Here is a 144,179-nt window from a genome sequence, read left to right as displayed (position 1 = left end):
AATACGCATGCAGAATTCCCAGCCTGGGCTTTGGGAATGCTGGATTCTAGGGGAGAATTATACCCTCTGGATCATATTCAGGCACTGAAAACATCATAGCAGATTTGGGAAGCCATAGCAAGTTCCCTTGCCCTTCCCTATCAATGTGCTGTCAACCTATAATGACTGATTCATGTACTCTGGAATACACGGGCATACATTCACTATGTTGTCATAAGTTACCAACATTCAAAGGGAAATAATTAAAGTCACTCCTGATAGGTAGTTCTTCTGTGTGGGTACCTTCTTACTAAATGCTGCAGAAAGAGCTGAGAAGGGGTATTAGGTTATGGAATCCCCTCCAAAACATATTGTTCAGCGGCTGGATTTCCCATTGCCCAGAGCCTCTGATCGATGAGTGTTACATTTGGATTTAAAATCAGTGCCACAGACTTTGTTGGCAGTAAAGCAATGAGGAGCTATACAGAGAAGCAATGTTAGCCCTGAGCAATGTATCTCTTTCTCAAGGAAGCCCAGTCTAAATATCTAGCATAGTCTTTGAAACTTTATAAACCTTTGTCTTGCTTCACAATTTTAAATCAAAAATAAACTGGTTGACTGATTAAATGTAGCTTATTGTAAATCTTCTAACAGTCATCTATCTTCTGGAGGACATACGCACCAGGGCAAACATTCGAAGCTGCACGAGCCTTGCCAAGAGGAGATGTTTGCGCTCCACATTCTAAACATATGACGCAAGTTTTGTTCTGCAAAAAGTTATCATTTAAATTAAAGAGTTTTTGTTCTTGAGGATAAAAGGAAAGAAAACAAACACAAACATAACAGGCAGAGCCTGTTTACAGTATTGAAATGGATTAAGTATGTTTCATTGTCTTGACTATATCAATGCACTTATAACTGGAAAAATTAACTAAAGGGGCCTCTGGAGCTAAATAATGGTGGTAAAAAAAAATGCCTTTTGTGATTAACTTTATGGAATAAGAACCCACTCTATTTATTTGCTTTTTTTCCCCTAGTTCCTGTTTAAGCGAGGTTTTTTTAAATTTGAACTCAAATGGCTGTCGGGAAAATTTATTGCAGTAATATGAGTGTTTGCATCATTGTGGATTTAGACACACTTGCTACTTTCTGAAAGAATGTCTAGCATCTTAGCAAAAAGTCAAGTACCAGTCACGTGTGCAGTAGCTGTGAGGCATCCAACACCTAGATGAGTACATTTTAAAACGAAAAACAAAGCAAACAAAACAATGAGGCCCAATTCACTATTTCTTGGCTCAAGTGATCCATGCTTCAGCCTGCCATCTAACTGCTTAACACATTAGCGCCCAGCCAGACCTTGCAGCCAATCTGACTAATGTAAGTACTTCCTTCTTCAGTCAGCCAATCAGCCCTTTCTAGGCCCCAGAACACAATGGCTTTTTTTTTCTTTCTTTTTTCTCATAGATTCTGAGACACTGACTTCTTGTAAAGTCATTTCTTTCTTTGCTTGGCATTTGCGTGTGTATGTGTTTGTGTGTGTGGTTTTCCCTCCTTTTCCTTTTAATCTATTTTACTGGACTGGAAAAAAAGCTTTCTTTTTTCCTTCCTCTTAGTAGCTTCATGTTCACTTTCCCCTCCTCTACCCTCTCCCAGCCCCCCGCCAAAATACTGGTGCCTCTTTGTGCGTGTTAGAGGAAAATATTCATCTTGAAAAGGTTCTTTCTGCTACAAATGGCAATCAGTGGATTCCCCAGCCCCCATTACGGCTTGTGAAGGCTGTAGAAAGCACAATGCTGCTTTGACTGGCTCAGGCACCCATAGCTCGTCAACACTGCTGTCTTAGTGCTGCCCAGGCAAAGCCAGTGCTCTGCTCCAGGTCATTTCAGTCCATGGTGCTAAGAGCACTGTGCTGGCCGATGCTCAGCTAGTGCATAGCAAAGAACCTTGTGCAGTTTGATGCTTGATGGTCATAGAATCATGGAAGAGCCTTCAAGGGGTCATCTAATCCATCCCTCCCTCCTTCCACCCCCACCCTCGTGCTAAGGCAGAATTAAGTATGCCTAGGTCATCCCTGACAGTTCTTAAAAACCTCCTGTTGATGAGATTCCACCACATTGCTAGGTAACTTGTTCCAGTGCTTAACTATCATTATTGTTAGAAACATTTTCCTAATGTCCGATCTAAACCTCCCTAGCTGCAAACTAAGCCAATTACTTCTGGTCCTACCTTCAGTGGTCAAGGAAAACACTTGATCACCATCCTCTTCATAACAACTTTTTACATATGTAACCCTTCCACCAGGCAGAGTTGGCAGCAACAAGGACTCGGTTCAATATCTAGGGGTTCCTCTTCAACAATACAACACAAAACCAGCTCGTGCTTCCACCCATTACACACCACCCCCTGGGTGCCTCTAAGGCCATGTCAACACTACGAAAGTACTCCAATTTTACAGAAGTTGATTTTTGGGAACAGATTGTATAAAATCGAGTGCATGTGTCCACACTAAGCACATTAATTCGGCAGTATGTGTCCACAGTACCGTGGCAAGCATCAACATTCCAAGTGGTGCACTGTGGGTAGCTATCCTGCAGTTCCTGCTGCCCATTGGAATTCTGGGCTGAGCTCCCAATGCCTGATGGGGCCAAAAATTTGTTGCGGGTGGTTATGGGTAAATGTCGTCAGTCAACCCGCCCTCCCTCCGTGAAAGCAACAGCAGGCAATCATTTCGTGCCCTTTTCCCTGGATTGCCCAAGCAGATGCCATAGCACAGCAAGCATGGAGCCCGTTCAGCTCACCGCAGCAATTATGACCATTGTAAACACCTATTGCATTATCATGCAGTTTATGCAGAACCAGCACCTGAAAAACCAAGCGAGGAGGCGACGGCAGCACAGTGATGAGGCTATGAACACAGATTTCTCTAAAACCGTGGTCCCCAGTAATTTGGAGATGCCATGGAATGCTGATTCTGGACCCGGGAAACAAGCACAGAGTGGTGGGACCACATAGCGTTGCAGGTTTGGGATGATTCCCAGTGGCTTCGAAACTTTTGCATGTGTAAGGGCACTTTTATGGAACTTTGTGACTTGCTTTCCCCTGCCCTGAAGCGCAAGAATACCAAGATGAGAGCAGCCCCCGTAGTTCACAAGCGAGTGGCAATAGCCCTGTGGAAGCTATCAATGCCAGACAGCTACCAGTCAGTCGGTAATCAATTTGGAGTGGGCAAATCTATTACGGGGGTTGCTGTGATGCAAGTAGCCAATGCAATCATTGAGCTGCTGCTATCAAAGGTAGTGACTCTGGGAAATGTGCAGGTCATAGTAGATGGCTTTGCTGCAATGGGATTCCCTAACTGTGGTGGGGCTATAGACGGAACCCATATCCCTATCTTGGGACCAGACCACCAGGGCAGCCAGTACATAAACCGCAAGGGGTACTTTTCAATGGTGCTGCAAGCACTGGTGGATCACAAGGAACTTTCACCAACATCAATGTGGAGTGGCCAGGAAAGGTTCATGACGCTCACCTCTTCAGGAACTCTGGTCTGTTTAAACAGCTGCAGGAAGGGATTTACTTCCCAGACCAGAAAATCACAGTTGGGGATGCCTATAGTTATCCTTGGGGACCCAGCCTACCTCTTAATGCCCTGGCTCATGAAGTCGTACACAGGCAGCCTGGACAGTAGTAAGGAGCTGTTCAACTATAGGCTGAGCAAGTGCAGCATGGTGGTAGAGTGTTCATTTGGACATTTAAAGGGTCGCTGGTGCAGTTTACTGACTTGCTCAGATCTCAGCAAAACCAATATTCCCATTGTTATTGCTGCTTGCTGTGTGCTCCACTATCTCTGTGAGAGTAAGGGGGAGATGTTTATGACGGGGTGGAAGGTTGAGGCAAATTGCCTGGCCGCTGAATACACACAGCCAGACACCAGGGTGGTTAGAAGAGCACAGTAGGAAGCGCTGTGCATCAGAGAAGCTTTGAAAACCAGTTTCACGACTGGCCAGGGTACTGTGTGACACTTCTGTTTGTTTCTCCTTGATGAAAACCCGCCCCCTTGGTTGCCTCTAAATTCCCTGTAAGCCACCCACCCTGCCCCCTTCGATCACAGCTTGCTTGCAAAGGAAATAAAATCATTATCATTTAAAAAACATGTATTCTTTATTAATTGATTATAAAAATAGGGAGATAACTCACAAGGTGGCCCGGGTGGAGTGTGGGAGGAGGGTAGGAGGGAAGGAAAAGGCCACTTTAAAGCTTCTTGAATGACAGCCTTCTGTTGCTTGGGCTGTCCACTGGAGTGGAGTGGTTGGGTACCCGGAGCCTCACCACCCGCATTCTTGGGCGTCTGTGTGAGGAGGCTATGGAACTTGGGGAGGAAGGAGGGTGGTTAAACAGGGGCTGTAGCAGCAGTCTGTGATCCTGCTGCCGTTCATGAACCTCCACCAGACGCCGGAGCATGTCCATTTGATCCTGCAGTAGCCCCAGCGTTGCCTCAAATCTCCTCTGATCTTCCTGCCGCCACCTCTCCTCAAGTTCATCGGCCACTTTCCTGTATTCTGCTATTGTGTCCCTCCGCACATTCTGCTGAGCTCTGTCAATGCTGGACAACTGCATGAGCTCAGAGAACATTTAATCATACGTGCATTTTTTTCGCCGCCTTATCTGAGATAGCCTTTGGGATAGAGGAGGGAGGCTTGAAACATTTGCTGCTCCTGGAGGAAAAAAAGGGAGTGAAGTATTTAAAAAGATACATTTTACAGAACAATGGCTATACTCTTTCATGATGAACAACACTATTCACATTACATAGCACATGTGATTTTGGTACAAGGTCACATTTTGCATCTTATATTGAGTGCCTGTGGCTTTGGTGTTAGAGATCACACACGCAGTGCCAGGCAACAGAATTCGGCTTGCAGGCGGCCATGGTAAGCCATAGTCTTTCGGCTGCTGCAACCTTCATAACAGCAGCACCCTCCTCTCCCATACCAAGCAAAGCACATTGAGTTGGCCATTTAGTGCTGCGGTTTTCCTGTTAACGTGCAGCAGCAGAAATCAAACTAACCCCCCTCCCCCCATCCAATTCTCTGGGATGATTGCTTTACCCCTCACCCCGCTGCCTGGCTGGTATCAGGGAAGATCGCTGCTAGCCACACGCGAAAAGCTCAGCGCCAATCCCCCCCCCCCCCACCGTGTGGCTAACTGAGGGGAGGATTTCTTTTAAGCCATAGGCAAACAGCCCAGTAGGAACAGTGACCTCTGAATGTTCCCTTAATTAAATTCCCCTATTTCAATCAGGTTACTATGAACAATATCACTCTCCTGAGGATAACACAGAGAGATAAAGATGGGATGTTGCTTGAATGCCAGCAAACACCGGGACCATACGCTGCCAGGCTTTGTCGTGCAATGATACCAGATTACTTGCTACTAGCATGGTGTGTTAAAGTGTCCTACCATGGAGGATGGAATAAGGCTGCTCTCCCCAGAAACCTTCTGCAAAGGCTTTTAGAGTACCTCCAGAAGAGCTTCATGGAGCTGTCCCTGGAGGATTTCCGCTCCATCCCCAGACACGTTAACAGACTTTTCCGGTAGCTGTACTGGCCATGAATGCATCCCAAGTCCTCAGGGCTACTTAATCATTAAAAAATACTTGCTTTTATAACATGTATTATATTTTAAAAGGTACACTCACCAGAGGTCCCTTCTCTGGTTTCGTTGGGTTGGGAAGGTATTTCAGTCAGGGTGATTAAAAAATCCTGGCTGTCGGGGAGAATGGTGTGCTGTGTGCTCTCCTCAAGCTTGTCCTTCTCCTCATCTTCCCCATCCGCAAAATCCTCAGGCATGGCAGAGAGTAACCCATCATTGGAGTCCACGGACAGGGGTAGGGTAGTGGTGGCAGCCCCCCTAGAATTGCATGCAGCTCAGCATAGAAGCGGCATGTCTGGGGCTCTGTCCCGGAGCTTCTGTTTGATTCTTTTGTTTTCTGGTACACTTGTCTGAGCTCCTTAATTTCACACGGCACTGTGTTGCATCCCTGCTGTAGCCGCAGTCCCTCATGGTCTCAGAGATTTTTTGAAATGTTTTGGCATTTTGTCTTTTGGAACGTAGTTCTGAAAGCACAGATTCCTCTCCCCATACAGCGATCAGATCCAGTACCTCCTGTTTAGTCCATGCTGCAGCTCTTTTTCAATTCTGGGACTGCATGGTCACTTGTGCTGACGAGCGAGCCTGGCCAAACAGGAAATGAGATTCAAAAGTTCCCGGGGCTTTTCCTGTACACCTGGCCAGTGCATCCGAGTTCAGAGTGATGTCCAGAGCGGTCATAATGGTGCACTGTGGGATAGCTCCCGGAGGCCAATACCTTCAAATTGCATCCACACTAACCCTAATTTGAAACAGTGATGACGATTTCAGTGCTAATCCCCTCTTTGGGGAGGAGTACAGAAATCGGTTTTAAGAGCCCTTTATGTTGAAAAAAATGGCTTCGTTGTGTGGAAGGGTGGAGGGTTAATTCGATTTAATGCAGCTAAATCTGACATAAACTCGTAGTGTAGACGAGGCCTAAGAGGGAATACTTCCCCTCTCGCAAGCACAGAGTTTGAGTGTAGCAAAAAAACATTTTAATAAAAGGAGGAAAGTAACTCTGCACTAATTTGGAAAACACCACAAACAGGGTTCATAAACGTGAGCCATGAGCAAAAAACCCATCCCCTGATAAATTGTGCAGTGTTCTTTTCCCTCAGGTTCTTAAATCCAGCAACCCAAAAAGTCCCTTTAATATGCCTGACCCTCCTCTGCACCCCACTTACAGTTGTTGTCCTTGGTGAGTGCAGACCCAGAGTCCAGAGGTGCATCTGCAGAGTTCACCTCCCACCCTAGGTGGAGGCAGGGTAAGAAGGCAACTTACTCACAACACTACTCGCCGATCGTTTCCACCAGCCCCTGCTAGCTGATCGCCACACCTCTCTGTGGGGCTCTGTTCTGGTCCTCTCCACTGGCTGCCTTCCCAGCCGATTGCTGTGCCTCTCTGCCAGTCCCCTGCTGGTCAATTGCTGCATATCTCTGCAGGGCTTTGCTCTGGGCCTCTTCACCAGCTGCCTTGCTGGCCAACTGCCGCACCTCTCCACTGCCAGCTGATCTGCCGGGATCATGCTGGCACATAGGTAGCATGGGTGTGTCCATGCAAATGAGATCAGCTCCTGCAGTTCTCTTCCACAACTCATCACTAGATGTCAGGGGAGAGCCCATTCAGCGTCTGCTTATGCATATTTGAAGACTGTTGCATGTCCCTCCATGGCCTTCTCTTCTCTAGAATAAATGAACTCAATTATTTCAAACTTTCCTCACAAGTCATGTTTTCTTAAACCTCTTTTGTTGCTCTCATCTGGACTCACTCTGATTTATTCATATCTTTTGTAAAGTGTGGGGCCCAAAACTGGACTCAATACTCTAACTGAGGTTTTGTCAGTACCAAATGTGGCCTGCATTGTGCAGGAGGTCAGACTAGATGATCATAATGGTCCCTTCTGACCTAAATATCTATGAAATGGAACAGAAGAATTACTTCCCATGTCTTAAATACAACAGTCCTGTTAATACAGCCCAGAATTATATTTGCCTTTTTCACAACAGAATTATACTGTTGACATTTGTGATCCACTATAACCATAGATCTTTTTCAGTCATACTTTTTCAGTCATACATTTCCCATTTTGTAGCTGTGCATTGGATTTTTTTCCTTCCTAAGAGTAGTTCTTTGCATGTTTCTTTATTGAATTTCATCTTATTTATTTCAGGCCAATCCTCCAATTTATCACGAGCCTTTTAAATTCTAATTCTGCCCTCCAAAATGCTTGCAAAGCCTCCCATCTTGGTGTCATCTGTAAATTTTATAGGCATCCTCTGCAGTCTATCAGCCAACTGGTTAATGAAAACACTGAATAGTTCTCGATCCAGGAGAGACACCTTTGGGACTCCACTTCATATGTCTTTCCAATTTGAAAGCAAACCATTGATAAGTACTCTTTGAAAACAGTATTTCAAACACCTATGCACGCTCCTTGTAATTGTAAGCAGAGTCTGAATGAGCTCTCCCATTACATCTAGTGGTGAGCTGTGGAAAAGGACTTCAGGAGCTAATCTCGTTTGCATGGACACACCCAGCCTGCCTAGCATGATGGGATGCTTGCCCAAATGATCACTTGTGGCTGGTGTTGGATCCCCAGTCTCCTTGTTATTGGGGCAGGAATAATAAAGAGTTGTTTTATCTTTGTGTGAACCAAGGGCAGCAGAACTGTACCTTGCATACCCTGATGGAGAGACTCACCCTCAACTGAATGGCACTCGCTAGGTAGGTTCCAAAGCCCAATGAGTTGAGAGGGTGGTGTGGGCCTTCTTTAAGGGCTCTAGACACCATTTGACCCTTTCTCTCTCCAGGGTATAATAAAAGAGCTAATTTTGACTTTGTTGAGAGTCTTGTTACATGTTGCAGAGCTGAAGTCACTGATACCTAGGTCCAAGTATTAGACTTACTTTGGGACAGTGTATCTATTGCAAGAGGCTGCCCAGTATGTACCAGCAGTGAGGGTCCCCCACTAACAGCTGAAATCACTGAGTGCAGTGTTAAGTGGTGGGCCATAAAGACATCTTGGTGAGTGGTCAGCAGGGCGGCTGATGGAGAGGGCCAGAGCAGAGCCACGCAGAGAGGTGCAGCAATTGGCTGGCAGGGTGACAAGTGAGTGCCAGAGCAGTGGAGCATGTAAGGTGCCTCCTTACCCCCCCCTTCTACCCGGGGTGGGAGGTGAACTGTGCAAATGAACCTCTGAACTTTGGGGCTGCACTGGCCAAGGACAGCAACCGTGAGTGGGATGCAGAGAAGGGATGGGCCCGTTAAAGGGATTTTTGGGTTGCTGGACTTAAGAACCTGAGGGAAAAAGGACACTGCCCAACTTACTTGGGGGTGGGCTCATGGTTTATGTTTATGAACCCTAGTTGTGGTGTTTTCCCAAATTAATGCTGAGTTATTTCCCTACTTTTAATAAAAGGTTTGCTACACTCAGACTGTGCTTGCGAGAGGGGAAGTATTGCCTCTTAGAGGTGCCCAGGGGGTGGTGTGTAATTGTCCCAGGTCACTGGATGGGAGCTCGAGCTGGTTCTGTGTTGTATTGTTAAAAATGAACCCCTAGATACTGAACCCAGCCCTTGTTGATGCTTGCTCCACCTGGAAGAAGGCTTACATAGTAATTTCATCTAAACCATATTTCCCTAGTTTGTTTATGAGAATGTCACGTGGAACTGTGTCAGAAGCTTTACTAAAGTCCAGGTATATCATGTCTACTGTCCCCTCAGCCCAGGCTCATTCTCTAGACTGGTTACCCTGTCAAAGAAGGAAAATAAGTTGGTTTGGCATGATTTGTTCTTGACATGTTGGCTATTATTATTACATTATTATCCTCTAGGTTTGAACACACTGAATGTTTATTAATTTGTTCCAGTATCTTTTCTGGGTTTTGAAGTTAGGCTGACTGATATATAATTCCCAGGGTTCTCCTTTTTACCCCATTTTCTGATCCTCTGGGACTTTGCCCATCCTCCAATGAGATAATCGCTAATGGTTCAGAGCTTGCTTTGTCTAGTTTAAGTACCCTAGGGTGAATTTCATCATGCCATGCTGATTGAATACGTCCAACTTACCTAAGTATCCTTTAACCTGTTATTTCCCTATTTTGGCCTGAGATCCTTCTCCCTTACTGTTAATATTAATTATGTTAACCATCTGGTCACAGTTAACTACCTGATAACTACCTTCCTTCTACAGCAGCAAGTCATGGATCACTGCAAAAAGAAGAACATAGAGGATTTGCCTGCTTAATAACAACAAATCAGTGGCAGGAGTAGAGTAGGGTGTTTTTTTAATCTGTTATTTGGCAGAGATATTTTTTCCCTTAAGGTGCTTTGCCACTGTATATGGTACAACCAGTAATAATTATCCCAAATAGTGTGGTGACACTACTGTAAACTGTAGTGCATGGGGCCAATACAGTAGAATAGTACAATATATTACCTAAAGTAGTGGTTCTCAACCTATTTTTTTACCCAGGGACCCCTAAACTTAAATAGACAGATCCCCTGCCCAACCAGAGGTGATGGAAGTGGGGGGGGGGCATGTGGACTCACGTTCCCCCCTCACCCACTTTCTGTCTTCCATTAGCCCTGCTCTTTGAAGTGCTGATGTAGCAGGGCAGAGCAGCGGTGTGGCTCCTTGGCTAGCTACTGCCTTCTTGTTGAGCCAATGGCTGTGAGGCAACTCCTTCTGATGGCAGGGAGAGATCTCTCTTCTGCAGTGATGCTGCAATTTTTATTTGTGCTCCCCCAACCCAAACAGGCCGAGTGGCCTGCTGAGGTGAGTCGGGGTGGAGGTGGCACTCTTTCCTTGAGCCCTGTCGTACAGGGCTGAAGCCCAAGCCCCATCCCAGATGTGTGGATAGGGTGAGTCACGGAAGATCCAGAAAAATAGGGCTCTGTTCAAATATATTTATCAAACAACAATGTAAACCACAAATAAAGATATAGAAGAGGAGAAAATACTTTCTATGTTTCAAGTTGGGAAGTTATTGAATGTTTCGCACCAGGGAAGCAATGATTAAGACAGAACTATTTCCCTTGCTTACAATGGTCAAATATAGAAACTTTCCACATTTTTCACAGGTATACTTCCCCTTGTATTTGCAGTATTCTCCATACTTACTATATGGAAATCTTCATGCTTCAAGTGTTAAGGGCATTGTCACACTACCTTAAAAGAACACAATCTTTTAGGAACACACCTAGACTGTCTGCTGACATGGTTAAAGGCCAGGCAATATCACCCTAGAGATTATCCAAGTGGGTCTCCAATTGCATAAGAACATGCTACAAGTTAACCACATAGATCCATTTCATTCCACCAGTACTCAGGAAGCTTCTGCTGCCTGTTTGAAGAATGTCCATAGTTCTAAGGCAACTACGTGGAATTGGGTAATTTGGTAGAGGCTTCCAGACTGATGTCCACTTTGGTAGGGCTGCCTAGCCATCATTACTTAAGTAGGACTCATAGAACCCACCTCCAAGTAAGCAGACAACTCCTTGTTATTCACCAAGAGCGGACTCCATGTGGACAACCCTTTGGAGAAAGAATAGTTACTTTCCTTACCATAACTGAGGTTCTTTGAGATGTGTTGCTCACATAAGGCCATGACCCTCCCTTCTTCCCCACTACTACAGAGTGCTACTCCTCTGGGAATCTGTATTGGCAAAGGAACTGAGAGAGAGTTGGGCCCTCTCCTTCTTTAAACCCTCAAGTGAGAGGGACACAAGTTGATCCAGTGCACATGGCTGGCCAAAAGAATCCAATTTTGCACTCCTGGGTGGCATAGGCACCACAAGTGGAATCTATGAGGACAACAGATCGCAAAGAACCACAGATACTGTAAAAGAATTCTGGCATATATAGAAAGTGTCATTTTTAAAATGTCTACTGTTTTGAAAGATTTCTACCATTTGTGCCCCTTGTTTTTTTACTGAAGAAACTGAGGGTATGTCTGCTAAACAATGGCTAGAGCAATTGACCCAGCTACATCATTCAGGGTCTGTATATGTAGATGCTTCTTACAGCCATAGAAAGAGCTTTTACAACAATGTAGTTAATCCATCTTTCTGAGAGGTGGTAGCTAGAATTCTTCTGCTGACCTAGTGGCATCTACATGTACAGACCTTACTACATCACACAGGGCTAAAAAATTTTCACAGCCCCTGGACGAGGTAGCTCGGTCAATCTAATTTTTAGGTGCAGACCAGACCAGACCAGAGTAGAAGCTAGACACACCCATGTGGGAAGCTTTTCCCACTAAAAGGGGGAATCTGGCTATGCACTCCAGAAAATTTTGAAAGCCAGGTTCAATTTCCTCCCTTCTAGACTCTATTAAAACATCTCAGAACAGAAAAAGTTAATGCCAAGTAAAGTAAGCACCTAGCTGCTACTCAACTGCAATGCTGTATGAGGGTCAGCTGCATGTGTCAAATTAAATACCAATGAGTGTACACCAAACACAATTTCCGCTGCTGCTCCCAACTTGGAAAGATTAGGAGAGTTAATGATGTACAGCTTAACTAAAACACCATTAGAGCAGTTGATATCTGCAAATATATAATAGATGTAAATACTGAGGAGGAAGAAGATGGTTCGTGGCTATACGTAACTAGGAGTAATGAGTTGAAGTAAAAAAAGGGGAGCATTTTATTCATGTAATTTTTTTATCTGTATGTTTACAGGGACTCAGCCTAGCAAAAACACAGTCTGCATGAAGGACATTACAAGCTTAGACCTCACGTCTGCAAAAAAAAGAAAAAAAATAATCAGTGTAATTGCAGTGCCCCACTGGCTTTATTTGCTGAATAGCAAGTTAATTAAGGAAAAAGAGGCTGAATATTAGGAAAAGCTTTCTGATTAAGCTGAGACATAGTTTTCTAAGAGGAAATTATGGGAAATGTTTTGTCTAGTTAAAACCCTAGAAACCATGCCAGCGGGACAAACCTGAGCTGACTCGGAGCTGGGTGTCTAATTTCTGTAAGTTTATGTTTAATAATAGAACTGACTGCGGAAAAGCATGTCAGGGGTTTTGGTAAAGTGAGGGAATAGTTTATCATGATGTTATTTTCTGTTTTCTGACCAGCTCTATTACTGCACAGGAAAAAAAATCACAACTCAAAATCATCAAAGAATTTACAAAATGCTTATCAAGCAGCACTTTTTAAAATCAAAATACTGTAAGGGACTAGAAAGCTGGAGGTCTCAATAAGAAATCTCTGACTCTTGACTGCAGCTAACGAATGGTGTGAACTCACCTTTTAATGTAGTTAAATAACAAAAGGGGCAGAGTGGAGGATTGGAAAAGTAAAGCTGTCTTTGGATGCACAGCTAAGGGGTCCAGATAGAATATACAGACTTGTTAAGCATCTCTTAAACCACAACATAATGTGTTAGAACCAGTGCTACAAAGCCAGACCAAACTCTTTAACCAGGCATTTTCCTAATACAAGTTTTGTTTTGAGAGTCTGGGCCAGGGTGACAATGACATCACCAAATGCTTGTTTTTCTGTGTGAAATCCAAACATTTGCCGCTCTCCATACCTGGGAGCCCACGGACATAGGGAAGGGAGATATAAGGGTACAGAGGGGCAAGCTTAGGAGTAGGAGAGCGAGAGGGAGATGTGCTTGGAAAGTGGTGGGGCAGATTGTGGAACAGAAGGAAAACGTGTTGGAATGGAGAAAAGAGGAACAAACAGATAAAGGAGGAGGAAGAGAGAGCACAGAGAATGGAAGGAGAGTTAAACCAACTGAAGAAGACAGAAGGATGGATGAGGAGAGAGCTGCTATCTACCAACCGTACCGTTCATGTCCAAGAGAGAGCACTGGAAGTCCTATTTATTTTATTTATAGGCAATCCCATGGTGCTCATCATTGTAGTATCTGAGCACCTTTGGTGTCTACTAATGTTGCAGAACCATCAGCTGAGCACACACTAGATCTGTATGGTGTCAAGGCAGCAACCAGTTGCTCTTCCAAACTATGGGGGAAATGCATGGAAAACAAATCACATGCAAACAAGTCCTGATATTGGTCCAAGTACTACAGCTAGCATTTTACTCTGGATATCATATCTTGTCAGCAGTAATTAAAGTTAAATGTGAGCCAGCAAACCCATTATAGCCTACCATTTCAGGCACGTATCAGTTGGCTGTAATGGTTTGTTCTGGGAGTAATAAATTTTCTTGACGTATAAAATGAAATATCAGTGTGTGTCAATTGAAACTATAAAACCCAGGAGGGATTAAAAGCAGGCATCACTAGTGGGACACAGGAAGTATTATCAGAGAGGCCCCCTTACACAGTCCCCATTACACCAGTATTCAGCTCCTATAACAACATTGAAAATGGAGATAAAAATGTCTCTCACACAGAGGCAATCAGCTGAAATTAGTGACCTCTCGGGCTGTTATAATATTTAATTCAAGGCCTGTATAAACAAATATACCTTGGATTGTGCTCTGAAGCTTACAACCATAGGCTTTGGAAGGCTGCCAGAGCAGGATGCCAGTTCCATAACTGGAGGTTCCACAACTGCACTCCTGCTAGTCCGGGATGATAAACCACGAGGACCATCAAGTGAGATGAACACAGTAGATCAGGGAAGCAGCACCAAGGGAACACAGGAAAAGAGGCCTTTGCTCAGGTAGCTGAGTCTGAGATTATTCACCGTTTTATAAAGCATAATCAAACACTCTAATAGCACCCACACCCTGATAAGAACCTATTGCAGAAGTAATACTCTCATTGCTGTCTGGCTTATGGGTGCTCAATCCAGTGGTCACCAGCAGCACTGGGGCTGGTGGTGCTGGATGGGGAAAGGCTTCCAGCATAGCAGCTGAGAATCTTCTTTTAAGCAGCAGTATAGATTCGTAGATTCTAAGGCCAGAAGGGACCATTGTGATCATCTAGTCTGCCCTCCTGTATAACACAGGCCATAGACCTGCCCCACAATGCTTCCTATTGCATATCTTTTGGCCAGGACCAGCCCACAACATTTTGGCACCTAAGGCGGGGAGCCCCCAAACCCTCTCGCTTCGGCCAAAACTTTGAAAGGTCTCAATTCTGCCTTCTTCCTGTTCTACTCCTCTCATGGTACTGTTCTGTTACCTACCCCAATAAAGGAGAACTAACAACTTAAAATGCCTTGTTCAAAAATTTTAAGTAACACTTAACTTTCAAATGCCTGAACAGCAAATGTAACTTTTCTTGTCTACATAATAAACACTGGCATTTTTGTGGAGCGTAGATGTGTTTTTATTAACTTCAGCTTGGAGAAGCTGCGTTCTCCACTGGCAACTATTACAGGAAGTGTTAGAAGTAGGCGCAGTGCAACAAAAGTATTTGGAAAGAGAGTGGTAATCTTATTTGTGCACATACATTTCAGCAGGATCAACTCCAAAGGCTGTTCTGGAATATATCTTGAAAGAGCTTTCAGTTCATCACCTAAATCACGCACATCAATATTGCACATATCATCATGTGTCAACACTGTGTCTAGTGCCCTGCATTGCTGGTATAGGTCTTCGGTATAGTGAGGAGTTTTGGAATATCGTACAACATCCCAAATATACTGCTGTGTTCCCTGAGCTGCATGAAATGTTCTTCAATTGACTGTATTGCACAATCTAGCACCTGGTTAAAGAATTCAACTTTGAATTGTTGTTTGCGGTTTCTTATGGGATTATCCCGGGCCTCAAAATCAAAATGTCGTCTTCTTCGGTGACTCTTGCATTCTTGAATGGGTGGGAAAATAGCTTCAGTGTGAAGTTCCTCTGCCAACTTCTGTGCACTCTTCAGGCTGTTTTGAAATCCCTCATCTGACCGGTAAGACTGTAGGTATGACTTTGTGTTGTCCAGTTGTTCCATTGCTCTAGATATATGAAGGTCAGCTCCTTGGAGTTTCTTGCTTATAACGTTTATTTCAAACAGTATGTCATGCCACAACACTAAGCCACAAAGAAATGTGAAGTTATGTATGTTTCTGGTGATTCCATTTCCTCTGCCACTGTTCTCCCACAAACAGTTCCTGTCATAGCATTATCCTCCATAATGGCAACTGTGGCATCATCTATCTTCCCAGTTTGGTGTTTGATAGGCTTTATCATCTCCACTCGACTTTCCCATCGTGTGGCATTTAGTGGTTTCCGTGTCAGAGAGGATGTTCCCAAATGTTGCTTCAAAATTTGCCATCGATGAGTTGATGCAGAGAAAAATACATAGATGCTTTGAATTACATTTAAAAAATTCAGCAGCGTCACTAGAAACTGACCACTACTGATGCAATCTTCTCTTGATGCTGATCATCTATGGTGGCCTTTAACCTTAGTCTCATCTCAAGCTCTTTCCACCTATGGAATGCTCTCTGGTGATTTGCTGCCGTCTCATGGCATGCCAGATCTCTAGCCAGATTTTTCCAGTCCTTTGTTCCTGTAGAACCCAATGTGGCTGGAACATTAGACTGGAAGAGTTTGCAACAAAAACAGTATGCCGCATTCTGGGTTTTTGAGTACATAAGCCATGGCCTCTCCACTTTGTCACCACTGGGGATTTCACGCCAGTAATGTATTGGATGGAAACTTCGATTTTCATTGTCTTTGGGGAACATGAAGTTTTTCACTCACTGTGGCCCATGCAGTACAAGGATGTCCCTCAGGCTACTGCTCAAGTGGGTCCACAGTCCTGGATCATCTAGACTTAAGGAACTAAACTCAGCAACAGCTGTTTCTTGCGCCTCCACCACACTCTTCTCTGAGCTACACTTTTCTTCAGGAATGTGCATGGCTACATCTATTTGAGATGGAGATATGGATGCTGCAGTAGCTGCCAGGTCACCTGCACTCTGACTAACTGGAAGATCAGGCATCTCCTCACCACTCACATCCTCACTGGGGCTGGAAGGCTCACCGTGAACATTTGTGTCTATGTATCTCAGGACAGCTCCTTCCTGCTTACATAGAAAAGCTTCCTTTGCTTTCTTTCTTTTTCTGAATGCTGCCCCAGAGGGGCGTTTTCTTCTTTCACTCATGACTGCTGTTCTGTGCCAGCTATAGTGGCTCTCAACACTCAATTGAAGGGGATAAATAAGCAGGTTGGGAGCAGGGCCTGAGTGAGGGAAGATATCAGCGTCTTAAGGGCCTAAGTGACTCCTACTACTTCAGTTGACTGCCTGTTCGCCTCAGGTGGGTTCAGGGAAGCAGCAGGAAACAGGAAGCTCCCTGAGAAGCTGGTGTTAATCAGTCCAGGCTCCTGGGGGTGCTAGAGAGGTACCTAAGAGGCTCCCCCTCCTCTCTGTCCCTGCAACTCCTGCTGCTTTCTGTTATTCCCTCTCACCTTTTCTCCTGCCTGCCTGTTATGTCTCTTGTGCCCTCCTTCCTCCAGCACAGCACTCCACCATCTCTGTGCATCTAGAGCAGAGAAAATACATGTGCACCAGCAGCAGACACAATTTTCTACACTCTGGGTCCTAGTGGTGCCCTCCCCACCTCCAAACACCATCTGGCACCTGAGGCAGCCACCTCAGTTTGCCTCAGGGTAAGGCCAGCCCTGCTTTTGGCAAAACATCCATTATTGATTTTGAAATGACCACTGATGGAGAATCCACCACAATCCTTGGTAAATTGTTCCAATGGTTAATTATTTTCATAGTTTAGAACACTAGGAGCCACTGGGGCCAGTGCACTGTGTGCAGGGTGTCTTACAGCATGTTCCATCTAGTACTAAAGCAATACACTGGACTATTTGTTTAAAAAGTGAGATTAATTATATCTTTTAGGCATTTTTAGGAGGATGGTGATATTCACAGTACCAGCACTATCAGTACACAAAAATTGAGTCTCTGGCAGATGGGCCCAATAAAGTGGCCACCCTAATTAAGTGCATTATATTGTATCATCAATAATCCATTAAAAGAGCAGCAACAATATCTGGCAGGGAGGGGAGAAAGCTTATTAGCAAGCCCATGTATTCCATGGCAATGGAGTTTGCAATTAACCCCTTTTATTTAAAAACATTTTCCTTATGGTTGTGTAAATGGATGTAGTATCATCTGAGTCTGCAAGGAACCTGAAACAATACCTCCATGGAGTGTGAATTGCCCCATTCAGCTCCATCAGGGCCCCAGAGACTCAACGATGCAGTGGCTGTGCAAGTTGGTATTTCACAGGAGGCCACCGAATTCATGGAATTCACTATTTTGCTGTTACTGGTTACTCAGCTTTTTGTTTCCTGGCACCTGACCTGCTGCTGCCTCTTGCACGTCTGCTTTCCCCACTGTGGGGAGTTAATTGGAGTGCAGTGTGCGCTCCCTGAACTGTTCCATGGAAGTAGGCAGCAAGGGATTGGAAAGTGAGAGCTGGAGTCCAGCTGTCATCCCAGGGAGGAAAGCAGGGTGAGCCAGAAGTGTAGGATGATAAGCCAGGCCATCTGGGGAACAGTGCAGCAATGGGGACATGGGGAAATGAGCTGCTGAATCTGGCTACAAGCTCCCTGTTTCCCTGGCACACGAAAGGGGAAGGAAGTTTGGAGTTAGGAAGCCAAGGCAATTTCACAGGAGCTGAGGCCTAAGGAATAGAGATGGGTGTTTGTCTAACCTGTTCTAATGACAGAGATTCCCACAATCTCCCTAGGTAACCTGTTCCAGGGCTTAACTACTCTTACAGTTAGAAAGTTTTTCCTAAATCTCCCTTGCTGCAATTTAAGCCTATTACTTCTTGTCCTGTCCTCAGTGGCTAAGGAAAACAATTTATCACCCTCCTCTTTATAACAACCTTTTATATACTTGAAGACTGTTATGTCCCCTCTCAGTCTTCTCTTCTCCAAACTAAATAAACCCAGTTTTATCAATCTTTCCTCGTAGGTCATGTTTTCTAGACCTTTAATCATTTTTGTTGCTTACTTCTGGACTCTCTCCAATTTGTCCATTTCTTTCCCAATGCGTAGTGCCCAGAACTGGACACAGTACTTCAGCTGAGCCCTTATTAGTGGAAGAATAACGTTTGGACTCTTGTTTGCAACATTCCCGCTAATATAGCCTCAAATGATGTTCAGGGTTTTTTGGGGGGTGGGGTTTGTTTTGTTTTGCTTTGCAACAAGACATTAGGCATTGACAATTCATGTTTAGTTTGTGATCCACTATACCCCCCAGCTTCGTTTCTTCAGAATGCCCTCCTAGGTAGCCATTTCCCATTTTGTATATACGCAGTTGATTATTCCTTCCTAAGCGTAGTTCTTTGCATTTGTCCTTATTGACTTTCATCCTATTTATTTCAGACCATGTCTCTAGTTTGTCAAGATCATATTGAATTCTAAGCCTGTTCTCCAAAGTGCTTGCAACCCCTCCCAGCTTGGTATCATCTGCAAACTTTGTAAGTGTACTCTCTATGCCATTATCCAAAATCATTTATGAAGATACTGAATAGAACAGGACAGGGCTGGAGCACCCACAGAAAAAAATTATCGGGGCCTTAGCACTCACTAGCAGCCAAGCTCCCCTTCCTCGCACTCACACCCACTGTGGACCTCTGTCAATCAACTCCTCACGCTCCCTCCCAGCTATTCCACAGCATGTAGGATGCCCTGGGAGGGAGGGGGAAGAGCGGGAATTGGGCATGCTCAGGGGAGTGGGTGGAAAGCAGTGGGGAAGAGGAGGGCAGGAAGAGGCAGGGTGGGGCCTCAGGGGAAGGGATGGAGCTGAGCCGGGATTGAGCACCCCCTGGGAAAATTAGAAGCCGGCGCCTGTTTGTGCATCGACTATATAACAGGTTTGTCTAGGCTATATTTCTCGTTTGCTCATGAGAAAGTCATGTAAGACAGTGTCAAAAGCCTTACTGCCTCCCCTCCACCCCAATAAGGCTTGTTACCCTGCCAAAGAAGGATATTGGGTAGGTCTGACATGATTTGATCTTAACAAATCCATGTTGATTGTTACTTATTACCTTATTACCTTCTAGGTGCTTACTAAGTGATTGATTATTTGCTCCATTATCATTCAAGGCACTGAAGCTAAGCATAGTCAAACATATGATTTTTGAACTGTTGGGGGTGGCAATGCTATGAATCAGACCTCCCCCCGCCCCCAAAAAACACAAACTCATGAGGCAAGAGTCCTAACCATCATGCACACACACATATATTTAAAAATACCTTCTTTTTGTTCTTAGCCTGCCAACCATGTATTTTTCCCTGAGAGCTTTAGCTTTCTTTACCAATTGTCTACACCTCATAACTTCTAATTTATATCAATTATTATCTATTCCCCCTTTTTTCCATTTGTTATATGTTGCTCTTTTATTTCAGATCACTGCCCTCATTTCACCATTGAACCAGGATGAGCTTTTAGCCAAAGTTATCTTTTCTTGCTTGTGGAATTGTGGCTTTCTGGCCAGCTAATAAACTCATCTTAAAGAAGTCCCTATTTTCATTCACATTTTTCTGTCTATATTTTCCCTCCCCATTTCAATTGTAATTTACCTTGTTTTTGGAAAATTAACCCTCTGAAACACCAAGTATAAATGTGATTGGCTGGAACTATCCTCTGTTTGCCATGATTGAATATAATCAGGTAATGCTCATTGATCCCTAGGCAACCAGCAACTTGCAATCCAGTAAATCATTCATCTTTATGTGTCAGAATGAAGGCCCAAATAGAATTATTCTGGGTGTAATATCTTTTGTGTTAGACATTATCATCCATAATTTTTGCAAATGCTAATGATGATTTACTACTGGGTGTATGAGACATCCAGCATATATCTCCCCAACTGAAGTCTCCATAACAACACCCCTTTCCCCCCACACATTACAGGCAGCTGCTTAAGGACTAACTCATCCTGTTTTTTTCAGTTGATTCTGAAGTCTGTAATACCCCCCCCCCCCCATCATTACTCCCTCCTGGGCTGTGTTAATTAGCACATTGATCCTTATACAGACAAGATCTTGTGGTTCTTAGTTTTCAATAACTCTAAAACAGGTAACAATGTATTTAATGTAGACTGCCCCTCCCATCACTTTTTTTCTGCTCTATCCTTCCTAAAGAGGTTTTTAATTAGCAGTTTTAACTTTCCAATCATGTGAATTGTCACAGTTTCAGTAATGTGCATTATATAAAAATTTTTCTCATCAATGAGAATTTCTACTTCCTCTTGCTTGAGTTTGAGTTTGTACTGTATTTACCTTCTTGGAACTTCCCCCTTGCATTGTCCTGGCTGCTCCAGCTAGTTTTCAACCAAGAAGATTTGCATACTACCTGTGAGGCAGAGGCCCTTTTCCCACTGGAATGTCACCCAGTGCTCCACCAAACCAAAAACAATCACGCAGCCAACAGTTCACCACCAGTATTTCTGCCTTCTATGAAACCTGTGATGTATTTCTGCTTTCTCTCACACCTGGGATCTCATCTGAACTTCCCTCTTTTTTGTGTCCCTTCCAAGATCCCTTAAATCTTCTATAATCTGTGTAGTTCCACATGATGCTGAATCATTGGCTCCAATGTAAATCATCACCAGTGGAGACATACCAGGTGACTTCATAATCCCATCCAGTTCAGCAGTGTCCTTGGGTACATTGCTGAATTCTCTATCCACACTTCCCTGATTGGTTGCTCTTCTTCAGGAGGTGGGCGAGGTAGCCAGTCCCAAAGATTTCTCCTGGGGAGGGCTGGAGGTTCTCTCATCATAGCCAGATTGTGTCCAGCAGGGACCAAAAGTGCATTACTCATGATGAAATTGTAAAAATTGGCAACACTGAAAATAATCAAGAAATTTTACATCACTTAGTGTTTTCAACCACAGGTTCATGTGAGGGCAGGGACAGGAGTCCCTTCACTCGTGTCATAGACATGGAACACATTTAGAGGTTGCTGCAGCAGATTTTGGCCCTATTGTGCTACAGAGTACATGGGATCCTGTTTATAAGGCATTTAGCATTTTTCTTGAGGAACTTTGCATGACAATGAGTCCATTAGAAACATTGCCACTAACTATTTGTGTTTCATTAGTACCTAGAGTCCCCAGTCTGGGTAAAGGCCCCATTGTGTAAGCACTATACACATATATCATGAAAAGATCATATATAATTATTACTTTACACTGGCAGAGGTTAGTGGATGGAGTGCAAACATTACCTTTGAATTTCCTGGTTTGGCCAGTTTGGACCCAACTGTATAAAGTTCTTTATAGGTAGGTTTTAAAAACAAGTTCTCTAGATAAGTGTAGTAACACTGTAAGCACAGAAAGTGTTAAATTTTGCTGTTTTCTCCACTGTAAATGGCCCCTTATTTTCAGGATGTCATGACTCAATTTTAAAAGTGGGCTGTGGGCTGAAATTTACAAAGTGTTGGTAACTGACAGTGTTTTGCCAAGCCCTCCCATCCCCCCTTTGATAAATGTGATTCAGGGTACTAAACATGTCTCTTTCGGCTGTGCAAGGGATGTACACTCAGGCCCAAAATTTTATGTTTGCGTTTTTCTGCCATATTATAACAGTTAAACAATCTTTAGAATTCAGATTTGTTTGGTCTACCCTTACAACTTAACGTTATGTAGTTTGTTTTTTAAAAAGTTGGGTGGGGATTAGTTTTTCATATGAAATCACAGCATTTGCTGTGTGTGGAAGAAAAATAAACTCTCTGGTGTTTACATATAAAAGCATATTGAATGTATTCAAACTTCTGTTTCTTGTCAACCATTTTAGAAGAGTTGTACCAGTAGGTAGACACAAGTATTGTGCCTTGGCAGCAGCATGTCCATTGACAAAGTAGCTACTATGACTCAAAAGAGTCTTGCAGTTTATTGTGACAATAATCCATTATGTAAAGTCCCTGAAGTAGTCTATGAAGAGTATAATGGCCCCAAAAGAAATGTTGCAGGCTGATGCATTAATATTTCACAAAATAAAAAGTTATCTATTATGGCCTATAGCGGCAGTGATTCATAGATTTTTCTATTTAATCTCGTCTGTCTGCCTAAATTTTATATATAGCACTTACCATCAAGGTGTCTAAGCACTAATGTGTTATTAGCACATAATGGTCTGTTCTTCCAAAAAAAGATGACATGCATTTAGCTAGTGGGAATCACTCATGTATAGCGTTCACAGGGAATCTCAAGTCCATTTTAATTCAGTTTTATTTTACCATCTTTTTACAATCTAAGGCCCTGATCCTGTAAACACTTATCCATATGCTTAATGTTATGCATGCAAGTAGCCCCATTGACTTCAGTGGGACTACTCACAAGAGAGAAATTAAGCTTTTGTATGATCAGCACCTAAGTAAGTGCTACTCTTTGAAAACTCAGACAAAACCCTACTTATAAGAGATTAGACAAATTTTATTGAATAGCTTTAAAGCTTCGTATAGATTTTCATACGTTTAAAGTAATCCTTCCAGAAAAAGAAATGATTTGAGAACTCTGTAATTATAAGTGTTCCGTTTGATTTTTCCTGACACCTTATAATATTGCAAAAAGTAGTAATGGCTTACTTCACATTCGTCTTCCTCATTTCTTATCTAAAGCCAACCCATGTACAGCACATACTTAGTACAGGAATCCATTTACTACACAAAATCTTGTCCATACTTGGTTACTCTCCTCAGCTTTCCCCAATTGCTATAACTTTCATTAAGGGGCTATTGCTGAGAAATATATAGAAGCAGGAAAATAATTATCTGACCTCTAAGAAGAATATATCTTAGGATATGAGTGTATGTTACTGTTTATAAACACAAATGCACTAGCAATGCATGCAAGCACACACACAAAATAAAATGAAAATGCTGGAGTTCACAAATTTTCCTGTGCTTGAATTATTGGGTCAACCAATTATCAAAATATAGAATATTTTAAAGGATCAATGTAATGATAATATTAAAACCTTATTGTTTGCCTGCAGCTTTGTTTAAACAGACCTAACTGGCCAGAAAAGAACAGCTGGTCTTTAAAAATAGTATGATGTCTGGGAATTCCTCTATTAAAATAAATAAATAAATACCAAAGGTCTGTGACATTTACACTATAGAGAGTCATCATTCACTTTATATCCCCTGCGTCCTCCAGCAGGACATGAGAATTAGCATGTTGAAATATAAACACTGAAGTGGCAGGTGTCCCCGGAGCTTGTTTCGTGCCTTGATTAACATTTTATATCACAGCACGTTTTCTTCTTATACAATGCCACTGAGTCCTAAAAGACGATGCTTTTTTTAAAGAAAAGCTTGTTCAGTACTAAGAAATGTATTTTCATGACAGTTTGAATATGTCTTCCTAATTGCTAAAGGAACAATCTGAATTACCCTGTAAGTGTCTCTATTTTTCAGGTGCTAGTCTAAATGCACTGGAAGTGTCATTGTTGAGTTAGGCCCGGGCTGTAGTTTCCACTGAGCGCTTGCTGTGACACAGCTTAACAGTTTAATCTTTATTGTGTGTCCGTTATTTTTTTCAAATAAAAGGGAAAGTGTTGACACTCTCTCAAATAAACATATTTCTCTTAAAAATTGGCCCAGTGTTTGAAAGATGCTTTCAACAGTCGCCTTACAGCAGACACAGTTATTGCATGCAGTAGCAACAAAACATTCCTAACTTTTAAATATAAACCAGTTAAATGTTTATCAGCTTACTCTCAGCGGCTATTGATTATACACTAAGGAACTGCTTCACTTTCCAGCTCGTGTAAATCTGGATGAGCTCCATTGACATCAACGAGAAAGCCCACATTTACGCTGTAATACATGAGAGCAGAATTTGACACAAGGGGCTTGCTTTTTAGCTCATGCCTGTTCTATGCTGCTGTATCTGGAATTAAACGAAGCTAGGTGAGGTCCGAATCAGACTCAGAGTTTTTTTTTTTAAAGACATCTATTTGCAGCAGTGCAATCACCCTCCAGATTCACAGCAGGTAGAGAATCGCTGATTTTTGTGTCATTCTAATGCACTCATTATCACAGGAGAATGCAGCACATTCACTAGGAGCAGGGCTTGCTGTGTTTTTACATCTCTTTTCCTGTTCTGTGCAGCAAGGCTATATAATATATTATGTAAAATATATAGCATATCTTGACCTTTAAACATACATCAGTCAATAGACTTGTGCAGAAAAAATAGTAGAGCTAAGGTGTTTACAAACAATGAGGTGAGATGCAATAATTGGATATTATCCAGCGAAGTTTCCATTGGGGTCTAAATACACATAGTCTTAGTGGTAATTCGGGGAAGCTGCTGGAATGGCATAAACATGGAATACTTTGTCTCACCATTTTTGGTATTTAAGGAGCATCCTAAGTATGATAGTTGTGCTGGATGGCACTACTAATTATTTTGTAGTCAGAAAGTGCTCTATAAAAGGCATAAGAGAGTAATTCAATGCAGTTTCCTTTTATCTGCCTTTCCAATTGATGTCTATACAGAGCAAGCGGGGCTCCCCAAACACATCAGTCTGTTTCAGATACACAAGATTAAGTAGCGAGTGACATTCAAGACCAATCGGCCCACCCAGGAGGAGTGAAACCAGCGGAAAAGCTGTCAGATTCCGCCTTTTCTCCATTAATCTTAAAGCTTTTCAATGCTGCCAGGTCGCATCTCCATCAAACAAGCTGGGAAGAGTGTCGGGCTATTTTCTTTCCGCTAACCCTTTCTTCCCCATCACGTCCCCTCTCCAGTAACCCTTTCAGTCCTGGACTTCTATTTATCAGCTGCTTTTGGGTTATTTCCACTTAATGGGGTAGAGTGTGAAGCCAGATCTGGCCCAGTGTGAACCCCAGTTCTTGAAATGATGGTAGCAGTAACTTGGGATGGGAATTTTGTTTAACCAAGCTGGAACTGGATGGGGGCATTGATTCCAAGTAAGGACTGAAGTAAGGAAAGAAAGAAAAAGAAAGAAAGAAAGATAGAAAGAAGAGGGTGGTGGGTTTGTTGTCCAAAGGTAGCACTTTTACTAAGCATTCTCTCAGAGATTCTTCTGGTTTGGGGATGGGGTGTGTTTATTCTGACCTTAAATTGGGAAGGGAGGCATTTGACTCTAGCATTAATTTGAAGGAACTTTTGCTCGTAGTTAGACATGGAAGGGGGCATTAGCCTAGAGCTAGGATTTGATTGTGGCATGTGTGTATAATGCTAGTGTTGGGTAGTGTAAATAACTTCCAGTACATGCATTGAAGATATCACAGAGGAGGCATTCTGGCAGAAACTCAGAGAAGAAGCCAAATCCAGAAATCTGAATGTGGGACATAAGAAAAGAGGGGTTCGTGCAGTGGCAAAGAGCACATGAGTCGAGGGTTAGTAGGGCAAAAAGAAAGCACAGGAGCCAAAGAGTGATTAGGGAAAAAAAGCACTGCAAGGTGGGAAGTAAAAAGAGAAAGGGAAAAGGGGGCCCTGGAAAGAGCAAGGGAGTAGGAAAGAAAAGTAAGACAGAGAAGGAAAATGGCTAAATATATATAATTTTTAAAATATGTTTCTCCTTGACTAGACAGCATCAGTCTCCCAGGCAGACAGGGAAGGTAAGACCCTCTAGGGAAAGGAGAGAAAAGCATGGGCAGGGTAGAAATTGCTCATGTTGAATCTACTCTTTCACACCACTATCCAGTGAGTGGTGAAGCTCTTGTTCTCTTCAGATAAGGATTTTTGCAAGTATCAGTTCATGTTATGATTCTCCCTAGTGGACCCTGCTGCCTCAGTGCTTGGCCTGCTACATGTGCTGCCGTTCTGTCATTTGCTACATCTTGTGTTTGAATTTAGTACATGACTATGCTATTTCTCAGATCATGGTATAGCGTGTAGTAGAGGGTTAAAAATTCGAACACCCAGGGCACTAGGAGGCAACAGGAGGCAACTCTACCCACACATAATCCCACTTCTTGCATTCCTGACCCCACCTTTCTTCAGGGTTAGGAGCCTCCCAGATCCATGTTTTGTTGCATCAGCACTCATTGAAAGTTGAAGCGAGACAAATTCAGATGGAAATAAGGCATATATTTATAACAGTTAGGGTAATTATCCACTGGAAAAAAATTACTAAGGGTTATGGTGAATTCCCCATCACTGGCACTTTAAAATGAAAATTGGATGTTTTTCTAAAAAATCTGCTCTAGGAATTATTTTGGGGAAGTTCTATGGTCTGTGTTATACAGGAGGTCAGACTAGATGATCACAATGGTTCTCTTTGGCCTTGGAATCTAGGAATTGGAATCTATAGCCTGGTCTATACTTCCTGGGTAAGTCGACCTAAATTACACTACTCTAGCTATGTGAATAACGTAACTGGAGTCAGCGTAGCTTAGATCGATTTACCACAGTATCTACTTCGCGCTGTGTCGATGGGAGACATGCTCCCATTGACTTACTTTACTCTTCTCATTCCGGTGGAGCGCTGGAGTCAACCGGAGAGCACTCTGCTGTCGATTTAATGGGTTTTCACCAGACCTGCTAAATCGACCCCCGCTGCATCGATCACAGTAGTGTTGATCTCCGGTAAGTGTAGACATGGCCTATGATTTATCTTGAAATGCTTGGAACAACATCAACATCGTAGGCCTCATAGGTCATTTCCCTGGAGGCTTATAGACCATCCCATATCTTGAGTGGAACACTCACTCAGCCCCCCTCGGAGGGCCTTCTATGAAAAGCAATGCCTCAAGCCTATAGCGTTGGTTCCCTATACTGTCTAGTGGACTCCTGATGCATTTATATAAAATGAGATTTTTAGATCCCACTTCTTGATACTAAAAGCAGCAGGGAAAAATTATTTGTTAAGTAGGAGTAGTTGAAGATCTTTAGATATTTCATTTTTTCCATAATTTCTGACTCAAATGCATATAAGGGCTAATAAATGGCAATGTTAACATTGCCCTCGCTGATTTAAGCCTAATGTTAAAGCAATACATTTCTCCTAAATATAGTCAACTTACTTATTCCTTAGTGTGACAATTTTCAGGACTCAGTATCCTGGACTGTGAGTCACCTTGTTACCCCTGCCTCTAGCATGAGGAAGTCTTGTTTGTGATAAGTGGGTGTTCGCACCCTAACACCACCAGCCTTTCAGTCACTCAAGCATTCTCCCCTGGCTATGCCAGCCCTGTCTTTGCCTTGTAGGTTAAAAAGAGGTGCACCATAGTCCCTGAGTCCTCTTGAAGTGTTCTCCTGTGGTATCCAGCCCCTGACACTAGTTACTCATAGGAATCCCAGATCCTCTGCCCCCAAAGGAGCAGTGTGCCCTAGTTTACCTGTTTTAATTAAATCACCATGCCTGTATAACACAACTCTTGTAATGAAAGCAAAGAAGGGTTATTTAAGAGAGAATAGAGATTGCACTAGAAACAAGTGATAATGATGGATTGGAAACAAATGGATACAACACAAGACAAAACCATAAAATGCAAACTAGGACTTACACTTACTAATAGTTCTCTTTCCTAGCTAATAAAGGAGGTTCCCCTTCCCCTCCAGAGTTCACTCAGCTGCAGAGCTGGCTGGCTTCACAGGAACCAGGAGCCAATCTGTCATTTAAAAAGAGCCCCACTTGTTAGCTGTCTCTTGAGTGAATGGATCCTGAGTGCCTTTCCCCAGTCTGTGTTACAATGAAACAGTCTTTGGTCTTTATTCAGAGACAGGGCTGTACAAACCCATTCAGGACCCTGACTATGTACTTAAGTGGCTAGCCCATGCTGCTGTGGCTTCACTACTGTTATTATTCAAGCTAGCCATCTTAACTGGGTATATCTACAAGTGCCACAGTCACACCTCTGATTGCAGTGTAGACAAACCCTAGTAGATCAGGTAGGGGGAAGAAAGCCGGGGCTCCAGGGGGCTCCGCGGACCATTCAGGGTGAGGGGAGACCAGGCCTGGGGAGGTCTGCAGGAGAGGGTGGGGGGCATGCCGTGTTCAGTGCCCTGGTACAAGGGGAGGCTGCGGGACCCCATCAGGCACTTACCAGCTGGGTTTGCAGGTAGGGCTTGAGGCCCACAGGTCACAACTCCATGGCCCAACAGGTCCTGCTGTCTCCACAGCAAGCAGAAAAGAATTTGACTTAGGGCCCCCTACAGCGCTGCTCTCTGATTGGGCTGCAGAGTGAGCAAGTGACACCCCATCACTCCTTGATTGGAGGGGCAGGGTGTAATGGAGCCACATTAAGCTCCCTGCAGGGTGTGTGTGGAGACATTCCCCCCACAACCTGCACCGCTCATTCCCTCCCCCCAGGCTCTGAGCTGCTGGTGGTGAGGCTAGGGTTGCCAATTTTCTAATTGCACAAAACCAAACAGCCCTGTCCTGCCCCGCCCCACATCTTCCCTAAGGCCCCACCCCTTCTCTGAGGCCCGGCCCCCACTCTCGCCATCCTTGCGCCCTCCATTGCTCGCTCTCCCCCACCCTCACTGGGCTGGGGCAGGGGTGCTGGAGGAGGGTGAGGGCTCCAGCTAGGGCTTGTGGTGCGGGGGAGGGGGGTAGTTGAGGGCTCTGGCTTGGGGTGTGGGTGCTGAGGTGAGGCTGGGGATGAGGAGTTTGGGGTACAAGAGGGGGCTGGGGTAGTGGGAGGGTGCCAGGAGCGGTCTCCAGGAGGGAGTTTGGGTGTGGGAGGAGGCTCTGGGCTTGGGCAGGGGATTGGGGTGAGGGAGAGAGTGGGGTATCCCGGTGGCGCTTAGCGTGGCTCCCAGGTAGCGGCTGCCAGGTACCTGTGGCCCCATGGCACATGGGCGGCCAGGGAGGGTCCATGTGCTGCCCTCACACCTGTAGGTGTTGCCTTCGCAGCTCCAATTGGTCGTGGATCCCGACCAGTGGGAGCTTCAGAGCCAGCCCTCAGGGTGGGGGCAGAGCACAGAGCCTCCCTGGCCGCCCATGCATCTAGAGGCTGCAGGGAACCACACAGAGTTAGGGCAGGCATGGAGCCTGCCTTAGCCACAGCACCTGGCGTTCTGGTTGAAAACCGGATGCCTGGCAACCCTAGTTGGGACTGCGACTGTACAAGCAGCCACCTAGGGACACGACTGCGCCCCCACAGCCCAGCTACCTGCTAAGAGGGGCGGGGGGCTGCATGAGGGAAATGGGCACAGCTCCAGCCCTGGCTTGGCTTCAGCCTGCACAGACCATTGGAAAGTGTGTGGTGGTCCAGATTTGGCCCGCAGTCCACCTATTGACTACCTCTGCCCCAGCTGCTCTCTCTATTGTTCTGCAGGAGAGAAGGGAAAAAAACAAGGTAGCTACTACAAACATTTTTGTTTGTTTAAAGACATCAAGAATTGGGTAGTTAGCCGGTAGGACTTCACTCTATTAGTCCCTCACTACTAACCCCCCTTAGCATTACTTAATAGGTACATCTTGACACATAACAGATATTTATCAATGTTTACCTATGCATGTTATTATTTTATGTGCTTCTGTATATTTAGTTTCTTAGAACAGCCTATATTTATGAATACCAGCACTTAATTGTTATTATAAATGGCTCTCTTGGCTGGCTAGCTGACAGCAGTGCAGAGTAGTCTTGTACTTCCTTCTCCTGGATGAGCTGGTCTAGCGAGTTTATACCAGTTTTGTGCGGTTCCTCATTCTCCCGATACTATACAACACTGCCTGAGTGATAATGTATGTACACTCAGTGAACTTTGTATACAGACAGTGCAGTACACAACAAATGGGATGTATATGCTTGTATTGGTTATGGGGAAGGAATCTAGTTGAGGGAGAGGGATTGTATTATGTCAAAGCTGTGTGAAAAAGTAAAAACAATTTACAAAATACTGATAGGTAGAAGAGAAATAACCAAAAATGAGTGAAAAGAGGGGGGGGGGTGTTTAAAAGTACTATTTGCACTGCAAAATGGAAGTAGCAAGCAACATCATGACAGAGCCAGGTACAGAATGAAGTTTGCTAGAGTGAAGCAGTGGAAGAAGCTCATGTAGAAGACAAAACACTCATCAGCTAAAACACTGGCTACAGGAGAGAAAAGTAAGAGTACTGTATGAGAGTGTAGGCCTTGCTGGAGCCCTAGGCATAACTTACCAGTGTGAACCAAAGGGTGTGAGCCAGCGTCGACCTGGCCTTGGCAAAACAACACACTAGGTAGTGGCTAGCCAAATAATCACATTCCTGACCAGAGAGGATGGTTTAAGAGAACTCTGGGTGCTCTTAAACCATCCTCTCTGAAGTAACTGTGTGAACGTATGCCCAAGAGATCGGACAGGAACGCGCTGAAACCTCGTAAGATAACAATGGGATGAGAGGATAATGGATGGGGATCTTTTGCTCGAACTAGCAGGGACAAGGATAAGGGTGGCCACTAACAACATCTGGAGTGTAATACATACCTTGTTTGTATCCATGTATAAAAGGAGAAGTCATAGGCAGGGCATCTTTGTCCTTGGTGAGAAGACTGCATTCTGGTGCGCTGGTACTACTGTCAGGGACATATACGTTTTCATGTACCTCTAGCTCCTATGGTGCCCTAGTTCCATGCTCTGCTGACAATAAACCATGCTAAGCACCTCCACCACCGAACCAAGCCCGTGGTGTTTCTTAAGAAGAACATGGAGGTTTGCTGAATTAACATGTTGCCCTTTTTGCTAGTGCTGGTGACATTGGAGCTCCAAGAACAGCCATGCGGGCAGCAGTAGCAACTTAGCGTTAACAACTCTCCCCAGAATGAACAACGAGAGTAAATGCTCATCACAGTGATCATATACCTGCCTGGAGAGACAGAGCTCTCTGACGTTGTAAGATTCTCATGTGGCAAGAAATTCTTCCATAAAGTGATAATTTTAAAAGTACAGGCTTGCTCATTAGAATAATGTATGCTATGTTGTTGTAGCCGTGTCAGTCCCAGGATATTAGCAAGACAAGGTGGATGAAACAATATATTTTATTGGCCCCAAAAAAGATATTACCTCACCCGACCTTGTCCCATTGAAATAATTATTTTTATTTAAATGGAAGGTTGGGTGAATTGAATTGGAAACCTGTACGAAAGTGGGGAAAAGGACTTGATTTCATCCTCTAAATGACCGTGTTTTGACCTCTGGTATTAGAGTTCCGTGTTATGTGAGCTAACCCAAGATGGCTATTTCAAAGCATTGAATTGAGAAGCTTCTAGGAAATATTGTGAAATCCAATAGAGTCCCTTACCCTTTGCAGCCTCCATTCAACCTGCATGCATACATACAAGCACATTCCAATAGGCACACTACCACACTATGTTTTCAGTAGCCTTTGGTTTATACCCAGTAGCCATAGTAGGAAAAATGGTGTTAACGTTCAAGACCATTGTGGTGGGCCTGGTATAAGAGCTGAATAGAATACTTGAGATATACCCACACTCCCAGCATCCCCCACATTCACCCTGCCTGCATTCCCCACTCACGAGTTACATAATTGTTAACAAATTGTTTTTGCATTATATACTTCTATAATTCATTGGAATATTTACTAACAAATGCAGTAGATGTCTGTTCTGTACAACAGATTTCTGTAAATACACAATACAAAGGACATTAAAATGTCCTTTTGCCAGAGGATATTGTGAAGGCCAAGACTATAACAGGGTTAAAAAAAAAACTAGATAAGTTCATGGAGCATAGGTCCATCAATGGCTATTAGCCAGGATGGGCAGATGCAAAATCATGCTCTGAAGTGTCCCAAGCCTCCGTCTGCCAGAAGCTGGGAATGGGTGACAGGGGATGGATCCCTTGATGATTACCTGTTTCTGTTCATTCCCTCTGAAGCACCTGGCATAGGATACTGCCTAGATGGACAATTGGTTTGTTCCAGTATGGCCATTCTTATGTCTCTCTAAATTTCTCTATGAACATTTCATTTCCCATGCACTCTCCACTTTCCTATCTCCCTTCATACTTTCTTTTTCCTCCCTCTGTAGATTCGCAGTAGGCATTCCTGAATTTCTCTCTCTCCTTCTCATATGTCCTTCTCAGTCTCTCTCTTTCTCTTATATCTAACTGTTTCTTCTTATCTTTGACTGATTCCCTTCCCTCTATTCAGGACAGTTGTTATGTTCTGCTTAGGCCAATAACATCCTTTCAAGTTCTTTTGAAGCCACGTTTTCAAAGAAAATATTCACTTTTTCATTGCTCTAATTGACCCTTCCATCAAAATCTTTCAGCATATTGCAGACGCTCCAAACCCAAGATCCCTTTCCTTCACTCTTTTCAACACCTTTCCTTTATCCACATCTAACTCCTCATTTTCAGAGTTGGGCCCTTGTCTGGCCTTTGCTACCTTCAGTCTGAAGCAGTTTTCAGAGCCTTGTGCAGGATAATGTGAGGACCTTACCTTTTGAAAAAAATTCTATTTAATCCAATTGCCCACCATCATATTATCCTGACTTGTGAAATCACTGGTATCTCAGATGTAACCCATACTAATGACACATACAACTCATCCTAGAAGCCTTAAGATTATCTCCAACTTTCTGTCCAAAATTCTCATTATGCTAGTTTTGTGAAAAGTAGGGGAAATTCTGGGTTTCTGAAGTTTTCTTTCAAGAGGATTGGGGCTCAGATGTAATCCTCTTCCCCTTTACAACACCCCTTTGCCTTAAGTGTAACATGCAGGTCATATCTGCTCCAGTGTCATAAGTCTATCTTCATCAATAGAGCGTGTTTCATTATACTGTCAACGAATAATCGAAGACAATAGGAAATACCAAATGGTCAACAGAAACATTTCCGTCAGATTTCTGCCTATCTTCCATCCCCCTATAACTCTATATAAATGTATCCCCCTGTTTGTAGTGCAAGACAAAGAAAAGTGAAAAAAATACGTCTAATTAGAAGCTGCACCCTGTGATTTAGAAGTGCTTTTTCCAGACGGCCTATAGGGCATTTGATGGGATATTTTTCTTTGTTCTTTCTCCCAGAGACACCTACGTAGCACTACGTGGATAAAGCTAGACTACTACTGATCTTTATTCTCCTTTTTTTTTCCTGTAAAAACCTTGTCTTTTCAGTCTCCATTAGATCTACAATTTTAGACGCTTGCTTTTTAGATGAAGGAAAATCTAATAATGCACACAACTGAGATGACTGCTGTTCCAAACATTTATCAGCAATTATTGCCTGGGCAAGATTTACTCAAATTTCAATAGAGTGAAAATTAAGTGATGTTTAATATCCAATCTATCTACGTATTATACTCAACAATGCTTCAGTTGTCGTTATCAGTAAAACTTAAGTAAGCTTTTGGCAGCGGAAAATATATTAGGAATGTTGTTTCGCTATCAATATTTATTTATAGTATTCTTTAGATCATCATGTTCTCTCAAAGATTTTTAGATCAGCATGTTCCAAGCATGTTTATGTCGCTTGTGGCAAAGCTCAGAGATGTGGTCTAATTCTTGCCTTCAATACACTTTTATTGAATCATTGTTGGGGATGATGAGCATATTTTAAATCTTTCAAGTCACAGAACAAATAGAAGAAAATAGCCAGCATAACAGAATGCTAAGAATTAAATTAAAAGCTCTTTGGATATAATCTGTTCCCCTGAAAAGGACTATAAGTAATGGATTGGAGGTTTAAATACAGCTAGATTTTCAGAAAGCAGTGAGACAATATTGTGAATAACAGCTGTAATAACAAGCTCACTGTGTTCCTCACCTCAATTTGGGGTGGCGGTTCTATAAAGAACACTGGGGAAATTAATCTAAATTTATGGGAAACATCGAAATTGACCGTTGAAATAAATGATCAATATGTGAAAGTGCTTAGTACTGGACAAATTGGATCCCTAATTTGACTTTTTCTTTTTTTCTTTTTTTTTTGCACAAAGCCTATGGCCTTTCTGTCCTATTAATAGATAGTTATAACCTAACTCAAATATATTGTGTCAGATCAAGAAGAGTTATCGCCCAAGAGGACACAGTATGGTATAACATCTTCTGGTAGTCCTGTCTCAGAACCCAAAATTTAGTTTACACCATTTAATGCTTAGGTTTCAGATTAGATCTTTTATAAATATTGTCTCATTCTTTGGGTTAGCTGGAATTCATATGTCCATCACAGTTATCCTGGAGAAGCATTTTACAAATAGGCATTTGTAGGACAATCAGCTTTTTATGTTCCTCTTTTCCCCCTTAAATAGAAATAGCAACATTTTCTGGTGTTGAACTGTATTAGAGTAATTCCCATGTAAGTTGTTCAGTACCTCTGAAAACCAGAACACTCTGGTAGGTGTCTAAAAATGGGCACTCAAAATTAAAGACCATTTTTGAAAATGTTTTTTTCTACCCAGTTGTACTTGTCTACTTTGCTGTCACATTTAGATTTACCAAACCCAAATATTACAGTAAAAGTCTCACAAACTAATAAAAAGCAATACAATTCAAAGCTAACACACCCATTGATGATGATTAATCTTAACTAACACAAATACTTCAGAGGGTTCAGAGCAAGAAAAGTATATTAACATTAAAATCATGCCAAACGGTTGAATATCAATAAACAAATCTCTGAAAGGGACATATATAATTTATATAAAATTTATATAATTTTGTAGTCGGAAAATGTGCCATGTTTTGGAATACATATTAAGAAGACAACATTTTATCTACCTGGAACAAAAGTTTAAAATGTTAATTCTAATAGTATTTTCTTTATTTCTAAGTGATCTGAAAAGATGGCAACCTAAACAGAATTTTATGTTAGGCTTTGCCCCCCCATAACGTGAGAGACCAAGGGCCCCCTCCCCTCACATTTTTTGATTTGACCAGCCCTTCCCACCCCCACCCTCAAATGCATTAACATAGCATAAATGCCTTAATATAGCATTTTACATAAAAAATAGCCCATAGTCTAAAGGCAGATTGTATGGAGCAGATTTTAGATCGCAGATTTATCAGCCTCTGAGAAAATGGCATTTTATAACATCAGCTGTGACATGTGGGAATTATTACAGACCAGTTTTATGATTCTTTTCTTATCTTCCTCCTCTTGGATATGTTTTTACCTGTAGCTTCACCATGGTCATTTCTAACACAATGCCTTAGTTAAGTGTATTTCATAATGATGATGATTACTGATATTTAATTTCATTCATATTAACAATTAAAATGCATACTAACTGATATCATTTAGAGTCACTTCATTCATCCTGGACCTACTACCACACCATGGGTGGAAGGAATCAGTCTTTAAGAAGTATATCATTATGTAGCAGTTTAAGATAGAAAGTGATCATTTAAGATAGAAGATTATGATTATGCGTTTAAGATTATGCAGCAGTTTAAGATAGATAGAAACTACAAGGATAATTTAGGGAGGCAGAATATATTTATGTGAGTTGCAATTTGGCCAGGGAAGTGGGGTTAACACTTCTACTTTGAAATAAATGCACTTTGTGTGGTTTTTGTTTCTTTATTTTGTTTGCTCTTTGTTTTTTGTTATTGTTGGGGGTTTTTGCCGGTGGAGGGTTTATAGCCACAGGCATTCAGGACCCAAAGTTTTAGGTTTCATTTGAAAGATAATGTCTATGGAAGTAGGGCACCCTCAGCAAAAATGCTGGGGCATTTGGTCAGGAAAGTCAAATGTGAAGAGTGCCACCTACTGAATCACCCAGCTTGTGTTGAAAGGGGGGTGCCTCAGGCAAGCTAGAGATAAAATGTTAAGACTCTTGTTCACTCTGACACAACATTAAAGAGTGATTGCGGTTTCATACCAAGTTATCACTGACTTATTCCCACTGTAATAATCAACTATCTTTTAAACCTCTTACTAAACACCAAAAGAGAAGGAAAACAGTTAAAGTGTTTGGAATTTATAGAATTAAGTAAGGCTTCCATTTTAACAGTTTCCCTTATTCCCTCTCTGCTTAGCTGTATAGTCTTTTAGAGAGGAAAATTGCCTGCTTGATAGTCTTGTTTTAGTTATAAACAATCCTTTTTGGGAAGAAGAGAAAGTCAATTTAGACGGTCTTGAGCTGTTTCTATTGAAATCTGATCCAGTTTCCATAAAGAGAAAACGAGATAAACTCTCTCATGAGACAGGAAAGAAAAGAATGGCAAAAACAGAGGCAAATGCAGTATCTCTGATGCTTACTTTTCATTTGCAAATTAGCTGCTAGAAAAACTCAGACACAGCACATGGCCTTGTGAGCCACTCTGAAACCTGACAAATATTTACCAGCGGGCTGTTTAAATGTTGTTTCTAGCTTGCCTTGGGGGTCACAGGCTCACAGCAGTGTAGCAAAAGGTGGAGTTGTCTTGGCTGGTTAATCTAAACTCTGATTAGAAAAGGCAAAGCAAAAGTGAGGCCCAATGGTGGCATAGCGGATTTCAGGTAGAGCTGGGAAGGAGAAGGCTTTCCCCTACCATGGCAATTTTTGAAATTTCAAAATCTTCCCCGTTCACACTGGAACAAAATCAAGATATATCAAGGTTTGTCAGTGAAAAATGAGGGAGCTCCCACACCCCAGAATAGCCAATAGTTTCGTGTTATGGCACTTATTTGCGATGTGGAAGACCCAGATAGAAGTTCCCGGTATCACGGATTCAGACCAGGGACTTGAACCTGGGTCTCCCACATCCAGAGAAGTAACACAACTACTGGATATTTTGGGATTGGTCTTTCTCAATCGCCTCCTGTTGCAGTTCTTCAACTTTGTATAAATAATTAAATATGAGAGAAGGCAAATGACTCTATATCCTAGTGGGCCAGGCACTCAGTTGGATCTGTGCAACCCAGGTTTAAGTCTCTATTTTGAATCAGGTGGAACAGGGACTTGAACCTGGGTCTCCCATCCAGGCGAGTGCCATGACCAGCAGCTATTGGCTATTCTCAGAGTGAGGGCAGGGTGCCTGACTATCTCTCTGTCCTATTTTGACCAGAAATTCTGTCTTGGAGCTGAGAAAACTTTCCTGATGTAAGTTTCATCAAAGCAGGTACACTCCCACAAACATCTTTTTGCTTAAATGAATCACCATTTTCTGATGAAAATAAATGTCATCAAAAATTCCTCGCCAGTTCTAATCCCAGAGACCCAAGAGACAGTAGGGGCAGCCAGAGCTGCCAGGATGGTGTGGCTTGTTCTTCCCAATCCACCAGTCTTGCTGTCCCTTTCAGTGACGCATGTCCAAAAATGGGTGGCAACCTCATACAAAAAATTAAGGAATCAAAACACATTTAGGTGATTTCAACTTTAAACGTTTCAGACCATTTTTGGAATCTTTCAGCTCATTCCAAATATCAACCTATGGTTTACCAGGAGCCTTGAACGTCCCTAATCACAGATGCCACTTTGTACTACGTTTTCTATCCCCAATGTTTCCTTGTTTTTAATGAACTATTTTATATAACAGGCTGCGTTGGACTTCTTACTTTCAAGAATTTAGAATATAGGTTACTGCACAACAGATAGATCCTTCCAAGGACACCAAAATCCTCTCCCTTGGGACATTTAATAAACTGTGTATTGTTCCAATAAAATGGCTATTTCATCTCAGAGAGAAGACTATTTTAAAAAAAGTCAAGAAACAATTTAAGTGTGTTGAATAAAAATACAAGAAATATATCACATAAATTTAATCTATTTGGTATGGTTTTTCACTGGTTACACTATCTCTATCATAACATCAAAGTTCACTCTTTCACACCAATTTAATACCTTGGTAAACAACCACTTGATCTCTTGACATAAGCTGAATGCTTGGCCAAAAATCAGATTTTTTACTAATGACACCCTGATTAAGCAGTGGTCATTGTTGTGCAATATATTTAGCTAAAAATTATTCATGAGTGATGCCTCAATAAAGCAACTGTTTGATTAAGCCAAGTATGAGTAACCTGCTCAGTATAGATCTGTTCTTAACTCATGAGGTCTAGAAAGTTCAAAGGCTATATTTTTCCACTGAGATTTGGAGGATCAAGTTGAGACTCAACTTCCCATTAAGAACCAGATGAATCTTAACTTTGCATATGTTCTTTACTTCTTTCAGAGCCCACAGTTGTTGTTTTTTCAAAGCTTGTATATTTCTAACTTTCCATCTTTTAAAAACACCAGGTTTGATGATTTAACAGATTTGTTAATATTTTATCAAAGATTCCCATTACTTTGAGCCAATTCCAGGAAATTAACTAGGATTTGATATTCAACTCAGTGCCAGGCTATATTCTACTTAGTCACAAGGTTACATTCACATGGTTTCAATGGAAGTTTAAACAGTTTATTATAGGAAGATTTCTTTTGCCCATTTCTTCCTTGATCCCTTCTCTGATGACCAGAATGTTGAGTCTGCAAAAAAATACATTTGTTTTCTTAACAGTTTGGGTTCCACAAATCTCTCATTTGTTTCAACAGTTGCAATCATGATCTAAATTGACAACTTTCACACTGCAGTCTGCTATCCTGATGGATAACTTCCTTTCCTTCTCCATCCATCTTGTTTGTAACTACACACAAATAATCATCAAATTAGCAAGCTGTGTTGCAAATCTTTGGACCAGCTTTCAGCAAGATGGAATGTAAACAATAGCAGTACGGTCCCCACCAAGAGTACTGACATTCTGATAAGAAAACAAAAAACTCCACATTTGTTATATGTTAGCTAGATCCAGCTCACTGTGTCTCTGTCACTTTAAAGATTAGTGCTCAAAGTTTCCTTTATTGTGAGGCTCTTCTTTACATTTGTACCTAGTCTGATCTCCCTTGCACCAATCTGATGTTATCACTTTTATTGTATACATCAGAAATGTCTCATTAGGAGGTTAACACATTCCGAGGGTTTCAATGCCATTACAAGGCAGTAAATCTAGTGTTTTAATCATTTTCATATTTAATTGCAGTTTACTTTTTAAATTTTTATACTTCTCTTAAAAACAAAGCAAATAAATTCTAATAGGAAGATGTAGCCATGCCTAAATGAAAATTTCCTTTCTTCAGCTAATAAACGCCACAGATCTGTTACAATGGTATTCTGGCCTCCTTATAATTTGAGAGCAGGACCAGACCAGTAAATGGCAGTGGGGGAATGCCCCACTTCCTGAAACGCTCTCTAATTAAGATAACTTCCACAGCAGGATCATTCAAATTACTTTCCTAAATTACAGATAGTATTAAATATATGTTGTGGAAAAAGCATAACAATTTCTCCATCTGCACAGCATGGTAAATTCCACCAATGGTCCAGAAACCAAATCTCTGGATGTCAATTTCCATCTCTGTTCTGGATGATCCGTTTGTCTACAGGATGGGACAGCCCTATGGATCTTACTCGACAAAAGGAAAATTGCAGGTGGGCATAGATACATTTTCCTATTCTACGTTCAAAGATTTGGTATAATGGAATTTTCATAGCAGTGTGCCCCCCGGATGGGCAGCAAGAACATCCCTTAAATGTGGAAATCCAAAATGAGGTACGTGACCTATGTGCAGAATTTGTTGAGCTTATATATTGATGTTTATGTGGCTGTGTAGCAGATCTCAATAGAGGAACCATGATTACCCTGCCTTGAGATTGTCAGTGCTCCTAAGGATTGGACTTTGCTTAACTGAAGGAGGAATATTTCTTTACTTGGCTTAGGGAATGATTGCTATGACAGTTGTGAGGACTACCTGTCTGAATTAAAAGTACAAGACTGGAAACTTTCTCTAATGAGACCCAATTTCAGATTTAAAAAAAAACCCTCATCTGATTGGAGAGAGTAGCCTACTCTGGTGGATCGGAAGTATAATGACCCCCTCCTGTAGAGGTTCACTCTGGATAGTGCTTTAAGGACAAAATGAGGTTCCAAGGTCATGTTCTGGGACCTTCCAGGGTTGCAATAAAGTTTGGGCCCTAAAGAAACATTTAATGTTGGGAAATGTACAAAAAGTGTCCTTTTCTTAAACTATAGAAATTTGACCATTTTGCTTGAACACTGTTATATCCCCATTGATAAAACCCTCCTAGAGAACTAAAGATACTTTTTACTGGGTTAGCATGGTAGTTAAACTGTGGACTTTGCACCAGTATGTTCAATTTGTTATCTTCTATTTTGGGAGCCATAAAAACAACAATCACCTCCTCCAAGTATTCATTTTAAACCAGTCTGGGTCCAGATGCGGGTGGGTCTTACAATCCTCTATGTGATAGACAAATCTGACAATCCAATGTTAGGCTTTCTCAAATCTAAGAACCATAGCTTCTTCAACCAGAAAGGCATACACAGTATCAATGCTGCTCTCTCATTCCTGTATTGTCCTGGAAAATAGTGGAAAAAGTGGGAAGACATATACCAGGCACCTTACCCAGCTTTGCAAGATGTCATTCCCCACCTCAAATCCTGAGTCCGGAGGCTGCAGAACACATTATTTATTGTTTCCGAGTGCAAAGAATACAAGCATCAGCCCAACCAAATCAACTTACACCATGTGAGAAGTTTCTGGGTGCAGCAGCCACTCTGCTATTCAGACATCTGCCATGTAAATTTTTGTGTTAATCTCCACCTGGGTGAGAAATGCATGTATTGTTAGGAGACCTCGTTCCACCCAGGAGGAACTGCTCTCAAGGGTAGGACTGATTGTATTCTTCTTACTTATTATTTAACCCTATCAGACACACTGACTGTTGTGGACAGAAAACATTTGTTATCCACAGAAGAAGCAGTGTTCTGAATCAAGAAGATCCTTTCAAATTCAGTTGTGGGAGCACAGAATATACAATTAAAGCTAGTTTTCTCCAACGGGTGAGATATGGAGGGAATACCTAGAATTACTGGCTAGATCACTGAGGCATGTTTGTGATGTGTGTGTGTATCAGATTAATATTTCCAATAGGCTCCAGTAAGAATTGGATTTTTGTTTCTGTGACTCCACTTGTTTTTCATTATGGCCATCTTCATGTTCTGAGATCTGACCTTGTACATGATATATATAACTGTGTGTTTGTCTCAGCTCTCTCTCTGTACAGTACCCTGATCAGAAAAGTTGTCCAGAAGCTAAAAATGAATTTATGTTTTCCCTAAAGGCAATATTTTTCCAGCTCCATGATTCTGGACCTAGACCCTAGGAGTGCATGTAAGATCAAATAGTAACAATGGAAGTTGGTGGGAAAAGACTGCAATCTAACTGCAGAACGTAAGAATTGTCTGAGGATGGTGAAAAGGGAATGGTTTGACAACATAAATGAGATAAATGGTGTGCCAAGAGGACCTTTACTGCCTGACACTTCTTCTACATCTGGACTGTCCCTCTCATCACTTCATAGCATCCATTGTGGGGAGAAGATGGAATTGGAGGCAAGGCATGGCACCTGCAAGAGAAGCTGAGTCACATAACTTAGACATTAGGGCCTGGTGACCCAAGGGGAAGCTGAGAATGATGGTAATATATGGCTATAGTTTGTCTAGGGGAGCTACAGACCTCCTAACCATAGTTGCACACTACTCAGCATACTCTTGCCTGAAAGTCTACCTGCTGTGGTTTTGTATATATTGTATGTTACTGATTTGATCTGTAACTCTGATTTGGAATGCTAGGAGTTAGGATTCCCTTTGTAGGGGTGGACATAGGCACGCCCAGAGCAATTGTAACAGGTCTTTAGCCTGTCCTTTTCTGTGTTGATCTGCCATGCTGCACTTTGAGGGGGTCAGCAGGGGAACTAAGCACTGAGGAGTATCTGCCCTGCTGTATTCTGAGAAGGGTAGCAGGGGAACAAAACTGATTATTATGAACATATTTCTCCCATACTCTTGTTTCAGAGTGGGCAGTGAAACTGGGTGCAGAGATTGCACTGAAATTATTTAAAGTGGCTTGTTATCTCCCTAGCCTGAAAGAAGCTGGGCTTATTTGTCTCCTCTTTTCAACATGATCCCTTCTAAGTCTCTCAAGGAAAGTACTGGCCTGAGGCTTAATGATGGTGAAACACTGGAATGCGTTACCTAGGGAGGTGGTAGAATCTCCTTCCTTAGAAGTTTTTAAGGTCAGGCTTGACAAAGCCCTGGCTGGGATGATTTAGTTGGGGATTGGTCCTGCTTTGAGCAGGGGGTTGGACTAGATGACCTCCTGAGGTCCCTTCCAACCCTGATATTCTATGATTCTATGACTCTTCAGAAGCTCTGCCTCTTTCTATTGCATGGGATCCACATGGGCTAGATAGGTCTGTGTTTTCCTTGGAGATCAGGAGTAGAGATTCCCTGGGACAGGAGAGGGAAGGAGCTGGACACAAGGGCCCCTTATTGCACTCTTTGGTGTTGGCAGTGCACATGCTGAGTCCAGCACCCTCTATACATGAGAAAATGGCAACTGAACTCTGCAGAGACGTGGCTGCAGGTGCAGGCTATAGGAACTCAGGCACAATATTCCATCTGACACACTGTCCTTCTGGCTTCACTCACTTCATGGATATAGAGGAGGGTGGTGCTTACTCTGGAGCCAGTTCTTTTCCAATCCTGCCTAACTCTTCTCTTGCCAGGGGAGGGAAGGTTGAGGCAACTTCAGGCTGAGTGGGCTATGTTTTTCCCAGCAAAGCCAACCTCACCCTTTCTGCCTGGCTCCTCTCCTGTCGGGTGGAGAGGAGACTGAATGACCCCTACAGAGACTGGGCTTTGAGGGAAATTGTGTCCTGCCTGCAGAGGTCCCCAGTGAGAGACTCGATAAGGGGATGAAGCAGAAGACACAGGCCCTTCCTTTTGCCTCTGTTTTTTCTTGGCCTTGCCCCTCCCCCTACAACCTGGGAGGACTCCAGCCACCACCAGTGCCTCACAGAGGTGAAAGCAGAGCTGAGGGGACAATCTCCCACAAAATCCAATATAGTTGTAGGATATGACTGGGAATTTGATACATTACTGAACCAAATTGTTTGTCTAAAAATTTGAAATAAAGTTTGCAATTTCCCTCAGAAAAGCTTTGCAGAAAGGCCTGGCTGAGCTCCTAGAGAACTTTAGGAGGTGAGGCATTCCCCTGCTGCCAGTGACTGACAAGTCTGGCTCTGCCCCCAAGCTGCAAGTATCATGAAGAAGAATAAATTTTTTGAATCAAACTTCAATTGTACAAAGTAGAGAGATTTATAAGGAAAGCTGCAAGTCCATCCCCAATGCATCCCACTGTTTACAAAACATTTTACTGCTCAGAAACCCACCAAATCACAAGGGGGCTATTTTCTGATCTCACCAATACCGGTTTCACACCACCATAAATGGAATGAGTTCAGAGGAGTTATTCCTGATTTACTATTTTCAGTTGGATTGGGCTCAATCCCCAGGAACCAGGTTCTGCTCAGTTACAGAACCATAAATCCGAAGTAACTTGGTTTCAGTGAAGTTAATCTGCACTTACACAGGTGTAATGGAATGGAAGGGAGAGGGAATCTGGCTCAAAGGGGTGACCTATGGCCAGAAAGCCTTAACTCAGAATTGCTTTGCTTTTATTGACATAAGGTACTGTAAAGTGTTAATTATTTTAAGGCTTATTGTGTATTTCTCCTGGTCCTGATATAACACTCAATTTAGAACAAAGTCAGCTCTGTCCTGAGCATTCTTGTTGTTTAATGCAACACTTCACAAACAAATTGCAAATGCTGAATCATGAACCTGGGTTATTGTAAACTTTATACAGCTGAATAAGTGGGTTTCTTATTTAATAGTTTATTTTCTGATATTTCAGTGGAGTTTCTCCACATATTAAAAATTTGGCTTGGCAGCTAATTGTTTTAATGGTTATAGACACATACTAGAATTAGAAATACTGTATGATTTTGGATGTTGTATGGTGCAGGAGCTTAGAGAGAATTCCCCTCTCCAAACTCCATGAACAATACCTCTTGCCTCAGACCTGAAGAACACTACCAAAGTATGATTTATCAGTGAAACTGTGTTACATTAGGTCATTTGAAGGGTGCTATAATGGCAACATATCCTCAGTTTTTATGTCCAGAAAACAAAGTTATTCTTAGGTACTATCCAGACTTTCACAAATGAGGTTGTCAGCAGTGTTTAAAAACAAACAAACACACACTTAGTGAAACATTTTTTGTATTCTTTAGAAAAAGCCCATTTGGCCACACAATATCAGCGTGCCCTTTAACCAAAATAATGAAACATCCAACAATTGACTAAAAGTGCTGTACTAAGCAGAGAATCTGATTTGGGACATATGGCTACTGCCTGTAATGAACTGTATGTTCTTGTGTCAAAATTACAATGTTTCTCAGTTTGTTTTACTTCACATAACTGGTTAAAAGTGGAAGGCAATAATGACTCATTTGCATTCAATTAGAAAAATAATTTGGATCAGCTGTATTCAGCATTACTTACATATGCTTATTGCAACAGGAAACTAAGTCATAGAAGAGGACAACTGCTTCATTGAATAGGCATGCTAAGGATTTTGTAATCTTACGTAACACTGGAAAACTGAAATCTCTCTTTCTGAGTAAACAGTACTTTCACAAATTTTCTTCGCTTTTTCTTTACTTAAACATGCTTTTGCTAAGAAGAGTTTTACTGTATGGAAATACATGATTTCCTAATACTTTAGAAGGGTAACTTTATACATATTACATATAAATACACATTTTAAATGAAGCCTAGATAGCCATACATAGTTTACAACTGCAAGTTTAAGAAGCAATTTACTGTTCAAAATTATATATTTGTGTAAGTTAGGCAGTTTTCAAAAATTTCAAATATCTGTTCAGTAAAAACCTGCTTACTTTCCCCTTCCTTGATTCTTCCCATGCATCCACCAGTTCTGGTGCTTTGAGAAAGTACATGAATTCCAAGAGTTTCTTACAACATGAGGTCTGTGGGCATGATTCTGTACTTCACCAAGGAGCGCAGCCAATGGCAAGACTGGTGGCCAAGATTATAAAAAATCCTTATTTTAGACACCTAAATAAGCATTCAGGGCACTTGGCATTTTTTTTAAAAAAAAGGTGTTATACCTAAAGGAGGATTTAAGAGGTATAACTTTAGGCACCCATTTTTTAAAATCTTGGCTTATCAGTTTAAATAAATACATTGATGCATTGGTTTGTAACATACATTTTTCTTCTCTCTTTTTTGAAGGAAGAGTGAAATTATTGCAAAAATCCATACGTAACATGTAATATTGAGGTTTCAAATGTATATGAATGAAGCGTCAGGAATTTCAAAAGTCAAGATTCCCGTAGCAATGTTAATTCTGACACTTTAAACCCTCACCATAGAAAAACATCTCAGAACACAAAAACAACAAGGAGTCTGGTGGCACCTTGAAGACTAACAGATTTATTTGGGCATAAGCTTTCGTGGGTAAGACACCACTTCTTCAGATGCAACCCCAACTAAATCATCTCAGCCAGGGCTTGCCCCATATCACCCTAAAACACATATCACACTATTATTTAATTGTATATTGTCAGATACAATAAAATTAAATATTTAAATAAAATAATGTGACGGGCTTAGTGTTTCTTTGAGAAGCTTTAATTCTGAATTTCTGATTTGTGTGCTTTTATATTCTAATCATTAATCAATTGATATAGTTTTTTTAGTAATGAAGAAAACACGTGCTTTGACAAGATATTTCAACTACTGTAAAAGACCATCATGGAATGCAGAAATATTAGAGCAATGACTTTTGAAAGATAGTTGCATTATCAGCATGCCATAGTTTGATTTCCATTGTGTCTTAGTTTGTTACAATTGTCTATTTGTCTGGAATGATATTTTTTTCTTTAGCTCATTGCAAGTTTGGCTTATGTTTTTTGCAATTTACTCCTCTGTGGAATGACAAAATATGCTGGCATGAGCAATAACCAAAGATAATGTAGTTAAACATAATGGTACATGTAATAAATCCAAGCAAAGCAAAACTGAAGTTAGCCTAAGTTTTAGCTTTCCTTTTCTCCTCACTGTGCCAAAACTTTGCAGATAAGGGTGATTACATTTTCCATTTCACAATATCACTTACTGGACTGATTTGTTTTAAATTATCCATTAAATCGTGTAGTGAAGTAATATACTGCTAAAATCTGGAACTGTGCTCTTATCTTCCTGGCAGCCTTTAAGTTTCATTTCAACTTCCAGAATTTTAAGACTTGAAGGGGCCTTGTTATAATACGAAATTGTTCCATGGAAGAAAAAGTATAGATATCACCGGACTTCAGAATCATTTAGCATGCTGAAGAATGTTGTTCTTTAAAAGTGTCAGTTTTACAAAATAAGTGTCTAGGCAAAATTAAATTAAAAATTAAGCACAGTTTCAACTCTATGTCTACATTTAAGGGAAGGAAAGATCAGTTTTAAAGGAAGCACCAAATACTCTCACAATATAACCCTTGTTGATAGTCTCAGGAGAGTGGCTGAGGACAAATGGACATGGGGAGTTACGTTTATATGAGATGCTGTAACAATATGGCGGAGGCATATCAGTGGGATGATGAGAGGAAAGTTTTCCCAGTCATTGCCCTGTGTATGACCAGGACAACCATTGCCAGAGCTGTCAAATTGGCACAATTTAGTAGCATTAAAATGAAATTTTGACATTTGTTTTATTCGGTATTGTTGCTCTAAATGTACAAGTAAAATGGACAAGTAAATTGGCACTCTATCACACTGAAGAGTTTTCATATCCACCACTGTGCTGCTGCCTTCTATCCCAACCCAATACACCTGAGTTGACTCCTTCTAAAGCTGGACATTTAGCATATTCTACTCTAATCTAATACAAATCATTTCGCCCAGTGAACTGTGATACTCATACTAGGAAGGTTGCCTGTGCCGTTGAATCAAGTCACACAACAATTAGAAAACGTTTTTTCTACAACTTTGCACAGGTAGCAAGTTACCATGCACTCATCCAAATAGCACTCTTGCAAAAAAACAATGAGTGGAAAAATGTGCAAGACATGGTATGGATTTAAGTAGGAAATTGCCACTTTATTTAACATTGGGAGGGGCATTATGTGTCCTGTGTCCCACTCTGTCAAACTAGGCATTTAACTGGGTCCATGTGACATTAAGGACTCCCACCACACAACCAATAAGTTTGGAGTAGAGCACTCTGTGCTCACTGCAGGACTCAGGTTGCCTTTGAATCTTCTCCAACTCCCCAACAAGGGGAACAAGGGTGGAGGTTCCCAACAGAGGAACTCAGTCTGCAAAAGACTTCAGATTTCCCTTTTTCTCATAGGAAAAAGGCCAGCAAAATCCTGGGTCTCATTTACCTCTGGGTACTGTTCCATTTTATCCTTGAAACAGGTTCATCAGTGTGAACCTTTTAGTTCACACCAGCAGGGCTTATACAGGACAGTTAGAGCTCTACATATTAGAGCACTTTACAAATCACACCCTGGTAGACTGGTCTACAGCACTGTGAAGACAAGCCCTTAGGAATTACGTCCAGAAGGAGTATTAAGATGACTTAGTCTGATCTCCTGCCTTAACTTCACTTAATTTTTTGGACATCTAATCGGATCACAGCAGAAGGTGGGATGGGAAGACTCTGATTCCCCAAAAGGGTCATGACTTTATGATGGAAACTCACCTATATACACTATAGCATTTGATAGAACAAGTTCTCTAATTTTCCTCTCTTCAAGGCTGTATCTGTCTCCTGAGCTGTATCAGCTACTGCATTTGAGTCTGGGATTGAAGAAGGAGCACTTTTCTGAATTTACAACAAATGTGAAGGACTTTAGAAGTACTGTAGTGAAAATTTCCTGCCAAACTCCCTTTCAACATTAGTATCCTTGGATGGTCAAGGAAGGTGCCATAATCTCCAGATGTAGAGATTATGGCACTTCAGCACCAATAGCTATTAATAATCTTTGACGGAATGTTGTTTGGGATAGCTGAGGAATGGTCATTATAGAAGATGTATCTGTTTCCACAAAACTGGTGTCCAATTTCAGGATGGGACATGTGATAGAGAATGAACAAAGTAGCATACGGAAGGGAGTCTGAGCCAAAGAAGGCAATTCTTCAGTCTTCCTGAGGCTAATATGGCTGCTGATGGAATCTATAAAGTTCTTAAAATGTCACTTTTGGACGTATAAGACTAATGAATTCCACAACTTCACTGATGAATGTGACTCCACACTTGGTATGTCTAATCAAGAACTTGTTGGGACAAGGCAGCCATCCTTGATCAGTCCAGTGACTTGACTCTCAGACACTACCAAAAGACAACTGAGCAGGAAAGATGGGTTACTGAGGCAGAAGGAGACATTTTTAGGAACTGGGAAAGGGCACTCAATGGGGCAGGTTCCAAGTAATTCCAAGTAATATCCAAATGAGCCCAAGTTTAACCAACGTCAGTTCTCATTACAAACCCCCCTTTTGCAAAAGCCTTCCTGCAATAATGAAATCTACAGAACAAGGAAGAAGGAAAATATTTATGAGGCTTAATTGTAACACTAATATAAATTTCTGTACTCGAATGCATAGATACATGGTGACTTAAAAAAAAATCAGTGGAGAAAGACCATGAGAGCTCTCATGTACCATCAACACCAACTGGAAACAGAATGTGGTAGAACAGGACCAAAATCCTTATTTTGATTGCATTTAGTTTTTCAACAAGGATTTTGATTTTTTTGAACAACTGAGGCATTAAAACGAAGAAGGGCTTTGGTTAAATGTCAGTTATGGACTAGATGGAATCAAATCTTAGAATCAAACCTCCTGAATCAAAGCCTAAAGCCATTTTTTGTAAGAGGTTGGTAACAATTCTTTGTAACATAATTTGAACCTGATTCTCAAAATGGTTTTTAACATGCTGAATTTTGAGCGTTAGACCCAAATAAATATGGCTACCACAATTCACCAGAAATGTTTGATATACCAACAACGTGTGCATGGTTTGGCCCAATACTTTTTCTAGCTATTAGAATCAGAAATGAGAAGACACCCATCATTGTTTTAACAACTATTGCATCCTAATAGTAAACATTTGTAGTATTTAGTCATCCATATAGCATAATAATAGAAATATCAATCGTAACACACAAGTTATTTTTACTAGAATATATAAAATCACTCTTTCATGCTTAGAATTTTTTTTACAGTAAAGAATGCTTTGCAGCTAGACTAGAACTAACATAGAAGCAATGGTTAAAACGCCATAACAGACACTAACTAAATGTATATTCCCCACCCTCTCAAAACAAACAAACAAACAAACAAACAAACAAACACACACACACCATCCAGTAAGAGGACTAAAACAATGCAACCATGGATAAACAGCAGAGTAAAAGAGAGAGAGGCAAAAAGGCATCCTCTAAAAATTGGAAGTCAAATCCTACTGAGGAAAATAGAGAGGAACAAACTCTGGCAAGTCAAGTTTAAGAACATAATTAGGCAGGCCAAAAAGGAATTTGAAGAGCAACTAGCAAAAGACTCAAAAACTTAGAGCAGCATTTTTTTTTAAGTACATTAGAACAGGAAGCCTGCCAAACAGTGACCATCAGGTGCTACAGGAGCACTCAAAGAAGACAAGGCTGTTGCGGAGAAGCTAAATGAATTCTCTGCATTGGTCTTCACTGCAGAGGCTGTGAGGAAGATTTCCATACTTGAGCCATTCTTTTTAGATGACAGATCTGAAGAACTGTCCCAGACTGAGGAATCGATAGATGAGGTTTTGGAACACTCTAAACAGAGACTCATACTTAGAAGTACATTCAAGATGAGTGAACGGATAATGAAGGCAGCTGTCTTTGACCACAACATGAGTGTTCATTTAGCTGGAGTAAATGACCTCAGAGCAGCTGAAGGCAAGTACCGCCTGACTTATTACATCCCGTTTATGAGGTCTGGGATGAAAAAGAGTGAGGGCACCAAGATTACTGACACAGCAATGCTTTCTTTTCAAAATGCACTTCACATGCAGCCAATCAAGGCCATGTTTTGGAGCTTTCTGAGGTTTGGCATTATTACTGCAATCTTGCAAAGGAAACTGGCATTGAAATTTCAGTACCTCCTGAAATAGATCACTAGCCAAGGAAAATCTCCAAGCTCATATTGGGGATTTATTTCATTTCATTGCCTGATCAATCACCTGCTGAGAGACATACTCTTAGTTACAGCCAAGTATGAATATGTACCCATCTCACAAATGATGGATTCTTGGCCAAGATGATGAGATGGCCATCCCCATTTACCATCCGCAAGAAGATATATTTCTGTCACTGGTACATGTTGCATTGAAAATTTGGGGAGATACTTTGCTACAAATGTTTCAATGTCAGCGAGGATGGTACAGATGCTTGTGTTTCAGATGGTCTGTACATGTTCCTCCATCTGCTATATGAAGGACAAGCTCTTCTTGAGGGATACAAAGCCAGCAGAACTGTGCATTTAGAACAGATTTTGAAACATGAATTAATACCAGTCCCTTTAACATTAGCACAGATTAATGGCAGCCTAAGAATCACTCAAAAGCAATACTGGGTGATGTACTGACTGATGTCCACTGCCCATCAACAGTTATCCCCGTTGGGAGAAGCTGTCTTGTGATAGATGCAGAGGCTTTGGTACAAGCCATAGGAAAGCCATCTGGAGCCAAAACATTTGGAGACTTTGCAGGCACATTTTAAAAAATAGTACTTAGGAATGGAACAGTCTTCCACAGAATAGATACTAGTACTACAAGGAATCTATTAAGCATGGTATAAGACAAAAACTCTCAAGAGGTTCAAGTCCCACTTGAAGCTATGAGCCTCTTCAAAGTAACTAGATGAATTTCATTGAGCTTTCAGAAAAATATTGCAAGGTCCTCCTTAGTTTATCTGAGCACTAATTACTCCAGCACCGCATGATAAAATAGTCATTCTGGCTGGTGATTTCAGGATGAGGCTGAAATATGCTGCTCAGCAGCAAGAGTTGACACCAGTCAGCTGTTTGCTCCTCAGGAAGAAGCAGACACAAGAATGATGTTACACTCTGCGTACAGTATACCGACAGTATGCTTCTTCCAGCCAGGGACACTGATATGCTTATTCTTCCGCTGGAGACACACCAGTTGCCCAAATCCAATACTTTCTCCTCCAAATACAGTGAATTGGAAAACAGGAGGACAGAGGTCTGATGGCACGGCTCATGTCACTGCCACCAATCACAGCAGAGTACTTCGAGGCAATATCCTGTGGCTGCACAACGGGGTGCAGAAGTCAGTGATGCAAGTGCAGGACAGTACTTGTTTGTACAGGATCAAACAAATGCAGAGAACTGGAACAGGGCTCTGTCAGTGCACCTAACACTTAGTGCTTATGGATAGTATTGTGCAAATGTGTCATAGTAAGTGACCTAACAACGTATCGATTCACTCTGCCACTATATACCAATGTTTCTTAACATCTGTGCTTAACTTGTGTATATAAAAATATCTAATGTTTAATCAAGAAAAAATTTTCACCTGCTTAAAATAGAGGTTTTCAGATTATGTATTGTATTTGAGAGTTAAATAAGTATATATACTTTTGTTTCAAGATGCTAATGCTCAAGTTATAAGAGACACGTCTTGCATGGTTGTATAACATATTTTGATCACTTTTCTTACATCCTACAGCTCATTAAGATCCAACTGAAGTATGTTAATCCTAAATGAAAAGAAAATAGAGTTAGACTTCAGTGATTTCCATGTATTGCTTTTTTCTCTTTGTAGAGATCTTTATACATAACCTACAGCTTGGTACACCCATATTTGGATTCAGCAAACCCTAATGATCTTTAAAAGACTTATCAACTTTTAACAAAAAAATGCCACTTACTATTAACTTTTCTGAAAGCCTGAATAGTCTATTATCTTATCTGGCTGAGAGAGACAATTCCATGGTGTACCAAGCTTGATGAGGAACTGGGTAGTTCTTGGGAGTTCCCAAGCCTGATTCTAGATTTCATAGGTCATATTGATGACCCCTCCTGGTTGAGAATACCTGACTTTACCCAGTTAGTTACAGAGTACTTACCCAACATATTACAGGTCACCTGTTTAATCACGGAATCCTAGACTTTAAGGTCAGAAGGGACCATTATGATAGTCTAGTCTGACCTCCTGCACAACGCAGGCCACAGAATCTCACCCACCCACTCCTGTAACAAACCCTTAACCTATGTGTGAGCTACTGAAGTCCTCAAATAGTGGTTTAAAGACTTTAAGGTGCAGAGAATCCTCCAGCAAGTGACCCGTGCTCCATGCTTCATAGGAAGGCAAAAAACCCCCAGGGCCTCTGCCAATCTGCCCCGGAGGAAAATTCCTTCCTGACCCCAAATATGGCGATCAGCTAAACCCTGAACATGTGGGCAAGACTCACCAGCCAGACACCCAGGAAAGAATTCTCTGTAGTAACTCAGATCCCATCCCATCTAACATCCCATCACAGACCATGAGGCATATTTACCGCTAACAGACAAAGATCAATTAATTGCCAAAATTAGGCTATCCCATCATACCATCTCCTCCATAAACTTATCAAGCTTAGTCTTGAAGCCAGAGATGTCTTTTGCCCCCACTGCTCCTCTTGGAAGGCTGCTCCAGAACTTCACTCCTCTGATGGTTAGAAACCTTTGTCTCATTTCAAGTCTAAACTTCCTGGTGGCCAGTTTATATCCATTTGTTCTTGTGTTCACATTGGTGCTGAGCTTAAATAATTCCTCTCCCTTCCTGGTATTTAGCCCTCTGATATATTTATAGAGCGCAATCATATCTCCCCTCAGCCTTCTTTTGGTTAGGCTAAACAAGCCAAGCTCTTTGAGTCTCCTTTCGTAAGACAGGTTTTCCATTCCTCAGATCATCCTAGTAGCCCTTCTCTGTACCGGCTCCAGTTTGAATTCATCCTTCTTAAACATGGGAGACAAGAACTGCACACAATATTCTAGATGAGGTCTCACAAGTGCCTCGTATAACGGTACTAACACCTCCTTATCTCTACTGGAAATACCTCGCCTGATGCATCCCAAGAGCACATTAGCTTTTCAGATCTAGTCTTTATAGTCTACTCCAGGGTTTCTGGAGCAATTAACACTCCGCTGCATATTGTAGCATGCACAGTTCAATGAAGAGATGAATTACACCTCATACAGAGAGCTGGAACTGGAGTCCTTTTCTTCATTGTTTTAGCATCAATTTGGTGCCATAGTCATGTAATCTGGTGCAATTTGAGGTCAAACCTGGAATCATATAGCAAACCATCTTCTGATGTTGCACTAGCAAGGGGATGGAGCCAATTATCTAAAAGGTGTTTCCTATCTCTAACATTATTGTTGTGTTTGTGCTTAGTTTTTCGTATGAGGCTCCTATATCCAATTTGATTTTGAGAATAAATTTATGTCCCACATAGCAGAGCAAAAAACTTGAAGACCTTAGTAGATATAGCTATGACTAGGGGGCAGCCACTCTGAAGGTTGAGTTTATTGCACAAACCAGGGGCTCCTTGCATTTCTCCATTCCCCTCCCACACTAGTTCCCTCTGTGCCACCCTCCCATCCCCTTTTTTCAGGGGCTCCCTGCAATTCCCCCTCTTGCAAGGGTTCCATGTGCACGCTCATGGAGTCAGTTTAAGGCCAGAAGAGACCATCCTGCACATCACAGGCCACAGAACCTCATCCACCAGAACACCTCCTACAATATGCCCACCACCTCTGGCTGGAAGTCCTTGATTTCAAGTTACAGGTAATTCACCACTCACTTTGCTCTATGCCCTCCATAGCAGAGGCTCTATGTGCCCATTTTCCCCTCCCGCCCATAATAGGCCGTCTGTGTAATCTCCCTTCTTCCAGGTTCCCCCAATCTCCACCAGCAGGGGTTCTTTGTGCCCCCTATAAGCCCTCCCCCTACTCCAGGGTCCCCCAACCTTCTCCCATGCAAGGGCTCTGTGTGCCACCCCATTCTTCTCCCCCCATCCTTCTCAACCTCCCTTCTACCAGGGTTCTGTGACCCATTCCCATTTCTCCCCAATATCAGGGTCTGTGTGGTCCCTCTGTCCCCCTTTCTGTTCATAGTAGGGGCTCTGTCCCCTTATTCCCCCATCTTCATTCAAGGGTCCCCCATTCTGCCCCCATAACAGGGGCTCTGTTTGCACCCTCATTCCCCCCTTCACCATGCCAGGAACCATCTGCCCCACCATTTCCTCCTCACAATTCACACCTTCCCCCAATTCAAGAGCCATTTTGTCGTCGTCCCCCCCAATATGAGGGCTTTCAAATCTCTTTCCACCAGGGGGTCTGTGCGCCCTATTCCCCATCCCCCCCCATACTAGGATTCCACAGCTGGGGCTCTGTGCACACCTCCATTCCTCCTTCCCCCAAAAGCCATTGTATTTTCTGGCTGGGTGATAAGTCAGTCAGGATGTCAATATGTAAAACTATTTCAAGGAGTACTGTTATGCTAAAAGGCATTAGTGGGTGCCAGGAACAAGTTTGATCTATTGACAATTACAGAGGTGCCTGAGACAGTGGCTTTGCTAAGGGCAAGCAGAGTGTTCATATGTTCCCTCCTTTTTCTCCAAAAAATATGGTTCTGGCCCTTGATGCCCAAACATTCCCTGACATTTTCAAATTGATCAAATGTGGCATTGAAAAGTTATTGCGTTATATACAGAGAAATGCTGTTGAGTTGAATGTAAGGAGTGATGGTATAGTGGCAGGCTCAGCTAATAACTGGCTCTCCACCATGATCAGTGTATTTGTTCCTGAGACACTTAGCCCTGTAACTTTTAACGGCTTGCAACCAAATGCTGGAAAAGAAAGCAGGGAATGTGACTGGAGAAAATGGATAGGGTCTGGGCTTGAGGATGACTGAAGACTTCATCAAAACCAGGTGAAACTCCACTTGGTGTCAATCTGCATATTTTAGGCACCAAAAAAGCCTTAAAAAAAAAATCTAGCCCATGATGGTTAAAGAGTACTGACAAGGGTTGAAGTGGGAGCCCCAAGTCCACTACGTGGAGGCTGGATCTTGCTGTTCAGGGCTTGTGAAAGGAAACCAAAAGATTCTATCGGATGGATTTAATTACCATTGTCTCCTTGGAGGACAGAGTGCTAGTCGGGTTGAAATAGGTAGCGATGCAATGGAATCTGGGCTGTTCAAAACTCCAGTTTGGTGCACACTGGGAATTCTGGAGCAACTCGGATACCACCACACACCATCGAATGCACAATGCAAAACAAAAATAATGAACTAGGGCATGGCTGGAACATGAGTTCTTTCTGTGTTTAGAAGGCAGGAACATCAGCCAGCCAGTTGATTACACTGAAAATGGGTAAAAAACAATGTTTTAAATAAATGTCAGCCAGCACACTGGGACAACTATGTGAAATAGGGACATTACAAGAATATCACAGAGTCTAAGCCACCCCCTAGACATTTGGTTGTGTTTTCCTTTGGTCAGTGTAGCAATGGACTGCAGTTGCGCCATTTTCAAGTGTCTTGTCCTTTAAATAGCTGCAGCCATCAGAAAAATGGAACTTGTCTGAACACTTTTGTGGGACTCAGGGTAAACCATTTGTTGTACACAAGTTTTATACCAACATTTACAAGTCTTGTCAGTGACTATCCGCTGATGTCTCAACTTGTCAATTACAAAATTACTGAAAATAATAAAGGGTAAATAAAAGACACTGGTAAGTGAAAGACCATAAATATAGATTTCTACGTGACAAACATTCTAACAGTTAAATAATGCACCATGACGATGCTGGGTTAGATGTTTTAGTAGTAAGGCTGATGAAACATCTGTAGTATTTTTATGGAGCCCTCAGTTTAGGTAAGTGTTTGCTTTCTATATTATTAAAAGTTAAAGTTAGGTGTGATAAAATGTGTAATTAGCATAAGTTTAATGTTACAAGAGCACCTTATAGCTGCTACCTTGCTACTCTGATTTAATTTGTAAGTTTGAGTTAAGTATTAAAATTTCCCATCTACTTGTACTTTGAAGGTGTATCAAACAGGAGAGTTTACTAATCTTTATCTTTTATACTGCAGCTCAAACTCATAGGAATATACAATATTTTTTAAACACAACCACAAAATGCTAGCTTGTTACTGAGATTATGAATGCTTCTTGGAAGTCACATTTACAGTACCGTATTAATTTGGATTGAAAGGATCTTATAGTACATGCAGTTCCACCAAACAGCTTAAATAATAAGCAGATACTGGACTTTTGCATGCCATACCATGCTGTCAGACTGATGAATTTTTCCTGTACATAATGACAGCAAAAACAGAGGAGTTCCTGTTAACAGAACATCTACATAAAAGGGTGGTGATTTTACACAACTTATTGAACTACAAAATTACTATGAAAGGCAAGCCACAATCCTTACTGTTGCAGCTGATTTCAAACATTCCTTTTAATAGATTCCAAGTACAGCAATTTCCTAGAGGTATGAACACCCCAAATCTCCTCTCTATATAGGGAAGGCTGTAACAGGTTCAATTGGAGACATCAAAAACATTTTAAATAGACACCACAAGATGCATCTGTAGTTTAAAGGTCAAATTTATTAGGAGATTAAGAGATGTATTATACGTGGACTATAAATACAGCACAGCTGACTTTATTCACAGTGAGACAGAGATAGCCAATGCCAACCTATTTCGTGGACACCCTTGTTCTTTTGTTCCAAGAAAAGTTTTCACCATAAGACTTGGATTTAGGCTTTGGAATCCTCCTCTCTTGAACATCATAGCTCCAGCCTGGGGAAAAACATGCAGAGAATTCTAAACAATACACACACAGCATATAATACGGAGCAAATGACCAAAGAAATATAAATTAAAAAACTTTAAATATTTAACAGAAAAGAAATATAAACACCTCTGATATATAATATGTATATACTTATTAGTTTCTTCTTTTGTAATCAGCAGTACAGAATGATGCTGTAACAGAGAAGCCCTAAATGTGACCTATGCCTGTTCTCAGGTTTGTCAGATCTCAGCTATTGCATACTTCAACTTTCACTGCTCCTTCCTGGGGCATTATTTCAAAAGTTATCAGTGATCAGTGGGAAAGCACAAGAGGAAGCACTGACTGAGGTATATAGTCCCATAATCTTATGGGTCCACATCTCTATATTTTATGTTAGACTGAGACACCAAGACTCTGGGAATGCATGTACCCTTTGAGGAAGGCTGGGGGAAATTCAGCAAGATGGGAAATGAGACATTAAGGAGGGGAAGGAGAGACTGGGTGATGTGAGGAAAGATAAAGGAGACCTAGGGAAAAGGGAGCAGGAGAGAATCTGAAGAGAAGGGAGACCTTGCAAGGCGAAGGAGAAAGAGGGAGAAAACAGGCCATAAAAAAGAAGAAGAAGTAATCAAAGCTAGGTAGAAAGGAATAAAAAGAAAAGTATACATAAAGAGTGTATAAAATGGGGCTAAGAGAGAATGGAATTAAAAACATTAAAAGACAAGTAATATGATTAGTTCTGCAAGGGAAATGCTAAAAAGGTCAGAAAAGTGGATATGGGAACAATACTGTTTATGTAAATCAATATGCAAATTAGGTACAGCCTCCAGGTATCTGGAAAGTTGCCCATACAACACTTGGTATTATGAAGTTTGGGCTCCCTTTTTCCAACATGATTTCACCCAGTCATTAAACAGTTGAAATACTTCCATTTTTAAAAAGAACAGGAGTACTTGTAGCACCTTAGAGAGGTTAACAAATTTATTAGAGCATAAGCTTTCTTGGGCTACAGCCCACTTCATTGGATGCACAGAATGGAATGTACAGTAAGAAGATATATATATACACATACAGAGAAGGTGGAAGTTGCCATACAAACTGTAATAGGCGAATTAATTAAGATGAGCTATTATCAGCAGGAGGAAAAAAAAAAAAAAACTTTCGTAGTGATACTCAAGATGGCCCATTTAGACAGTTGACAAGAAGGTGTGAGAATACCAATATGTGTAATGACCATTAAACATATTGAATCTATTTCCCTATGTTAAGTATCCTCACACCTTCTTGTCAACTGTCTAAATGGGCCATCTTGAGTATCACTACAAACGCTTTTTTTTCTTCTCCTGCTGATAATTATTTTAATTAATTCACCTCTTACAGTTTGTATGGCAACTTCCACAAAGAATAGTAACTTAAGTTTCCAGGTCTGCCTGTTTTAAGATCCTCAACTACATACGGTCTGAAGACAGATTAAAGGCTACACATAAAATTGCACCAGTTTAAGTAAAGGTGTGAGATTAAAATCAAATCACTTAAGCCAGTACAAACATCTGTGTAGACACTTTACATTGATTTAACCCTAGCTTATATTGATTTTACTGGCATCGGGAAGTGTACTATTGCAAACTGAACTGGTATTAAATAGATATGTTTACACAGAGGTTTGTACTGTTTTAACTAAACTGTTTTTTTGTTTTTTTTTAAAAATCACACCCCTAGTTAAACTGGTGCAGCTTCTGTGTTTAGACAAGGCTTTGTGACTTGATCCGGCAATCCCCTACATGCTGCTAAAGGCTGAACCAGCACCACTGCCACTGAGGCACAAATAAGGTAAACTGGCAGGCACAGTCCTCCACACTGAGCAGTAGTAAATGTCAGGCATCATACTCAAGTCTGCAGATTAAAAGGACAGGAGGTGAGTGGAGACTAGGCATGTCCAAGGAGATGGGTTTAAGCCTGACTTTCATGCTAATGAGATGAATAAGTATGTGTTCCCCTCTTAGGTCTTGCACCTACTAAGCTGAAAATCTGTCAGTGGAACAGAAGTGCTATCATTAAGGCCGCTCTGGGTTCTCCCGATTTCCTGCTTTGCTCATCACCTTTCATCTAGGACTTTATACATGCAGCATTGCACATGAAATGTGCAGGATCAAGCCCTTGAGGAAGATGAAGGTGCTGTGATGACTGAGTGAATACTACTGCATTCTTAAACTTTTTCTGAAATAGTAATTTGTGTATCCCAATGGAAACAGGAAGATTTTTTTGGGGGTAATTAATTCAGTTTATTTTTAATTCAGCTGTGACCACTCTAAATTCAGAAATACATTGAACAGGGAGCGATTAGGCAACGTTGTGGTTTAATACCCTAGTCTTTCACCTCTGGAGATGCAAGTTATGACCTGTAGTGACAGGAATTAAGTGAAATCTCTTTGAGAGGCTTCTCCTAGTTCCCTGCATGTGTGCACACATCATAAATACCACATAATTTGGCACAATTTGATCTGACAGGCACTCCCTGCTCATGAGGTGCCTAGGACTGAAAAAAGTAATCGTTTGTAGGCCAAGATGAAGTTCATTGGCAGAGCTGTGTGGGGAAGCTGGAGTAATGGAGCAAATTCCTTGTGCAGTTGCAAATTCCACTCGCAAAGGACATTGTTAGAAAAATGTCTGAAAAGTTATTTAACACACTGTACACTGCTTACAGTATATGTGATACTTCTAATGGTCTGTTAGACGATTAAGGCCCAAATCCTTCAGAGACTTAAGCAAGTGCTTATCTTAATGCATATGAGTAGTCTATTAGACTGCCAGATCAAAATTAAAAATGACTACTACCTAATATACTTGCATTTCTAGTGCCTTCTAGAAAACACATTAATTGCCTTGCACGTAACATGAACTGAGCCTCTCAATACCACAGTGAAATAAACATCTCAATGATGGGGAGACTGAGGGAGAGGTTAAGTGACTCACACAAGGTCAGATACAACAGAGTCAAGAATAGATCCCTGATCACATGCTATCAAATCCTATCTCCCAAATTCATAAGTAGGCATATACAACAACTAAAAGTTTTCAGAGCTGTTACTGACTATGAGGTAACTACATAATTAAAGAGGGAATTTTAATATGCAATTATCAAAATTAAAACAGGTACTTAAAAGATGTTAGTTTCAAGACACTATTGCTTACTTTATTAAATGTAACTTTTCTTCTCAAATGGTAAAGTAAAGATTATCTAAACAAAATAGACTCAAACACAAATACTGCAATAACCTAGAATTCTCAAATACATACCATTTTTTTCAGCAAAGGCAATGGCATCTTCTTTTGTAGAGAAAGCTAGAACCATGTTGGACAAAGGATCAGCACTGTAAGAAGACAGACAAAATATTAATATAAATTTGAAGTGTAACACTAAGCGTTTTGTATAACAACATTTGCACCTCACGGTCTAACGTAATGCCACCTTACGGTCTCTTTAAAAATGTATACTTAAAGAAAATGTATCATCCCCAAATAAATTAGAGCCACCTAGAGTCCTTTTACTTTTAAATTAGGATTTAATTTCAATATTAAAAGATTTTCCCATGGGAAGATTTTTCTTTGTATTTCAAACAAACAATCTGTGTTAAACCTTTCATTTTATTTCAGAAACTGATATTTTAAAATTGTAACTATGTAAGTTCTTAAGCATATGCCAATGATATAAGCAACCAGTGGTCTATTGTCTATGACAACCTTTTAATGCTAAACTGGTTGAAAAAGGAAGACAAATTTTGAGGGACTGAAAAGGTGAAAGATGTAAATACTGAACAATGGAAGGAGACAAGAAGCCTGTCTTTACCCTATTTGCTTTGTGAATCTACATTCTTGCAGAAGGGAAAGCAGGACTTCAAAGCAAGTAGACCAGGAACACTTAGAGAATACCTGAGCAAACCTCGCATCTAGAACAGGCTGAAAATTGACAGAGTTATGTTTGTGATGACCTCCACATTCACAAGTGTTTCCAGAGCAGCATTTAAATGCAACAGAAGCCATCTCTACTCTAATAAAACAAGCCCAGAAGCCCTAAGAGCTAAAAACGAGTAGAGTTCAGAAGCCCAACCACATAAGCTAACTGTTACTTGTAGATCAGTTGTCTTAGTCTCATTTCTGAAAGTTGCAAAATGGTTTTTGAAATAAATGGGTCCAACCATAGTAAAAACTATGGATCCACTTAGCAGCTATAAAAACTCCACCTAGAGCACTAAAGACACAGGATTAAAGTTATATGGTAATCGATTAACCTGCAAATTTAACAGCAATTCTAGGAAGAAATTTGGGGGAACACTACTGGAGCACAAAACCTAGTATGGCGTCCTGTCTTTCTGAGACAGCAAGTGCTCAAGAAAGTGGGAGGTGGATCACTGAGAAAGCCAGAGGCTGAATGGCAAGAACTGCAATAGGTGTTTCCTCTTGGCTGTTTATCCTAGGAAGTCACAATGACGGATGAAGAGGAAAAGCAGTACAAAGGACACGACAATCTCCATAAAGAAGAAAGCCCCTGAATGAAAAAAAAAAAACAAACAAAAAAAAAACTAGCTCCAGTGCAGAAGAGACGAAACATGTAATCTTATCCAATGGGCAAACTGATGTGCAGATGGGATCCACCAGTGAGCCAACACCTTACTCCTCAAAGAGGAAAGTGAAGAGGGGGAACAGGCTATGAATCAGCCACCAAGATAAGGATTTCTCATAGAAAGGCAATGAAGAGAATTAAAAACTGGAAACTAGTCCTAGGCATGACCACTAGGTATATTAAGGGACCAAGTGATGTACCTTTGATCTTCGCTATAGTCTTCTGTGACAAAGATTCCACCCTTTATTATGAAGTAGCAGACAGAGAGGAGTAAAATCCTGTCTGGGTTACAAAACACTCAAGTTTGTTCAGTACCAAATACAGTGACAATTTTCCAGCATCCAGATACCATGGGGATGGAGGACATATAAAGCAGATTGCCTATTGATCTCTATGTTCACCAGGGAGTATCCTGAAGAAGTTGTTCATCCTATATAAAGGTACAACTGCTGTTCCCTCTTTCTGTAAGTTGGCTATTACCATAATTAGAATGCTGAAGGTCAGAGAGCAGATGTTAGAGATTAAATGAGAGGGCATGATATTGTTAACAGAGATCTCAGAAGCAAGATTTTTACTAATACACATTTCTAAATCGTCTATTACTATTGTATATGAGCACTCTCAGTTATTTGCATACAAGAAGTCACCTCAAATGGAAACACAACTGTCCTCTATCTCCTCCACAGCAACTATTCCAGGGCAGGGCATGGCATGGCGGCCATCACCAATATATCATGGAGGATTCCGGTATGAAAAGATGGGAACCACAGATTTTGGATGTTCAATGAAGAATATTTGTACTGATAGCCAATTTGCAAGAGATATGCTGAAGAAAATAAAATCTTAGCTATATCTTGCTTTGAACAGCTAGTTGGAAGTAACTATCTAGTAGCATTGCACCTTCAGTTATCAGAGTTCAATACAAACATTAATAGGTATGAGCTAATTTATAAAACCTTTGACCCAGTTGTGTTTACACTCAATCCAATGTTCAAGACAAAAAAATTGGATAAATTTCCTTTGGCCTACTTACGGCTTATGTACACAGAACAGCTACTCCTGAATAACTATTTCTACATAATTCTATGTGGGGACACTTATTCCAAAATAAAACTGTCTTTTTTAAAATTAGCTCAATCTTTGAAATTGAACTAAGGTAAAGTAGAAAAAGGCAGTCTTATTCCAGAATAAGAGTCCACATCTGGAGTTATTCAGACAGTTATTCTGAAATCACTATTCCACTTTGAATTCACACCCCACCTTATTCCGGAATAACTATCACGTGTAGACAAGCCCTTGGTAACAACACTAATTTTTCTGGAGGATTATTTTGTAAATTTAAAAGTTGCCTTTTTGGCTGAAATTAGGCAAAATTTCACCCAGAAAAAGAATTTGAGAAAAGCTGAAAAGTAAGGGATTAGGATAGAAGTTCAAACTCAACCTTAACTAAAGCAGGGGTTACTGGATACTGCTACAGTATCATTAGATGTTTACAAATATAGATAGAAATAAAGAACATACTTTAACTGTTAAGTACTTGGTTGGTGTGGGGGAGAGTAAAGGGATGGACAGACAGGGAAAATGGTGATACACAGCCTCTCTCTTCTGAACTACTTGTTTAAAAACATTTTGGTTATGATTTACCATTTGATGACAGTTCAGTGGTTATATACAGTAATCAGCCTAATCATATTTTATTACATTATTATTAGAGCCTGATGCCCCTAAAAACTGGTTTTAAGGCTATTAAAGATCAACAGGTGAAAAGCATGGAGTCTGAGGGGAGCTGTTTAAGATGGCAAATCATTAACAGACTACATTCATAGGCTTAAAATTTCAAAATCGTTTTATTAAAATATGCTGCTTAGCAATCATTATCTCCTTCTACCAGCTAAGAGCTCACTTCTGAATTCAATATTTTTCCTGCTACACTGGGCATTAGGGAGCTGATATAGGTGTTGGTCGTATCAGCTATTGTACAGGAAATGGAACATAGCAAACAGACCTGAGCACAGTGTTAATTTTCAAATAGAAATACATGCATCTGACTAAATGGGTATTCATCCACGAAAGCTTATGCTCCAATACGTCTGTTAGTCTATAAGGTGCCACAGAACTCTTTGCACATTTTAAAACAGACTATTTTTAAAATTATGCATATATTTTGTGATTGAATTTAGAATATTAAAGAGCTAAAGCAATAAACATAATCTATACTATTTCAACTTTAAGGTTTTTTTTTTAAAACACATAGGACAAAGGTAATTAAGGGTTTGGTTTCAGTCGCTTTGGTACTAAGCTCTAATGTAATGTAAAATAATTGCTAGGGGAAACTAATGTGGACTGCGCTCTTTTCAATGTTTCAAAAAAATTCTGGAATGGGTAAGATATTGAAACAAGTTTTTGCTGACAATGTGTAGTGCTAACTTTTCAGAATATGTCTGTCGCAAATGATATTTCAGTGGCAATTTACAATGATGTTAGGAGAAGTGTGCCAAATTCTCATAATTTATGAAATTTGATACCACTAATTAAAGTGCCTATGAAATGCTATAAAAATTCTGCAGGATCAAAACAGGGACAAGACTGTTTAGCAAATGATACTGTATACTTATCACTGTTGCAATTTTTATTTCATTTGATCAAGTCAACGGAACACCTTAAATCATACCAAACCCAGCAATATATCATAATTTTGAAAAGTGGGTAAAGTGATTAAATACTTATGGAGAAATATTTTTAAAGATTGTTCATGAACTAGATACATTTATTTGAAGTTTTGGCTAATTGAAATGGACCATTCAGAGGGATTTAGGACTAGATGTAATTAATGACCCTCAACTATAGTGAGGCTGCAACTCGCTACTATATTGCATATGCAAGCATAATCCTTGATTTTGGGGTCATACTCTTAAATTAGGTGGAGAAGGAAATTGAAGATTTTTTTCCAGCCTCTTCTAGCCTGGAACAATGCAATCTAAATTTGTTTCTAAACCTATTTATGTTAACAGAGAAAACAGCATGTGTACTGTTATGTTTAAAATTTCATCATGACCATCATGACCCATCAACCATTTATAATAATTAATGTTAAATACACATGGATTTACATATACAAAGGGCATTTCAAAGTAAAATCTGCGCAGATATGAGCGGAAAAATGATTTCAAAATCAGACTCACGTAGATGCCCAGCCCATTAAAGGATTTTCCCAGCGCTCTCTGGTATCAAATTCTAGTTTCCATTTTTTTGTGTTGTTGACACCGGCCTGCATGGCATTACGTGCTGGAACAAAAATCTGAACTTTTCTGGTTTTTATGTGCTCCTCTGGAACGCCAGTTAAAGGCGTGATATCCTACAGAATGAGAAAAAAAATTCATCTTGTTTAAAACTACTCTATGAAAGAAGCTAATATAAGTGTCAATGCTCACTACTCCCACACATTTTTTCTTTATTTTAGAAGTAGTGTTCCTTTAACTTTTTATAATAAAACAACCCAAGAAGGTATACCCTGTAAATTCATCTTTCCTCAAACAGCGAGGTCTGTTTGATGAGTTTCTGATATTATGACTCATTTCACTTAAAGATATATTCTGTCTGACATTTTTGATTGGGACATTTCTAATTAAGCTTCATGCAGTGTTTGTTGTATTGATGTTCTGAGATGATATTTTCTGTTTATAAGGGGGAAAAGTCTGCAGGAACTTATAATCTAAAAAGCAAAACTGTTTACAAGTTTTAGTGGAAGAGGTTAGTAGGAGAATGCTGTAGCTAATTAAGCTATTGTCTTGTAAGCAAATGTAACTGTACTCAACAGTAAAGCACTAGATAAAGACCATGAAGACACACACACAAAGTTTTAATAGATAACAAAAATAACAGATAAAAAAATAATAATCAAGGAATCTATTCATGAGAGAGACACCGGTGAGAGTAATTTTTCTGGATATTAATTAAATTAACACTTACAAAAACTAAACAGCAATTAAATATAACTAGCACATCAATTCATCCTAGCACAGTGACACCTGCTGAACAGAGTAAAGTGGATCATCAAATTCTTCATCCAAAGCTGCTGAAAGAAGCCAGCTAACAACTCATGACTTCAGATACTTTTAAGTTTAATGCCAATGGGAGCTTCTTGGACTCTCCTTGTCTCTCTCCAGGAACAAATGCTCATGTGGTGAAGGTCCAGAAATGTGCCGCTGAACTTCGGGCATATTGAACTAATCTTGCCAGTGGTGACAAGACTTGAATTGAGCAGGCAAACAAGTCATTCTTGGTTTAAGTCTTCAGCTACTAACTTCATAGGATTTTGTTCTGTGGCAAAACTTAAAAGCTTTTGATGCTGTCACCAGATCATCCCTAGAAATGAGGAATTTCATTTTTTGTTTCACTTCACAAAATAAACTTGAAAAGGTAAGTCTGTCAGAACTAAACCAGGGAGTGAGAGTGAAATCTTTGTCCTGCATTTATAACTAAAACAGAAAGAAAGAAAAACACAGGAAGTTTCCAACTTGTAAAATTTGAGCTCAGACTATACCTAAAGCAAACTGTCAAAATATTTTAACAACTTAATCATAATGGTTTTCCTTAAGCCCACGCAATGTTTATTTTGAATACCAGTCTGGCCATGATATGAAAAAAACACCACTAACAATTACTTAAATATTGCAGCACGTACACCGAACATACTCTAACAGACTGGCATTTCTAATTCTGCTAAAATCTCAAACTACAATATAAAAAGAAATGCTATGAATTTTGTATTTGATTTGGCAACAAATTTTGTGCTTAACCAACCCAATAATTTTTCATTTGCAGTAAACATTAGGTGTGGCTTTACTGTTATGGCTTGTCTGTTTATAGATATGAAATATGTTTTTTATACACACACAAATTATACATGGGGCAAGTATGCATGGGCAACAGAGAAACTGAACACTAGTTGATGAAGTAATATTGATCCTACCGTGTGCAAAGATAGTTACAAAAACTGTACAGTGAAAAGTACCTTTAATTTCATTAATATTTCCATTTTCACAAGTGTGATTTATTTTGACATTCACAAATTAGGTGCAACTAATTTTTTAATCTACAGTGATTCAGAAAGATGTCTGGATTTCGATGGTTAAACAGTTCTTGTATCTACCATATTTATGGCTTATCAAGTTTTCAAGTGCTTTTGGATCCTTCAGGATAAAAAGGTGTTATATTAAATGAGATTAAAATAAATTTAAGGCTACTTTTTAAATTCTCTCTTTTGGTGGAGGTAAACTCCCCCCAGAGCCCTAAACTCCACACCAAAAAGAACACAGAAATATTGCATATAATGTAATAATTTTAAAACTGGTGCAGGTTGAATATGATTTTTAAATTGCACTATGTTGCCCTCAGAACACAGTGATTATTGTATTTGTAAATTTCTTTAATAAATGTCCAGTCTAGTTTATTTGAAAAAAAAATTAAAAAGTCACAGTTTTGGGGCACTTGATTGGCTTCAACTAATAAAATTAATTTTACTAGCAGCATGCCATTCACCCTATGAAGATCTTTTCAAAGTGCAAATAAAAACTGCTTGTTTTAAGACATTAAAATAGCTATATGATGTTGCTAGCTCTCAATACTTTTGATTCATTATAGCTAAAGTTTCCATGCCTTCTGGGAATCTAGCAATTGTTTATTGATATCTTCCCCAGTTTAAAATTGGCAGTTGAACAGACAATTGTTAGGACAATGAGTTTCTGGATTTTGAAGCCCAAGTTGTCTTGACATAGAATCACTGTTTTTGCTTGCAGTAGACATGTAAGGTACTGTAGCATAGCTGAGCTGTTGCCAAAGATATGGAATAAAAAGGCTTGGCATCTATCACATACTTGACACCTAAAGAGCACAGAAGCTCTAAAATTCCTATTCCCTGTAGGCGTACTCTTAGTCTAGACTAACTGATTTCTCACACTTTTTAAAATGCATTACAACACTCTATTGTGATCATTTCATCCACACAGTTCCAGCTAGTGACAGAAGAACCTGTCCTTTAAGAGACATTTCAATGGGCTAAAGCTCGCGCTCCAAGATTCCATTAAAACAATATAATACTTGAAAAGAACTATGCTGCACTAAGTTGAACTTTCTCTGTGTCTTCAGTGCTTTGTTCTGAGTTCAAGTTCTCATTGAAATTACCTGTGAACAAACTCTCCAAAACAAAGATGTTTTTGACAGCTATTTTCAATTTGCTCCCAATCTTTTTAATATTGTGCTTCAAACAAATTTTTGCTTTTGTATTAGTACACTTAGTGTTAGGGTTTTTTTAAACAATAAAATGATAACGGTATCAAATATTAAAAGTAAAAAAAATTGAGAAATTTGAGATTAAATGCTTAAAATTAAGTAGGATGGCAAAACTGGATCAGATTTTAGTTGATGTTAATTATATTACCATACAAAAAACAAATTAGGACATTGTACTGCATGATGAATATACAATATTTTCTTTATTTTTTTTTAAAGAAGAAAATAACTTTAAAAAAAAGGTTTATCATTTTGATAGCATGTTGCAACAGATCATAAAACTTTGGTAATGTCTATTTTTAACCCCCCCTTAAAAAAGCCTTAATGTCTATCAAATCAAAGAGACATTTCTTTTTAATTGATACTATTTAGAAAGATTTGTAGTACTGAAAATCCAGGCTGTTGAACATTTGTATCATTTCCTACTGATGAGCTACAGAATCCAAAGAGGAAAAAACTGGTTCACAGACTTAAGGTCAATGAAAGCAGAATTCAACATGAAGGTAACCAACTTCATTTGAGGGGGCTGCTAAAGTACCCCACTATTATAGCAAAATCCAAAAGGTAAGAGTCTGGAAAAAAAGAAACTAATAAGGCAAGAGAGGAGAGCAAAAAAAAAAAAATTTTTTTACATATTAATATTTATGAAAGTTAACATTTTTGCTCATATGAATCAGGTGTGCACAAGTTTCATCTCTCCACTATGAAAACTCATACACACATGAAAAAATTGTGTGAAATGCTGCTATCAAATATCTACTGTTTAACTTTTCCCCCTTTTTTTAAATAAAGGAAGCAGGGAACAAGCAATGGGAAGTTGATGTCAAAATGCAGAAAAACCTCCCAGTAAGCTTCCAGCAGCCACCCAGGATTTAGAGTCTTGCTAGCTGCTCTCTTTTCAATACCAGAATTTCACACATTTCAATGACCATTATGACTTCAAAGAATCAAATTTTCCATCATTGTCCGTCATCTGCCGGTTGATTTGTATAAAGGAGTTCTTCTGCATGCACTGCAAACAAAAGACTCCTTACTTTCGTGGCTATATATCAAGTTTAAAAGTTCTGTTTGTGACAGTTGTCTGTGGTAAATTAGGGTAATACTGAAGGAGTGCAGCTGCTCTGCAGGACCCTCTTTTTTGGCATCATTTCACTTAAATAAAAACTGAATAATTAGCTTCTGCCTGTATTAAACCACAGAAATGCCACTGGCCTTAGTAATTACTTCCGGTTTCCCCACCTACTTAACCTCCACAGTTTACACTTGTTATAAAACAGGAATAAATACACATTTTCTGCACTTTACAAGAGTTTAAGAGTGTTTGTTCTTCCCCCAACCCCTATATGTTTTGACAGGTCAGTAATAAATATCAAGTTTTGCTATAAAATCATAGTTTCCATTGCAATACATTTTCGAACTTTAAATCAAAGCACAGTTATGATTTAACACTCAAAACCAGGCCACTGGGCAAATCTTAATCCCATATATTATTTAGCTGCTGTAAATAAGAGTTTTTAATTCGCTGTGCTTAAATTGTTTGGGTTTTAATAAAGGTGAGGAGAACAAGTACATTTCTGCAATTCATTATGTCCTTTTGAAACAAATGTAAGAAAATAAATCAATGTGAAGCACAAGTAGAAAGATGGAGTAGAATGAGGTGAATATGGGCAGAAAACATTTATCCAATAGATATAGACATAAGGCGGGGTGAGCATATTTGCCCTTCGGAAATTCCATATTGCATGGAACACAGCATTCTCTTTAAGGTACGGAGAATATTTTCGCATTACTATAATAATTCTGTGGACAACATGTGTTACCTATAATGTGTTCCTCCATCTAAATATTCACAGCAGGATGACTTCATTATTATTTTTTAAAGGAAAAATTCAATATAATAGCAGAAAAATTAAAGTCTATACCTTCATTAGTCTCTTATTTCATGTTTACATTAAAAATTATTTTTTTGCTGAAAGTGAAAAATATTCAAGTAAAGAAAGAAGGGCGATGAATCTACAAAAGACATATTCTAGAGAGCATGTCTGTGACAGATGGGGGAGTTGTCAATCGGGCTCTAATCTGTTTTTGATAGAAGTACCTCTTGCAATATCTTTTATTTCACTAAGAGCATGTCTTCACTGAAATTAGACACCTGCGGCTGGCCCATGCCAGCAGACTCGGGCTCTCAGACCTTGAGCTCAGGGGCTGTTTAATTGTGGCGCTGACATTCGGTCTCTGGCTGCAGTCTGTGCTCTGGGACCCTCCCACCTTGCAGGGTCATACAGCCTGGGATCCAATCCGAGGCCACATGTCTACACTGCAATTAAACACCCCATCAGCCTGAGCCCCGCAAGCCCAAGTCAGCTGGCATAGGCAAGCCATAGGTTTTTAATTGCAGTGTAGATGTACCCTAACAGAGCACATGCAAAAGAAGCAGTCATCATCCAGAAGTGGTCTCTGAGCAGAGTTACCTGGTCAGAGTGAATCTTGCAAACACCCACCCCTTTTGAGCAGCCCTTTCCCCTCCTGTTTCAATGCATATGCCAATCTAACAGTAACTCTGTTTTCTGTCTCACCAGAAAAAAAAAAGCCTGGCATGCAAAGTCATTCCAAAACTAACATGCATTTGCCTGGACCATTTGGTCAATATCACTTGTGGTTGTTTTGTCCTGAGAGAAAGCAATAAAATGGCAAACAGTGGCATGTTTGATTACCATTCTAAAAACATTCCACTAATCCATTAACATATTTGACTGCAGATCCACATTACTTCCATACATTAATTCTCACCTCAAGTGGGAAACATGAAGGGAAGGAGAAGGGTGTAAAATCATGTCCCCTCAAAATTCATGCTTTAATCTGAACACAGGAAACTGTAAACTACTTTATGTAAATACTGCACTATAGTCATACAAAAATGTACATATTAAAGACTGGTCTTCTGTGACAAAGTCACAAAAATGATATTTACATAAGTCTTTTTGAAAGATTTGTTTAAAGATAGTATTAAAAATAAAAAATAAATAGAAATATTTTGCTTCCCTCAATGTCCTGATAAACCTCATAGTGAAGTATCAAAGTATATTCAACAAAGCAGCATCAGAGAAGGCAAGCACTAAAAAGTGTAACAGGTTCAGTCTGTTGCTGGATAGAATATTTGTGTCTTAGAAACTAAAAATAAAGTATCTGGAAAAGTAAGTAGTAAGTTCCACATACTTCCACTTGAGGTATAAAGAGATCTCACGCTCAAATATATTTTTGCCGGGAATTACAAAGAGGCAAGAATAAAGCATAGGAAATGAAATCTTTATTTTGAAATAAAATCATTTTTAATTTCTATAATTCTGCTTTCCAGTTTTGTTAACACTGGCCTGGTAAGTTTGGTGAAATTAAAAAGAAAAAGTGCATCAGCCTGATTTGACTAATTCCTGGAAGAAATTATGAATGTTTGTACGTGAATGGAAAGAAGAGAATCACTGTGAAACTGTATGGAAAAAAACAGAAAACTAGGCCTGTATTTTATAAGAGAGAGAGTCCAAACTTGCTCCCACTGAAGTCAATTGGAGTTTTGCCATTGGAACTTCAGTATGAGTAGAATTTATTCTCTAATTTAGAATAACGCAACAGCATGTTTAATGGTGGTGGTGAGCAAATCACAGCAGAATACCTTACAACACATCTTGTAAACTATATTATTTTCAAAGCATAATATTAAGAATAGACAGAATATTCTTTCTAGAAGTGTCATCTATAGAAGATGTATTTATTCTGCCAAAAGACACACCAAAATGTTTGTTACTGGTTGTATAATACAAATTTAGTGTTATGCATTTTTCTGCACTATAACATTTTTAGATTGTACACATACACTGTGCAGTATTTATAGATAAAACATATCACAATGAAATAGACAAGTTTCTGGATTATGGATTTTCAAATAAACGGAAATAGAGATAGTGTTTAACGTTACTTGGGCTTAGACAAAGAAAGATAACATTTACATAGCTGAAGTGATTTGACACTGCTTCCTAGCTTCCTATCATTTGCAATTGTTGGCAGTATGCCACGGCTATCTTGCTACCACCAGTATTTGTAACTACAGACATCATTTCTTGGTATCAAAACTGAAAGGTACAGGATGGAAGAGAGCTTAAATTTACTTAATTGCCATCAATACTTCCTGTAGCACCTAGTTATACCTCGTGGATTTGCCTTTTAAGCATGACCCAGCCCAATCTGTTTACTCCCTGAGATTAAGCATAAGTACAGCACAAATAATCAAGAGACCAGGAAGGAGCAGTCATACACATCATTGCTCTGTTTCCCTTGACTGACTCTTCAACTCTGTACACACTACAGATTAACAAAGTTATAACAATTGAGGCTGAGAGTTTTAGACAAAATATTCATCTTGCACTTCTGATTGTTTGTGCTGCACTTCCATTAGATCTCATGGACTAAACAGACTGGGCTGGGCCAGCACTTAGATAGGAAAGCAAAAAGGTACACATAGGTGCTACAGGAAGTGGTTATGGCAACTCAGTAAGTGACAGTCTTCCCTAAGTGACAGTACTAACCAGTAACCCACCATAACAGTAGCAGACACTAGCTTAAAATGCCGTTTTTCAGATGAGATGCAAATCTGAGGTCTTGACCATTTATTTCCGTTAAAGGTCCAACAGCACTTTGTGTAATAGCGTTGACAACTCATGTAATGGCCACTGGAAGTTACAGGAGTTATACACACACACACACACTTTTTTTTTTTTTTTAAATAAACAAAAGGACATACTGTCTCCCTCTCATGAGACTAGATTAACAGTCAGACAAAACTCCTGAAAAACAAATTACTAAGATCTCATGCCTATATCAATGTATCAAGTCACTACTTCATAGGAAATAAATCAGAAGCAAAACAAATTGAGCAGGTTTTGCTTTACTTTGTTCCTCTTTGGACAATAGTGAGCCCTACGGCATTTCCTTTTCCGCATCCATTCCCAGGAATCCACCAGTGAGTTATAAATTGGTCCAAATATGGACTAGATGACCTTAAATGGTCTTTTCTAAATACTGATAATAAGAAATCATACTGAACCATGTTAAAGTAGTTCCATTTTAGATATATTACACCTATAAAAATCAGAGAATTTTAATGCTAATTTATGTCAGATGATACAGTGTAGAGTATGGTCAAAGGATTATATTTACACAATAAAGAAATACTTTTAAATCTAGTGGCCTCAAAAATCACCACCTCTTTGATTCATGCAATTGGGGAACAACTCATAACTAGGTGTTCAGCCATAACTCAAAGGTTTAGAAATTCAATTCAATAAGCTACTCAAGTCCTTGCACAAGTATTATTTAAACAAAAAGCATTGCATTGAGTGCGTGCACAGGAGCTACAGCAAACAAAAGCGAAAATGGATATTTTTAACTTTAAAGACCAATATTGTCAACAGCAGCAAATACTACTGTTTCACTCCAATTAAGTATAATTCCCAGACCTTACTCCCATGTAAGCCAAGACCCGTTTTTATTGGCACATGTGCTCTTTATTGTGAGAGAAGCAAAGAATGAAGAAAACAATTCCTACCGCTGTAGTAAGTCCCTGCTATAATGTGTAAAATGGTCTTAAAATCTGGAAGAGAACAGTGAATGGAAGTAAATCCTAAATCAAATTTTACAAATTGCAGTAGTGTTGAATGGGGCATTTTGTACCTCTGTTTAAGAGGTATTGTAAAATTTTAGGAATTCTAAGAAACCCTAGAATGTTAAAAGTTGTCCCCAACTGTAATGTGAGATGTAGTTCTTCCATACAATAATATGCATAGCTTTTAAATGTTGAAAGCTAGTTCCTAGTAGTGTGCACAATTTCCATATACAGCTGGTAAGGAAGAAAAAAACCCCTGACAGTTAACCCTAGTTAAAAGGGTACACAACAGAGAACTGTTATAAAGTGTTAGCATACTGCAGTTCTATGCATCAGGGATGTTGCAGCTATTAACAGTTTAAAATTTCACTGTATTTTGTTAATTAGTGCAGACGACTTTTAAGCTTTTAACATGTTTTAGAAGGTTCTATTCTCTGACTGTGTCGTGTTAGTCATTTCTCTCTGTACAAATAAAGAAACAAAGCTTCAATGTTTAACCATCACTGATGAAAGCTATAGTTGAATACTATCTGGCAAAATAAAACAAACTGATTTTATGTACAGTATGATTGTTTAATTTAGATAAAGAAACTGCAAAATGTTTCCAATTTACTAAAAACCTGTGCACTAATATAGCGTATTGATTATTCCTTGTTTGCCTTATGGTCAAGCTAAGGTCTAGTTAGAGTTGTGCTTTTCAGAGTTTATCCTTCTCAAGTTGCTTACAGCCATAAATCCTGTTTCCATGCAATTTCTGTGATGCAACAGAGAAAAATCTAGGTCTAAGAATCTAGGGTATTGAAGTTAGACATGTCATATATAATATCTTTGCCTTTAATTTTCTATTGCTATGTAAAGAAAAATGAAAAACAGAAGAATATGTTTTACACCAATTATATATTCCATAATTAATTTATAAACATGAAAAGTTTGGTTTGGGGAAAAGACAGATGGTTACGGTAAAAATACATTTCTGTTTTAGTATTGCAATATTCAGCTATTAGCTTATCAGAAAGACAGAATTAATGGATTTGAAGGTGAATTTGAATCAGACGCAGACATAGTTGCATTAACAACTTTTTGGTCATTTACAAATGAAATATTTTAAATGTTACAATGTATACAAGTAATGTAAAGTGAAGATTCCCTACATCTATAGATAATCTAAAGAAGTTTTTGCCGAAAGGATTTATTACCTCTAGACTGCTACATTTTAAAAATATTTCAAATGATATACAAAACTATTCTACACTGCAAAAATCACTTACATATGCATAAGCTTTTATTCAAATAAGTGTGTATTTATTAAACTGTTTGCAAAGAAAAGTGAACTGTATAGTTCCTCATATGCAAGAACGGTAATATCATACACGTCTTTACAGGAGATACCTGCAAGTTTTTAGTGGCAAATTTTAATCCCCTTTAAGAGAGACAGAAACAACATTCAACATGTTTTGTCAGCCCTTAGTGGAGATCACTTGTAGCATATCCTCTCACCTGTTTACCCAACTATCACAGAAAAGGGAAACAATGACGCTTCAGTGAAGATTGTTTTCTCATGAAAAAGGTAAAGACACTGGGCCACATACTCTGTTCTACCTTATGGACTGAAAAAAAGAGGCACTAACCATACAAAAGGGGAGGAGCAATTTCTCTGAAGCATGTTCTTACCAAGATTGACACTGCGTAAGCCACACAGCGAGATCTTGTGAGCTGAAAAACTGATATTCTCTGCCACACTCATCCAGCCTCATTATACACAGGTTGCCTCTTTTGTGGGAAGCCAGCCCTGAGAGGGTGGTTCAAAACTAACTAAAAGATGCCAAACATACCAGTGCAACTATAGCCATTCTGCCATTGACCTTGGAGGTGGAGATAGGTGGCAGAATTAGTGCAGAAGCCGAGCCATCATACAGAGAGACAGGGACAAGCATAGATTTACATAGGTTTTAGGCCCTTAAACCTCTGTTCCTGAGGGGTAAATTGTGCTCCTCCCATCGAAGCCCAACAGAATGATTCAAAAGAAACATTATGAGTGGAAACAGTTTCTTGTTCCTTATGCAAGATTTTCCTGTATTGGATGCAGTTTGGCCTGGAGTTGTTCTTTTACCCCCCCCCCCCCACACACCTCATATTTATGCCACAAATATTGAATGGAAATGATGCTTCCCCTAATTTACTCTAAAGTAACAGCAACATGGACATGACCTTTCCTTAAAAGCAATTCTGAAAAGGGAGTGGCTAGTCACGTTGGTATTTGGAGTTGTGAAAATAGCCACAATCATTTTTTAAAAGCAAAACTGAGTCATGAGACTTTAATTTAAGACTTGTAAATAATTTAGCCATATAATTATAATAGTCAAATTACTGTTTGCATATTTAGTTATAAAACCAAAACAAGATGAAAACTCTTAACTGTAAAATGTTGCCATATTTAGTATAAAGTCTTTTCAAAAGCTGTATTAAACTGCCACCATCACAGGTTCTAGAAGACCAGTATTCTTTGATGTAAAATGAAATACTACACAGTGAACAAAAACAAAAACCTCCTGTCTCCCCCTCAAAGAGACATATCCTTTGACCCAGTGCTTCAGACTAAAGCCTTGAAATTTTTGCACAAGAATGCTGCATGAGGAAAGTCCAGACAAAACAGACACTTGAGATGTTAGAAGGTTGTGTAACCCCAATCTCAGACACTCCTCGTTCCAATAACCTAGCAGAGATAGTGCTACCATGCACCACAAGAAAAGGATCTCAGAAAGAAAACTAATTCCTCTACCTTCTCCTCAAAAACATGCCCATGAGAATGTAACTCACCAGCATAACTACATTTGTTTCTAGATAACTTATTTAGAATCAATTTCTAGGATCCAGGGGCTAATTTAAAAATTCTGCAAATTTAGCATTACAAATATTTTCCATAATGAAAGAAAATTATCCTAATCCTAGAAGCACCAACATTTTTTTTTCCTTTTCAATGCTTATTCACACCAATTTTTTCTTCTTTACAAAAGAGGATGATTCAGTAATTTCTTTACTTGCACTGTCAGAGCTATAGAAAACTTCTCCTTTCTGGGTGAATGACTTGTTTCCTGCAGACATTCTTCAGAAAGCTCTATCACTATCAGCCAGCTGAGTTTGCTAACACCACTACATGCTTAATCAAACAGTAATTACTTACAAAAGCAAGTTGCAACAAGCAGTAGAGGCTGAACTGAGATAGGTTATTCTAATTAAAGAGGGATTTAATTGCCAGACAGTGAAATGCAATGAACAAACAAATATACTAGATAATCTGTAAATATAAATGTGTGCTGTATTTAAGATATATTTCTAGCAGCAACTGTACCAAAGAGAACCAAACCATATTTTAATATAAATTACAATTTTAGCAATAAATGTTTGTCTGGTGATCAAGCGGGTCACCAGCGTAAATTTACAACAGGTTGATATTTTGTGAAGAGGAAAAAAAAATCTCAAACATGGAAAGATTATATTTAAATAATGTTAATGGCATGACAAAGTTATCAAATTCAGGCTCTTTTTCTTTAATACTACATGGCAAAAATTGTCAGCCTTTAATTGAGTAAGCAATTGTGCTTGTGTGCACTGTTAACAGCTTTTGCTTAAGAGCAAAAGAACTATTGGGCATCAAAATGTCACCATAAACAATTACTGTACCCAATTGTGTGGGCTTCAGGTTAATCATGCAAGTGCATATTCACTATAATTACCACTTCCACTTTTTGCATATGCATTTTTATTTGCAAGTATCTTATTTGCATTTTGTCCTCCATTTCTTAAATTGAAAATGTATTCAAGGGATACATCTAATTTCAAAATAATTTGGGGGGAGGGGGGAATTGTTCAATTTTGAAATACATTTTGCATTACAGGTTTTACAAAGTTAAAGTGACAACCACCAGAACAAGAGGCAACAGAATGCAAATAAAAACACTATCCTAAGAACAACAATGGAGAACAACAGAACACTGACTGTACTAAACTTTTTTAAATATAATCAACACCTTTAGATTCTCTAATCCACTAGCAAATAGTTATTAATTTAGGCTCACTCCAGAGCCCAGTATCTGGCTCAAATAGTCTCATCAGCTACTAATTAGATGCAGTGGGGATGGGAGGAGATCCTCCCACAAACAGTACAGCCAATCAATCTAGTAGGACAGGGGTTCTCAACCTTTTTCTTTCTGAGGCAACCCCAACATGCTATAACAACTCCATGGCCCAGCTGTGCCATAACAACTGTTTTTTTTGTATATAAAAGCCAGGGCTGCCGTTAGGGGGTAGCAAACATTTTACATCCCTAGATAGAATGGGTAGTATACATCTCCAGCTCTGCCTCCTCTTCCACAGGAAAACTGTACCAATTCAGCTAGCACAAAAGAAATAGATTGGCTTTGTTCTTTGGGCACAATCTTCCTCTCTGAGACAGACAGCAGATCAGTTCTGATAGCCTGCACTTACATACGATAAACATGATGAACTTATACTGACATCAGTGGGAGTTCTGTGCATAAGGTGAGCATAATATCAAAATGTGAGTCACCCTCCAGATTTAGTGAAAAGTTTTGTCTTAATCAAGATAGAATTTAGAACTCTAAGACTGTATGAGTGCAAATATAAAAAGTCATGAAATATGACTGCCCAAAGCCAGACTCTCAGGTTTTCACTGTTTGTACTTTGAGGGAAGGAAAAGTAGAAGTGCTGATTTTCACTTCCTTCTGATCTGACAAAAAGGCAAAGGATTGGTTTCCCAATTTTCTGGCTTTTGCCTATTTTATGTAGCACATTTACACTTTTTGCATTTGTTACCTCAAATTTTCAACTCTAATTAGTTTACATAACCAGGTCTGAAGAGCTGCTCGTGTGATAGAGGCATGTACCCTACACCACAGGTGTGAGGAAAAGGGAAGAAAACTTATGATGCTGACATGGTTATTGGGAGAGCTAGCCTTTAGAGAGAAAGAGAGAGAGAGAGAGTGTGTGTGTGTGTGTATATATATATATATATATATACACATACACACACACACACACAATAGTACCTAGTTTGTTTACAAAACTAAACTAGAGTTATACAGATCATGTGATTCCAGCACTGTGCACACATTCATCTGAGGGACACTTAGGACTAACATTGGAAAAGGATTGGAGGAGGGAAAACTCTCTGCACCCAGTAAGGGGGAAGGTAGATTGAAAATGCATTTTGGTGAGTGGAGTTTCTTTCCTTTCTTCTCTCTGGAACCCTCAATTTACTGGACACAAAAGAATCAGATGTCAACAAACTGGCTGGAGAAAAGAGAGACCAGCCCTCAGTTATTAGTAAGATTTTCCCTGTAAAGCTTTAAGGAAAAGATCTCATAACAAGAAACCAAATGCAGGTAACAGCAAGGCTTCTTCTGCATCCACACTGTTGCTTACATTATGAAAGCACAAACTATTTAATTAAGGCAGCAATTCCCTTAATCTCACTGTTGGAAATAGCACAGGGTTACACAATTAACTATATATATTTTAAAATCCTGGCTGTAGATGTGAATCCATTCTAAATTATTATTTATATTATTGTAGCACCAAGTGGCCCTGGTCATGAACCAACGCTCTATTGTGCTAGGTGCTGTACAAATACAAAATAATACAGACGATAATATTTCTGGGGCAGGGACTAAAGTACAAGACAAGAGACAACAGATGATGCAATACAGACAGATTAAGAGTACAAGGAAATAATGAGATAGTACCAGTCACTATGATAGCCAACAGTCTCAGCACACTAGTGACCTAATGGTTGTCATTTTTTGTAGGTATCACAACAAAAGAGAATTTAGAGGAAGGATTTAAAGGTGAACAATGATGTAGTTTTGCAGATTAGAGGCAGTATAGGAGAAAGCACAAAGGACTAAAAGATTACCTTAAATTTTTGTATCCAGATACTGCTACCTAAGCAATCTACGTTAAAAGCATTCTGAAAATCCACATGCAGCATGTCCACTGTATCCCTATTGTAAAATGCAGTAGTATTGCTCAGAGAATTTCCAGTTAAGTAAGATTTCCTCTTCTTGAAAGTATAGTAAGTCTATATTTAATAAAGCTGCAATTTGCCAAAATGTTTCTCCTTTCAATTCACAAAAATAGCTTCTAAGACAAACTCCAGAAATATCACACTGATTTGCCTCTAACTTTGCAGTATATTCATGCTTTGTTTTCAAGGAGAAGTTATACCACCACACATTTTTTAGTTTTGTTGGATCTGCTGGAAAATGATCCAAACTTTTAAGGGTGTGCTAAAACTCTTATTGCTGTATCCTTTATATTACAGCATTGTAGACAACAGGAGACATTTGAAAAAGTCTAACTTTTCAAGATCATTTTCCACATATGGGTACCTATTTCTATTTTGTGCTGCAGTGTCACCCCTGTTTAATATACGCCATACTATGTCTTCTTCAATCAAACCCAAATTAGTTTCACTACTTTCCAAGCCTAGGCAAGACAGACAGATGAAGGAAGGTAAACTGGTTACAAGCTGACAAGGCTAAATGATGCTTGCTGGTAGGGCAAGCTTCTAGAGAAGTGGACTGGGATGGTTTCTACAATTGATTACTGAAAGTATATTCATGCCTTTTGCCAAAATGGCTCTCATGCTAGGAATCCTATTGATCCATAAATAATCCTGGATTCTCAGATAGTAAAAATCACTACGGGCCATCATTACCACCTATGGATAGCCAACAGGTTGCCACTATGACTCCCCTTTGATGTAGTCTTCCATCTGTTACTTCAAGGCTGGATTGTTGTAATGTGCTGTACTCTTGAAGACCTCTTAAAAGTTGCAGCAGGTGAGGTATGCAACTGTCTGCTTCCTGATTGGCGTGAGTGCTTACATTTTTGCACTAGCTTCCCATACACTTACACGTACAATTACTTCAAATGCCAGTTCTCTGAAATCCTGTCTACAGAAGGAAGCTGACCCATTGTTGACAGTTTTCAGTAACAAGTTCTCTTAACTGATTCAAGAAAACAGCTTAACTGATAATACAGACATAGTTGCTGAAATATCAATAGCATGGCCACATACAGGATTTTGTCACTACAAGCAACACTGCAAGTAGCTCGTCATGCTTGTAACACACCTCATTGTCTATGTACAAAAAAGAAAAAAAATGCAAAGAGCGTTCACAGCGCAATTGCACTTGTAAGCAAGGCTTCGCACGGCTCTATCCCACAGCAGGTCACTGTGCTCCATCACAGTGCTAATATAAACAGAAAGCATTTGTGTAGCACCTGTAGCCCATCAAGCAAAGACTCTTGCCATGTCTCCTGTATTTTTACTTCTTATTTTGTGTGCTACTGTAACTTATGTATAGTTATGAGTTTTCTCTTTAAAGATATAAAGCATGCAATATTATGGATTTTCTTTTCTAAAAATATTTTATGCAATACTGATGTCAACCAGTCTTATCCATTGAAAAAAGCTTTATGAAAATTTTGGTACAGCACCTCTTCAACTGTGGACAGCTACTTTCACAGAACTGTGCTTTGCTGGAAACTATGCAATAGGTACTCAGTGTACAATGGTAGTGTGCCAAATGCAAGGCCTGCTTGGGGCAGACACACTAAACAGGCTTACAATAGTATAAATGAAGCTTGTAAGTTGCAATAGTGGAATTTTTTAGTTTATGCAATACTAATCATACTTTCTGCAATGATGCTCAAACTATGTTGTCCCATCTACATTTGTAGTTACATTGTTTTAAGCATTGCTTGCGGGAGATCCATTGCTAAAAGACCTTGTCAGTAACAGCCCAGGGTCTCAGAACCCTTCTCACGCTGCCATTTATCCTAGCAGTTCAGAACAGACGGAATGCCCTTCCTGTAAGCTTATTGGGTAAAACGCCAGGCCTTTGGAATTAAACCCTGCTGGTGATCCAACAGAGCCTGAGTTTGACAAGAGATTCAGGATATGATGCAACACCCATGATTTTGTTTAGCTTTGTTCATTTTTTGTTTTGTTTTGGCTATTCATTGAAGATACCTTAACATCTACACAGGAAATGAAAATGATAATCATGACAGGGGTATTAGAGCATCATCACTTCTTGACGGTTATAGTGAATCACAAACTAAATGTGTGTCAAAATGTAATACTATTGCAAAAAAAGTGAACATCATTCTGAACTGTATTAGCAGGAGTGTTATAATCAAAATACGTGACATAATTCTTCCACTCTACTCAGCACTCATAAGACCTCAACTGGAGTACTGTATCCAGTTCTGGGAACCACACTTTGGGATGTGGACAAATTGGAGAAAGAGCAACAAAAATGATTAAAGTACTAGAAAACATGACCTACGAGTAGGGCCCTATCAAATTCATGGCCATGAAAAAAAACAAAACAAACAAACAAAAAACCATCACGGATCGTGAAATCTCGTCTTTTGTGTACTTTTACCCTATACTATACAGATTTCACGGAGGAGACCTGTGTTTCTCAAACTGGGGGTCCCGACCCTAAAGGGGGTTGCAGGAAGTCGCAAAGTTATTGTAGGTTTCAGAGTAACAGCCGTGTTAGTCTGCATTCGCAAAAAGAAAAGGAGTATTTGTGGCACCTTAGAGACTAACCAATTTATTTGAGCATAAGTTTTCGTGAGCTACAGCTCACTTCATCGGATGCATACTGTGGAAAGTGTAGAAGATCTTTTTATATACACACAAAGCATGAAAAAAATACCTCCCCCACCCCACTCTCCTGCTGGTAATAGCTTATCTAAAGTGACCACTCTCCTTACAATGTGTATGATAATCAAGGTGGGCCATTTCCAGCACAAACCCAGGGTTTAACAAGAACGTCGGGGTGGGGTGGGGGGCGGTGGAGGGGTGTGTGTGTGTGTGTGTAGGAAAAAACAAGGAGAGTGGTCACTTTAGATAAGCTATTACCAACAGGAGAGTGGGTTTGTGTGTGTGGGGGGGGAGGGGAACCTGGATTTGTGCTGGAAATGACCCAACTTGATTATCATACACATTGTAAGGAGAGTGATCACTTTAGATAAGCTATTACCAGCAGGAGAGTGGGGTGGGGGGAGGTATTTTTTCATGCTTTGTGTGTATAAAAAGATCTTCTACACTTTCCACAGTATGCATCCGATGAAGTGAGCTGTAGCTTACGAAAGCTTATGCTCAAATAAATTGGTTAGTCTCTAAGGTGCCACAAGTACTCCTTTTCTTTTTGCAAAGTTATTGTAGGAAGGTCATAGTATTGCCAACCTTATTTCAGCACTGCCTTCAGAGTTGGGTGGTCGGAGAGTGGCAGCTGCTGGCTAAATGCCCAGCTCTGAAGGCAGCACCCGGCCAGCAGCAGCGCAGAAGTAATGGTATGGTATTTCCATCCTGCCATCCTTACTCCGCACTGCTGCTGGTAGCAGGACTACCTTCAGAGCTGGGCTCCCAGCCACCAGTCCTTGCTCTCTGGCTGCCCAGCTATGAAGGGAGCACAGCCACCAGCAGCAGCGCAGAAGTAAGGGTGGCAATACTGAAACACCCCACCACCCTCCTTTTGGGTCCTGACCCCTATAATTACCTTTTTCCTACTAGACATTGTCATATATGCAACTGATCTACTGAGAAAGATGTGTCAGATGTAGGGAATGTGGTTGTGACAACGCGGTTCTTATTTTTTTAATGGTTTGCATGCAGAGCGCGTGGGACTCGGTTTCTCTATGTGCTGCTTGTTTAACAAGGTGGTGGGAGAGGGGGTTTGCTGTTGCAGAGAACCAGCGATGACCTCGTCTAGCAGTTGGGACCCTGGACAACAGCCTGGAGATTGGGTATTCTAGTGACTGGTCACTAGGAGGCCCACCCCAGCTTGGAAGTCAGCTGGTTCAGGTCAGTGGGAGGACAATGGGCTGAGGAGAGAGGGCCCCGTGATCTGACCAGATGGTTCCAGCCATCTGGGGGAACAAAGGATAGAAGAGAGAAGGCCCAGGTGGCCTGTTTATTTGGGACCAAAGACAAAAGGACACAGGAGGGACTGTTGGGGGAGGTAATATAGGATGGTCAGTTAGAAGGAGGGGGCTTCTGGACTGGGGAGAGAGAGCAACCAGCGCCTACCAGGATGGAGGGAAGACCTATCTGAACTGTGTTGAGGGTTGCTAGGACCGAGGGCCCTGAGAACTTCCTGTGCTGTGTTCAGTAAACGCTTGTTTTACGCTGGCTGAGAATCACTGCAGCCTAGAAATAGGGGTTGCATTATTCCCTCTGGGTGTGGAGGTCTTGGGGGTCCAAGTCCAAGTGAGTGGACTTCCTGAGGGGTCCCACGGCAAGAGACTGGTGTGCTGAAGGTTCAGTGAGGTATGGTTCCAGGAGGCACTGAAGCACAGGGTTTAACCCCTGGAGAGAGAGCGCGAACCCCCGAGAAGGGCTGTCACACTGAAGGGGGTTCCTCCCAGGGACCGTACAGAGCCGAGAGAGAGCATGAGTCCTGTGAGTCTGGGACAATCATTATGATAAAATTAGAGGTGGGGTGGGGGTGGGGAAGGGTTCAATTCATATTGCACAGTATGGTTTAATGAGCTCTGATAAGATGATGTCTACACATGCAGCAAATATGACACTTTTCCAGGGGAGGAAAAAGTATCAATTTCTGGAATGTAATTTAACTATATAATTATGCATAGATACAGTGTGGTTTCATTATGCGTAACACCAGTTTTTGAAAAAATGAACAGAAAATTTATTAAAGTCTCTGAAAAGTGATTTGCTGCTAAATAAGGGATTTAATCCAAATTTATAACTGAGTTAATGTACAATTTAATAAAAATGAATTTATATCAACAACCAAAATCAAGTTATTTACATAGCAAACTAATCTACATCAGACATTCACTTGAAAGCTCTCCTCATTTATAAACATGAACTGTTACAGGCCTGTTATTTTTATTCAGGTGTGTTTTTCTGAAATGGTTTCTACACTGACTCCATTACAAACAAATCTAATTATTGACTGTACTCAAGTCTACAGACACAATAGTTGAAAAGATTCATAGTATTACAAAAATTATTCTCAAGCCCTGTATGAGCACAAAAGAAAAAAATTCCAGTAAGATCCACAAATAAATTGCAAATAAATAATATATTTGGTTAGACGTATTACCACAGTACTGAGAAGAACTGGACAAAATGAAAATTTAACCATCTTATTTACTATTTAAAGGGCTGCCAGATTAATATTGTACTTACAGAATTAATCAGGGATTGCATTATCAAATTTTAAAGTATTGTACATAATATCAAAAAATCCACAAAAATGTACAAATTGAAGTTGACCCTTTTGTAGCCAGGATACATGTAACTATAACATAAATTACCACTCCAGTTAAACCTTTAGATTAGGGAACAGTGCTACAATAATTATATGAAATGCAATTCATAAATAATTATTAAATCTAGGAAAAACTTGAACATGAGTATTTAGGCAGCATCCAGTGACTTTTTATCCATATACTGAAAACTGAACTATTGTATTTAAGTTTCTATACATAAAATGGCACATGCTGCACCACAAGTTACACATTTGTCCAACTGAATAACCACATCTGCCAAAATAGAGGAAAAAAATCTTAACACGAAGTTTATGAACTAGAACTATGTTTATTGTTTTTGAAAATGAGATTCAGATAAAATGATTAAGGGTACTGTACTGTATTTACAAAGAATCTGAGCAGTTACCTGTTGACATAGACAAGGAAAGCATGACCCATATTTATATTATGGAAACTATGGGAAATAAAAAGTTTTAAAAAGATGTTAAACTATTTGAATTAATTTTAACAAGTCAGTTTGAAAGCTTTAGATGTCTCAATACTGAAGTTACTATTACACATTTTCAATTTAGATGATAAAAAAATTCAAGTATTTCTTTTTATTCCCAAGAAATTAAGATGCTTTTTTGTATGCCTGAAGATAAGTAAAATATGAACTATCTATTATGGGATTTTTTTAAAAAATTAAGATTCAAAAGTGGTAAGAAAGCCAATGAAAAACAAGTTTTTGCTATGACACATTCCCACCAGAAGTCCTGGAAGTCCTACAAAACTTATGCTATTTTATATTGTAAGCATAAGTATCAGGTTACATCTAAAGTAACGGACCACACATTGCAAAATTTATGAAGAGAAGGTTGCCAAAATTCTAATCTGCTACTGATTAGGAGAAGAATGCTATGCATTTGTTCCTAGTTGTAATCTAACCCTCATGCATATTCAAAAGCCAAGTATAGGTACAAAGTAACACTAACTTTGCGTGGTTCTTTAGACTTTATTTCTTCATCACTGTGGAACCCAGTAAAGTTCATTTTAGGAAGCAGTGGCAAATTCTGTGTGATTTCACTAAAAGGGCAAATGTATGGCTTTCAAAAATAGCACTTTCATTACAAAACTAGAGTTCTTACTGCTTCTTGACCACAAAATAGTAATACCAAGGTAGTTTCATAATTTTATATTGTTTAAGATGTGTAACCATGAATTTCTTTCACATACAGATTTCCTTATGGCTCAATAATATTACCACTTTAAAACATATGAGAGATTTTTGCTTTGTAGTTTACATTTATATGGCTTTCCTACAAGAGCATGGAACATCATACTGAATGCCTATTGTGCAGAAATAACCCTGAAGGCAGTATCATAGCAGTGTGCAGTAGAAAACCCTTACCAATTTTTCATCAACTGTGATGAGTTGCGTGTCTTGAGCTTGGTCCTGTGCCAGCCGCCATGTGGAAGTGCTCAGTGACCTGCAGTGCAAGATGTGAAGTTAAAAAATGATTCATGCAATGAGAAAATAGAGGCAGACAAATCTTACATAAACAAGTTACTTTATCAATATCCATCTTGTAAAAAAAATGGAAGAGGGAGAGATGAGGGCACAAAAATCCTTTTTCTCCCCAATTAGTTCTGTCTGCTGAGTTTTTGGCAGACTCCCACTTAGGAGTTCACAACAGGCTGCACTTTATGTCAGCCTACAGGCTCTCTGTCACAGAGAGACTGCCAGTGGCAAGGACTGTACTGCTCTATATGAACGTACAGTAGTTGGTTTGTCACGAACAGAAAAAAAAAACCCACAAAGCTGATGCAAGTATTCAGGAACTCTGATCCCTAAATGATGGCATCAGAGGAAAACAATCTTAATTCTATCCCAATGGCGTAAGCTACAGTTGTACCGTTTAATAACAGGATATTAAACAAACTCACTCCTCTTAACTGATCATTCAGATACAAATTCTGTCTTTATGACTAGGTACAACTCATTTTGATTCATTTCTACCTCAATTGTTGATCTGGTTAGTAACTTCCAAACATTTTGGTTCATCTTTTAGCATAGTTAGTAAAACCCATAACATTAAGTATGGGCAGAACTATGAAGCCAATCCTGCTCCCAGTTAATTCAGTGATGGTTTTGCCATTAATTTTCATTAAGTCATTGGGAGCAGAATTGGGACCTACAAAAGCAGTTGGTCCCTTGGCAAAACAGAACAGCAAGTGAAAGAGCAGTTTTCTCTGCTAACTCAGTGTGTTTCATGTTTAATTCAGGTTACTTTAAACAAATGATGCATTAAAGTGCGAGAATATATAAGAACAAAAAAAGAGAGTGGACCAGGCTACTGTAGTTTTTGACTGTCTTTCAGAGGTTATATAATTCAGAAAGCTAGATGTACTTCATAATGCAAATGAAATTTATGAGATTTGTGTTTATGAGGTGCCATGCTGATGATTTATTGCCATCTCTTTTAACACTACATTATACAATTTTTGAAAACCAACCATATGATATGAATACTTTCTGAAATCCAACTTTTTCAGGAACAGAATGACAGTATGTTCAGAATTTTTTTTTTTAAATACTATCTAAGCCAAAAATAAAAGCCAACAACTATGTACATTTGTTTAGTAGGCTACAATACGAAATACAGTTTAAGACCTATGAGTTTGCATACAAGCATTCAAGAACAAATTTGAAAAGCATGTCTTATAATGATGTACTGTGCTCTGAAGGGATAGAGTCCAAATGGCTGTTATAAATTCATCTATTCCCAAAATTTAGTAATAAACCAACTTTACTGCATTTTGCAACATCAACTAAATTCATTTCCCCATTTTAGAGAAAACAGTCCAATTGACATTTAAAGTGACTGAAAAAGTTATTTTAACAATGCTGACAAAGTTCTAGTTATTACTGCTTGGACAAGTTTAAGATCACTAAGCACAGGTCAAGCCACAACTATTTGATGCAAAGTTATAATTGGAATTAGTAGGATCCAACTCCATTTGTCCAGGAAAACAATAACATTCCAAGAGGTTATGTTACTATTATTTCAAGTTCAATGCAATTCTACTTCAGTTGTGTATTCCCATTGGTCTATGTTATGTAATGTGCATTAATGCAGTTCATATTTAACTATATGAAATTTGATTTGCCAAAAAAGCAGTTTGCCATCAATTACAAAACAAATTCTCTTTTATTATTTTTACTTTTTCATGATAATGCAGCCTTCTTAAGTACAAAAATTCTTGCATCATCCCACTTGACCACATGAACTCATCATTCTTGCTTGAGCTGACAGATTTCCTCTGTGGCGGCACTGGAATAATAGAGACCAATTGTTCTGGGTGACTTCAGCATAAATGCAGATGAACCACCTTCTTAATAAGCTTAAGATCTCTTGGCTATCATGACAGCTGTGTGTCTCTCAGGTAGCTTTTGGCTCAATGCTAGCAGGTGGCTGAACTCTAGATCTTGTTTTTGGGACTGACATTGGAGGTGGTGGGGTGAGAGAAAGGGTATATGCCCTGGCAGACTGACCATTATCCACCTCTGTTTTGTTGGTTGAAGCACTCACTTCTGTCAAGCTTCTTTGATAGTCTGACCTTGCAGGCTTACTGGACTGCCTTTCATAATGTGCCTAGCCAAATGATGTTCTGATTATCACTGGGGCTCCTAGATACTACTGCAGTACAAATAAATTATAATCCACTGGGTTTCAGAGGGTTCAAAGGAAATTGGCAGGCTAGTAAAAGCAATGGCTTACTGGGACTTTTTAATGATATATCATCCTTTACCCATGAACACAACCTTCTCTGGTTCCATCTTACACAATAGTTTTTTTGTTTTGTTTTTTCAGATGAAGCAGAAAGAATTATGGGTGGAGCACTGGTGGGAGAAGTCTTGTTCCAAATAGGAATAACTGAAACAAAAGAACTTATATGGATATCTTCACCTTCACTAGAACACCTACCAAAGTATCAATCAGCAGAACAGTCCAGGAGGGTGAACCCCCAAGGTTAAATCAGAGCTGTTTAAATCCAGAAAGTTAAGGAATTTTCAAGCTATTTTAACAATAAGATCACATGAATCAGACTGATCTGTTTGTCTGCATGGTAGGAAAGGTACGCCTGGAAGAAGGTGGGCAGTGTCAGTACACAGCCTGGGTTTCAACTATTGCTGCTTCCTGAGGTTATTGGAGCGCTAGGGATGTGCAGACTATGACATGAAAGTCAGATCCAGGTCTCTCTTGGCTGGTGAAGGACAGTGGGGAGATAAAACCATAACTGGAACAGATTTTTTACGACTCCCTGCAGAAGAGCAAGATATCAACTCTGCTTAAAAGGCTAGCTGACCTTTGCTCAAGAAACCATTTCGATGCTGACAACAGTTCAATTTCACTCGGTCTTGAAACTGCCATACCAGGGGAAGATTCAAATAGTTTAGCAAGGCAACTACAACATTGTCTGTGGTCCTCCAATCTCTGATCCCACACAGCTGGGTCTTCAAATGTGGTATAGTACACAGAAGACCATGGTTTTTTTGGTGGACGATCATCTTACGGTGATGAAGATCATACACCCATGGCAAATTTTGAGGTGTATCAGCCAGTTTTTATTATCAACTGGCCATGAAGTGCAGATGATACACCTGTGGACACTGCAGATGTAGATTAGTTACTGAAGTTTCTCAGTTCTGTTCCTTCTGAAAGATACTAGGAGGAGTCTGTGATGGGTTCCCCCTGGGAACTGGGGTACCACTGAGCCCTCTGACCCACCAGCCTGGACTCCTTAGACTGTACTGCTATGACAAGCTACAGACCTGCTCCTGGTCTTACACTTCCACCAGCGTACACAAAGGTAGGGACACACCCAGCTGCAGTTACATGCAGGCTCTCTGACTAGCCACTGCACAACCCAACGAACAGTAGAAAGGCTAAAGCCAGGGTAACTAAGCTCCCCAGGAACACAGCCCCTCTGGAGCATAAACCCAAAATTATACTGTCTTGCGCTGCACCAAGGAACTGTATGGTGTAAGCTCAGAGAGTCCCCACCCCCGAATCTGGAGAGGAATATGCAACAGCTTCTCTGAGCTAAGATTCCCAAGCACTTCACTCCAACTCACTGGTTTAGATAAAGCAAAAACAAGTTTATTAGCTACAAAAGATAGATTTTAATTGATTATAAGTGATAGCAAACAGATCAAAGCAGATTACCTAGTGAAAACACACAAACTAAGTCTAAGATACTAGAAAGATAGGATATGAATTAGCAAATTCTCACCCTGACTGATGATACAAGCAGGCTGCAGATTCTTAAGGGACAAACTGCACTTGCTTTCCAGCTTTGAATCCCCAGGTCTTTCATACACAGGCTAGAAATCCCTTTAGCCTGGGTCCAGCACTTCCTTCAGTTCAGTCCTTGTTCTCAAGTGTTTCCAGGAGTCTTCTTGTGTGGGGAGTGATATTTCTCCCTGCCTTATATAGCTTTAGCATATGGTGGGAACACTGTTTCAAAACTTGATTCCCAGACCGGTTTGTGGAAAAATACTGACATCCCAAGATGGAGTCCAGAGACATGTGGTCTGATCACATGACCTTGCATATCTTGCTGAGTTATAGCAGCCATTACTTACATGCTGTCTAGAACATTCACAGGAATGTTAAGTTCTTCCAGGGTCCATTGTCTTTGTCTTCTTCACTGTTGTACCAGAAAGGCTAGTTGTGGGTGTCACCCAGAGTAAGCATGATTGAAATGCAGCTATATTGTCAATATTCCTAATTTTAGATACAAAAATGATACATGCATACAAATAGGATAATCATAACTTCCAATGAAACCTCACATGACCTATCTTGTACAAAATGCATCATAATTATACCATAATCATATCATATCACTGTGAGGAATATGGGGTGTAGTGTCACAGAGCTTTCAGCAATTACTTGTCTGTTCAAATGCTCCCATCTATTAGATCAGAAAGGAACTGTACAGGAGTTGGAGGACAATTTTGTGGCCAATAGAGTGCTGCCCACAGAGCACTCCTGAGGAGCAAAAGAAAAATAATTTTGAATAAAAATTCATTAAAGAGAAAAAACAGCAAAATGTTTAACTGAACTAGCTGTACCTGCTAGAAACAGAAGTACTGAGTGTGTTCAAACAACCCTATGTGGTGAAAATATTACAAGTCCTTTGTTTATTTTTGTGTTCAACAACTGTGAGAAGGAATTATACCCACTGCTTGGGCTGGTGTACAGGAAAAGAAGTTGAAAGACCAATGAAAACCCATGAACTCAGTATTCATTTTATTTTAATCTTTGATTTTAATATAACTTTTTACTTCACTATAATAAGACATGCATACTAGTCTAGGTATCCTTTGGCTTAGATAAATAATTCTTTCAATGCAGATAGCATTTTGATCATAAAGCACTAGTAGAAATCTGTTGTTCTTGAGCTCAGTGGATAACCAAGACTTAAACTGAAGTTTTAATTTAAAAAGGTGGTTCTTAAAATGGCATAATGGACGCCGATGTTTATTCTTTTAATTTGCCTATCAAATATTCTCAAGTTTCTTTTACACTACTACAATTTTTCCACATTTACAATATATTGTTAATGTGTTCACTTTATCTTATATCTTTATAATTTCCACGTTAGTTTCTTTACTCTTTCAGAGATGTTACAAATTTAGTGCCAAACGACATTTGATCATGAATTTTCACCAAATTGTTCAGAGCCAATCCAATTCCTTGTTTTTAAGTTTGCGTTTAGGAAATTATGAGTAGTTAAACGGTCTTGGAATTTCTCAGGATTTTTCCTCTCTGAAAAATTCAGAGACACACCCAATCATTTTTTATTTGTGTAGGTAAATAAAGACTTTAAAAAAGGGACAGATAGATCACCAGTGCATTAAGTTAAAAAGGAGTGGCTGGCACTGGCCAAGCTAACAAAGCTTCATGGCCCTCCCTGAAAAGTACCTACCCAGGGAGAAGATCTCTCATAGTAGAGGGCTCTTTAATCTAGCAGAAAAACATATATGAGATTGAATGGCTGGAAGTTGAAACTACACAAATTCAAACTTGCATTATGGCATAAGATTTCATCAGTGAGAATAATCAATCATTCAATCAGCGAGGGTAATCCACATCAAGGAATGTGGTGAATTCTCCATTACTTGAAGTCTTTAAATTAAGATTGGATCTCTAAGAGATCTCCTCTAATACAACTACATGCTATTACATTTGATGCAGGAATTACTAGGGGGAAAGGAGGGCAGGAAACTGATAGCTTGTGTTACGTGGGAGGTCAGACTATATGATCACAATAGTCTTTTATGACCTTACAAATCTTTGATAAAAGGATGACGCAAAAAAAAAAAATCCAATGAGCCCTGTTTACCTCTGTTGTAGACATAGCTGATGAATCTTCAGGGTGTTTTCACTCAGAACTAATGGCAGATCAACCTGCAAAACTTCTAGTGTTTGAGGATTTATATTGCCTGGAGTTCAACATTTTTTTTCTTTTCTAGACTATAAACCAAACGTAAGCCAAATTAAACATATTCCAAGTTTATTCCTCACAGGTAGAAAGGTTGTCAGTTACTGCAGGGGACTATTCCCCACAACTACGTTATTTGTATTCAACATCCAAACCTTTTGACACAGTTTACTTACGTTTGGCTGATGTTAGTTAGAGAAAAGTGTGCAAGGACAATTCCACGAGGTCCAGAAACTATGAACTCTGAGCACAGAAGAGTGCTACTGGAACTACTCATTACTTTTCTTCAGGAATGGAAGGAGTAAAATAGGCCTACTGACTAATTTTGAAATAGTATATTCAGAGCCACTGTCTCCTGGCTCCTAGTGGGTCAGGAATAAACTCATTTCAGTCTGCTTACAAAAAGATCCCGGTTTTGCTATGGACAAAAAGACTCCACTGAGTTCACCTCTTGTCTACTTATCCAGTTGTGCTGTGCTGATTTTTGCTATGCTGACACCAAGAACAGTTTACACTTGTTTGTTTCTACAGGCCATCACTCTAGTTCTGTCCATCGTAGTGGACAGTTTGAAGTTACACCTGTTTTGGTAAGGGCAAGAAGAGCTAGTCAAATAGCTTGGTTCTCTAGCCAGGTTCTGGTTCTTTTCATTACTATCTTCCCTGTACTAAGGAGCTACAGCCAAACAGACTGGCAATCATAGCGATCATAAGCCCATATGTTTCCTCAATCAGATGACCTCTTTGAATCTGTTCTTGCTTGCTACCAGGCTAGGGAAGAGTCTGGGAGCTCTCTATAGGAAATGGGGTTGAAAATAAGCATCCAAGAGGGACTTGGTATTGTTTTTGATTCTACAGTATTTGATAATTTGAGTAGGAGTAACTTGACTATTCAAAGTTCACAATCATCGCAACAAATTTTGGTCAGATTTTCAAAGGTGTCAAATACCAAAAAATCTCACTGAAATGATCTCACAGAGTGCTACTTGTACTCAAAGTCAGCAGCTTCAAAAATTTCTCCCCCTTTCAACCTTTCATTATCCTCAGGTTCATTAACCTCAAAATACAAGCACATCTCAGACTTCCTCATAAAAACAAACAAAAAAGCAAAGCACAGTCTTGACTCTGCATGCCTCTGCTACACCATCTCCCTTTCCTACTTCACTTCCAAAGTAACAAAACATGCCATCTAAAGACACTGCTTTGAGTTCCCCTTTTCGAGTTCCATCTTTCATCGCCACTGAAACTGCTCTCACTCAATTCTTGGATGCACTTCTTGGCCAAAACTCTACTCTGCTCCATCCATATGTTTCTTGACCTGTTGGTGGCTTTTGATTCTTTCAACCAGTCCCTGCATCTTTAAAAATCATGCCCTCTGTTGGTTTTTTTGGCTTCATCCTTGCATGGTTTTTCCTTCCCTCTCCTATTGATCTTTCGGTGTCTCTTTTGGCAGGTCATCTGCCTTCCCCCCTTTCTCCTTGAGTGGCATTGTCCAAGATATGGTCCTTGTCCTCACACCATCCCACCCTAATTTTTGTGTTTATCTACCTGGTGCAGGGACAATCTTTGTGTCACTTGTTTGTACAGTGCAGTGTCTAAATGAGCCCTGATCCATGATATCCTGATATCACTGACAGGTTGGATCACAGAAACCCCCTAAGCATTGCCAACTGATGTGCCAAGACTACTTCTGCTCCTGCTTTCCTGCCCTGTCAGCTTAGGACTTCAGTGTCCTGCCTGGTTTGAGCCAGACCTGCTAGCCTGCTGCAAACCCAGACCCAGGTCTGAACCACATCCCTTAACAGCTGTAGGCTTAATTGAAAGCAACTTGGGAAGTGTTCCTGTCCTTGACACTCAGATGTCTAACTCCCAATGGAGTAATAAATCCGTTTCACCCTGTATAAAGCTTATACAAGGTAAACTCATAAATTGTTCGCCCTCTATAACACTGACAGAGAGATATGCACAGCTGTTCCCACCCCCCCGGTATTATTAATTAACCCAGAGTATGTATTAAGTGATTTTATTAAATACAAAAAGTAGGATTTAAGTGCTTCCAAGTAGTAACAGACAGAACAAAGTGAATTACCAAGCAAAATAAATAAAACATGCAAGTCTAAGTCTAGTACAGTAATAAAACTGAATACAGATAAAATCTCTCCCTTAGAGATGTTTCAGTAAGTTTCTTTCACAGACTAGACACCTTCCTAGTCTGGGCACAATCCTTTCCCCGGTACAGCTCTTGTTCCAGCTCAAGTGGGAGCTAGGGGATGCCTCATGATGGCTCCTCTTTAGTCTGTTCCACCCACTTATATATCCTTTGTCCCTCTGGGCTCCCACCCCTCCTTCTCAATGAAAAAGACCAGGTTAAAGATGGATTCCAGTTCAGGTGACATGATCACATGTCCTGTGAGATCCCAAGCCTCCATTCCTCCCAGCCTGACACAGGAAGGCCTGCCTGCAAACAGAGCCATCCACAGTCAATTGTCCTGGTTGATGGGAGCCATCAAGATTCCAAACCACCATTAATGGCCCACACTTTGCATAACTACAATAGGCCCTCAGAGTTATATTTCATATTTCTAGTTTCAGATACAAAAGTGATACTTATACAAATAGGATGACCACACTCAGTAGATTAAGATTTGTAACGATACCTTACAAGAGACCTTTTGCATGAAGCATATTACATTATATTCACGCTCATCAGCATACTTTCATAAAATCATATAGAGTGCAACGTCATAATCACTGCAACATAAAATATTTACACAAAATAAACAGACTGATAATTGGTCCAGTAAATTAGTTTTCAAATATGGAAATATAATATTAAATCAAATATTAAAAATGTTACAGGAGACAGCTGGAAAGATACCCCAAAATTGCAATAGTTCAGGGTACTCAAACCTTATTCATAAAGGTGAACTGGACAGCCACATGATTTATCTCCCAGACTTCCTTCACATTTGCAATCATGTACCTATTTGCTTATGTAAAAAAATTAGAATCTCCCCCCCCTTAATTGCAATTTAGCAGCTGGAAATAGGAAGCAGCCAGCACCATGTGACCTGCCATTCTCCATGGAATACTTGTGATCTGTAGACCACAGCCGCTTTGGAATCTTTGCTATAGACCACTTGCATTATCTTTTATTTCCAGTTTGTAAAAACAGATTAAAGAGCCTTCTAAACTTAATTGATAGAAGTGACAACGTAACCATCTTTCTGACATAACCCTGCTGCTAACTCTAGTGGTTTAACTCTTCCAGAAGATCTAAGAATTCTTTCAAGAACTTCTGTTTTCACTTCAAATTATGTCAAAAGGGTAGGTATCCTACACAAGCACTGTACAGATTCTTGGCAACATAGCATAAGGAGATCAATTTTAAACAAAAGTTTTAAGAAGCCAGAGGTCTGCAAGCAATAATATGCCTGCCCTTTAATGCACAAATAGGTAGGCATCTACTATTTACATATTCAAGCATTGTAACTATGTTCTCAAATGTACATGGATAAAGGGGCTAAAGTCACTGCTCACTGACACTTCGGTGCAAAATGTCCAGTTCTTAGTACTGCAGATCTGTCCCATACTAGATAGTTTCTCAAATATATGGTGTCTATTACCGCCTGGCAATGTAGCTGCTTTTAACATCCCAGATGAAGACCAACTAAAGTGACACTAATCAAAACTTCAATCTTTAGAGGTTGTCAAAACTTTGTTTTTCCAAAGGACAAAAGCAAAGGATCAACTAATCAGGCACATTTCTTATTGCAAAGAGGGTCTATTCCCTTTTGCAACTGGTCCATGTACAATTTGGCTTAGCAAAGTCATAGATGGTGTACTGCAATAATTTCTATTAATTCACACATTCTAGTTCCTTAATTTGACATTTTCTGGGATCTGTGACAGAGTCCCTCCTGATCTTCGACTAGGACTGCTGTGAGGGGGATCCAAGCCTATGTGCTCTGAATCCTCTGGGATGTGTTAAGCTTCTGGAGCCCCAACAAAGCCCAGCCACTGCCCCATGTTAAGATCCCTAGGCATATTCTCAGGGCACAGACTTCTGACACTCCCTCTGAGTGCTGGGACCTGCAATCTAGTTGCCTAGCCCCTCTGGGTGCAGCTCTGAACCTTCAAACTTCCAAGTACTTAAATACATCTCTCTCCTAAACTCCACCTCAAAAGGTGTGAAACTTTTGGTTTGTAGTTTAATTCTCTCAAGAGAATGCAGTAGTTTGTGAAATATATACACAAACACTTTGTAATGTCTAACAGCTTTATGCTGTTTTATACTTATGTAAAGCACAGGACAGTACGGATCATAGAAAACAACAAATGCTAAACACATGTGGCTGCCTCAGTTTCCTCATCACTCCAGGGCATTCTTTGTGCTCGAGGTCCAGGCCCTTGGATTGTCCAGTCAGAGGACATCTGGGCTCAGGAAAGCAGTCAGGCCCCCTGTACCTTGATATTTCTACATGCAGGGGCCATGTACATGCCCACCTGGACTGTACAATTGACTCTGAGAAGATTAGCTTCTGCCCTTTTAAAGCCTTCAGCTCCATGTCAGGGGACACTCTGGCCATCGCCCCAATATCAGCATGAACCCCTGTCAGATGACTGCTGCTGATGTGACTCCCCCTGGTTAAATCAGGTCTTCTGGGAAGGAACCAGTCTTGTTCAAAGTGAATAGATTTCCAGTGACTAGGTAATTCCACCAGCCTTTGTAATGCTCAACCTACCATGGAGGCAAACAAACCATGGAGATAGCAAAAGGCTGCATATTCAAATGAAGTTTGCAGCCTGACAGACACACAGTGTACATAATCTAACACGGAACACATCAGTTGTACAGATATAGCCCCAATTCATCACAGACATAACAAGTAGTAATGTGATTTTTTTCACCACCACTGTGATGTGAGAATCACTGTTATGTCAACCAGCAACCAAGTGGAAAGATACTGAATCACTCAAACATTAACAAGTTAGACACTTAACTACAGAAATATTGTTTGACATGCATAATAAGATCCACTGCCTATATTATGAGCCCTCAGCTAGGATCAAGCTATTTAAGTCCTTGCTTGTTCCGATTTGCTTCAATTTACCTTAACTCCTAGTTAGCTTTTCATATTGAAAAGTGTGCAGTCCTTAAATCCTGTTGAATGTCTTTTTTGTATTCAATTTTAAAGGCTGATTCTGATTGTAATATGTAGTTTATTTAAAATTTAAATTTTACATAATTTTTTGAAAATGTCTTATCACATGATAGAGGTTCAGCTTCTCCATCTCACCTGTGCAGGAAGTGAGGGTGCCCATTAGGGAGTCATTTGAAATTCCCTAATCCTGACTAAGCAGTAGCTCTAATTTATAGCATTGGTGTAAGGTCCCACAGAAACCTTATACCTGTGGAAGATGAGGTACAGCAGCGCTCCCCATTCCCAACATGACCACTTTCCCTCTTTACATCAGGGAAGCAGGAGCCTGCTCTGTTGATACCATCGTATCTGAGAGTTCTGCTGTAAAGGAGAGGAGTACTTGAAGGTGCCACAAGTACTCCTTTTCTTTTTGCGGATACAGACTAACACGGCTGCTACTCTGAAACCTGCTATAAAGGAGAACTTTCTACTGACCGTTCCTGGCTAGTTTAAATCCACTTTGTGCCATTCAAGCTCAAAAAGTGCCAAGTGGACTTACCAGACCTGAACTTCAGCTCAGACTTGTTAAATATGGAAAAATGTTAAATTTTATAAAATTTTAGCTAAATTTTGCATGAAAATTAAGTAAGGCATTTGGCCTAAACACTAGTCTTGAAAATTTGTTATTTTTATTCAGATTTTAAGATTTGACTGACTGATTTTTAGGTGAAACTAAGAAGACGACATATTAATCAATGCATAGTAACAACTCCATTTTTTTTTTTTGCATTTAAATACACAACCAAAAAAATTAAAAAAAAAAAAAACATTTGGGAAGACTGATACAGACACTGAAGTAATAGAGACTTATCTAAAAAAATAAGGAAAATGTAAAGAAGTCACGTTTAGAAGAGGTCAAATTACTGTGCTTGCCTGGCTGGTACACAGAATGACCAGATGCAGAGTATTCATACTCCTCTGGTCTAATCAATAAGATAAGACTGAACTCACTGTAAAAAAAATAGCTACTTAATCACTATGTGGGAAACATCTTCTAGCACTGCCTTTTGGTCAACGGTTGGAGGCATGTTGAAGAAAATATGATGTTTTGAAAAGGGAAAATTGGGTCATAATAGGAAGACAGAGGAAAGCCAGAAATCAAACCCCATATCTCATTCATCATATAATAATAGGGCTTTGAAGGCACTCATGAAAAAACATGTACAGTATTCTGATCAAACGTAAAGGAAGTTTTAAGAAGACCAATCCTGAACAACAGTAGTTACTAGAACAAATGCAATTCAAAACAGAACCCTGGAATACGCAGAACAGAAACTTACTTTTGGGAACCCAACAGTTTTTTTGCACAGAAAGGGACAAAGCAGAAATAATCTAAGAAAAAGTCAGACCAAGGATGTGAATGTGAAACAAAGTTATACATTAAACCAATGTAACTTGCTAAGCAGTATTTATTGTACACGAGCTCAAAGGCTCCAGGATGGTGCATTTTATATTCTAAAAGCTAGAAATATATTATGATTAAGAAGTAGATTCAAAACAAACTAGGGCATTTTTTCATGTAGGATACAGATATCATAATAAAAATAGTTTATGGATCTAAAAACTCTCTCTCTATATATATACACATATGTGTATCTGTTTAAAAAACAGCTTATGAGAAGTCTGTGTATTACAATTTTGTGGCACATAGTGCATGAATAACTTAGTTTTGGAGGAGAAGCAAGTCCCCCATTTAAAAGTAGCTACATTCTTAGAAAATGCTGGCACATCATAATTTCTCCTGTCTTCAAAATGATATTAAATGATAAACACAGAAAACTGAGTTTCTGATAGGTGAAAGGAAAACTGTTCTAGTCTAATCTAAACTACAGAAATTGTTACTTTAAAATGGAAAAAAAAAATCAAACTGTGAAAATGAAAACTTTAAAAAGTGTTGCAGGTATAAGCGGTTATGATGAAGAGTTGATGTATAATGTAAATATATATCTCAATTTACATGTGTTAACTGAATTTGCTTTTCTGCTAGAGAAGACTGCATTTTAGGTATACAGGTGTTGCTCATCTGGAGCGTGCCTAAAAAAATACAAAAAAAAAAAATTAACATTGTTTGACCTTTGGCTGCTAACTACCAAGTATCATATATCAAAGCCAACTAGTATAGAAGATCACCTGTCTTTGGAAATTGAACTCATGACCTTGTAAGTACTAAATACTTGATTAAAAAGGAAATAAGCACTTTTGTCAGAGTGGCTCAGCACACTAAGAATGAAGCAATCTAAGACCAACTTTAAATTACTATAGTAGCTGTCAGAGAACATGTGATGTAAAAAGGACAAGATTGTGGATATTAATTTCTTTAGCAATAGGGTCATTTATAAGATGTTCCACTCATGTCAAGTGACTGAATTGTTTTTACTATTGCAATCTGCTGTAGTACAACTTCTGATCAGCAATTTGGTGTGTAACTGCGGAAGGCCATTATGCACTACTCCCTAAACCAGAAGACACACATCTGGAAATTAACCTTTGACCATAATCCTGAGTTGGCAGATTCTCAATGCAACAGTGGAAATTTGGATGTTAGAGGGGAAACAATCCTAACATTTACTAGTATTTAATTAATTTGGCCTATGCAGCATCTTCTTAACTATTGACTGTTTTGGGGATTATCTATTTTTGGAAAGGGTCAAGAGAAATGGGGAGAAGGCTGAAAGTGGAGGGGATTTCAATTAAAAACACAGGTGATCTAATTTTGCTATGTCTGTTTTCTGAATGTCAAACTTCTCCCCTCACACACATACATACATTCAGGTCACATCAATAGTAACTGTAAATAAAAACTGTGCTCAGTGCTCTCTTTATAGTAAAAAGAACAGAAGTCCCAGGGTTTAATGCCAACACCGCAAGGAATGAAAGAAACTCAAGTTCCATAACTAGAGCCCTACAACTCTGTGGATATCTGCTTTATATCCTCACCCACAAATATCCACAGACCACTTTTCAGATCGCAGATTGGGTGTGGATGGCAGATTGGATGCAGATATACATTTTGTATCCACACAGGGCTCTATCCATAGCCCACCTCTGTGGTAGGGAAGTCTGTGCTCTTTTTCTGGTATAAAATGTATCCTGAACTGTGTAAAATTAAACAAAAAACAATGCAAAAAAACACTAGAAACTTTACATAAATTTTAGGCTATACTACATTACTGCATGTCTAGCCTTTCCTCTTGATGTTGCCTCCCTTTTTATTTCATTGAGCATTTATATTAACATGCACTGTATTGATAGGTCTGGATATAACCCAAAATAGTGAGGGCCACAAAACCTGGCTTGTAAATTTGTGCATCTTATTCTTGCCTTCCAATCCCCAGAATATTCCCACTTAAGAACCATACATCCAACTGTGGGGGAAATAATCTTTTAAAATATTATTGAGAAACTTCTTGGTTTCACATTTTCAGTCCGCAAGTGAAGCCAAGTTATCTGTTTGGCTAGCAAGCCACAATTGCAAGGATAGCTATGACACACACACAAGCTATTTCACACAACCAATGCGGTTCAATTTGAAATACTTCATAATATCAGTGAAAGGAAGAAATGCATTCTGGAAGTAGCAACTAAATGAAACTCACTATTTCACAGACTTGTCTGCAGTCAAGAGTTCACTCTAGTCATGACAGTGGAATTACCAAAATAATGGACTCCCTTGAAATCCTGCCCTGTTTCATTCTTCCTGCTTTTCTCCCCCAACCTTTGGTTTCCTTCCTGATCTATAGCTTTTGTCCTCAACTCCACTTCCATCTTATTCTCTGTCACTGTTCCACCATAATGATCCACCCTGCTGCTTACTCATCACACTTGCTTTTAAGCCTTATTATGCATCTGTGGATTTGTTTCCAGCTCTAATATGTTAAACTGCTGCTGACCTGCATTTTACAGTACCGAGTGTGGAACAACCATCATGACACTTTAATATGCTTCATTTATTGTTGCATCCAAACATACACAAGGGTGCAATCCCACATCCAGGAATCAACATTAACTGAACATCCAATAAAAGTCATGTTGTGTTCGAAATATCATTAGAATCCTTAAAACAGAATTTGGCCAGACTACAGTAGTCAACAGTTCCAGGTGGACTTCTGGTGGAACATTAGCGTGTGCAGCATATTTGCTTTTGATCTTTAACCTCATTACACTGTATCGATAAGATTTAAAACCTGCCATTAGAGACAACACAGAATATAAAAAGTATTACTTTTGTTTTGTTTTGTTTTTTACGAAGAGTCTAATCACAATGCTCTTTTGTTGTGGGCAATATTGTGAAATAATTAACTTCTATCATGCACATTTGCCTTTGGCTTGAAACAAATAACCAATTACAATGCAAGTTACCTCCTGCTAGGGTCTCCAATTATAGTTTTACAGAGTGTTACATCAAATATCTAGATACATCAAACTTTCTAGGACACATTTGAAAATAATAATTATGTAAAACTAATTTAGAAGGCAAGCCTGATATATATCGGAGAACATTATATCATGTAAATATCTACTCTCTTGGGACACTAATACTTTAGACAGATGAGGGATACATTATTGTATGTTATTAGCACATAAGGTGATTTTACCGTAGTTTATTTTGAGATAAATTAAACTGTATTTTTCCTCCAGCTTTTTCCTCTCCAGACTTCATGTTTCTATTTACAGCTAATTTCTTATTTGCTTTTCTGCTTAATCTAGAGTACTGTGAAAGACATTTTCAAAAACCCCAAATAAATAGTTTGCTTATCTTCTATATTTTCTTATGGTCCCCTGTTCTCTTAGTTACTGTATTATTCCCTTCCTCCACCCCATTTGATTTTTCTTTATATTTTCTTTCTCCTTGTTGTAGTCTCTCTCTATGCTCTTGGCTTTTGAGCAGCTATTAGCTCCTTAAAGGACTACCTGCTAATGCTGACTAGTTTCCAAAGTGGAATAAACCCCTAAGGCAAAACTAGTGCTCAGGATGCAAAGCTTACTCTTACTATAAATTCCAGTTCAAAACACAGGGAACAATATTGAGAGTATAACCTGTGGCTTCTTATTTTCAACACCATCACCATCTACATTCAGACAAAATATTACTATTGTGAAACTGCACTTCAAACAATTTACAGAGAGCATATAAAGATTCCTTGAATGCATCACAGAAGTGTCAGACTAGTGTAGGAAAAAGCTCTACATTATTGTTTTAAAAAAAGATTACAAAAACAATTAAATCACTCATTTTTCTTAGCATTAGGCCTTCAAATATTTAAAAAGAATGCCTTATTTTATTACTATAATCATGTACAGCCTCTCAATTAGGTTGTTTTAATATCTCCCAAAGAGCTTCTGTGCATGAAGTATCAAAGATTAAAAGACTACTTAAATGTCAATTAAAACCTAATATTTATTTACATTCTGTTATGTACATTAATACAAATTTTATCATTAGCATTTTGTGGGAGGCTTTTTACTTTGTTAGACTGATATTAAGATGGCAACTGGGAAAGGTATACAGATATTAAGGAGCACAAACTTTATGAAAGATGTGCCTTCAAATATTTGTTTAAAAGTAAACTCTAAATTTAGAGTCCATTTTTTAAAATAGTGAATTAAAGTTCAGTATGAAAATAAACTTCTATATTACTAGTCCAGTCTTATAAACAGCTGCAAGAAATGTTTGCCCACACAAATTCTGTGGCTGCCTACAGTCTGTCTAGCACAGTCAAAAGTTAATTTACTTTCTCTACATCAGTCGCAGGTCAAGGGAAGATTCAGGCAGCAATAAATTACAGCAGCTGGAGGTGGCTTGTTAACAAAATGGTATATAAATATACCATACTGGCCAGCAAGGAACAATGTCACCTTGAAATACATAATAGATAAATTTACACATATTTTTAGTTTAAAAAGAGACCTCTCAGGTCCCCAAGTACATCTGATGTAAACTTTAGTTCTAATATTAAAATTTGAATATACATTAAGAAGGTGAAATTCATTTTTGACCTTGTCTCCTGCTAGATTGATCAAAGGACCTATTTTATTTAGTTACAGAAGACTATATATGACACTTCTGAGCAATCTCAAGATACACATTTGTAAAGAAGTTAGACTTAAGTTCTTAGAAGAAGACAATGAACCTCATTATAGAAACAAAACATTTAGCAACGTGACAGTGCCTTGCTTTTACTTAACTGAACTAAAACTTTAAAAAAATTGAAATTCCTCACATTTTTGTCTCAGGATGAAAGTAAAGTAAATTCAGAAAATTGTTAAAGAAAATGTTTAAATCATCACAGGACTCAACCAAATCTATTAAGACTGCTAGATAAAATAGTGCAGAGAGTAAAGGCATCGCACAGACTTCACTCAGTCTATTTATACTAAGAGTAGGTTTAAGCTTCCCTATAAAAGTATGTAAAGCTTCTCAGGATTACAGTAAACATGGTTTTTCATTCCCACAACCCAGTCAATAACAGGAAAGTTAACAGTACGTGCAAAAGGTGATTTTCCCCCCCCTACTGCCACTGTTCCAGGAATAGTGGCCCCATGTTAAAAACTGGAGTCTAAATGAAAACTGTTCATTTTTTAGTTTCTAAAGAACCAGTAGTGCACAAAAAAACATCGTCAGGAAACTAAATATAAAAAATAAGCGAAACAGACATGAACAGGATTAAGTCTTCCCTTCATCCACATACATAAATAGCATAAGCAAGAAAGAACCCATTTCTTTAATATTTCCACAAATTTATGCTATGTAAAACACTGTTTTGAAGCTTACTTAAATAAATGGGAAAATTTAAAAGTTTAGAACATTGGAGTAGTACCATACTAAATGCCTTATCTGTAGTACAAATTATGTATACAGTGGCAACACAATAGCTGTTTTCAAATAACTTAGGACACAGCCAAGAATTTAAATTTTGAACACTTTAACCCACCCTTGTCCTACTCCCATATCTACTTAACATATTTAGGTGACAGTTATGAGAGAATACATAGGTATTAACACAATCACAGTTATCACGTCGGTTTGCTTTTATTTCCAATAAAAATAAAAATTGTAGATACTCATCCATAGCCTATTCTGTCTTATGCTGTGAGGAGCCATAAAAAGCATCCTACAGAGGTAGCAAGCACTGTTTCGTTTCTCAAATGTTTTACATTTAATTATCCAGAATTTCCATTAGTTCATAAAATTAAAAAATTCTGATGCTAACTACACTTGCAAAATGATTGCTTTGGAGGCAACAGCTCCTACCAGTCACTGAAGCCAAGCACCACCCAAAAAGTTGGCTTTTCTGATTACATAGTGAGGTAAATATTGTCTGGAGTTGAAATTGACAGTGGAAAACTGTGACTCCACAGTTGACCGAGTTATAATGCCCAAAGCCACAGAAGACATCTATTGAAGGTAATTTTTGTAACCCAAAAGGCAATATTTTTCCCACTATCAACTAAAAACTTGGTGTCCTCTCCTCTACAAGGATAGTTAGGGAGACAAAAAGGTGCAACTAGATGTAATGGAAAGGAGTTAAGAACAGGACATTTAGCCAGAAAACAGTGAGATCTCCTTCTGGTCAGATTTATCAGTCTATGAAACAGTTCCTCCAAAAAAGTGATAGAAGCCCCAATACAAGAGTCATTTAAGATTTAGTATACAAAGAGCACTAGAAAATAGACTGTTTGGAAAAATTTCTACTACCAAGAAAGTAAAATAGATGACATAAAAGGTGTTCTACCATCACCACTAACTTCTATCATCAGGGCCCTGCATACGCTGGGATTCCACTTCCCCTGAAAGTCTTTGGAATTTTGCCAAATGGCAGCAGAATTCTAAGTTTTGGCAGCTGAATTTATGATTTTACTGAAGATATAAGCTCAACATGTTGTTCCCCCTATTCCCTGGGTCAGAACATGGCTACAGCTTCTTCTTTCCATGTAGCTTTTACCACAAGGGGGAATTAATTACATAAGTAGAGCATTCTCACATTCTTGCTGCCCAAAAGCAGGACAATAGCTCTTCTGGCTCATCAGGATCAAATGTGTGCCATGGGAGAGAACATGGAAGTTGCGGGGCCAAGCCAATGGGCTGAAAGTCTCTGTCAGAGTTCTGTCTCATACAGGATGCAAACATGCACAGCTGGATAAAGCAATCTGGAGTCCTGAGAACACCAGTACATGGGGGCCTTGCATGGCTCCCCCCTGCACCAGAGCCTCACCCACCCTCCATCTGAGGTGGCAAGAGCCCCCCATCTCTCTTACAGAGGCTGTAGTATGCTTCTCATCCAGGCTCCAGCACTTCAGTTTTAATCCAGTCACTGACTTGTGCGGCATTGTGTATCTTTATTTTCTCAACTGCAAAGGAAGATAGCTACTTGACCTTCAGAAGAGAGTTGAGGATTAAAAGTTTATGTAATGTTATGAAAATATAAAGTGTTTATTATTCCTCTCAGACAATGCCAAACGGAAAGAATGTCAGTCACAGACACCCCTACAGACACACATAACTACTGCAGATATACCCATAATGTAAACCAAATCTGAGTTAAAGGGGGGTTGGGGGTGCATTACTAACTTTATCTGGTTTCAGAGTAACAGCCGTGTTCGTCTGCATTCGCAAAAAGAAAAGGAGTACTTGTGGCACCTTAGAGACTAACCAATTTATTTGAGCATGAGCTTTCATGAGCTACAGCTCACTTCATCGGTGAAGTGAGCTGTAGCTCACGAAAGCTCATGCTCAAATAAATTGGTTAGTCTCTAAGGTGCCACAAGTACTCCTTTTCTTTTTAACTTTATCTGCTGTTCCTGCTATGTTCTCTGACAAAAGAACAATTTAAAAAGAATTTCTCCTGAAGAACAGCATTCTAACAATCTTATTTAAATAAAAATAAAAGCTTGGATGTGTCTTTTGCATTATTGACACAGCAGATATTTCCAAAGCCTATGTTTACATTTGCATTAAAAAAGGCTTCCCAATGCTCACTCTAAATCTAATGGCACTTCTTCTCTAACATGTTGTACCTGAAACAGCTTAGCGATTGTCATACACTAATATTAGATGCAGATGTGTAATTCCTGCAACATGCTAGTCATTCCCAATTTGAAAAATCTCAGCAATGGTAAATGACCAAATACCCCTTTCCAATATTCTTCCACCTATTAGTTAAGAGAAAAAAAATTGTTGTAAAAACCAAGATAGTTGTATCTAATATTAAATGAATTCAAGAACCTGTGGCTATCTCCTCAAAGTCCCAATTATGGAGAAATTTAAATAATCCATCAATAACCAGATATCAAGAGGACACGAGTAATGAATATGATCATCTGCCAACTATCAGAGAATGACATGTCAATTAATTGCTTATTACTAGTTATTTGTATTCTGGTACAGGTCTCCACTACGCACTAGGCACTGTATAAACACTATTCTCTCTGTGCGTAAACTATCAATGACTCCGTTCCCCAAGATCTACTTTACAACCACAATATCAAACATCCAACTGCAAGATGTGCACAGGCATATCTCAGCCACAGTTAGCCTACCTAGGGCTTAGTTCTGGGTGTGCTGAGGTAACTCCATTAGGGAGAAAGCAAACAAACATTTTTCTTGCTGTGATGTGTTATTTTTATATATAAAAATAAAAATCCATATTTTAAAAGAGAAATTGGAATAAAAATTTGTCCTACCCTATGATTTATGATTTCTGTTACCTTTTGAGTGAGTATTACCTTCCAGAGTCAAAATATTGTTACAAATCCACTATGTCACAGTTAAGAAAAAACGATGTCACTACTTCTAGAACTTCAGTACTTAGTGATTTGTTTGACATTGTAGTCATTCCAGATAACTGGAGAAGCACAAATTAACTAACACTATTTTAAGAGGTGTGCCAACATGACAGGTAATACTGGAGTACAAACAAGAAAGCAACCAAAACAAAGCTTCATTAAACACAAGAGTGAAAAAAAAAATCTGTTTTCCAAATGAAAAAATAATATTTGGCACAGAAGTTTTTATATCTGAAAGGAAGCATGTCTTAACAGAATTGAGAGCACAGAATTCTGAGCTAGGCAACGTGAGTTATTTTGCTACTGACTCACTCTGTGACCTTGGCCAAATCAATTAACAAGTCTGGTCAAAATTTTCATACTTGGGCACCTAAACCCACACAAATTACTGCAACTCTGACATTATCAAAAAGACTGACAAAGGAAGTGCTGTAGTCATCATTAACAGATTGGAATATGAAAGAGAGGCTGCTAGGCAACTCCCTGACACCACATTCTACAGGCCATTACCCTCTGATTCCACTGAGGGGTACCAAAAGAAACGGCACCATCTGCTCAAGAAACTCCCTGAAGAAGCACAGGAACAAATCTACACAGACACACCCCTAGAGCCCTGACAAAGGGTATTCTATCTGCTGCCCAAGATCCATAAACCTGGGAATCGTGGACGCCCCATCATCTCAGGCATTGGCACCCTGACAGCAGGATTGTCTGGCTATGTGGACTCTCTTCTCAGGCCCTACACTTCCAGCACTCCGAGCTATCTTCGAGACACCACTAACTTCCTGAGGAAACTACAATCCATCGGTGATCTTCCAGAAAACACCATCCTAGCCACTATGGATGTAGAAGCCCTCTACACCAACATTCCACACAAAGGTGTACTACAAGCTGTCAGGAACAGTATTGCTGATAATGTCATGGCAGACCTGGTGACTCAGCTTTGTGACTTTGTCCTCACCCACAACTATTTCAGATTTGGGGACAATTTATACCTTCAAGTCAGCGGCACTGCTATGGGTACCCGCATGGCCCCACAGTATGCCAACATTCTAATGGCCGACTTAGAACAACGCTTCCTCAGCTCTCGTCCCCTAATGCCCCTACTCTACTTGCGCTACATTGATGACATCTTCATCATCTGCACCCATGAGAAGGAGGCCCTTGAGGAATTCCACCAGGATTTCAACAATTTCCACCCCACAATCAACCTCGGCCTGGACCAGTCCACACAAGAGATCCACTTCCTAGACACTACAGTGCAACTAAGTGATGGTCACATAAACACCACCCTATACTGGAAACCTACTGACCGCTATACTTACCTACATGGCTCCAGCTTTCATCCAGACCATACCACACGATCCATTGTCTATAGCCAAGCCCTAAGATACAACCACACTTGCTCCAATCCCTCAGACAGAGACAAACACCTACAGGATCTCTATCAAGTGTTCTTACAACTACAATACCCACCTGGTGAAGTGAAGAAACAGGTTGACAGAGCCAAAAGGGCACCCAGAAGTCACCTACTACAGGACAGGCTCAACAAAGAACAGAACAGACCACCACTAGCCATCATCTACAGCCCTCAACTAAAACCTCTCCAATGCATCACCAAGGATCTACAACCTATCCTGAAGGAGGATCCATCACTCTCACAGACCATGGGAGACAGGCCAGTCCTCGCTTACAGACAGCCCCCCAACCTGAAGCAAATACTCAGCAGCAACTACACACCACACAACAAAAAGACTAACCCAGGAACCAAACCCTGCAACAAACCCCATTGCCAACTCTGTCTGCATATCTATTCAAGGGACACCATCACAGGACATAGCCACATCAGCCATACACACCATCAGGGGTTCGTTCACCTGCACATCTATCAATGTGATATACGCCATCATGTGCCAGCAATGCCCCTCTCCCATGTATGTTGGCCAAACTGGACAGTTTCTACGCAAAAGAATAAATGGACACAAATCAGACATCAGGAATCATAATATTCAAAAACCAGTAGGAGAGCACTTCAATCTCCCTGGACACTCAATAATAGACTTAAAAGTGGCCATTCTTCAACAAAAAAAAACTTCAAAAACAGACTTCAATGAGAAACTGCAGAACTGGAAATAATTTGCAAACTTGACACCATCAATTAGGCCTGAATAAAGACTGGGAGTGACTGGGTCACTACAAAAAGTAATTTTCCATCTGTTGATACTCACACCTTCTTGTTAACTGTTGGGAATGGGCCATATCCACCCTGATTGAATTGGCTCGTTAGCACTGACCCAACACTTGGTAAGGCAGGAATAAATGTCCATAGCCTCTGTTTGCCAGAAGCTGGGAATGAGTGACAGGGGATGGATCACTTGATGATTGCCTGTTCTGTTCATTCTCTCTGGGGCACCTGGCAAGAGCCACTGTTGGAAGACAGGATACTGGGCTAGATGGACCTTTGGTCTGACCCAGTAGGGCCGTTCTTATGTTCTTAAGGCAACTCCCATCTTTTCAGCAAATGCTGTATATTTATACCTGCCTACTGTATTTTTCCACTCCATGCATCTGATGAAGTGGGTTTTAGCCCACGAAAGCTGATGCCCAAATAAATTTGTTAGTTTCTAAGATGCCACAAGGACTCTGTTGTTTTCACCAGTTCCAACGGTTAGTTTTTATGTATACATACAGCCACATAAAATATATTCAAACAAGCACTAGTAATGAGCAGATAAGCAGATTTTTAAATCTGTCAGTCCAGTTTGCTCAAAAATCCTAGGCATAAGAACTGTTCTAGCCTAGAAAATAACTAGAAACGCATATTGCTAATTAGTCTGATTTTGGAAACCACATCTCTGGAAGTGTTTGTACATCGGAGGGTTATGTAAATGGATTCTTTCTTCAACTTCTAAACTGGATAAACTAAGAAGTGAGACAGACTAGATGCAGAGAGAAAAGAATGGGGAGAGAGAGAGAAAAATGGGGTGGGAGAGTTAAGCCTGCTCATATTCTGGTATACCACCAGATAATTTTCACAGTTCTATGGTCTACCAAGCTCCAGATCTCTGAAGCTCATTCAACGCAATCCACTTTATTCACTCAGTGTTCCATTAAACTAACAAACAAAAACAATGAAATTATCTGATAAGTATGTTTATGGAAACAAATTTAAGGGATTACCTTACCTTTTATATTCATTACCATGCTCTCCCTGTACAATTGGCAAAGGAGCAAGATAGGAAATGAACAGATCTGTTGGGCTTCTTTTCTCTGTCATTCTTCTATTTTCTCAAGACTGGTTTCTAATTATTGTGAACATATATCTACATAGCTACAATACATACAAACTCAAGAACAAGATTCAACTACTACTCTGGTTTTCCTATTTTGCTTGGACACAAAGCGTGCATTTAATGACAGGTTTGGAGAATTTCTGCCACACCACCTCCATAAATACATCTCTGTTTTCACATACTGATAGTCGAGTAAGTACTTATGATGTACTACTCCAATACTAGCAATCATATTCATAACATCCTTACAACAAAATTATGCCTGGCAGGTAATACATCATTCAAGAAAGATCATCTATCCACCACAGCACACTGTAGCTGTCAGAAATTAAAGAAAAATGTTAAAGGACAATCTGACATTGTAGGATGCATGTTACTAGATGTTGAACATGAAATCGATTACTTCTGACATGGAAGGCAACAGTTTTCCACTCTGACCTGAAATACATCATGAAAAAAGAGAGAGTGTGTTTATTTTAGAAACAGAAATGTGGATTGCACTTGCATTACTAGTTAGAGTACTAACCTTCAAAACATTGATCTAAGCAATTCTAATGTAGTCACTCCTATGTCCTCTGTGTCAGCATATTAGCTCAAGTCATCTGCTGCTTGCCTGTTTGGCTCACCACTAACCAAAAAATGCCATGAGTGCCCACTGACTCAGGAATTTAGCATCCATGCACTGGCATTTCCTGCCTACACAAGTCAGAAATATTGCTCTCATTCAATTCTTTTAAGCAAAAAGCAAATACTTGTCATCCCTCCTCCACCTTGTGCTTTCAATTATTAGGTCAACATAGTTGAGAAGTTCAAATATGGCACATGTTTTGCAAAGTACTTAACTGCCTTGGCATGGTAAACCACTTCAACTGGAGTCATAATATAAGTAACAATCAAGGTCATCTGGAGAATCCAGAGGAGAACTTCTCATCAAATTACTGGAAAATGACCCCAAGAATAATTTTCGAACTCAGACGACACCCACATTGTCCTGCTCAAAAACTGAGAGAAACAGCAGAAACTTCATGTACACAAGACTGTAAGATTCGTTTAGGCCACTGCAAATGAGCCTGATGTTTGAAGGTACTCACTCTAATTCTAGACAGCTTCAATTCAAACTATCAGAGAAATTCTCTTTATATAATCTAGGCACATCAGTTGCTTTTGTACTGCATCAAGCCTCTATCAGTATGGATCAAATCTTATTTTGAACTTGGATAAGAGAACGCATCGTGCTGCTACAAGACCATCAAGCCAATCATTCAAATACCCTCATTACTTAAAATTCTAGCATCTTATTCAGGGACCTCTTGACAAGAACACTACCCTTTAGTGAAATGGCAGTGGCCCTAATAAGGCCTGGAACACTTTTTAAACCAAGGACAATGACATACCCATATTCTTACCAAAAGTGCTATGACACTTCAGAATCCATGCAGAGCAGATAAGATCTCAGTTTAAATTCTCATCCAAAAGAGATCCCCACACAATAAACTGCAAGGTATACCATTTTTCTGCCAGTGAAAGATGAAGGGTGATATCAACCTTGCTAGGAACTGAATCCAAGGTTCCAGAGTCCACCTAAGTGTGTCCCTTATAGAGGAACCAGCATCATGGTATCTGAATGCTCTACCAACTAATTATTCCAGAATAGGATATTAAGCTATCCTATTTAACATTTCTTATAGCAAACACTTTCTCTAAGACTTGGCCAACTCTGAATGGTAGAGTTAAATTGAGGACCCAAAATATAGCGGGCAAGTCAATTGTTACCACATGACCTTATGACAACATCTACTACCTTTAAAAAAAAAAAGTAAGTGTTCCTTTAAGGCTCCTTTAAGTTTATGGTGACAAAATTAAATTGGCTGCTCTTATATAAGTAAAAGCCACTAGAAAAGCAGGAGAATGCCACATTGCACTAACATCAGATAAGAATTCATAATCTAAAAGGTACAAATTATATATATATATATATATATATATATATATATATATATATATATATATATATATATATAAATAAAGAAGAGAACCAAGGCAACAGGCAGCCCGAGGGGAATATGTCTAGGACTCATGAAAAGAAACAAGTACTGTACTGGCCAATCCCATATGCAGGACAAAACTTCTCATTTACTTTAGTGAAAAGGTCTAGTTAAATGATCAGGATTTAAGAGAACTCTTGCCACCCTCCAGTTCTGAAGATTTTGGCAAATCCTGCTACATTATTCCTATATCTAATTAAATAGACAAAAGTTACATCCAGCGACAAGGCAGAAAACGCCTTCTGTAAATATCACGTGAAGTCTGAAATTCCTATCATCTCTTCGGAGAGAGGAAGCAAAACCAAAGCATTTCAACTAGAATAAAAAAAAATTAGAAAAAATGTAGTTTAAATGTAGTCTCTGTAGATTTTTCTTCCAAGTCCTCAAAAAATTTCATTTTATGACAATTTCAATACAAGACACCAAAAAAGATGAAGGTCTATGCAAATCATTATTATCTTGTTAAAAGCAGCAAAGTTTAACAGTTGAGATATAACACCTTAAAATCAAGCGCATTATGAAGGTGTACTGACACTTCATCGTAACTCAGTATCTTTCTGGCACATTGTCTTCTTCAGGTGGGGTGTGTGTCAAAATCCTGAAAGTTGCTGTATGTGGGCACATGGATGCATCCATGCAGAGCTCATTGCAGGACTAGAATGCACCTGCTGTTAAATTCCTACAGCTGAGATATTTTTGATTCAACTGTTTGGGTGGCATTTGACCACAATGCTAAAATATTTCAATTAAGAAATGCTATTTTTAGGAGGTTCCACCACTACACCCACACATACACTTATGTAAAAAAGGATTACGGGGTAAAACAGCAGAATAAAATTTTCACAACTACCACCACTTAAGTGTAAGTTCTTCCAACTATGGCTGGATTTAGGGGCAGGCAACCGCCTGGGGTGCCAGGCTTGGGGGATGCCAATTCAGGGTCCTATTTTTGTTGTTAGCAACAAAAGGGAAAATAGAATGTTTCAAGTAAAATGTTTCAGGTATTCCGTATGTAGATTCATTTTCATTAACCTCCTAGAATGTTCTGGACCTTTGCAGAATCTTGTGGAACCTTCCAGAGTTTCTGAGAACTACATTTTCCTCAAACTTCCAAGAATGTTATCAGCCATCCCCTTGTGGGTATATGAGGGGTGGGGCATTGCCAGTCAGTCTTCAATGACAGGGATAAATTATGCATCAAAGTCGTGAAATGGGCTACAAAATAAAATATAAGGTATTCAAAAGTTTAACAAATGGGCGGGGGACGCTGAAGACACTCCTCGCCTGGGGTGTCATTTGGTCAAGGGCAGGCCCTGCATCCAGCATCACTTTTCTGGGCTCCTGAGGAATCTTTACGTAATTTGCTCCAATAAGCTTGTCACATGCATTCCACTTTCCTCTTACTCTACTTAACTGCCACTTGATTTAACAAGATAAAATAAACTTCAGAGTTTTTTAAAAACTCAGGACAGAAAATAGTCACAACTTGATAGCTCTGAAGCTGCATGCTCTAATGTCAATTTATTTGTGAAGAATTATGGGGGTCCTGAATCTTCTGGGACTCTGATACCCTGTGTTCTGCTGGGTCTAAATATATATAAAAAACATGAATGCTGTTTCAGGCTGAACTCAGAATTTCCTTGATTGTGGGTGTTTAAACTCAACCTTAAAATCATTCAGAATCAAGCCTTGATCCTCCAATTCATTGTACACCGGTGAGTCAACTGCTGTGCTCATGCAGAGCCCCAGAAAGTTAATGGGGCTCTGTGTGCACTTAGCAACCCATGGTCATGCAATGAACTGTGTACCATAAAGTATTGCAAACCCTGAGCTCCTCACAGAATAAAGGTTCTATTTTCCATTTTTACTTATATGACTCCCCCCACCATTACCACAGTAACTGAGTGCATCACGTCTGCAAAACAACCCTGTGAGGTAGGGAAGTACTACACCTCAACCCCGATATAATGCTGTCCTTGGGAGCCAAAAAATCTTATATCGAACTAGCTGATGATCCACGGAGCGTGCAGCCGTGCCCCCCAGAGCGCCCCCCTTTACCGCGTTATATCCAGATCCGTGTTATATTGTGTTGCATTATATTGGGGTAGAGGTGTATTTTGAAGATAGGAGACTGAAGAGACCAAGTGACTTGCCAAAGGTCACATACAGGAAGTTAAAGGCAGAGAAGAGAATTGAACTTAGCCAGTGCACTATCCACCATCTTTCTTCTTCTTAAGTATAAACAAAGGTCATTTTGCATAGTTAAATAAAAACCTCAAGCATTTAGTATTAAACAAAAGGCTTTTTCAGTGCTATCTTTATTTTAGAATCTCTTGCTACACGTTATTTTAACTGATGTTTGACCTTTGTGCATGGGAATTAATAAAGTCAAGTTCATATTAACAGATTCTAAAGCAGGGGGTTGGACTAGATGACCTCCTGAGGTCCCTTCCAACCCTGATATTCTAGGATTCTAAAGAATTTCACAACAGATACAGGAATCATTTTACACAGTGTTGAATTGCTGTCACCTCAAGGAGGAGGACACCAAGTAAAAGGACAACCAGAGTACCAAAACAACAGAGGGAGAAAGAGAGACGGTTAATATGACCAAGTACACTCATCCAAAAAAGACCATTGGTCCTTGATGTTCCACAGAGGCTCTTTTTGTTTTTGAGATACCTCTGGAGAGAAACCTCCCTTGCAGTGAGCCGCATGGAACTCATTTTCTCCACTGAGGAAGGGGAAAGGGCACCAAGATAAGAAACTTTGGTCTGACGGTGTTTATACATCTCAAGCCTGATGTTTAGATCAGTGGTTCTCAACCTTTACAGGCTACTATGCCTTGTTCAGGAGTCTGACTTGTCTCCCATAGCCCAAGTTTTACCTCACTTAAACTACTTCCTTACAAAATCAGACATAAAAATACAAAAGTGTCACAGCACACTATAACTGAAAAATTGATTACTTTCTCATTTTCCCCCATATAATTATAAAATAGATTGACTGGAATATAAATACTGTATTTACATTTCAGTGTGATACTTCAGCCTGTTTTTCACTTGTGAGCCTTGTCTGAAGCCCAAATCCCACCACCCGGGGGCTGAAACATGTAACTTATCTTCCTGTAGCCCTGTGGCATGGGGTCCTGAGCAACTGTTCTGCTTGTAGCTCCCAGGTTAAGAAACACTGATCTAGATGAGTTGAGTACCCCCTGGGAGACCTCTGCATACCCCCAGGAATACACGTACCACCCTTGTTGGGAACTACTGGTTTAGATCACCAAGCCTAAGGTCTCTGGCTTAATAAACAATAACACAGAAGTCTTACAAAGCTTTCAGCCTTCAAGACATTTTGCAACCATTAACTAATCAACAACTTGTTGAGGGGGCCAGAGGAAGGGCCCAGGTGAACAGCCACTATATTTGATGTTCTCTGTGTATATAAATCTCCCCACTGTATTTTCCACTGAATGCATCCGATGAAGTGAGCTGTAGCTCACAAAAGCTTATGCTCAAATAAATTGGTTAGTCTCTACGGTGCCACAAGTCCTCCTTTTCTTTTTGCGGATACAGACTAACACGGCTGCTACTCTGAAACCTATATTTGATCTGCAACACCAGAAGGGTGACGATAAAGCAAAAGCACTGCAGGAGGGCAGAGGGATCATACCAGGGGGGCAGAATAAGGACCACCACCACTTTCTGTCTCCCTCACACCTCGGCAAGAGGCCATCGCCCTCAGAAACTGGGCACCTTGGGCCTGTATTTCAGCAGCGCTGGGGGCCAGGCCCCTGGTAAGCCCGGGCTGCGGCGACACAAGCCCCTGCAGGGGCCCGGGGAGGGAGGAATGGGAAAGGCCCCGAGAACCCCTCCCCAGTACAGGGGCTGCGAGCGCCGGTTACACGAACCCCCAAGGGGGTGCTCGCTCTCTCCGGCGGGGAGGGAGGTGGGGACGGAGCAAGCACCCGTTATCCCCCGAAAACAGCCGCCCCGTTGCCCACCCCGCTGACACCAATGGGCCGCAGGGCCCGCGGCCGAAGCCAGTCATACCCCGCCCTCCGGGCCGGGAGGGGTGTCCGGGGCCCCCATTACCTGGCCGCAGGCAGGCAGGCAGCGAGCGCTCCTCTCCCCCTCACAAGCTGCCTCCGAGCCGCTGACATTGACAACGCCGCCGCCATGATAGCAGTGCCGGAACCCCTGCGAAACGGCGGCCTCCTAGGGTCAAAACTCCTCCGCCCAGAGAGGAAACGCGAAGGCGCCAATCATCAGCTACCTTCCGGCAAGCGCGGGACGTGGGGAGGGGGAGGAGGAATGGCAAAGGCAAAGGCAAAGAGGGTGGGGAGGGATACCAGGCAGGGAGCTACCTGGAATGGATCCTTCCGATTTTTTACATCCAAGCCCCTAAATTGTAAAATACAGACGTCCAGGGATTCTTGGTGTATCAAAAAATCCCAGACCCTGACATAGTGTAGTGCAAATGCACTACAAATTGTTGCAAATTGGCACCTAGGAATTTTTGGGCCTATTCCTCTCCTAATTAAATGTCATAAACAGAGAACAAAAGAATGCTTGTCTTATACAAACAATTCAGACCCTGATGCATCTGGAAGCAACTTCATGACAAATATTCCGATTTAGTGCCTGGATCCTGCTAGATCAAGCTAAGTTTTGGCTACAAACTCCAGTTTTACCATGTAAACCAAGGGTGGCCAACCTGTGGCTCCGGAGCCAAATGTGGTTCTTCAGAAATTAATGTGCGGCTCCTTGTATAGGCACCGACTCCAGGGCTGGAGCTACAGGTGCCAATTTTCCAATGTTGGGGGTGTGCTCACTGCTCAACCCCTGGCTCTGCCACAAGCCCTGACCCCACTCCATCCCTTCCTGCCCCCTCACCTGAGCCACTGTGCCCTCACTCCTCCTCCCCCCCACCCCCAGCCTCCTGCATGCCATGAAACAGCTGATCGCGAGGGGGAGGCACTGATCGGGGGGGCTGCTGGTGGGTGGGAGGTGCTGGGAGCGGGCAGGGGAAGGGGGAGCTGATATGGGGCTGCTGACGTATTACTGTGGCTCTTTGGCAATGTACATTGGTAAATTCTGGCTCCTTCTCAGGCTCAGGTTGGCCACCCCTGATCTAAATGTGGTGGATGTGCAGCTTTTCCTAGTCAACCAAAATAATCCATATTCCAACATGTTGACAGGGGTGCTGGAACAATTTTTATAGTGGAAGTGCTGAAAGTCATTGAACAAAACTATAAACCTTGTATATGATGGAAACCACTTCAAGCTAGGCACCCCCAGCAGCCCCAGTTCCAACACCTATGCATGTTGTGGTTCACTTTCTACAATGAATGCCATTAGAACCACTATCAGAGGGTAGCCATGTTAGTCTGTATTCACAAAGCAACAAGGAGTCTGGTGGCACCTTAAAGACTAACAGATTTATTTGGACATAAACTTTTGTGGGTAAACCACAACTTCTTCAGATGCATGGAGTGAAAATTACAAATGCAGACATTATATAATGATGCATGAAGCGAAGGGATAACCACTCATATCTCTAAAAGTGGAGTGAATTTTTTTACTTCACCACAGTAACCGGAGAGATTGACATATATATGTTGTAGCCAAGAACATACTATGTTGCTAAAGGTATAGAAGAATTCCTGTAAAGGAAGACTCAAATGCAGTTGGTTAGTAATAATACGATTTGGGTCTTCCCTGCCAAAACCAGGTGAACCTTGACAGATTCAGTTGCTGGATACATGTTTGTGTGGTTCTGTGGTACCATGATACACTGAGATCTGGATTATTCGGAAGGGCTAGAAGGAATTGTTTAGATGGTAAAAATGGGGCCATACTGCCAAAAAGTTAACAAGACCAGGTAGATATGGGTGCCAAATTAGAATTTTTGCAACTTTCTTGTACCAGAATGGGATGTGTCCTGATTTTTTTGGTGAAATAGTAGGAACACTTGTTTTCAGATTTGACAGTACAACTTCTGGGTTTGTGGCCAACATTTGGCAGGTTCTGCAAGGACTCAGATGCCAGATCCAAGTTTTTGCAGTGCTGATTTACTGGGGCATACCAGTGTTTAGATTTGTAAGGTGCAGCTGGAGCAGCTAAAGCTAAAAATCTATTAAGTGGAACTTTGAAGATTGGAACAAAAAACTGGAAGGGCTCAGGTGCTAGATTCAAGCTCTTTGGTACTATTGTACTGGGATCCATTGGGGCCTGGGTATTTTATTTTGTATTTTTGTTGTTGAGGGAGCAGGAACAGTCACACTTGTTTTCTTTTTAAGCAATGGACTTTTTGAAGTGGGACCCACAACTGGACAGATCTGGGTATTTGCAGTGCCATCATACTGGGATGTGTTGGGTACAGACTTTTTTTCCGCCTTCATAGGAATTGCTTCTATATTTGTGCAGTAGAATTAGGAGGGATGAAACCAAAAATTGAGGTGCCAGATTCAGGGTTCTGTGACCCCGTCATGCCAGGATGTGTACTAATTTTATTTCGTGCAGCAGCTATACTTGTTCTCTGTTTAGCAATTATAATTTAAGGGATGGTTGTCAAAAATTAGCTGGATCCAGTAGTATCCTAGAGTCAGATCCAGAGTTTTGCCATGCTGTTGCCCTGGGGTGTATTGAGGTTAGAGCTCGTCAAAAACATTTCATAATTTTTTTTTTGCATTGCTTAAGTCAACTGATTGAGCCCTAGCAAATCCTTAACATAGGTCTGGGCTGTAAATAGAAGTTGCACCTGCTTAACTAAAGATATGATATTGCACTGATTTAATTAAATTGGTGCAGTTTATTGTGGACACTCTTTCATCATTTTCAAACAGGTTTACCTTTGTTTAGCTGATGATGTGTATCCACACATAAAGTTGCACTACTTTAACTAAATCGGTGCAACATCATTCCTTTAGTTAAACTGATGCAACTTCTATGTGCAGTCCAGACCTAAGTTAACTCCTTAGAAAATTTATGTGTTTCATGCATCCAAAAAGAGAATTCAGCCAAAGTCTTGATTTTTGACACAGCAGCAAAACAGGAATTACTTTGGGAACGTCCACACTCTAATGAAGACTTAAACATTTTATTTATAATGCTGGCTACAGGCTGGTCTACTATCACAGTTGTACTATGAAAAACGTTCCGTCAAGACTGAAACAGTCTGCATGGCAGCACTAATTTTGCTGAGTAATATTTATCTTCATGGTACCTATTGTTTTCTATAAAGATTTAGGGTAATATTTTCCTTTTAAATATGTGTGAGCAAGTCCCATATATTTCATTGGTTGTTGCACACATGTTGTAAGTACTCAAGAAGAAAATTTAACTTTTTATTATTATTCCTTTCCTGTAGGAATAAGATTCATACAGATGATTTTACTCCGCTTCAAAGTAAATCAGTCTGACACAGAGAATTCATTGGTGCAAATAGATAGCAGAGTAACCAATATAAAGCAAAGTTCTACTGACATTCCCTAAATTACTATTATTTAATGTTTGTGCTGTACAATGTGCAAACATGTAGGAAGACATAGCCCTGTCTCAAAGAACTTACCATCTAAAGAGACAAAGAACAGAGGAAGACTGGGGGGAAAGGATATAACATACAAGTAAACCAATCACAGTGATGACAGTTAACATGCAATATTAGCTCTGTTTTTATTTGTTTGTTCTACGGCTTTTATATATGGAAACTGTAGTTTAAGTGGCCATCCAGACTTAGGCCCTGATCCTGCAAACATTTAAACATGTGAGAAGTCCCAACTTAATGGGTCTACTCACATTTGAAAAGTTACTCACATGCATAAGTATTTGAAGGCTTGGGGCTTTACTTTGAAAGCGTGGCTTCTTTGGTTCCATTTTGTAGCCAGAAAACTTTCTCTCACTGATGAAACGTCAGCCACAATTCTACTTGCAGGTTTTTTTGCAAGTGTTTGCAGTGGAGCAAAGTCTTTCCCCCTATTGTAAACCCTTCTAAAGTCTGCATGCCAAGATACTATTTAATGGAGGATTTTGCTTCAGAAGCCAATTTCTATCTTAAAAGATCAGTGAATATAAAAATGTGGGGTGTGGGAGGATATGGTGTATCTAAGTGCAATCCTCAAATGATAGCCAGGTTGGTGGGGAAAGGGACAGCTTTCTTCAACTCTGTTTGATTGCATGTGAAATTTACAACAGAGCTGGAGTTATCTGCTTTTAATTTTTTCTCTTTTGTCTTCAATAAAACACCACAGCTCATACAGGAGGAAAAAAAATTAAAACCAGGCAACCTCAACTCCATTGTAAGTTTCACATGCAAACAGACTTACAGAAAAACTCCCTTTATCCCTTGCACTTCCATCCTTGTGAACTAAAAATTAAAAACAAAAGCAACCTCTCCCACCCTCCCACTTTTTATACCCACTGTTGTCAAGTGATACACTGATGTGACCCAAAATCTTTTAAACTATTTCCCCGGAGGCCACCAAGGAATCCCAACTGACCCACTACCATCAGAATGAGTGATGGGAGGCTGCTGAGATGGCAGCTCACTTCTCTCAGGCTTGTATAGCTGCCATCCTGAGAGATCTCACCATCCACCACTGGTGCAAGTGACATAACCCACGGGGCTTTAAAAATCCCTTTCAGGCAGATATTGCTGCCATGGTGGAGAGAGAACTCCTTCCACATGCACCATCCCAGTGAGTGATGTCAGGCCACTGGGATTTACAATAAAAACCCTCAGGCTTGTCTAGCTTGCCAGTGCTGAGAAACTGCTTTTATTGTTTGACGTCAGCAGAGATCAGTTAGCCTTTTTTGTACTGTTTATTTGGAAGGGGGTGCACAACTTAAACATCTGTGGGGTAATTTCTGCTTCTTCTTTACTTGAAGCAGGAGGCAAAGCAGATTTTAGTCTGAATTTTTATAGCCATCTGCTTTCTCATATTTTTGGAAGATTTTGGTGCCCCTGACCGAGCCATTTGGGATGTCTCAGAGCAATAAAAGGAGAGCAATTCATATTGGTTCTAGTGCTGTAAGCAGCCCAGGTCAGAAACACCTTGATAGATAATGTTATCTGATCACTATCTTTTCTGAGAAGAAGGCCTTGCCTAGTCCTTCATTTGAAATTGAGACTTCAGGAAATGTTTCTATCCAATATTGAAAAAACTGTTATTTGATTAGAGCCTTGTCTACCAATTTTCAGTGCCAAATTAAATGGAATCTCTTCAGTTCATCCATCTTTAGAATCTCTGCTGATGCTCTTAAGAGTATATCATCAAAACTAAACTTGGCCCGTGAGGTGACAAGTGGTTTGGGAAATAGGGCATTGGTTGTAAGAGAACACAGTTGGATATGAAAAAGAGGGATTCTGAGTTCTTGAATAAAATAATATTATTACAAACAAGTGCCATAGAGTAATTTTGCATAACTGTAGTACAGGTAACACCAGTTTTCCAAACTCCAAATTTCCATATTATCCAAAGTTAGGAAAATGGTCCTATATATATGTACATATGTAAGCCAGCATCCATTTTTATAAAGCTTTATGTTTTAAGAGGTTTCAGATGATCCATGAGACCTTCATAAAAGCAGATTTTTCTATATCATATAAAGCAGATGTAAATAAATAATAAAAAAGTTGAGAATTTAGAAAATAAATAACAGAAAAGACTCCTTGATTAACCAATCATTTATTTAAATGTGTACACTGATCATATCTTTGCACAAGTTTTTGTTTGTCTAGTTTATATCACTGGATGTTCACCCTTACACTGCTCTGATCCTTACTGAGCCATGTAAACATGTTTTAGAGCCAGGATGCAGCACAAAGTAGCCTCAATGCACCAGAGAATCTTGCCAATGATATGTCAAATGTTTCCTATCAATTCTTTCAATATGTTCTTAACTTTTTTGACTCAACATACCTCCAGCATGGCTTGGACTGCAAACTACAGATTTGATTTATTTGGCTGGTCTTGCTGAAATGGCATTAATGATTTTGGAGGGATTAGTAGAAGAAGAATAAAGATATATAACAAAAAGCACTTGTAATACAGTGGCCTTCCCCCACACAAAGGTAGGTGGAGAAAGAGTGAACTAGGGTCTTATTAGATCAGATATATAGGGACATAGGAATTACTATACTGGATCAGACTCAGGGTCTATCTATTTTAGCATCCTGGCTCCAACAGTGGCTGGCACCAGATGCTTCAGAGGGAAGTTAAAAAAACCTCATAATAGGCAGGTGTTGGATATTTTGTTCCCAGCATGAAGGTCTCATCCTACTCTCTGTTATTTAAGATGGGAAACAGTAGGTTTTATCTCCCTTTCAATATATTTTTGTAGCATTAACTATTTTAACTCTGGATATTCTTATTATTCATATAAATGTCCAATCCATCTTTGAATCTTGCTAAATTCTTGGCTTCAACAACATCCAGTGGCAGTGAGTTCCACAGTCTAATTATTGGTGGAAAATATTTCCTTTTCTGAGTTTTGAATATGCCATCTTTCAGTTTTGTAGGAAGGGGAGAAATATCAAGGCTCATTGTGTCTCTCCACCCGAGCCCAACCAAGCTCAGAAATAGGATCATGAACTGAGAAACTGACAATTTTGCTGCACTGCTTAAAGAAGATGTTTTAAGATGGATGTGTTTGCTTTCTTTCCTGGTTAAGCAAGCCATCTGTTGCAAGCTATTTTGCTCCTTCTTGTGGATCAGGCTGAAGAAAGTGCCAGTTTTGAGTCCCCACATGTTGGTTCTAGGGGAACCCAGACATCATGGAATGCAGCACAATGCAGCCACATCCTCAGCCACTCACACCACCAGCATGTCCCCAACATATTTCCTACACTGGGGTGTCTTGGAAGAGGGTGGTGCATAACAGTTTAGGGTTCCCACATGCAAGGAAAATCCCCAGCTATCTATCTAGGTGAAAGGGAGTCTGTAGTGTGGGCTAGGATTTGGACCAATATATCTAGGAATACTGGAAAGAACACATTTAAATGTGACAGACCCCTTTTTGCCAACCCCAAATATTTAAAAATCTGGAGTCAGGGTCCACAATTTCATGAGATTAAGAACACAAGAACATAAGAATGGCCATTCTGGGTCAGAGCAAAGGTCCATCCAGCCCAGTATCCTATCTACCGACAGTGGCCAATGCCAGGTGCCCCAGAGGGAGTGAACCTAACAGGTAATGATCAAGTGATCTCCCTCCTGCCATCCATCTCCACCCTCTGACAAACAGAGGCTAGGGACATCATTCCTTACCCATCCTGGCTAATAGTCATTAATGGATTTAACCTCCATGAATTTATCCAGTTCTCTTTTAAACCCTGTTATAAAAACAGGGGCTGTGCTTTTGATTCCCTATGCAACAGCTCAGGGATTGTAAACACTAATGTTATGGCTGCTTCCTTCCTGCATTGGTATGCTGCTTCCTGGTGTATCCAAGCAGGGGCAATCAGAATCTTTTACTAAAATCCAGCCTCACATATTTTAAATTGTGACAGTGACTTTCACCAGATTAACGACGTTTGAAGTTGAAGTCTGTGTTTGTGGTGTCACAATTAGTTTTTGCAAAGAGAATTATGATGTCACAAAGAGACTAGGACTCCTGTAGGACAATGGTTGATGAATTCTTGAAGAATAGAAGTACTGTTTTCATGCAACTATCCCTAGTACTGAAAGAAAAAGAAAAAATATCAAAAATCTTATTTGTGAACTGAATATTTTCTAAATAGAATTTACAAAATTTCTAATGAGAAGTTTACAGAGCTTCAGTAAGGAAACATTTTTAAAAATCTGGTTTTGCTTCATACATTGGTAAAAGAATACTTAAACCTTACCAAAAAATAGTCCAAAGGTCAGGTTTCATGCTATATATATATTTCATGCATTTGGAATCTTGCCAAGAGTAGCTTTAATTTGCACATCACACTTTTCCCAAGATTTGCTGTTCATTGCTTTTGTAAATCAGTGCTTGTGGTTTGCTTATTTGAAATTAATCTTCCAATTTTTCTCCTTTTCAGACCCCCTTTAGATTTTTGTAGCCTCTCTTCTTACTGGTCAAAAATCTTGTATTAAAAAAAATTCCAGATGGGACTGCTAATTTCATGAATGTTAAATAGGAGGTTTGTGTTCTATCACTTTCCAATGTATCTGAAAAATCAACTATGAAGGATGTAAATCTTGAGAGAGTAGGACCCTCAGCTGTTTATTAAATAGTCAATAAAATGAGTACTTCCCAAAACTCTTGAGATTATGTTAAAGGATATTTTAAGTTCATCTTTACAGGGTTTAGTTTAAAAAAAAGCTACCTGTTAAAATCATATTTAGTTATATTGCCGGTGTTTGGTCACAGTGTCATTTATGATGTAATTTCTACACTTTTTCCTCCAAGTGATATTCTGTAACCTGTATTTAATTCATCACAAAAATGAAGATCAGAAAAAAGTGAACTACTCACTCATGCACTTCAGTGTAGTTTCTCTGAAGGCCTGAAATCTGTTTTGTAATTAAACTGAATCATGTATTAGCATAAAAAGTTACTGATGGGATCATCATTCTAGTAGCTATGCAGTTTCTATCTCATAGGTAGGTTTGTAAACATGATATACAAAATAATATAAAAATGGAGTGAAATGATCAATTTATTCTATTTAAGTTTACGTGAAATTACTTTGGAACACTAAATTGTCATTATTTCTATAGAGTAAAAATAATGTTCTTACTTTTGGAGCCTATAGATTAAATTAATACCAAAAACAGACATTAAATTCTTCAAATCAAGTGATGAGTTATAGCACACTATTGCAACAGTTGGGGAGTACAGGATGGAGCTATCCCATGCCATTAAAAGGCTTAGCATATTAATAGCCCTTTGACACTATCAGTCATTCAACTGCAGGACTCTGCCATACAGAAGAATAGACTACTCAGTGGCAACAGGAAGCACTGGCAAAGCAAAAGTGACGTTAATTCCCTGTTAAATGAAACTGAACTATTGTTTTGAGATACATCATATATGAAAACAGTTGCCTACTTAGGGTAACTTTCTGTTACATTTTGCTTAACAGAGATAGTTTATCAAGTTTAATTTCAGCAAAGACATTAGTATTGCAACACAGCTACTACCATTTAAACTCACATTTAATCTGAAACAGAAAATGGAAGATCCATATAAATCTTTTTTTCCAGATCAGTATATCAGGGCATCCTATGTGAGTTCAGTTTTAGCCAATATAAACAGTTAAGTTATTCATACTTGCCTCTTTTGATTCAAACATTAACATGTCAAAACTAAATCAGGGAGGATATAATTGATCCATGTGTTGTCAAAGCAAGACTTTAACTTGTAAATTATGAGAGGTTATATACTCATTACAGGTTGAACCTCTCTAGTCGGCACCCTCTGGACCTGACCGGTGCCGAACCAGAGAATTTGCCAAACCATGGGAGATCAATGCAGAATGTCAGCGGGTCTCCATAGGTGCTAGAAGTAGGGGTGCAGGAGGTGCTGCAGCACCCCCAGGCTTTACGCCCAGCATGGCCCCCCGCCCGGGAGCCCCGTTGCCACCCGGGGTCCCGGTTGCTACCCGGGGTCCCGGTTGCTGGCCCCAGGTCCCCCTCCCTCCCATACCTCGAATGCCATGAATCAGCTGTTCACAGTGCTCTGATAGCGCTGGGAAGGAGTAGGAGGAGTTGGTAAGTGTGGGGCTGCCGGCGCAAGACAGGCACGGGGGGGAGAGGGGCAGAGGGGGGAGCTGGCGCCGGTGGATGCTCTGCACCCACTAATTTTTCCCTATGGGTGCTCCACCCCGGGAGTCGGTGCCTATGCCAGACCATGGATGTTGCCGCACCAGGGAGTGCCGGATTAGAGAGGTTCAACCTGTACTTTTTCTCTTCCTGCTTCTCAGTGGAGCAGTCACTCAGGTGACAGATTCATTAGGTTGTAGAATTACATAATCTTTGCCCCCTGCTAATTTTATGTATGTATTTATTATTTCCCCTCCAGTATTTAGTCTGGTTTCTAAACCTTATTTCACCTACTATCTTTTGTTTAAGTCATTGTTTCAAAAGGGGGAAATATTTATTTCGGGGAAATTATCTTTTTTTCCAGGAAGGAGGGAGAAACAGGTTTGAATGAGGGAGACTTCAACGAAGAGATTTGTGCAATCCCTATTGTGTCTGTGTACTCTTCCCATCATTTCAGATGATTTAATTACAAACAAACAACCCATCTCATTGAAATTACTATTCTCACTTATTTTTTGTTCTTATGCCATCTAAGTATAGTGGAAAAAACAGACAACTCTAATACATTAATTTAAATTACAAATTTATTTTTTCTTCATATACAACATACTAAAATGTCACTGTTACGCTCACATTTGCTTCTTTGCATTTTTATTTATGTTTGAATGCCCTTCCTAATTTTCATTTCCCATTATAGTTGTATATCAGTTTTATATTGGGAAAGAGAAGAGTTAAAATATCACACCACTGTAATAAAATTGCCCTGGTAAGATGTACATATTTCAGTGGCCACAAAAATTGTTATGAGAAACATTACATAGGGATATCAGAGTTTTGTGTTGGGGGCTGGGGGGGAGAGGGGGAGGGCTGTGGTGTTTTGGTTTTTTTTAGCTTATCATTTAGCTTACCCAGTGCATTTCCCAGACGCTTAGTTTCAGAGCCAGCCTGACAAAATAATGGTTGTTTTAGCTTTTCCTGAACAGTAGCTCAGGAACATGGAACTAAAAATTTTCACAGCTTTTTGGTGTTTCCAACAATTCATAGTAAGCCATAAAGATTAATTTTTGCATTGTAATTTTCCTGCACAAATCGTCTGCCCAGGTTTCCATATGGTTTTAGTTTAATGCCCATGAATCTTTACCTCTGTTATTCCTTGCCCCCTTTTATTGGAGTTCACTGGAGGAAATGCTATTAGATGTTTCCTTTTTTGCAGGAGAGGTGGTTGCCTTGAGAAAAGGGAACACGTGATGAAATATAAGAATACATTTCTTAATAAAATGGACACTATATTTAAGTTCTCATGAGTTTGGACTACAGAGAGAGTCATGAGAATTTTAAAAGATAACACAGACTCCAGAAAAAAATCCTATAATTTTAATTTCCCTAGTTGGTTCTGATCTTTAGATATGGGAATCAATTTATATCCATTCACAGGTGGCTCTTTAAAGAAAAAGGTCACCATTAAAAACAAACTTTCCCCCCTGTTAATATGAAATAAATACCAGAGTTTTGCAATAATTGAAGTATCTTCTTTATTCACAAATTCTGAGATTCATAATACACAAGTGCGACCAATGTCACATAGTATAGGAAAAATGCATAAGAATTCCCATTTTACATTCTCCCTCCTTATTCCTGTGCCTTCCAAAACACTGGTTACAGCTATTTCAAAGTGTTGAAACCTGATATACTGTGGCTATAAGTGTTCGGTCTCTAACTTAGAGAAAAGTCTGCTAATTGCAAAATTATAAAGTCCATCCACAAAATCAACAGATCCCAAGGTTATCTAATGAACATGCTAGTTTTATCAACAAGGAAAATGGTTAACTTACCAACAAAACAGAGTTTCTGGGATTCATATTCAGCTTTATTTATCCCCTACTGATTTACTACTAATTCGGAATTTCAGGATTAAAGTAAGAAACTTCCTTTTCCTCTACTTTGAGCTCTGCCTAGAACAATAATCTTTATAACCATCGCCATCAATATAACTTTCTCCTTTAAAGGTCTCCCCAAAAGGGGAAAATTCATGGTTCAGTTCCTAACTTTACTGTGATTTGTCTGTCACCTCACCAGATTCAAAATCTTCCATCACAATTAGGACTTCTGTATCGAGCTTTCCCTTTCCTTGAATGCCCACAAGGTATTGCAAAGATGGCTTTTCAATGAGAAGACCAGGGACAAGAGGATGAATTCCACAGAAAGCCAGATTTGGTGAATGAGTGTTACTTGCAGGCTATTGTGCTGGTAAGTAACATGTTGGGAGGTAATCACTGGGTATTATGGTCTTTCTTAGTGTCTCATCTGCATATCAACTTCATGGGACTTGAAGCCTTTTTTACTAAAGCTTTAAAAAATCTGACTTCTGGGTGTAGATTTCTCAGTATGGCCTACATTTCTGCCATTTGATATGTTAGCCACCTGAATTATGTAAAACAGTCTTTACCCCTGAGCCAGCAAAGAAAAGATTTAGTGTTTGGATGTCTGCAACATCCAATATCAGCTAAAGCTGAAATACTCTTATGCAAAAATATGCTCTAAACACAGACTTTCTTAGGAATGTCATTATTCGCAAGTTTATGTTACCCTAGTCCAATTTAGTTCTCAGTTTGGTATTATTCTTTCCCTTTTCAACAAATCACCAGCAGCCCTTTCTTTGGCACAGGCCATCCTGCATTCCTATAGTGAAATTAGCAAGAGAGGAGTCATGGGGAAGAAATCTCAGAAGGATTCCCTTGCAAAATATCTGCCTATCATTCCATTGAAGGGAGGGAGGATTTTTTTCTCATTCTGCAGAATGGGCTGCAGCGTGTGTCCACAGATATCCAGGAGCATGCGCAGATCCTGAAGGTACTCTTCTGTGTGAAAGCCCTATAGCTTTGGAATAACTCTGGCCCCTGACATCCCCATCCTGTCATTAGGTCTTAACTGCAGAAGCACTACCATGGACTTCCCATACCCCATCTGCCTTCCAGAAAGGGTGGGTAGAGCTGGCTGAAAACGTATTTTATTTTCCATGAAAAATGTTGAAAAGAATTAGTTTTTTTATTGTTTGGTTGAAATTTTTCTGCAGAATTTTTTGGGTTTTGTCAAAAAACAACACCCTCCCCCCAAACATTCTCAGTTTCCAACAACTGAAACACCAAAGACACATAGCTTGTCAGCTATTAAAAACGTACTTGTTTGGGGTTGGGAGGAATAGCTTTTTGTAAGAAACCCAAAAATGTAGACAAAAATGAAAATTTACTGAAACAAATCCATTTAATCCAAAAGCCATTTTTTCTTTAAAAAAGTTTTCATGAAAAAGTTTTGGCCAGCTGTAGGGATGGGTGTGAGCCCCATGGAAATGACAATACAGCCACTGGCTGTATCTTCCTAGGGCCTCTGGAACATTCTCCACAGGATCTGGAGGAGATGGGGATGGTGCCACAAAGGCCATTGACCTCACCTCCCAGCAGAAGGGGAGAGATCTATGTGCCTAGTGCCTCCTCCATCCAGCATAAAAACAATTAGGTCTTTGTTTGGAGGCAATATCCAGACTCCAGACACAGTTATAGCAAATGTCTTCTTTCAGTTAGTTCCAATGAATTAATAAATAAATCTTAGTGGATCTTAATTCTAAAACTAACCTCACAAATTCAACAATAAACTGTGGAAATATGCTGCTTTCCTTCGTATCACTTCATCTTTTCTAGGAGGGCCTCATATTGTAGCTCCATTTGGAAAGGCTAAACCCATTTTCTACATACGTAATCCAATCGAGTAAGAAGCTGTAAAGGCAATAGTGGAATGATTAAATATTTTCATCACAGTTGTCTTAATCCTTAAATTATTTTGTGTAATATATATGGGAAGCTATCAGCTTTTTCTGGCCTTCTCTGTCATATTTGGTTTGGAATTTGGTGTCTAGATCCTTTTTGCAATGCAGAAAGGATAAGTTTAAATTTACCCTTTTAGCATGAATAATACAATGAATGTGCATAAGCAAGATACAGTCTTAGTTTTAGTTTAATGATGGTACTGTGGGTATCCTGATCCTCTCATAGTAAAATATAAAAGTGAAAAGGTGTCTGGTCTTGTGCTGCTGTCCCATATCTCAGGTACACCACCTGAAGTGACTTGAGATATTGTTCTGCCCTAAGACTTATCTTTTACACTGGATCCCTTATACCAGTCATTCTCAACCTGGGGCACATGTACTACTAGTGGGACACAGAGGTCTTCCAGGGGGTACATCAACTCATCTAGATAGTTGCCTAGTTTTACAGCAAACTACATAAAAAGTATTAGCAAAGTCAGTATAAACTAAAATTTCATACAGACAATGACTTGTTCATACTGCTCTATATACTATACACTGAAATGTAAGTAAAATATTTATATTCCAATTGATTTATTTTATAATTATATGGTAAAAATGAGAAAGTCAGTAATTTTTCAGTTATAGTGTACTGTGACACTTTTGTATTTTTATGTCTGATTTTGTAAGTTGTTAAGTGAGGTGAAACTTGGGGGTACACAAGACAAATCAGACTCCTGAAAGGGGTACAGTAGTCTGGAAAGGTTGAGAGCCATTGCCTTATACAAAGGGACTGCTATAGCCCCAATTTTGTATTCTGTGCTCCTAGGATTAATTCAGCCTGAAGGACATCTCATTCTTCAGCCTGTGCTATGTCCGTTGACATTTTTAACTGACCAACCATCTTCCTTGAAGTACAGAAAACTCACCACTTCTATGGCACTTTCACTGTATGTCTTCACCGCAGAGTTAGCCTGGGCTCTCACCCAGGTGTTGCCTTTAACTCACCTCCCACACACTCACAATAACCTCTCGCCGAGTTTTAACGGTGCTGTCACCAGGGGCAAGCTGGCAAAGCTGAGGATATGGGTTACAGCCTTGATTCCACTACTCAGGCTGGTAACCCATCCACTTTGCAATGAGGATACAGGCTAAATAATCCTCATCCTCTAATGCCTTCCCACAATTCCCCCCATATGCCCAGAAGGACAGACAAGTTCTTCCGCAATTAATTGGGAAAGAATCATAGAGTGTCTCAACTTACTGCAGCACAAAGAACTATGGGATATGCCCCCAGAAGTCCTAGCAACACATATGGGGAAGCACAGCACCAGTGAGGCCGTAGAAACTCAAATAGGGCTTTGCTGTGTGGCTGCTCGCACCTAGTCTAGGCTATCCTGGGTGCAGATCACCCATAGAATCATAGGTTTCAGAGTAACAGCCGGGTTAGTCTGTATTCGCAAAAAGAAAAGGAGTACTTGTGGCACCTTAGAGACTAACCAATTTATTTGAGCATGAGCTTTCGTGAGCTACAGCTCACAATGAAGTGAGCTGTAGCTCATGAAAGCTCATGCTCAGATAAATTGGTTAGTCTCTAAGGTGCCACAAGTACTCCTTTTCTTTTTTCATAGAATCATAGAATCATAAAATATCAGGGTTGGAAGGGACCTCAGGAGGTCATCCAGTCCAACCCCCTGCTCAAAGCAGGACCAATCCCCAACCAGATCATCCCAGCCAGGGCTTTGTCAAGCCTGACCTTAAAAACTTCAAAGGAAGGAGATTCCAACACCTCCCTAGGTAACGCATTCCAGTGTTTCACCACCCTCCTAGTAAAAAAGTTTTTCCTAATAGCCAACCTAAACCTCCCCCACTGCAACTTGAGACCATTAGTCCTTGTTCTGTCATCTGCTACCACTGAGAACAGTCTAGATCCACCCTCTTTGGAACCCCCTTTCAGGTAGTTGAAAGCAGCTATCAAATCCCCTCTCATTCTTCTCTTCCGCAGACTAAATAATCCCAGTTCCCTCAGCCTCTTCTCATAAGTCATGTGTTCCAGTCCCCTAATCATTTTTGTTGCCCTCCGCTGGATGTTTTCCAATTTTTCCACATCCTTCTTGTAGTGTGGGGCCCAAAACTGGATACAGTACTCCAGATGAGGCCTCACCAATGTCAAATAGAGGGGAACTATCACGCCCTCGATCTGCTGGCAATACCCCTACTTATACAGCCCAAAATGCCATTGACCTTTTTGGCAACAAGGGCACACTGTTGACTCATATCCAGGTTCTCGTCCACTGTAACCCCTAGGTCCTATTCTGCAGAACTGCTGCCGAGCCATTCGGTCCCTAGTCTGCAGCGGTGCATGGGATTCTTCCGTCCTAAGTGCAGGACTCTGCACTTGTCCTTGTTGAACCTCATCAGATTTATTTTGGCCCAATCCTCTAATTTGTCTAGGTCCCTCTGTATCCTATCCCTACCCTCCAGCGTGTCTACCTCTCCTCCCAGTTTAGTGTTATCTGCAAACTTGCTGAGGGTGCAATCCACACCATCCTCCAGATCATTTATGGAGATATTGAACAAAACCGGCCCCAGGACCAACCCTTGGGGCACTCCACTTGATACCGGCTGCCAACTAGACATGGAGCCATTGATCACTACCCGTTGAGCCCGACAATCTAGTCAACTTTCTATCCGCATTATCGTCCATTCATCCAGCCCATACTTCTTTAACTTGCTGGCAAGAATACTGTGAGAGACAGTGTCAAAAGCTTTGCTAAAGAAAAGGAACAACACGTCCACTGCTTTCCTCTCATCCACAGAGCCAGTTATCTTGTCATAGAAGGCAATAAGATTAGTCAGGCATGACTTGCCCTTGGTGAATCCATGCTGACTGTTCCTGATCACTTTCCTCTCCTCTAAGTGCTTTAGAATTGATTCCTTGAGGACCTGCTCCATGATTTTTCCAGGGACTGAGGTGAGGCTGACTGGCCTGTAGTTCCCAGGATCTTCCTTCTTCCCTTTTTTAAAGATGGGCACTACATTAGCCGTTTTCCAGTCGTCCGGGACTTCCCCCGATCGCCGTGAGTTTTCAAAGATAATAGCCAATGGCTCTGCAATCACATCCGCCAACTCCTTTAGCACTCTCAGATGCAGCGCATCCGGCCCCATGGACTTGTGCTCATCCAGCTTTTCTAAATAGTCCCGAACCACTTCTTTCTCCACAGAGGGCTGGTCACCTCCTCCCCATGCAGTGCTGCCCAGTGCAGTAGTCTGGGAGCTAACCTTGTTTGTGAAGACGGAGGCAAAAAAAGCATTGAGGACATTAGCTTTTTCCACATCCTCTGTCACTAGGTTGCCTCCCTCATTCAGTAAGGGGCCCACACTTTCCTTGACTTTCTTCTTGTTGCTAACATACCTGAAGAAAACCTTCTTGTTACTCTTAACATCTCTTGCTAGCTGCAACTCCAGGTGTGATTTGGCCTTCCTGATTTCACTCCTGCATGTCCGAGCAATATTTTTGTACTCTTCCCTGGTCATTTGTCCAATCTTCCACTTCTTGTAAGCTTCTTTTTTGTGTTTAAGATCAGCAAGGATTTCACTGTTAAGCCAAGCTGGTCGCCTGCCATATTTACTATTCTTTCTATACATCGGGATGGTTTGTCCCTGTAACCTCAATAAGGATTCTTTAAAATACAGCCATCTCTCCTGGCTTTCCCTTTCCCTTTCCCCCTCATGTTATTGTCCCAGGGGATCCTGCCCATCAGTTCCCTGAGGGAGTCAAAGTCTGCTTTTCTGAAGTCCAGAGTCCATATTCTGCTCCTCTCCTTTCTTCCCTGTGTCAGGATCCTGAACTCAAAAAGAAAAGGAGTACTTGTGGCACCTTAGAGACTAACCCATTTATTTGAGCATAAGCTTTCGTGAGGTACAGATCACTTCATCGGATGCATCCGATGTTCTGGCCAGGATAAACTCCAGAATTGTGAAAAGTAGTTTCCTTTAAACTCCTTGTGTGGAAGGAAAGGAGTACTTGTGGCACCTTAGAGACTAACCAATTTATTTGAGCATAAGCTTTCGTGAGCTACAGCTCACTTCATCGGATGCATACTGTGGAAAGTGTAGAAGATCTTTTTATATACACACAAAGCATGAAAAAATACCTCCTCCCACCCCACTCTCCTGCTGGTAATAGTTGGGCCCAACTTGATTATCATACACATTGTAAGGAGAGTGATCACTTTAGATAAGGTATTACCAGCAGGAGAGAGGGGTGGGAGGAGGTATTTTTTTATGCTTTGTGTGTATATAAAAAGATCTTCTACACTTTCCACAGTATGCATCCGATGAAGTGAGCTGTAGCTCACGAAAGCTTATGCTCAAATAAATTGGTTAGTCTCTAAGGTGCCACAAGTACTCCTTTTCTTTTTGCGAATACAGACTAACACGGCTGTTACTCTGAAACTTGTATGGAAGGGATCTCTATCAATGGTGATGGCCATATGAATTGTGTTTCCAAGTGTACTAATAACAAGTTCATTTCTTGTTATACAAATAATAAGCTATTTGTGTATTAATTGAGTACATTAATATACTTGCTCTCCCCCACCCTGATTCCACCTTCCGATTTTCCAAGAAGAATCTCCCTAGTACAGTGTTAATAAAGTATGGAACAGTTGCCTATGCATTTACTGGAAAATTAACATGCATATATCATGTACAACTCATTTGTGGCTTTGAGTCATTTCATTCCATCACTCATAAGTTATGCAGTCAACCCCTAAACCATAAAAATAAGTATCTCACACAGTCAGCATACTGATAAAATACAGTGTTGTCACTTTAAACATATGACAATCCTGAAGATTCCATAGCACTCTCACCCATTAATGGGTCATGAACACCCACTACACCGCTTTTGGTTACCATTCTAGATTCATTTATATTTGTGGAACTTAGGCCCAAGTACACTTTCCAGTGTCCAGCCCAAGTAGCTGGAGTGGACAGTGGGAGGATGCATACATAGCAAGAAGAAAAGGAATTCTTATCTTAAGGCTACTTACTGATTGTGGAACAACTCCGAAGCAGGTCCCACTGCCTTTGGAAAAGAAACAGACAATGCACGCAATACAGATCTCTGGGTGCCCAAACCCCTGACACCCAAGACAATGAACTTCAATCCCTGCATGCCCCATTTTTCTATCTGGCCACTCCTACCCTTGTATTGTGGAATTGCACCAATTCCAGTGCTTTGTTTTCTGTTGTAATGATATATTTCAGCATATATTTAAATGTGTTTTGGGATGGGAATTTATTCATGGATATCACAATTCACAGGATATTAGAATTCACAATTTCAGAGAAGTAAGTCCTGTGCACACTAGTAAAGCTTTAAGGACCTGATTTCCAGAATTACGTGCATATTGTTTTGCACCTAATTAGCATGAGAAGTCACTGCGGCTGAGTGTGCAAATCAGCTAATTGCACATGCAAATTGCTATTTGTGTGTCTAACTGAATCTTTAATTACTCAATTTTCATTTGCAAATTAGGCATGCATTTTTGCATGTGCAGTTGCAAAAATTTTAACCTGAGAACTTTACTGCCTGTTACAAAAGAAGTTTTCAGAATATCAAAATGTCACTGCAAATTCAACTCTTCCCCTTCTCTGGGTCATTTATATATATTTTAAGCACATAAAATATCATAAAAATTTTCATAATCACAATCATCAAGACAGAGACTGGGTGAGCAGATTTTGTGCTTGGTCTGTTACATTTTGCACACTATTCTGTGAGACTACAGTAAAAGTCTATTGATATGATCTTATATGATTTGCTACTGTAGTAGAAAACAAAGCTGTTAAAACTTTATAAGCATCCATGGCTTCTTGGTCTTCAGAAATAGCAAATCCCAAATGTCATCTTGGCTTTTGTGGCTCCTGCAGGACCCAGAAAATATTGAACACAGGTCTGGTCTACACTTAAGTAAAAGTGCTACCAGATTCAGTAATACTGGTAGAAGGCACTTTATACTGAAATAGTTTATTAGCTTAATTATAGCTTAATAAGCTATAATTTTATAAGCACTTCATACTGATATATATAGCTGACTACATTAGAGTTGGGAGTTGCCACTTTAATTATGCTGCATAATTAAAGCGGAAAAACTTTTAAGTGTAGGCAAACCTTGGTTTCATGGAGCTGCAACACTTTTACAGTAGTGCTCTCTACACAGGCATAGCAGTTAGTGTTACCAACTCTCACAATTTTATTACAAGTCTATTATATGTGTTTTTCCTTAAAACACCAGCTCATGGAATGATATGATTAGGTGAGAATCTCAGCTTTCATTTAAAAAAAGAATAAAAGGTTCCAGCAGTCATGATTGTGGAGACAAGCTTGACAACATGAACCTTAAAGCCAACTCCCCACCAAAATCCCAGAAGGCAATCAAAATAACCCAATTTTTTTTATTTTTAAAAATCTTATTATTTTTAAGTCAATTTCATGATTTCTGGAGCTTGACTCATGATTTCTGAGCACTTGTGTTTTGGCAACACTGAGAAAATTGGCTGTTACAATGCTCTTTTAGCATTAGTTTGAAATATGGAGATTCTCGGTGGTTCAGATACAGTTGAATAAGACAGAAGTGAGCTGTAGCTCACGAAAGCTTATGCTCAAATAAATTTGTTAGTCTCTAAGGTGCCACAAGTCCTCCTTTTCTTTTAGTTGTATAAGATGTATTTGTAATAGGATTACTACAGATATGCATTAAAATGTATGTCTTTGAGGATCAGAAGCCTCTGTCCTAAATTGTAGCTGCACTGCTCTTAACAGGGTACGTTGAAACAGACATACATATCTATTTGTGATGGTACCTGATTAACTAAAACTGTCTTGTTTAACTCTGTGCAGAGCACTGGTTATTGACATCCTGGCACTAGTAGATCTGTAGAAAATTTTATGAGTGCAATATATCCTATGAACTTGCTGGAATGAACAATGCTCATGAGCCTCCTCGCATGCCTTGCCAATAGGGGACTGTCTGCCTATATGTGATTGTACACATCTGCTAACTCAGAGATCTAAATGCAAAATCCAGTGCTCAGGGACATCAGGTGGATATCTGATACTCTCTAGGGAAGTTACAGTCCATAAACCATGGATTATTCATATCCATGCAGGTTTATTTCCACTTGTGACAGCAAAAATATGGATAATATACCTAAATCAGTAATCAGTCCTGGTATTTCAATGTAAGTAACAAATAAGTTAGAAACAGTGACATGTCACAACCAAAAATCAGCTTGTGATATGCCTGTCACTTTACTGAGGTGACATGCTACACATCACAAAATGTTTCAGTAAAAAAAAGGACAAGACCATTTTATTGGTGGGCTATGCATGCTGTCATTTGTGATTGTAATGGTCAGATATAGGATATTAGAAATAAGTCAATATTATATCTATTTACTATTTAGTTTTAATATAAACATGCTTGAGCTCTAGGCTCACTAGGTAAAGTATTCAAAACTGCTTAAGTGACTTAGGAGTCTAAGTACCATTTTCAAAAGTGACTTAAGAAGGAATTTAGGAGTTGATGTGTCATTGAAAGCCTAAGGGCCAGATATTTAAAGATATTTAGGTGCCTAACTGTGCAGATAGGTTCCTAAGCACTTTTGAAAATCCTGCTAGGTGCCTAGCTGCATCTTTAGGTGCCTAAATATATTTAAAAATCTGGCCATCCATGCCTAAGTCACCTTTGAAAATGGGATTTAGGCTCCTAAGAAATGTAGGTGCTTTTGAAAACATTGACACCTGACAATAATTAAACTCACAATCCCTAAAGAGATATCACTCACAATAAAGCTAACACATCAGCCAGTAAATATAGCAGCAGAACAAAACCTGTCCCACTCTATTCAGAACTCCATGTGTTCAGCCTTCCCCAGAAGCCTTCTCTGATAGATGTGGGTCAGATTTTCAAGCACAAATACCCACACAGATATTGCTTTGTGCAGATGTTACCCTTGTCTTATAATCTCACTGTGGGATAATTACATGTTTAAAATGGGTATTGAAAAATGTGGCCCTCCATTTCTTGCTTATTCATATGTTGAATGCACTCCTTACATTTATTAATCTTACACAAAGGTGTTCACAGTTATTGTGTGCCAAAAATATAGCTCTGGAGACACTACTGTTCCCCACACATAAACAGTAAAACAAACAGAGGAATATACAGTGGAAATTGTGTTGTCCTTAGCAATTAACCACTTATATCCTAATCAATTCCCCTCCTCTTCCTTAACTCCTATTGTTCTTTTCTCCCCTCCCACCTTCTTCCTCTTCTGCTCTTTCCTTTTTTTCTTCTCTCTCTCCTGCTTCTTTTCGTTACTAGAGTGCTGTACAATGGATTTATATATATATACTGTAATAATTAATAATACCTAGTTTTTTATACAGCACTTTTCATCAATACATCTCAAAGCACTGTATAAAAGGAGCTCAATATCATGACCCACCCTCATTTTACAGATGGAGAAACTATGGCACACAGAGGTGATATAACTTGCCCAAGAACACCCAGAAGGCCAGTAAATAGAACTTTGGCATCCTAAGTACCAGTCCAGTCCAGCTGCAGTCTAGCCAATACAGTTAACTAATAGCAAATGTGCCAGTAGATGGCACTCAAGAGTATTTAGCATTGTTCACATCTTTTCTGGGAACAATAAAAATTGTGGCTTCCTCTGTGCAGCTCTTTACATGCAGCTTGTACGTTTTTAATCTCTTTTTCTGCTCTCCCCTGTTTGACCTTTCTTCCCTTTTCCTCTTTTTCTTTGCCCTTGCCACACTATCTTTTCTACTACTTCTCTATTTCTTTGTCTCCCTCACACTCTGATTTTCAGGTCCCTCTCCTGTCCTCATTTTTTCCCCTTATGCCACTTTCTTTTTTGGCTGAGAGAAGAGACAGTATGAGAACAGCCTTCTAAGAAGGGTGTCCATTAGCTTCCACTAATTGTTCAGAAGGGTGTGCTCTAGGTACTGTACAATATACTCCTTAGGGCTACTCCGGTGAGTAAGGTGGGCAGGATTTGGCCTCAAATGTCTGATGTCTTTAAATTCCTAAGGATATATACCTGATCTTTTAGTTCTAACAAAGCACTGTAATGTGCCACCAAATTATAAACAGGCGGGCTGGTAATGTATTTAAAAACAAAAATAGTGTTTGCCTCAGGAATGGGTCCTGCAGCCTGTGCACCACATATTTTTTCAATAATACGATAAAGACTATGCTTTTTAAATTATTTTTGATTTACAGTATCCATGTGGATGAGCTCAAAATGCAACTGAGCATGTCTCCAGACAGATTAATTTTATTATATATAGATTTCCTTTATAACTAAGCAAAATGTAAACAAGAAGTGGACATGGGCTGTAAAGTCCAGCTCTAGATGCAGCCATTCCTCAGGTTTGGAGGGGTACAGATTTGGGGTTCCACGTAAGGCCCTCTATAGATATAGTTCCAAACTGCACACTTCAGATCCGGATAAAGCATTTTCAGCAAGTTGGGAGTGAGGGTTTAGATACAGGCTTCTGGTCTGGGCCTTGGTTTGATTCACCCCAGCGGACACACGTGGATGCAATTTGCTATATTACACTCAGTGGAACACAACTTTCAACTGCAGCTGAGAATGCCTGGGACATTAAATGAATCATCACAGCTCCCAGACATACTGTTCTGCCCCATCTACCCTACCAGTCTTACACACTTGGTGGGCTTTGTTTTTCCACCAATCTTTAGGATACCTGCTCCATCTCACACCCTGGAATAGGATTGCAGGCAGGTTGAGTCACTGCACACTACTTAGGACAAACTTTCCACTGCCACAGACTGCAATCTGGGCTCTGCTTGCAGAACTTAAGGACTAAATCAATTCAATATTTAAAATGTTTAAAAAGTAGGAAATCTACATGACTAGCATTAAATTAATTTATTTCTGTGAAGATTGGATTGGGATGTGCAATTTATTTTAGTCCCTCCCCCCTTCTCATGAACTGAGTGAGAATGTTAATAATTTTAAGTCAAATTCCAAAAGAAGAAATGATGAAACATTCAATTTTGAAGTCTTAAGCAGATGACATATTTGTAGTATACATTCACTACAAAATTAAGTACAAAATCCCATTACTCCATGTGCAACAGTTTGTAACTTGGCTCCTTCTTTATTCCATCCATTTCATAAGTATTGCAGTTTTGATGGGGCCAGTGTGTAAAATAGAATTTTCAATTGCCCTGCTTAAACCATCTATCAGCTGAAAAGTATTGTGTGAAACATTATCCGTTATTTCTCAAAGTGTCTCTCCTTGTTTTCTTTTGCTGTCCTTGCTGTCCTGACCAGTTTAGGTCTCATTCATTATTGCCTCTCTTCCACAATTATTTTCAGACTTAACAAATTTGTAAAATTGGACAATTTCCTTATTTTAATTTACTTATTTCCACTACTTGGTTTCTGTCATAAATATAAAGGGATGGGTAAACACCTTTAAATCCCTCCTGGCCAGAAGAAAAAACCTTTCACTTGTAAAGGATTAAGAAGCTAGGATAACCTCGCTGGCACCTGACCAAAATGACCAATGAGGAGACAAGATACTTTCAAAGCTGGTGGGGGGGAGAAACAAAGGTTCTCTCTGTCTGTGTGTTGCCTTTGCCGGGACCAGAGCAGGAATGCAGGTCAGAACTCCTGTAAAGGGCTAATAAGCAATCTAGTTAGATATGCGTTAGATTCTATTTTGTTTAAATGGCTGAGAAAATAAGTTGTGCTGGAGGGAATATATATTCCTGTTTTTGTATCTTTTTGTAACTTAAGGTTTTGCCTAGAGGGATTCTGTATGTTTTGAATCTGATTACCCTGTAAGGTATTTACCATCCTGATTTTACAGAGGTGATTCTTTTACTTTTTCTTCAATTAAAATTCTTCTTTTAAGAATCTGATTGCTTTTTCATTGTTCTTAAGATCCAAGGGTTTGGGTCTGTGTTCACCTATGCAAAATGGTGAGGATTTTTATCAAGCCTTCCCCAGGAAAGGAGGTGTAGGGTTTGGGAGGATTTTTGGGGGGGAAAGACGTTTCCAAGCGGGCTCTTTCCCTGTTATATATTTGTTAGATGCTTGGTGGTGGCAGCAATAAAGTCCAGGGGCAAAAGGTAAAATAGTTTGTACCTTGGGGAAGTTTTAACCTAAGCTGGTAAAAATAAGCTTCGGGGGTTTTTCATGCAGGTCCCCACATCTGTACCCTAGAGTTCAGAGTGGGGAAGGAACCTTGACAGTTTCTTTGCCTTTATTTATTTGTTTATATTTTAAAATACAAATTGGAACTCAATTTTGTGTTTGAATTTAAATGTTCCGTTAACAGTATGCAGAACAATGCATGTATTAGGACTGGCTGGATCCTTCATTCCTTGCTCATCAAAAACTCAGAGTGAAACCAGTGGGACAATGGGCTATATAAGAATGCAGGACTAGGTCCCTAAACTGTAAGGAAAAGAAATGTAAAAGAAAGAACACTTTATGTTTCTCTATGAAAGTCCATACTTCATCTTTTTATTTGTATTCAGCTGCTCTTGTGGAACGGTGCATGCACATTTTTCTAGTAAGAATTGTTTATTATCAGTTAGTTATTTCTCCTTGATCTTGGAGTCCCCAAGACTCAGGAGTTAACATTGATTTTATTTTTAACCCTCATTCATATAGCACTTCAGTTTAACTAACAGTTTCCCATTTAGACACTATGTTGTCACGTGTGGGTTTGAGGAACAGACTTTCCCTCCAAGTGATACTCACAGTACTTTTCCCTTAAATTTGACATAGAGTAACAACATCTTTGTCTGCTGGAATATTTGAACATGTGATCTTCCCTCTGTGTCTGAAAGCTTGTTTTCATTGTCAGAATACTATACTGTCATCAGTCTCACCTTTGTGCTCTGCCATCTGTCTAAGGACCTGCTTAGCTACATATCTTGCCCTGTGACCTCTGTTAGCAATGTTTCTAATTCAGAAGTCAAATGGTGGCATATTTTAGTATCTTCGAAGCCATTAAATGGAATGTTTTTGCACTGGCTATCCTTTCCTAAGTGGCATTCTTCTGGTTCCAGGTGCCTCTTAAATAAAAAGTGATGGAAATTTAGAATCAGTTTGCCTACATGAAGTTCAGCAGAAGACTGATGGAAGCAATGTTTGTTTGAATACAACATTCCATGGTGCTAAGAGGTCCATTTGGATCCTAATGGGAAACAAATTAAAATTGTGCTTATGAATATAATCGGCCAAATTAAGAGTAAATTGACCATTCAAGCTAAGGATTAGATCCTGCCATGTGATACAGTGTTTGGTGCAAAATCAGACTTCACAGGAGAACAGTGATTTCTTAACATGCAGCCTTGCTATGCAGCTTACATTCAATGTCTGGTATTTCCTGAACTACCTGGAAGAGAATTTAGGCCAAAAATTTCAAACCTAAGTTAGGTTTCAGAGTAGCAGCCATGTTAGTCTGTATTCGCAAAAAGAAAAGGAGTACTTGTGGCACCTTAGAGACTAACCAATTTATTTGAGCATAAGCTTTCGTGAGCTACAGCTCACTTCATCAGATGCATTCAGTGGAAAATACAGTGGGGAGATTTCTGAATCCCCATTTAAACACCTCAATAAAAATGACACCTATTTTCAGAAATGCTGAATATCTACAAATCCCACTAGAGTCAATGGGAGATTTAGGTGCTTTTCATACATGAAAATATGAATATGTGAATTAAGAAGCCTAATTTTAGGCACTCACATTTGAAAATTATAGCCATTTTTAAAAAACGGATTATCTTCCAACTTTTTAGCATCAAAGTCCAAAACTCCCCTCCGTTTTCTGTCTTCTGACACATTTGGGAGTGTTCTTCAATCTTATGGCAAAATTCAAGTAATCCATTTGAAAATTAGGAAATCAAAACAAGATATTTATAAATTACAAGAAAATTAGCTATGCAACATGGCTTTCACCCCAAATCAATCTCAGAGCTGAACATCATGACCTTGAGTGACTTAAATACACCTTCGGTTTCATGCCTGATCTCTCCAGTATGTGACGTTAGAAAAGCTTTATTGGCCACATGGGTGGTGGGTGAACCGCGGGCTCAGGGAGGCTAGCCTCCAGCCCATCCCTACCCTTGTGCCCAAGACTGCACCCCTCCTGCCCCCTTTCCACCACCAGAGCCCAGAGCCCCCCAGCCCTGGAGCACCAGGTAGGCGGGTGACACAACCCCCAGCCCCGAAGCACCGAGCTCGTAGCGCAGCCACCAGCCCCGGAGTGCCAGGCGGGCAGCACATGCTCTGGCTCCAGCTGCCCAGAGTCCCTGGCTGCAGGCTGGCCCACACTAGCCACAGCCCCCAGCCCAGGGCCCGGGCCACAGGGGAAGAGCTGCAGAGCGCTGGGAAGCAGGAGGGAGCATGGGGGGGCGGAGCATGGGTGGAGTCACACAAGGCTGTTTGGGGAGGCTCAGCGTCCTCCGGCCTTTGATACCCACCGCCCATGATTGGCCATATTAGTCAGGAGAGGTGAAGCCATGAATTATTCAAGTCATCCCAAATGAGTGCTAACAAGGCCTTCTTAGCATCAAACACCATTATGCATTTATGTATGGAAGAAATGTTATTTTAGAAAATTCAGCGTTTTAAAA

At 39.9% G+C, this 144,179-nt stretch overlaps 1 protein-coding gene across 1 annotated transcript; it reads right to left on the bottom strand.

Moving 5' to 3' along the window:
• Window positions 1–56,975: 56,975 nt before the first annotated feature.
• On the bottom strand, window positions 56,976–117,173 carry NDUFS4 (NADH:ubiquinone oxidoreductase subunit S4). The gene is made up of 5 exons (XM_073343923.1): window positions 117,001–117,173; window positions 86,481–86,559; window positions 64,989–65,161; window positions 60,483–60,556; window positions 56,976–57,190 (listed from the first exon to the last, which is right to left on the bottom strand). The coding sequence occupies exons 1-5, from the start codon at window positions 117,084–117,086 to the stop codon at window positions 57,087–57,089; spliced, it is 516 nt and encodes a 171-aa protein (XP_073200024.1). The 5' UTR covers window positions 117,087–117,173; the 3' UTR covers window positions 56,976–57,086.
• Between the last annotated feature and the right edge of the window lie 27,006 nt (window positions 117,174–144,179).

The sequence above is a fragment of the Lepidochelys kempii genome, chromosome 5, assembly GCF_965140265.1.
Source record: "Lepidochelys kempii isolate rLepKem1 chromosome 5, rLepKem1.hap2, whole genome shotgun sequence".
In the NCBI taxonomy this organism is placed as follows: Eukaryota; Metazoa; Chordata; order Testudines; family Cheloniidae; genus Lepidochelys; species Lepidochelys kempii.
The sequence above is the reverse complement of the archived record's forward strand: the minus strand, read 5'-3'. Positions and strand labels throughout refer to the sequence as shown.

Coding starts and splice junctions, on each gene's coding strand:
- NDUFS4 (XM_073343923.1), bottom strand. CDS start 117,086: ATGGCGGCGGCGTTGTCAATGTCAGCGGCTCGGAGGCAGCTTGTGAGG. Junction 60,557..64,988: donor TTAATGGGCTGGGCATCTAC/GTGAGTCTGATT, acceptor GTCTTCTTACAG/TGCTGATCCTTTGTCCAACA. Junction 57,191..60,482: donor TGCCTTTGCTGAAAAAAATG/GTATGTATTTGA, acceptor GTTTTTCCCCAG/GCTGGAGCTATGATGTTCAA.